Source organism: Coregonus clupeaformis, chromosome 18 (assembly GCF_020615455.1).
Source record: "Coregonus clupeaformis isolate EN_2021a chromosome 18, ASM2061545v1, whole genome shotgun sequence".
Classification (NCBI taxonomy): domain Eukaryota; kingdom Metazoa; phylum Chordata; class Actinopteri; order Salmoniformes; family Salmonidae; genus Coregonus; species Coregonus clupeaformis.
This window is the reverse complement of record NC_059209.1, coordinates 20952398-21096576: the sequence shown is the minus strand read 5'-3', so window position 1 is coordinate 21096576 and position 144179 is coordinate 20952398. Positions and strand designations below refer to the sequence as shown.

Sequence of the window (144179 nt, the reverse complement as noted above, 5' to 3'; positions counted from 1 at the left end):
CTAAAATGTAAATGTAAAATGTGAAACAGACGCTCCCCTGCCGCTCTCCCCTCCGGCGGATGATCGAATACTGCCTGGAAACGGCGGGTGAAATCCTCGTAAAGTACGGACTCAACGTCTATTCCACCCCACTCCGCGTTGGCCCATTCCAGCGCTCTGCCCGACAGACAGGAGATGAGGGTGGACACGCTCTCGTATCCCGAGGGAGCCGGGTGGATGGTTGCCAATTAGAGCTCCACCTGGAGCAGGAAACCCTTACACCCGGCAGCTGTCCCATCATATTCCCTCGGGAGCGAGAGCCGAATTCCACTGGATCCAGGGTTTGATGGTCTTGATGGGGGAGAAATCGGAGGAGGAGGAAGTGTCGGAAACCCACTTCTCTCCCATCGATCCATGGTGTTCACCACTCGATCCATAGCCGACCCTAAAGCCTGCAGCATGGTCGAGTGCTGCTGGATGCGTTCCTCCACCGAGGCGCTGGGATCGGACGTGCCTGCTGACTCCATAGGTGGTGCGTGATTCTGTCAACATCTGGGTGAAGTGGTGAAACGGAATCAGGCGCAGGACACAGAACTGAGAAAATGAATGGATTTACTAAACAAAAGTAAACCATAACAAACCTTCCACGCAGGGAAGAGCAGAATAACAGCTCACCAAACAACGTAAAACAACGGACAATCACGCACTAACTCAGGAGGGAAAACAGAGGTAATTATAGGGACACAAATAAGCATAATGGGAAACAGGTGTGATTAATAAAGACAAGACTAGTGTAACACAGAAACATCGATCGGTGGCAGCTAGTTCTCCGGTGACGACGAACACAGAAGCCTGCCCAAGCAAGGAGGAGGGGCAGCCTCGGCTGTATTCGTAACACTCTGGTTATGAATGAGGTGCTGATAGACAATCGTTGATGGATATTTATAGAGCTCTGATCAGGACGACAATTGATTACGGGTGTATAGTTTATGGAACAGCCGCGAAGACTTGGCTTCAGAGGCTGGACAGAATCCAGTATATAGCTTTAAGGATATGTATTGGTGCATTTACATCAACATCTGTGTGTGCTTTACTAGTGGAGGCATGTGAGATGCTTTTACAGTGAGGGAAAAAAGTATTTGATCCCCTGCTGATTTTGTACGTTTGCCCACTGACAAAGAAATGATCAGTCTATAATTTTAATGGTAGGTTTATTTGAACAGTGAGAGACAGAATAACAACAAAAAAATCCAGAAAAACGCATTTAAAAAATGTTATAAATTGATTTGCATTTTAATGAGGGAAATAAGTATTTGACCCCCTCTCAATCAGAAAGATTTCTGGCTCCCATGTGTCTTTTATACAGGTAACGAGCTGAGATTAGGAGCACACTCTTAAAGGGAGTGCTCCTAATCTCAGTTTGTTACCTGTATAAAAGACACCTGTCCACAGAAGCAATCAATCAATCAGATTCCAAACTCTCCACCATGGCCAAGACAAAAGAGCTCTCCAAGGATGTCAGGGACAAGATTGTAGACCTACACAAGGCTGGAATGGGCTACAAGACCATCGGCAAGCAGCTTGGTGAGAAGGTGACAACAGTTGGTGCGATTATTCACAAATGGAAGAAACACAAAATAACTGTCAATCTCCCTTCGGCCTGGGGCTACATGCAAGATCTCCCCTCGTGGAGTTGCAATGATCATGAGAACGGTGAGGAATCAGCCCAGAACTACACGGGAGGATCTTGTCAATGATCTCAAGGCAGCTGGGACCATAGTCACCAAGAAAACAATTGGTAACACACTACGCCGTGAAGGACTGAAATCCTGCAGTGCCCGCAAGGTCCCCCTGCTCAAGAAAGCACATATACAGGCCCGTCTGAAGTTTGCCAATGAACATCTGAATGATTCAGAGGAGGACTGGGTGAAAGTGTTGTGGTCAGATGAGACCAAAATCAAGCTCTTTGGCATCAACTCAACTCGCCGTGTTTGGAGGAGGAGGAATGCTGCCTATGACCCCAAGAACACCATCCCCACCGTCAAACATGGAGGTGGAAACATTATGCTTTAGGGGTGTTTTTCTGCTAAGGGGACAGGACAACTTCACCGCATCAAAGGGACGATGGACGGGGCCATGTACCGTCAAATCTTCGGTGAGAATCTCCTTCCCTCAGCCAGGGCATTGAAAATGGGTCGTGGATGGGTATTCCAGCATGACAATGACCCAAAACACACGGCCAAGGCAACAAAGGAGTGGCTCAAGAAGAAGCACATTAAGGTCCTGGAGTGGCCTAGCCAGTCTCCAGACTTTAATTCCATAGAAAATCTGTGGAGGGAGCTGAAGGTTCGAGTTGCCAAACGTCAGCCTCGAAACCTTAATGACTTGGAGAAGATCTACAAAATCCCTCCTGAGATGTGTGCAAACCTGGTGGCCAACTACAAGAAACGTCTGACCTCTGTGATTGCCAACAAGGGTTTTGCCACCAAGTACTAAGTCATGTTTTGCAGAGGGGTCAAATACTTATTTCCCTCATTAAAATGCAAATCAATTCATAACATTTTTGACATGCGTTTTTCTGGATTTTTCTGTTGTTATTCTGTCTCTCACTGTTCAAATAAACATACCATTAAAAGTATAGAGTGATCATGTCTTTGTCAGTGGACAAACGTACAAAATCAGCAGGGGATCAAATACTTTTTTCCCTCACTGTAGATATACAGCGTAAACAATGTGCATTAGCTTATTGGGTTAGTTTGAAAGGCTGTGAGGTTGAGCATCCCACTGCTACTGTTCTAGATGACTGTTGGGAATATACTAGTAGACAAGGCAGTGGTTTTGGTTGGACAGTTGGAAAGCTTGCTGATGAGAGTGGTTTGAGGTAGCTGGAGGTTGGCCCTTCTGTGGTGATAGGGGATGTTCCTCCATGGTTACTCCCAGATCCTGTTGTTGATCTAACCTTGGTAGAGAAAATGAAAGATTGGTCAGAAGTCAGTGATATAGGGAAACTGGTTGACAATTACATTGGTAAAAGTTTTAATGCTTTTTTTTACCGTTTTTCACTGATGGATCCAAGGACCCAGATAGTGGCTGCACAGGAGCAGGTGTTTACGTTCCTGAATTTGATGTGCAGATATGTAGAAGACTAACAGATTAACTCTCAGTATACTCAGTTGAACTGTTAGCAATAGTAGTTGCCCTCCATTGGATGGAGGACGTACAACCTGTTAGAATTATAGTATGCTCAGATTCTCTGTCTGTATTGAATAGTTTATCATCTGGTAAATCTAATAGGAGTGACCTACTATTGTAGGTATTAATGTTATTATGGAGAGTTGAGAGACTGGGTGTAGTAGTGAGATTCTGCTGGGTCCCAGCACATTCGGGTGTGGAAAGGAATGAAATTGTAGACCAGTTAGCCAAAAGATCTTTGAAACTAGATATAATTGATAATAATGTACCACTGGGTAGAGGTGAGGCCAAATGTAAGATCAGAGCCATTTTGATAGATGTGTGGCAGAAGACTGAGTCCAAGGGCCGGCATTTATATGCCCTCCAAAGAAAGGTCGGTGGACCAAGATTCAAAGGTCAGATCAGAAAGGAAGAGGTGGTGTTTGCTCGATTGCGCTTAGGACATTGTACATTGAACTCGTCATTACATCTGGTTGGCAAGCATGTGAATGGTTTGTGTCTGGAGTGTATGGTCGATGAAACGGTGGAGCATGTGTTATATTGTTGTAAGTATGTTGGAGAGGTGTGTAGGGTCATTGCGGTTGGGGGGGTTTGGAAGGGATTTTGGTGATGGGGAGGGTCTATTAGAAGTTAGTAGGGCTCTTTTTTTTATTTTCTCAGAAGTACTGAGTTAGGATTTAGAAATGATGTAAAACATGATTGATCGCACACTCCAGCACAGTAGGGAGATGATTTGTTAAAGAAGAATGGTAGAAAGTGTAAGCAGTGTGAAATGTATGCCAGATCGAAGTGAATGAGGGCAAAGTATCGGAGGTGGTCGGTGTCATGAAGTTGTCAGAGCCCGAGGCTTGCACCGAGGGTCAGGATAAAGATGAGTGTGACAGTAGGAGTGACATTTTTTGAAAAAGTGGACCCTTGCCTTTTGGCTGATCCATTTGTGGTTTCGGGGTAGGTGAAAACAGAGTTGGGTGCTGTGAAATCGGTGAAGGTAACCAGAAGTGGTCTTGTGATAATTGTTTGTTTCTGCTGGTCAGAGGGAGCAAGAGAGGTGAATTGTTTTGTTCTCAAGGAAAGGGTGCCATTGAGAGGAGTGATTACTGGAGTAGGGGTAAATGTGAAAGTTGACCAACTGAAGGGGAAGATACCCAGTGTTTGTGATGCTCATTGTTTGGTGCGACGCAGACAGGGTGTCGTGAGTGGTGAAACAGAAGAGTAGTTCTCTGTCCTTTTGAGTTTTGATGCCCTACAAAGTGATGTTAGGATATATAAGTTATCCCGTACAAGCTTTTGTGCCAAATACATTACGTTGTTACAGGTGTCAAGCGTATGGGCATGTGGCAGCAGTGTGTAGGAGGGAGGTTCCTAGGTGTGAGAAGTGTGCAGAAGGGCATGAGACAAAGGAATGTGTAGGATTGGGGAAAGTAGTGGTATGTGTTAATTGTAGGGGTGCCCATGGGGCTGCGGATCAGAAATGTCCGGTGCGAGAGAGGCAGGTTGAGTTTTCCAGGGTTAGAGTAGTGCAGAAGTTGTCGTATGCTGAGGCAGTGAAAAAAGTAGAGGAAGATGGGTGAAGGGGAGGTATCCTGAGAGGAGTGGTGTGAGTAGTAGAGCTGTACCAGTACAGAGGGATAGGCCAACAAGTGACACAGTATACAGTGCCTTGCAAAAGTATTCATCCCCCTTGGCGTTTTTCCTATTTTGTTGCATTACAACCTGTAATTGATGGATTTTTATTTGGATTTCATGTAATGGACATACACAAAATAGTCCAAATTGGTGAAGTGAAATGAAAAAAATAACTTGTTTCAAAAAATTCTAAAAAATAAATAACGGAAAAGTGGTGCGTGCATATGTATTCACCCCCTTTGCTATGAAGCCCCTAAATAAGATCTGGTGCAACCAATTACCTTCAGAAGTCACATAATTAGTTAAATAAAGTCCACCTGTGTGCAATCTAAGTGTCACATGATCTGTCACATGATCTCAGTATATATACACCTGTTCTGAAAGGCCCCAGAGTCTGCAACAACACTAAGCAAGGGGCACCACCAAGCAAGCGCCACCATGAAGACCAAGGAGCTCTCCAAACAGGTCAGGGACAAAGTTGTGGAGAAGTACAGATCAGGGTTGGGTTATAAAAAGATATCCAAAACTTTGAACATCCCACGGAGCACCATTAAATTCATTATTTAAAAAATGAAAGAATATGACACCACAACAAACCTGCCAAGAGAGGGCCGCCCACCAAAACTCACGGACCAGGCAAGGAGGGCATTAATTAGAGAGGCAACAAAGAGACCAAAGATAACCCTGAAGGAGCTGCAAAGCACCACAGCGGAGATTGGAGTATCTGTCCATAGGACCACTTTAAGCCGTATACTCCACAGAGCTGGGCTTTACGGAAGAGTGGCCAGAAAAAAGCCATTGCTTAAAGAAAAAAATAAGCAAAAAGGTTTGGTGTTCGCCAAAAGGCATGTGGGAGACTCCCCAAACATATGGAAGAAGGTACTCTGGTCAGATGAGTTTAAAATTGAGCTTTTTGGCCATCAAGGAAAACGCTGTCTGGCGCATACCCAACACCTCTCATCACCCCGAGAACACCATCCCCACAGTGAAGCATGGTGGTGGCAACATCATGCTGTGGGGATGTTTTTCATCAGCAGGGATTGGGAAACTGGTCAAAATTGAAGGAATGATGGATGGCGCTAAATATAGGGAAATTATTGAGGGAAACCTGTTTCACTCTTCCAGAGATTTGAGACTGGGACGGAGGTTTACCTTCCAGCAGGACAATGACCCTAAGCATACTGCTAAAGCAACACTCAAGTGGTTAAGGGGAAACATTTAAATGTCTTGGAATGCCCTACTCAAAGCCCAGACCTCAATCCAATTGAGAATCTGTGGTATGACTTAAAGATTGCTGTACCCCAGCGGAACTCATCCAACTTGACGGAGCTGGAGCAGTTTTGCCTTGAAGAATGGGCAAAAATCCCAGTGGCTAGATGTGCCAAGTTTATAGAGACATACCCCAAGAGACTTGCAGCTGTAATTGCTGCAAAAGCTGGCTCTGCAAAGTATTGACTTTGGGGGGGAGGGGGTAAATAGTTATGCACGCTCAAGTTTTCTGTTTTTTTTTGTCTTATTTCTTGTTTGTTTCACACAAATGTTTTTGCATCTTTAAAGTGGTAGGCATGTTGTGTAAATCAAATGATACAAACCCCCAAAAAATCCATTTTAATTCCAGGTTGTAAGGCAACAAAATAGGAAAAATGTCAAGGGGGGTGAATACTTTCGCAAGCCACTGTATGTTTCAGTAAGATTGGATTTTTTGCATTTATAGCAATGGTTATCAACTGTACTGCAGGGATGGAACCTAAGTTACAGAAAATGGAGGTTGTGGTGGCAGCTGCAGAGAGGGATTTTGGGTGTGCGAGACTTAATGTCAGAAGAGTTACAGGGTGTGTTAAGTGGTGGTGGCCCTTCCTTTCAGGCTGTTGGCCTGAGGTAGGACTAAATAGATTTAAATAGTGGAGTAGGGTGGTGGGTTTTTAGTGAGTGTAGGGTTAGATGGTATTTGTTTATTTATTTATTTTTGTATTCTTATTTTTTTTCCAAGCTAAATATAAGGTAGTTTTACTTCAGTCTAGTAGGTGGCGGTAATGCAACATTTATTGGATGTCAACTGCCCTTAAACCTCATCGAAGAAGAAGAAGAAGAAGTGGCTAGCTTCACACAGTTAGTGCGCGAGGCAGCAAGTGCATTGGAATCTGCCGAAAGCAAACTGCGAAGTGAGGAACGAGAGAGAGAAAATGAAGTTCCTGCACACGTGGATTAATTTATACCACTGTAGTTATTTTAAATAGATTCTGCTGGTCGGACGGCATTAAAGCTAAATCATAAACGTTTGATGAGTTTGAGACTAGTGGAGCAGCTTTCTATGCTCGCGCACACAAACAAATGACTGAAAACAACCCGCAGGACGTGCCGAGACGTATCGACAGAGAACGGACAAATGACATGGGAACATTTTTAGAAACACCATTTGTCGTCTAATTATACTTTTCGTTATAACATTATGACACAAGTTAAAATGGTTGGATATCAAAGACGCTAGCAAGCTATATTTTGAACGTTGCGATAGAAGATAATTTGTAAACGGCACCACCCGACCACCCCTCCCTCCAGAATAAAACCATAACATATCATATGCTCATATTGAGGAATATGCGGCGTTAAAACATTTGACACGTCATAAAACCGTATAGGAATATTTTAGTCTCTACCAAAAGCAGCTTCCTCATTATCTACAGAACTGTCAACAGAGCTAGCAGCAGTTTGTCGCTTTGTTTACCTCGCTGCTGGAGCTAGCTAGCTAACGTTTAGAGCAGGCTGCACAGTTGGATGGATAGCGTTAGCTAACCTAGCTACCAACTAGACGTGGTGGGTAGTGCTTGCATCCCCTCTATATGACTACCAGCTGTTGCTTGTTGGGACGAGCAATTTGAATTGGTCCTGTTTTATTTGTCTGGCTGTTAAGAAAGCTTCCAAAGAGCGAGTGCAAACGGGGTCGTCCGGTTTTCAGCCTGTCTTCATTTGTCTTCATTGCCACTGGGTCACCATGGCACAGCAGCAGATGCCAAGTTCTCAGAAGGCACTAATGCTTGAACTGAAGTCTCTCCAAGAGGAACCAGTGGAGGGTTTCCGCATCACACCAGTAGAAGAGTCCGACTTGTACAACTGGGAGGTGGCCATATTTGGACCCCCCAATACACTTTACGAGGGAGGATACTTCAAGGTGAGGGAGGATTTCTTCTGTCATGTCTGTGGGCAGTACACCTAATCCGGAACCTATAGCTAACTCTAGTCTAGAGCATAGCAAGTATGTAAATAAAATAACGAGAATCCAAACAGTACTTCTAGCATATACTAACAACACACTTTTTTTTGTTATATTTATATGTAGACAATAACGGTACCCCTGCCTAGAGAGCAGTGTTTCCCAAACTTGGCATACCACTTGTAGCCTTTCCATAGTTTTATTGACCATATAAATAAACATTGCAATATTTTGTTACAACTGAGGCTTAAGCTGTCACCCAGGAGGAACTTGCCACCACCCTCAAGTGGGTGTCGATATGTAACACACTATTTGTGAAAAGCCAGATTATTCCTTCCCTCACACATCACTGACTCTCTCTCTAATTTCCCAGGCACACATTAAGTTTCCAGTTGACTACCCCTACTCTCCACCTACTTTCCGTTTCCTCACAAAGATGTGGCACCCCAACATATATGAGGTGATGTATACCACATTGTATGTTTGTGTCTTGATTTTATGTGATTATATGCGTTTATGGGGAATTGTTGGTCTTGCTGTGGAGTGTAACTTGTTGCTTGTCTACAGAATGGGGAAGTGTGTATCTCCATCCTTCACCCCCCTGTTGACGACCCCCAGAGCGGAGAGCTCCCCTCTGAGAGATGGAACCCCACCCAGAATGTCAGGTAAAACACCTGGCAACACCTGGGCTGCGTTCAGGATGAAAGAAACCTAGCAAACGTTAGTGAACAGACACAGCCCTGTTCTGAATGACCTGTTGACAAACGTAATGATGGTTGCTCAACTGTCTGGTGGCTCAACTGTCTTTCATAAAATACATTACTTGCTGCTTGGGGTCATCCACAAAGGTCAGAGGTCTCATTCACTAAATGGGAGCAATTATAGAGCTTGCCAGCTTGTAGTCCTAAAAAATGGAAATGAGTTGGTATTTTCTCCCTCTGGATCGTTGGACATTGCAATGGGGAAAATAATGGCGTTTTGGGATATACGCCGAAAATAAGGTCAGAGGTGAACATACGAGATCTAATATGTTTTGTTCTATGAGATATCAATCAGTTAACATTAGGTTTATGCATTATAAAGACTTTGTGCTGAAAATAAGTCAGTTGCTAATGAGTCGCTAACTGTCAGAGAAATGGAACTACAACATTAGTCGCAACATTTTTCACATCACTACGCCAACCACGCAAACTAGTCTACGCTACAGTTCTCCAAAAAGCTAGTTAGCTCAGTTAGCTTTCTGTTTACCAGCTCGAACAGAAGCGCAAGGATGGTATATTGTTTTGCTCCAGGCTGCAACCATATCTCTTCAGCAGGAATGTGCTTGTTTTATTGGTTCCCGAACGATGTTGGAGACTTTGGGTCCATCTGATAAGGTAAGCTAAGCCTGTTGGCTAGACGTCAAAGGCATGCGACCTGAGGTGTAGTTTTATTTTTGTAGATGTTTTGATTAGATACAGTGCATTCGGTAAGTATTCAGACCCCTTGACTTTGTCCCCATTTAGTTATGTTACAACCTTATTCTAAAATGGATGATATGTTTTCCTCATCAATCTACACACAATACCCCATAATGACAAGCAAAAACAGGTTTTTATTAATTTTTGCAATTTTATATATTTAAAAAAAAGATACCTTATTTACATAAGTATTCAGAGCCTTTGCTATGAGACTCGAAATTGAGCTCAGGTGCATCCTGTTTCATTGATCATACTTGAGATTTTTCTACGACTTGATTGGAGTCCATCTGTGGTAAATTCAATTGATTGGACATGATTTGGAAAGGCACACACCGGTCTATATAACGTCCCACAGTTGACAGTGCATGTCAGAGCAAAAACCAAGTCATGAGGTCGAAGGAAGTGTCCGTACAGCTCCGAGACAGGTTTGTGTCGAGGCACAGATCTGGGGAAGGGTACCAAAAAATGTCTGCAACACATTGGCCTCCGTCATTCTTAAATGGAAGAAGTTTGGACCCACCAAAACTCTTCCTAGAGCTGGCCGCCTGGCCAAACTGAGCAATCGGGGGAGAAGGGCCTTGGTCAGGGAGGTGACCAATAACCCAATGGTCACTCTGACAGAGCTCCAGAGTTCCCCTGTGGAGATGGGAGAACCTTCCAGGACAACCATCTCTGCAGCATTCCACCATTCAGGCTTTTATGGTAGAGTGGCCAGATGGAAGCCACTCCTCACTCAGTAAAAGGCAAATGACAGCCCGCTTGGAGTTCTTCAAAAGGCATCTAAAGACTCTCAGACCATGAGAAACGAGATTCTCTGGTCTGATGAAACCTAGATTAAACTCTTTGGCCTGAATGCCAAGCGTCACGTCTGGAGGAAACCTGGCACCATCCCTACGGTGAAGCATGGTGGTGCCAGCAGCATGCTGTGGGGATTATTTTCAGCGGCAGGGGAGACTAGTCAAGATCGAGGGAAAGATGAACGGAGCAAAGTACAGAGATCCCTGATGAAAACCTGCTCCAGAGCTCTCAGGACCTCCGACTGGGGAGAAGGTTCACCTTCCAACAGGACAACGACCCTAAGCACACTGCCAAGACAATGCAGGAGTGGCTTCGGGACAAGTCTCTGAATGTCCTTGAGTTGCCCAGCCAGATCCCGGACTTGAACCCGATCGAACATCTCTGGAGAGACCTGAAAATAGCTGTGCAGCGACGCTCCCCAGCCTGACAGAACTTCAGAATGGGAGAAACTCCCCAAATACAGGTGTGCCAAGCTTGTAGCGTCATACCCAAGAAGACTTGAGGATGTAATCGCCGCCAAAGGTGCTTCAACAAAGTATTGAGTAAAGGGTCTTAATACTTATGTAAATGTGATATTTCAGTTTTTTATTTTTAATACTTTTGCCAAAATTTATAAAAACCAGTTTTTGCTTTGTCATTATGGGGCATTGTGTGTAGATTGTTGAGGGGAAAAAAACATTTTCATCCATTTTAGAATGAGGCTGTAATGTAACAAAATGTTGAAAAAGTAAAGGGGTCTGAATACCTTCCGTATGCACCGTATACCTAAAAGTTGAAGAATGGTGCGCAACATTTCGGGAGAATGTGTCTTTCAGTACGTACTGTTGTAAAACTTAGCTAAATGTTTCATCAACTGAATGTACCTGTAACGTGCCTAGTGAACACGGCCCAGATGTACTCACCTGTGACCTTACCTGTGCACTGTTTGTGTCTGCATGTTTGTATATGAATATGTCTGTGTTCAGGACCATCCTACTGAGTGTGATCTCTCTGCTGAATGAGCCCAACACCTTCTCCCCGGCCAATGTCGATGCCTCTGTTATGTTCCGCAAATGGAGAGAGAGCAAGGGCAAGGACAAAGAGTATGCCGAGATCATCAGGTACTTAAAATTCTCTCTTTAACACACAATGAAAAACAATGTGCTCCTTTACACACATACAACTAAACATGCACATTCAGTACAATCAATCACTTCATTTTTCTACCTGGAACCTTTCTCTCTTTCACTCGTGTCTGTCTGTCTGACATTGTATTTACTGTCTGTTGTGCTCTCTCCCTCTCTTAATTTTTCTCTCTCTCCCGCTGTCTTTGTCTCCCTCTTTCTCTCAGGAAGCAGGTAGTGTCCACTAAAGTAGAGGCGGAGCGGGACGGGGTGAAGGTCCCTACCACGCTGGCAGAGTATTGCATCCAGACCAAAGTGCCTTCCCACGACAGCAGCTCGGACTTGCTGTACGACGACCTCTACGATGATGACATTGAGGAGGAGGAGGAGGAAGACGACGATGATGCAGAGGCAGGGGGTGGGGCTGGGGGCCAGATGGCCGGAGAGGGGGGGGACTGCTTAAATGATGAGGAAGACTCGGGCAATGAAGAGTCATGAACTTCCTCCTCTCGCTTTTTATCCCGCTCCTCCACACACCCTTCCTACCGAGGACTCTGCTGCAGCCTCCTCCTATCCTTACTTTCTGATTCCTTACCACGTGCGCATACACACACACACTCACTCTCTTGCTGGATCCATCCCTTCTTGATGGCTTCCCATAGCACTTACTTTACCTTGAGATTTGTTTTAATCTCTGTCAAACATGCCATATCCTATTAAGGCGCTCTACACCTGAAGCAGGGATTCTAACAGTTTTTTAACAGCTGTATGGGGGTCAGATTTATTTAATGGTTTATCATGGCATTCTTCTTATTCAGTCATTTGAGGAGGCAGTTTTAAACAGTTCAACAGAATCAAATGCTTTATAATGACACCAATCTGGCATGTATGCTGTCTACCAGTGTTGCCAACTATTTAGTGAGAATTGCTATTGGCTGCTTGATTTGTCGCTAGAGGTCGCTAGATGATGTTTTGCTGTTACCATGACATTTTCTCCCCTTCTCCCGCTGCACACCCCCTCCCCTTATGTTTCTCTGCCTGTGTGTGTGGTGTTGCTGTGACTTCTGTTGCAAAGGCAGCTTTTCTCACTTTCATTTGCGGCATTATTGAGTGGGAAAAGTCACTAAATGGTATCCAAACTCTGACAACTCTCCAAGGCAGCCTGAAAAGTAGCTGAATTTGTCGCTAGGCACTTTGACAAATAAAAGTTGATGTGGGGGTCTGAATATAGCGACTTTAAGTTGGCAACACTGGTCTCTACCCCTTCCCAGGGTTAAAATACACATGCCTCTTACAAACTAGTTCCAATTCCTTTTAAACTATATTGTGGTAAACCAAATCCTATTCATATATAAAACCACAATTTAAATTAACTAATTTGTTCTTAAGCTGTGGAACAGGGTGGTAAGATGCACTTAATTAACATACCCCTCTCTTACTCTCTCACACAGTCAACAAGATGAAGACCCTTTAGTAAAAAAAATATATACTAAATTTAAATTTCTGTATTGCCCTGGCAGGGATCTGAACATAAAAAGGACACGTTGCAATTTTTGCTTGGTTCCCCATGTTTCTCTTTGAGTCATCCACTCAATCAAAGATCAATAGCAGATTGGAAGGGTTTGGCACTGACTCCCAACATGCATCTCTTTGAGTGGATTCATCTCAACATGCATATTTTCAATCAGAGACCAGAGAGAAGCAATCTCTGCTCCAACCTCTGAGGTGAAATGCACCTGAAACTGATAAAGGGACTCTGAGACAGGATGCTAAGACACATGCTTGATGTCACTTAAACTCTTGTGCTCTCAAACAGAAGATGCTTCCGAATATTGGTACGGTACCAGCGCTGGATAATTCCCATGGGGACTGGATTGGCGATGTTTCCGTGGAGACTGATTTGTAACAACCCATTCTTTCTATGCCTATGGGGGACTTGAACACCAGGGGTGAAAGAGACAAGTGGACAACCCCCCTACCCCTCTCCACCCCACAGAGCGGTGGAGCCATCAAACTGCTCTGCACAGAAAACGGCACCGAGAGAGGCAACACTGCTGTTTCAAGCAGATACAATTTGTTTTGTTTGTATTTGCTGTAGTCAATCTCCCGTTCAATGTTTGATGAAAACCTCTCTCTTTACCCAGAAACACAGGCAATGAATGTTGGATCACCATGGGAAGTGTTGGCCATTCCATAACACTTTGTTACAGCTAAAGTTTGGGGTGTGTCATCTTCCTCTACTAAGGGTGTGTATAAGCAACAGACCTTGGTTCACATACTATTTGAAATCATTTTAAATGTCCCAAAAGTGCAAACCCCACTCACTGGACACCCCAGACTGATGAAAGCAAACTATTTGATTTCAAATAGTATTTGAACGCAGGTCTGATGAGCCAGACATTGAGGTTAAAAATGCTTGGGTATAAAGGAGTGAACTCTTTGAGTTCCAAAGTAAATGTGATTCATTATGTTTTGTTGCCAAAGAGATTCTCTCCCAGTGCCAGTCACAGGCCCTTGACCCCAGATAGGTAATCATTACATAGAAAAGTTTGGGAACAAGTAGAGCGCTACATAACCATTATGATAATTTATTAGATATTAGTTCTCAATTGTTTAATTTTAAATTAACTTCAAGAATGGCTTAGAGACTTTGGGCTTGATTCAATCAAATGCACAGGGCAATATTTATGCAGTAGCATGTAGGCCTAAACATAGTGGGTAAACAAAGATATTGTGTAAAAATTGCTAGGGAAGGGTGGCTTGGATCCAGCCCTTGGTGTCTTTCAGCTAATGTTAAGTGTTTGTTTAGAGTATAAAATTCCCATTTGTTTTTCATGGTCTAATTGAACTTATGTCATGAACCTTTTCTTTTCATGGATGTTCACTGAAGATAAAATAAGCTTATTTTGTGAGTCTTTAACTTTGGGTTGTTTGTTGCACAGTAAAGTCAAATAAATACAGAGAGCGCTGTAAATTGTCATAGTTATTATTTTAACCTTTAGAAACATCCACTTGTTTGATATTTGTTTCAATGAAAAAGAACGCATTCAAATGAAATGCCCCCCAAAAAGTTTGCTGATTATGAAAATGAAATGAAATGAAATAAAGGATGAATACGGAAGCAGAGGCAACGGAGTCTCAATAGCAGGTGTCTGCAGCATTGCGCACCTCCCACTACTGATCTCCCTGTGTGGCACAGGAGGCTACTGAGGGGAGGACGGCTCATAATAATGGCTGGAATGGAACGGTATCAAACACATAGAAACCATGTGTTTGATACCATTCCATTTATTCCATTCTAGCCATTACTATGAGCCCATCCTCCCCAATTAAGGTGCCAGCAGCTGCCTGTGCTGAATGGTGTGAGGTGAGGCTCTCAACCTTCTAGTTTCTGTCCTTTTTCTTTGAAGCCACATGGGCCTGAGAAAAGAAAGTTACAGAGTTAACAGCCATAAACACTGGATATTCCTGTATTAACAGGTTCAACTGTATAACAGTGCAACAACAGGCTGTGCTCTCCGGAGTGATGAGAAGCATCCACTTCCCTTCTTCCTCTGCTTTGCTGCAGATGCGATGCTGAGGCGATCACTGGCAGAGGAAACATCTGTAGAGGGCTCCAGGCTGGTGGCATTAACTACACTGAACAAAAATATAAATGCAACATGCAACAATTTCAAAGATTTTACTGAGTTACAGTTCATATAAGGAAATCAGTAAATTGAAATAAATTCAATAGGCCCTAATCTATGGATTTCACATGACTGGGAATACAGATATTTAAAAAAGGTAGGGGCATGGATCAGAAAACCAGTCAGTATCTGGTGTGACCACCATTTGCCTCATGCAGCGCGCACATGTCCTACGCATAGAGTTGATCAGGCTGTTGATTGTGGCCTGTGGAATGTTGTCCCACTCCTCCAATGGCTGTGCGAAGTTGCTGGATATTGGCGGGAACTGGAATACGCTGTCGTACACAACGATCCAGAGCATCCCCAACATGCTCAATGGGAGACGTCTGGTGAGTTTGCAGGCCATGGAAGAACTGGGACATTTTCAGCTTCCAGGAATTGTGAACAGATCCTTGCGACATGGGTCTGTGCATTATCATACTGAAACATGAGGTGATGGCGGCGGATGAATGGCACGACAACGGGTCTCAGGATCTTGTCACAGTATCTCTGTGCATTCAAATTGTCATTGATAAAATGCAATTGTGTTCGTTGTCCGTAGTTTATGCCTGCCCATACCATAACCCCACCACCACTCTGTTCACAACGTTGACATCAGCAAACCGCTCGCCCACACAACGCCATACGTCTGCTACAGTGGGGGAAAAAAGTATGAAGTCAGCCACCAATTGTGCAAGTCCTCCCACTTAAAAAGATGAGAGAGGCCTGTAATATTCATCATGGGTACACGTCAACTATGACAGACAAATTGAGGAAAAAAAATCCAGAAAATCACATTGTAGGATTTTTAATGAATTTATTTGCAAATTATGGTGGAAAATAAGTATTTGGTCACCTACAAACAAGCAAGATTTCTGGCTCTCACAGACCTGTAACTTCTTCTTTAAGAGGCTCCTCTGTCCTCCACTCGTTACCTGTATTAATGGCACCTGTTTGAACTTGTTATCAGTATAAAAGACACCTGTCCACAACCTCAAACAGTCACACTCCAAACTCCACTATTGCCAAGACCAAAGAGCTGTCAAAGGACACCAGAAACATAATTGTAGACCTGCACCAGGCTGGGAAGACTGAATCTGCAATAGGTAAGCAGCTTGGTTTGAAGAAATCAACTGTGGGAGCAATTATTAGGAAATGGAAGACATACAAGACCACTGATAATCTCCCTCGATCTAGGGCTCCACGCAAGATCTCACCCCGTGGGGTCAAAATGATCACAAGAACGGTGAGCAAAAATCCCAGAACCACACGGGGGGACCTAGTGAATGACCTGCAGAGAGCTGGGACCAAAGTAACAAAGCCTACCATCAGTAACACAATACGCCGCCAGGGACTCAAATCCTGCAGTGCCAGACGTGTCCCCCTGCTTAAGCCAGTACATGTCCAGGCCCGTCTGAAGTTTGCTAGAGTGCATTTGGATGATCCAGAAGAGGATTGGGAGAATGTCATATGGTCAGATGAAACCAAAATAGAACTTTTTGGTAAAAACTCAACTCGTCGTGTTTGGAGGACAAAGAATGCTGAGTTGCATCCAAAGAACACCATACCTACTGTGAAGCATGGGGGTGGAAACATCATGCTTTGGGGCTGTTTTTCTGCAAAGGGACCAGGACGACTGATCCGTGTAAAGGAAATAATGAATGGGCCATGTATCCTCTCCTTTTCTCCCTATACACCAAGTCACTTGGCTCTGTCATATCCTCACATGGCCTCTCCTATCATTGCTACGCTGACGATACACAACTAATCTTCTCCTTTCCCCCTTCTGATAACCAGGTGGCGAATCGCATCTCTGCATGTCTGGCCGACATATCAGTATGGATGACGGATCACCACCTCAAGCTGAACCCTGGCAAGACGGAGCTGCTCTTCCTCCCGGGGAAGGACTGCCCGTTCCATGATCTCGCCATCACGGTTGACAACTCCGTTGTGTCCTCCTCCCAGAGTGCGAAGAGCCTTGGCGTGACCCTGGACAACACCCTGTCGTTCTCCGCTAACATCAAGGCGGTGACCCGATCCTGCAGGTTCATGCTCTACAACATTCGGAGAGTACGACCCTGCCTTACACAGGAAGCGGCACAGGTCCTAATCCAGGCACTTGTCATCTCCCGTCTGGATTACTGCAACTCGCTGTTGGCTGGGCTCCCCGCCTGTGCCATTAAACCCTTACAACTCATCCAGAATGCCGCAGCCCGTCTGGTGTTCAACCTTCCCAAGTTCTCTCACGTCACCCCCCTCCTCCGCACACTCCACTGGCTTCCAGTTGAAGCTCACATCCGTTACAAGACCATGGTGCTTGCCAATGGAGCAGTGAGGGGAACGGCACCTCCGTACCTTCAGGCTCTGATCAGTCCCTACACCCAACCGAGGGCATTGCGTTCATCCACCTCTGGCCTGCTGGCTCCCCTTCCTCTGCGGAAGCATAGTTCCCGCTCAGCCCAGTCAAAACTGTTCGCTGCTCTGGCACCCCAATGGTGGAACAAGCTCCCCGCCAGGACAGCGGAGTCACTCACCACCTTCCGGAGACATTTGAAACCCCACCTCTTTAAGGAATACCTGGGATAGGATGAAGTAATCCGTCTAGCCCCCCAAAAAAAAAAAAAATATTAATATAAAAAGAAATAAAAATGTATAAATAAAAAAATAAAAAAAAATAAAACATTGGTAAAGTGGTTAACCCACTGGCTATAGGGTGAATGCACCAATTTGTAAGTCACTCTGGATAAGAGCGTCTGCTAAATTACTTAAATGTAAATGTAAATATACGTTTTTTCAAGATGAGTAATGAGAAACGTATTGTCCAACCCATTGGGTATCTCACTGCACCCTCATATGCCATGTCTTGAAATATGCAGACAGATGGATTAAAAGGACATTTTCATTGTAATACTTCTGACAGCCAACTTTCTAACTCCGCCCATAACTTTTGGACTTTATAGCATTCCCAGAAGGCATGGATTATTGAGTCATTGTTAGTTTTACACTTAAGACATGACTCCGTTGTGCTGTAGAATTTGTGAATTTTGTATAATAAATATCTATAAATTCCATGTGTTCAGATTTGAATTCATACTTTGACAAAACATCATTAGCCATTACGCAATATGGGCACGGCGGTTTTGGAAACAACTACTTTGTCTATATCCCCTTTAATTCTGTCTGCAATGAATGCCTCAGCCATGTTGCTATTTAGAGAGCAGCAGGGTTATGAATAGAGTGATCCTAAACAGATTGTTGACTGAAATTGTTAAAGACAGTTGGCGATACCAGTATGGCGAGCAGACTAAAACAAGAGTTTCTATTGGACAAATTCAGGTAGATCCCTCCCCGTTTCGTTGCGTTTGCTTCCATGGGTGTATCATGGGGATGTCTAGCAACCCAAATGTTGTGTGTTCCGATCTCATCCCGGACAACTTTAGCATTAGCTAATTAGCAGCTTTGCAACTACTTACTACTTTTTAGCTGCTTTGCAACTATTTAGCATGTTAGCTAACCCTTCCTGTAAAACTAACCTTAACCCTTTAACCTAACTCCTAACCTTAACCTTAACCCTAACCTTAACCCTAACCTAAACCCCTAACTCCTAGCCATCTAACGTTAGCCACATAGCTGACGTTAGCCACAACAAATTGGAATTCGTGATGGACATCCACAAATTAATACATACCATACAAAACCTAACATATCAAAATAAATGGAGGGAGACCCCTGAGTCCAGGTTGCAGCCATACACCCCGGTAGTAGCAAGTTCACGTGAATAGAGTGGGATGGACCAATAGTAAAGTGTGTCAGCTCAAGTTTCAAACATATATCCATATTTTACATGAGATCTATTCAGCTGTATTATATAACATCTTCCAATAAGTTGGGCAAAAGTTGATTTGATATTATGGGGTCAGGTGCGTTAAATATCACAATATCATACATCACGAGGCAAGTGGTGCAGTGACCGTTAGGCCTATTCTTTGTTGAAGAAAGTGTTGAAATCGTTATGTATAAAACTAATTTGAATAAACATAATTATTATAAACATCAATCAATCAATAATCTCACTGTTTTGCATTCATTTATTTTCCCCATCATTATGAATTTTCACTTCTGTCCAGTAGAGTCCGCCCCTACCCAACAGAAAGGGTGAAGTTTTGTAATAGTAGGCTTAGTCTAGACCACCTTATTCGAGTCTGATTCACAACCAAGACAGTAGGAGGGGGGGTGGGTTGAGACCAAGTCAAGACCAAGAGAGCAAGCCCAGTCAAATTTGAGAACAGGAAGTATTAGGGATTTCCATAAAGTGATTTTCTAACGCCAAATTTGCCTAAATGTCTTATTGCCATCAGTAGTCTGCAATCACAGGAAATAATGCACTATTTTATATAAATGTATATTTCTCCAAGACTGAGTCAAGACCAAGTACAAGACTACAACATTGTGTATGACCGAGGACTTCACGTTTCGTTTTGTTGTTTTGTTATTTGTATCGTGTTGCTAAGTACACTATTAATGAGATGTACGCATATCACGCTGCGCCTTGGTCCACTCATTATGACGAACGTGACAAGTGTAGTGCATTTAAGTGGATTCAAGTTGAAAAGGTGCACTTTTCACCCATAATCTGTTGAGTTAGTGTATTTAGCTAGCAAGGTGGTATTTGATTCACTGATGAAACACGGCACATCATGACACAGGCAGTCTTCACGTACCATTGCTGTCAAGGGTCATGTATTATGTCATGTATCATTGTTATTACAGTGCAGTGTGGCTGCCTTTTTGACACCTCTTCCTGTCCCTGAGGCCCTACAATCCAACATGAGACAACCTTAGGAGCGTCCAGACCAACCCTAAGTCCTACTGTAGTGTGTTAAACACTACAACTATGTCTATAATACAAATCATTAGACTGATAATATGACAATTCACGAATGTACCATGTTGTCCACATGGCAGGCTCTCACACTCATGTAATCCAATATAATGACAGAGGCTATTTTCCTGTTTTTAGATCGGGGGTGTGGTGTTTGGTGTTTTTCAGCGAATGTCATAGTATTGCCCAGAATATAGTTCACACATCTCCCCTGTGCTCACCTTTCAGACAGTGGCCGGTTGTGTGACAGCAGCTGGTCCCCATGTGTGAGTGTGTGAAAAGGGAGTAGAGGCCAGTAGTACTAATGAGAGGTTCCCAATAAATGTTTTAGAGCAAGTTTTGAATTTGAGAAGAAACGTATCACTTTTGTCAGTCAGTTTTCTTTATGAGTGAGTAAGTGAAATTTGGATAGGGAATTGAGTGTCATGACACTATCAAAGCACCAGGAAGTGATCTTTCTGTTGAAAGGAGTGCAGTACAGTGTAGCACATGTAGTAGCTTTCTACATTTTTGTATTTCTATTTAGTGCACTGATTTATTCTCCCATATCTGATATATTGATCTAATCTATCTACCTTATATCTGCTTTGGGTAAACCTGATGAACTGCAAAGTCTACCTGTCTTAAAAATGTGACATTGCTGTTTAATACCTTGAATTTATTTGTTGTGTTTATTTGTTAGCGCCACAATGCAAATGTATTGTTTTTATGAAGAACCTCTCCCTCATTCTCCTTCTCTCTCTGAACTTGACATATTCCAAACATACAGTTGAAGTCGGAAGTTTACATACACTTAGGTTGGAGTCATTAAAACTCGTTTTTCAACCACTCCACAAATTTCTTGATAACAAACTATCGTTTTGACAAATCGGTTAGGACATCTACTTTGTGCATGACACAAGTAATTTTTCCAACAATTGTTTACAGACAGATTATTTCACTTATAATTCACTGTATCACAATTCCAGTGGGTCAGAAGTTTACATACACTAAGTTGACTGTGCCTTTAAACAGCTTGGAAAATTCCAGAATATTATGTCATGGCTTTAGAAGCTTCTGATTGGCTAATTGACATCAATTGAGTCAATTGGAGGTGTACCTGTGGATGTATTTCAAATCCTACCTTCAAACTCAGTGCCTCTTTGCTTGACATCATGGGAAAATCAAAAGAAATCAGCCAAGACCTCAGAAAAAAAATTGTAGACCTCCACAAGTCTGGTTCATCCTTGGGAGCAATTTCCAAATGCCTGAAGGTACCACGTTAATCTGTACAAACAATAGTACGCAAGTATAAACACCATGGGACCACGCAGCCGTCATACCGCTCAGGAAGGAGACACGTTCTGTCTCCTAGAGATTAACGTACTTTGGTTCGAAAAGTGCAAATCAATCTCAGAACAACAGCAAAGGACCTTGTGAAGATGCTGGAGGAAACAGGTACAAAAGTATCTCTATCCACAGTCAAATTAGTCCTATATCGACATAACCTGAAAGGCCGCTCAGCAAGGAAGAAGCCACTGCTCCAAAACCGCCATAAAAAAGCCAGACTACGGTTTGCAACTGCACATGGGGAAAAGGTCGTACTTTTTGGAAAAATGTCCTCTGGTCTGATGAAACAAAAATAGAACTGTTTGGCCATAATGACCATCGTTATGTTTGGAGGAAAAAGGGGGTTCTTACAAGCCCAAGAACACCATCCCAACCGTGAAGCACGGGCGTGGCAGCATCATGCTGTGGGGGTGCTTTGCTGCAGGAGGGACTGGTGCACTTCACAAAATAGATGGCATCATGAGGAAGGAAAATTATGTGGATATATTGAAGCAACATCTCAAGTCGTCAGTCAGGAAGTTAAAGCTTGGTCGCAAATGGGTCTTCCAAATGGACAATGACCCCAAACATACTTCCAAAGTTGTGGCAAAATGGCTTCAGGACAACAAAGTCAAGGTATTGGAGTGGCCATCACAAAGCCCTGACCTCAATCCTACAGAAAATGTGTGGGCAGAACTGAAAAAGCGTGTGCGAGCATGGAGGCCTACAAACCTGACTCAGTTACACCAGCTCTGTTAGGAGGAATGGGCCAAAATTCACCCAACTTATTGTGGGACGCTTGTGGAAGGCTACCCGAAACGTTTGACCCAAGTTAAACAATTTAAAGGCAATGCTACCAAATACTAATTGAGTGTAAACTTCTGACCCACTGGGAATGTGATGAAAGAAATAAAAGCTGAAATAAATCATTCTCTCTACTATTATTCTGACATTTCACATTCTTAAAATAAAGTGGTGATCCTAACTGACCTAAGACAGGGAATTTTTACTAGGATTAAATGTCAGTAATTGTGAAAAACAGAGTTTAAATGTATTTGGCTAAGGTGTATGTAAACTTTCGACTTCAATTGTATAATCATCACATTGCTACGTATCATCCATCACATTAGCCTGTCTAACACTTTAGGTCTTTAGATCTACCCGCAAATATGGCCTTTAGCAAATTGTGACTTACACTATTGTTATGGATTCATGGTGAGATATATAGCAGTCCAACTGAGAATATATACGCTGACCATTGGAGGTTTGTTGACTTTACAGTTGATCAAAAGAGGTTGGAATTTAGTATGCATTCCAAGCACAGGAGGTTGGTGGAACCTTAATTGGGGAGGACGGGCTCATAGTAATGGCTGCAACAGAATAAATGGAATAGTATCCAACTCATCAAACACATGGTTTCCATGTGTTTGATACCATTCTATTCACTCCATTCCAGACATTATTATGAGCCATCCTCCCCTCAGCAGCCTCCTGTGATTCCATGGTTCATAAGCTCACACTAATGATGCTATTCGCCATATTAATTCTCAACAAGACAATTGCCAAGTTAGTATTTTTCAAAGGTCTTCCTCCTTATGCATTTTGCACACGGATCAAGGAGTCAGGCTATTGAGGCCAATAGCACTCCAATGAAAAACTCCTGTTACATTTCGCCATCTACCCCCTCTCTCTCATTGACCACCACATCTGGGACTTTGGCATGGCGGAAATAAACTCAAGCTACATGCCTGGGGGCTGACTAAAAAGAAAAAAATACAGAGAATGAAAGACAAACAGAGACAGAAAAAGTTGGGAGAAAGAAGGAAGGGAAAAGAGAGCAAATATGCATGTGTGTCTTCATGCTTACTGATGACTGGCCACAGCAGTTGCTGCTCCCTTTAGGGGGGGGGGGGGTTGAGCGATGGGCCAACTGAAGTACTGCTGTATGCTCATCACTCGCTCTGCTCCATAATATGAATGTCTAGAGGAGCCACTCGATTCATTCATTTCGATTCATTTCAGGGTGGCGCAATCTTTGTCCATGCAGCCCAAGGGAACAGAGGGGCATTATTATCACTGATGTGGTAGGTTCATGGTGGTTGATCAGTGAGCAGGGGTTGGGGTCAGGGGTCACCATCACTGTGGCGGAGAGCCTAAGGAGGGGGTGGGACAGAGATTGAGGTGTGGGGTATTAACAGGTGGTAGGGATGGTGAGCTGGGAGCCATGGGTCGGTGGTTAGGGTTTGTTGACAGATCACATTTTTCAGGTCCCTTGTGCTGCTGAGCAGGGTGTGGTGGGCGGAAGTGGCGAATGTTAGTAGAAATCAGGACAGGAATACAGAGAAGACATGCCAACTAACTACACTATCACCACACACACACACGTGGCAAAGGCTTTTCTCACTCCTTGTATTTACCAAAAAGCACTTCTCACACTCCATACCTGCCCCCCCTCCACCCTCCATCATGTGTCCTACTGAGCAGTCAGCTCCCCACAGTCTTCCTTGATCTGATTACTCCTGTTAATCAATGTTGCATTTCACATTCTAGACTTCCTCCCCTGTCCATAGCATATGTGGACCTATAGGTATTTCTGGCCATTAAAACTGGAACTAGGCATAGTCTCTCCTGACCGACTGGCCAGAGTTCACGCCAGATTTGGTGACCAAAGAGCACTGCTTGCCACAGGCAACATCTTCTAGTTTCTTCTATTCACCCCCATAGATATACACATACAGTGCCTTCAGAAAGTACAGTGAGGGAAAAAAGTATTTGATCCCCTGCTGATTTTGTACATTTGCCCACAGACAAAGACATGATCAGTCTATACATTTAATGGTAGGTTTATTTGAACAGTGAGAGACAGAATAACAACAAAGAAATCGAGAAAAACGCATGTCAAAAATGTTATAAATTGATTTCCATTTTAATGAGGGAAATAAGTGTTTGACCCCTCTGCAAAACATGACTTAGTACTTGGTGGCAAAACCCTTGTTGGCAATCACAGATGTCAGACGTTTCTTGTAGTTGCTCACCAGGTTTGCACACATCTCAGGAGGGATTTTGTTCCACTCCCCTTTGCAGATCTTCTCCAAGTCATTAAGGTTTCGAGGCTGACGTTTGGCAACTCGAACCTTCAGCTCCCTCCACAGATTTTCTATGGGATTAAGGTCTGGAGACACTCCAGGACCTTAATGTGCTTCTTCTTGAGCCACTCCTTTGTTGCCTTGGCCATGTGTTTTGGGTCATTGTCATGCTGGAATACCCATCCACGACCCATTTTCAATGCCCTGGCTGAGGGAAGGAGGTTCTCACCCAAGATTTGACGGTACATGGCCCCGTCCATCGTCCCTTTGATGCGATGAAGTTGTCCTGTCCCCTTAGCAGAAAAACACCCCCAAAGCATAATGTTTCCACCTCCATGTTTGACGGTGGGGATGGTGTTCATGGGGTCATAGGCAGCATTCCTCCTCCTCCAAACACGGCGAGTTGAGTTGATGCCAAAGAGCTCAATTTTGGTCTCATCTGACCACAACACTTTCACCCAGTTCTCCTCTGAATCATTCAGATGTTCATTGGCAAACTTCAGACAGGCCTGTATATGTGCTTTCTTGAGCAGGGGGACCTTGCGGGCACTGCAGGATTTCAGTCCTTCAAAGCGTAGTGTGTTACCAATTGTTTTCTTGGTGACTATGGTCCCAGCTGCCTTGAGATCATTGACAAGATCCTCCCATGTAGGTCTGGGTTGATTCCTCACCGTTCTCATGATCATTGCAACTCCACAAGGTGAGATCTTGCATGGAGCCCCAGGGCGAGGGAGATTGACAGTTATTTTGTGTTTTTTCCATTTGCGAATAATCGCACCAACTGTTGTCACCTTCTCACCAAGCTGCTTGGCGATGGTCTTGTAGCCCATTCCAGCCTTGTGTAGGTCTACAATCTTGTCCTTGACATCCTTGGAGAGCTCTTTGGTCTTGGCCATGGTGGAGAGTTTGGAATCTGATTGATTGCTTGCTTCTGTGGACAGGTGTCTTTTATACAGGTAACAAGCTGAGATTAGGAGCACTCCCTTTAAGAGTGTGCTCCTAATCTCAGCTCGTAAACCTGTATAAAAGACACCTGGGAGCCAGAAATCTTTCTGATTGAGAAGGGTTCAAATACTTATTTCCCTCACATTTTTGACATGCGTTTTTCTGGATTTTTTTGTTATTATTCTGTCTCTCACTGTTCAAATAAACCTACCATTAAAATTATAGACTGATCATTTCTTTGTCAGTGGGCAAACGTACAAAATCAGCAGGGGATCAAATACTTTTTTCCCTCACTGTATACCCCTTGACTTATTCTACATTTTGTTGTTACATCCTGAATTAAAATATATTTTCCTCTCACCCATCTACACACAATACCCCATAATGACAAAGTGAAAACAAGTTTTTAGAAATGTTTGCTAATTTCTTGAAAATGAAATACAGAAATATCTCATTTACAAAAGTATTCACATCCCTGAGTCAATACATGTTAGAATCATCTTTGGCAGCGATTACAGCTGTGAGTTTTTCTGGGTACATTTCTAAGAGCTTTGTACACAAGGATTGTACAATATTTGCACATTATTATTAAAAAAATTATTCAAGCTTTGTCAAGTTGGTTGTTGATTACTTCTTGTCTTGGTAAGCAACTCCAGTGTATATTTGGCCTTGTGTTTTAGGTTATTGTCCTGCTGAAAGGTGAATTTACATTTTAGTCATTTAGCAGATGCTCTAATCCAGAGTGATTTACAGGAGCAATTTGGGTTAAGGGCCTTGCTCAAGGGTACATCGACAGATTTTTCACCTAGTCGGCTTGGGGATTCAAAAGTGCGACCTTTCGGTTACTGACCTAACACTCTTAACCGCTAGGCTACCCGTCTCCCAGTGTCTGTTTGAAAGCAGATTGAACCAGGTTTCCTCTAGGATTCTGCCTGTGCTTAGCTCTATTCCATTTCTTTTTAGTCTAAAAAGCTCCGTAGTCCTTGATGATGACAAGCATACCCATAACATGATGCAGCCACCACCATGCTTCAAAATATGAACAGTGGTACTCAATGATATGTTGTGTTGGATTTTCCCCAAACATAACGCTTTGTGTTCAGGACATGAAGTTATTTTTGGGGAGAGGGGGGGTAGATCAGTTTTAATACTGCAGATAGATTGTAGCTTCCATCAATGTAATTGTCTGCATCATTTCCAATCCCCCATATTTTTTTGGTAAATATATACAGTACCAGTCAAAAGTTTGGACACACCTACTCATTTCAGGGTTTTTCTTTATCTTTACTATTTTCTACATTGTAGAATAATAGTGAAGACATCAAAACTATGAAATAACACATATGGAATCATGTACAGTGGCTTGCGAAAGTATTCTCCCCCCTTGGCATTTTTCCTATTTTGTTGCCTTACAACCTGGAATTAAAATGGATTTTTTGGGGGTTTGTATCATTTGATTTACAGAACATGCCTACCACTTTGAAGGTGCAAAATATTTTTTTGGGTGAAACAAACAAAAAATAAGACAAAAAAACAGAACTTGAGCGTGCATACAGTGGGGAAAAAAAGTATTTAGTCAGCCACCAATTGTGCAAGTTCTCCCACTTAAAAAGATGAGAGAGGCCTGTAATTTTCATCATAGGTACACGTCAACTATGACAGACAAATTGAGAAAAAAAAATCCAGAAAATCACATTGTAGGATTTGTAATGAATTTATTTGCAAATTATGGTGGAAAATAAGTATTTGGTCACCTACAAACAAGCAAGATTTCTGGCTCTCACAGACAAGCTGGCGTCATACTAGTATAAACACATTTCTGTAGAAAGGCTTGTCCTTTGTTCAGACTCTGCCGCTCCACCAGAACAATGTTTGAGCAACAGCAGATAATGTGGGGAAATAGTTCAGAGAGTTGAGGAAAGGGTAGGGGAGGGGAGGTTTACCTCAAATTCGGCAGGAGCTGACACGGGAGCCTCAGGGATGGATGCGGCCTGGAAGAGGTAGAGAGAAAGAAGTCGTTATTAATATACATATTCACTGACTGCTATATGTAAATAGATATGAGGTCAAACTAGCCCCATACTGGAGTGGCAGATCAGCAAAGTTATTCTGGTTTGGGGCATCATGTTCATTTCATAAACGTTCCCTTGGAAAACACACTAGGGGTGCAAACACGCAAGACAAGCTGCCACGCCCCCTCCTCTTCTCTCCATGTCAGGCCGAGAGAAGAGAACAAAGTTCAAGATGGAGGTTACGAGGACGCTTGGAACACGAAAGGGGCAGGCATCTTGGCCCTCTCCATCTCCCCAACCCATTGGGCGCGTTCGAGTGGATCACTTTTGTCAAGTCGTTGACCATCGTTGGCCAAAGACGTGACTGAAACAGGAACCAACTTTGCCTCGATTCTAAAGATACAAATTAAAGTGATATGAGACCTCTCTAACCAATTAATTGTCCACACGTTATGTTTTCAGTTTGTCAGTGTGTGATATGGGGGTATACACTCACCGGACAGCTTATTAGGTACAGTGGGGAAAAAAAGTATTTAGTCAGCCACGAATTGTGCAAGTTCTCCCACTTAAAAAGATGAGAGAGGCCTGTAATTTTCATCATAGGTACACGTCAACTATGACAGACAAATTGAGAAAAAGAAATCCAGAAAATCACATTGTAGGATTTTTAATGAATTTATTTGCAAATTATGGTGGAAAATAAGTATTTGGTCACCTACAAACAAGCAAGATTTCTGGCTCTCACAGACCTGTAACTTCTTCTTTAAGAGGCTCCTCTGTCCTCCACTCGTTACCTGTATTAATGGCACCTGTTTGAACTTGTTATCAGTATAAAAGACACCTGTCCACAACCTCAAACAGTCACACTCCAAACTCCACTATGGCCAAGACCAAAGAGCTGTCAAAGGACACCAGAAACAAAATTGTAGACCTGCACCAGGCTGGGAAGACTGAATCTGCAATAGGTAAGCAGCTTGGTTTGAAGAAATCAATTGTGGGAGCAATTATTAGGAAATGGAAGACATACAAGACCACTGATAATCTCCCTCGATATGGGGCTCCACGCAAGATCTCACCCCGTGGGGTCAAAATGATCACAAGAATGGTGAGCAAAAATCCCAGAACCACACGGGGGGACCTAGTGAATGACCTGCAGAGAGCTGGGACCAAAGTAACAAAGCCTACCATCAGTAACACACTACGCCGCCAGGGACTCAAATCCTGCAGTGCCAGACGTGTCCCCCTGCTTAAGCCAGTACATGTCCAGGCCCGTCTGAAGTTTGCTAGAGTGCATTTGGATGATCCAGAAGAGGATTGGGAGAATGTCATATGGTCAGATGAAACCAAAATAGAACTTTTTGGTAAAAACTCAACTCGTCGTGTTTGGAGGACAAAGAATGCTGAGTTGCATCCAAAGAACACCATACCTACTGTGAAGCATGGGGGTGGAAACATCATGCTTTGGGGCTGTTTTTCTGCAAAGGGACCAGGACGACTGATCCGTGTAAAGGAAAGAATGAATGGGGCCATGTATCGTGAGATTTTGAGTGAAAACCTCCTTCCATCAGCAAGGGCATTGAAGATGAAACGTGGCTGGGTCTTTCAGCATGACAATGATCCCAAACACACCGCCTGGGCAACGAAGGAGTGGCTTCGTAAGAAGCATTTCAAGGTCCTGGAGTGGCCTAAAATCTTTGGAGGGAGTTGAAAGTCCGTGTTGCCCAGCGACAGCCCGAAAACATCACTGCTCTAGAGGAGATCTGCATGGAGGAATGGGCCAAAATACCAGTAACAGTGTGTGAAAACCTTGTGAAGACTTACAGAAAACGTTTGACCTGTGTCATTGCCAACAAAGGGTATATAACAAAGTATTGAGAAACTTTTGTTGTTGACCAAATACTTATTTTCCACCATAATTTGCAAATAAATTCTTAAAAAATCCTACAATGTGATTTTCTGGATTTTTTTTCCTCATTTTGTCTGTCATAGTTGACGTGTACCTATGATGAAAATTACAGGCCTCTCTCATCTTTTTAAGTGGGAGAACTTGCACAATTGGTGGCTGACTAAATACTTTTTTCCCCCACTGTATGTATTCAGACCTTTCGCTAATGAAATTCAAAATTGAGCTCAGGTGCATCTTGTTTCCATTGATCATCCTTGAGATGTTTCAACAACTTGATTTGAGTCCACCTGTGTTAAATTCAATTAATTGGACATGATTTGGAAAAGCACACACCAGTCTATATAAGGTCCCACAGTTGACAGTGCATGTCAGAGCAAAAACCAAGCCATGAGGTCTAAGGAATTATCCGTAAAGCTCAGAGACAGGATTGTGTCGAGGCACAGATCTGGGGAAGGGTACCAAAAAATGTGAACCACCAAGACTCTTCCTAGAGCTGGCCACCCGGCCAAACTGAGCAATTGGGGGAGAAGGGCCTTGGTCAGGGAAGTGACCAAGAACCAGATGGTCACTCTGTCAGAGCTCCAGAGATTCTCTGTGGAGATGGGAGAACCTTCCAGAAGGACAACCATCTCTGCAGCACTCCACCAATCAGGTCTTTATGGTAGAGTGGCCAGACGGAAGCCACTCCTCAGTAAAAAGCACATCAATCAATCAATCAATCAATTTTATTTTATATAGCCCTTCTTACATCAGCTAATATCTCGAAGTGCTTTACAGAAACCCAGCCTAAAACCCCAAACAGCTAGTAATGCAGGTGTAGAAGCACGGTGGCTAGGAAAAACTCCCTAGAAAGGCCAAAACCTAGGAAGAAACCTAGAGAGGAACCAGGCTATGAGGGGTGGCCAGTCCTCTTCTGGCTGTGCCGGGTGGAGATTATAACAGAACCATGCCAAGATGTTCAAAAATGTTCATAAGTGACAAGCATGGTCAAATAATAATCAGGAATAAATCTCAGTTGGCTTTTCATAGCCGATCATTAAGAGTTGAAAACAGCAGGTCTGGGACAGGTAGGGGTTCCATAACCGCAGGCAGAACAGTTGAAACTGGAATAGCAGCAAGGCCAGGTGGACTGGGGACAGCAAGGAGTCACCACGGCCGGTAGTCCCGACGTATGGTCCTAGGGCTCAGGTCTCTCAGTTGGCTTTTCATAGCCGATCATTAAGAGTTGAAAACAGCAGGTCTGGGACAGGTAGGGGTTTCGTAACCGCAGGCAGAACAGTTGAAACTGGAATAGCAGCAAGGCCAGGCGGACTGGGGACAGCAAGGTGTCAGCATGCCCGGTAGTCCTGACGTATGGTCCTAGGGCTCAGGTTCTCAGAGAGAAAGAGAGAACGAGAGAATTAGAGAGAGCATACTTAAATTCACACAGGACACTGGACAGCCCGCTTGGAGTTTGCCAAAAGGCAACTAAAGGAAACAAGATTTTCTGGTCTGATGACACCAAGATTGAACTCTTTGGCCTGAATGCCAAGCGTCACGTCTGAAGGAAACCTGGCCCATCCCTACACTGAAGCATGGTGGTGGCAGCGTCATGCTGTGGGGATGTTTTTCATCAAGTCAGAACAGTAGGCTAAGTTATGATTGGGAAAGCGACCAAATTATTAGGGTGAGGCACACGGGCTACTAACAGCTTACTACACAACATATACTTAGTATTACTTTCTTAGCTACAGTATACATATCTCTCTGCCATATTACATCATTTATGCAGCAGCATACAAGACATTTTTGGACTCAACTTGTTGTGCTGTGCTCACTTGAACAGGAAGGTCCTTCTTGTGGGCAAATTTTGTCATCAAACTTTGTCATCAAAGTCTGGCATTCTCTGGATTTATGGTGCTTTCAAGACAACTGGGAACTTTAAAAAAAACAAGGTTGACTCATGATGTCAGTGATCTTCAAGTCGGAGCTCAAGAAAGAGGCAGAGTTCCCGACTTGGAATTCCGAGTTGGATGACCGTTCAAAACATATTTTCCCAGTCGGAGCTCGCTTTTTTCCCAGTTGTCTTGAACTCACTCTGTCTGTTGCATGTGAATGTTTATCCCTTTAAGCTTGGAAAAGAGACCCTTAAACCCAGACTTGGACCACACACACACTCCACTGAATAGCAGGCTAGTGATTGCTTTGCAATGCTTGCAGTTAGCCACTGATTCCTTCCAAACCACTCATTGTTGAATTTGCAATTTCCAACTTGTTGTGTAATGTTTATGTCCAATGGCCGACTCGTTTTATCTATAATTTCTCTTCATATGACAAGGATTGAAAAGGATTTGTCAGTAGATTGTCGACTTGATTCATGATGATGACTGCTTGTCTAGCTTGCTAGCTAAGATTTTGAAAGTATGATGTTGACATGATCAGTCCAATCAAAGCTACAGTAGATATAACGTGATTTGACCTCATTTTATCTGTGGCCAATGACCTTGAGCATTCTTGGATGGGTACTTCTGATGTAACTCTATGGCAGCACCCAAGGGGCTTGAATTTTTTAGCTCTCCCCGTTGATTTTGCGGTGACGTAGTGTCCCCATGTGGGACAGAACACTGAGCCAATCACGGCGCAAACAGAGAACATTACTAACCCCTATGCTCCATATTTTCCGCTGGCTGCCCCATCACCACAGAAAGCACTGAGCTAGGCTGAAACACCTACATGTAGGCTATATTGTTCACAAACATTGGAGTAGCCTAAAACAAGCTTATAGTTTGGGTTCTGACGGGTTACGACAGTTGAACTAAATTGTGAGGCATTTATAAGTTATAATCTTCAAGAATCAATGGGTACATATCATTTAATTTATAAGTAAAAAAAATTATGTAGCAATTAAGGATACTAGCTTTAATCTCCTCATCCTGTGACATGCCCAAGGGAAACCCACATTTCAGAGGTCCCCGTCCGACCGTGTTGTTACATCGAATTCCAAAATTAGGCTATATTTGTGCCATTGGTGCGCAATTTTGTTAAATTGTATCATAGTTTTAAGAGCGGCATTGTACTTTGTCATCTGATTTCACTTCGTTCACTCCGTGAGAACCAAGCATGGGCAAGTAGATAAGAATTGAACCAGTGTTATGTCAACAAAGAGATAAAGAATGATTGTAAAACTTTTTCTCTTTCTTGTCAAGTAGGTGCCTAAATTGGGCGGGGACCCCTTGTGCGATAGCAAATTCATCAAGGACCCCCTCATAGTCCGATCACAACTCGAGTGAGTCAAAAATAGCATACAAGGAGTCTAGTAAACCATGACTTGGGAAGGAACATTTAAAATATTGCAGTTTTCAAGCTAATTTCCTGCAATTCTACACCTTTTGTCATGAGGCAACTAGAACTGCTGTTTTAAAGCTTAAATTACAGTGCATTTATGTTTTTGTTTTTTTATACAAGTAGTATTGAGTTCAAAAATGTATAATTAGTGGAGTACTGTGGATACCAATATCCCTGTGAGCCTAGCCTGCCCATGTTGCCCAGGGTTAAATTAAAGGCCCAGTGCAGTCAAAAACAGGATTTTCCTGTGTTTTTTATGTATGTTTCCACACTATGAGATTGGAATAATACTGTTAAATTGTGAAAATTATGATAATGCAGCCTGGTCTCATAGACTAGATGTAACATAGTAAATGAAAGTCCATGACACTCAAATTAGTATGATTTGTTACGTTAGGCCTCCTGTAGCTCAGTTGGTAGAGCATGGCGCTTGCAATGCCAAGGTTGTGGGTTCGATTCCCACGGGGGGGCCAGTGAAAAATGTATGCACTCACTAACTGTAAGTCGCTCTGGATAAGAGCATCTGCTAAATGACTAAAAATGTTTGGTATGTTTACATAAGACATAAGGTTACTTAAGGCAAAAACAAAAAGAGGGTGCTTGGTTGGGGTGGGCGTATGAAGTGAATGTCTATAAACCCAAAGGTTGCGTGTTCAAACCTCATCATGGATAACTTAAGCAGTTTAGCTCATTCCCACCAGGGGCCAGTATGAAAATGTATGCACTCACTAACTGTAAGTCGCTCTGGATAAGAGCGTCTGCTAAATGACTAAAATGTAATTAGCAACTTTGCAACTACTAACTACTTAGCATGTAAGCTAACCTTAACCCCTAGCATAGCTAACCTTAGCCACCTAGGTAACATTAGCGTTAGCCACAACAAATTGGAATTTGTAACATATCATACCTATTGTAAATTCGTAACATATCATACGAAATGGATGATGGCCATTAGGGGTGTGCCGACATGGTCATACTCTTATCCATATCCGTAAATTAAAACCTTAAGTGTTTTAATATGCCTAAGGAGATGTTCGCAAAATACCTCCCTGCACATTCTCTCAGCAAAAAACCTGCAGATTAGGAGCAGCGCGCTGAGGGGTGTGTGGTGTGTTTGTATGTGTCTGTGTTTCCTCAATTTGCAGCGGGGAGCCAAGTTAGCTGTCACTCAGTCAGAATGCGCATCAGCGTTTTTCCCTACCCTTGTCCCGCTTGTTAGATATTATGCACATTGATAGCTTAATATCAAACGTCCTCGCCATGTGATTTATCATAGTAGCAGGCAGCAGCAATCTAAATGATTGGACTGAAAACATGCAAGGAAAAGTGATCAGGGGAAATTATGAAGCGAGTGGACGGAGAAATACATTTCACTCTCCAATCAGAGCAGCAGGATCAACGCACTTTCTCTTTACAGTGAGGCAAACTAGCCAGTTGAGTAATTTAGACCACTCAAAACCTTGCACATGACTGACTGACATGAGAAAGATGTGTGCTGGCACCGTTTAAAGTACTATTTTTTTTTAGATCATGGATAATTACAAAATATACTCGGTTCATAATCGTATCCAAAAAATTGCCCATATCCGTTACGATACTAGTTTTGTCTGACTACTCGGCACACCCCTAATACATACCATACCAAACGTAACATGAGTCCAGGTTGGATAATGCCTTTTTAGTGTAAGAGCTGTTTGAAAATACCAGATTTCAGCCTGTTTTGGTGGGATGGAGATTTTGGCCTGCCTGGTGACATCACCAGGTGGTGAATTAGTTAATAGACCATCAAGAGAGTTCCAAACCTCTCTGCTATTAACAGCTAATTTTCATTTTTCCCTTCCTCACTCAGACCACTCCCAGACAGTTCATGCAAAATTCTTGCTTGAGAAATTGCTCATTGCTAAGCATAATTTTTTGTTTCTTTCTGACCATTTTAATTGAAAACAATCACAGTAAGGTACTTAATGTTTTACTCAGAAATGATTTGATATTGAGATATTGGAACTTTAAAAACATAAATTGTAGATTCATATTAATAATATGCCATTTAGTAGACGCTTTTATCCAAAGCGATTTACAGTCATGTGTGCATACATTTTTACATATGGGTGGTCCCGGGGATCGAACCCACTACCCTGGCGTTACAAGCGCCGTGCTCTACCAATTGAGCTACAGAGGACCACATTATTATTATTAGGACCACCATATTATTACATTGTATTGTGTTACACCCTCTAAAATTATTCCACAGATCCCTTGTTTAATCTGTTATTAGTAATATTAATGAAAAAAAAAAATGTAAAAACAATAAATAGTCGTTTTTTTTTTTTATCTGGCCGTGGACCCCCTGCAGTACCTTGTCCACTGACCCCATTTTGAGAACCCCTGTGCTAGGACACACAACTAGGCTACTCTATCGTATTAAAGTGGGTCTGCTCAGTGCTTACTAACCCAAACAAAGAGCCTGACAGACTGACATGCGACACGACTCCATGTGTCCAACTTGTGTAATGTGCTGTCAGCTGCATACAATACATTATTGCTAGGCCAGGACGAGATGCCTTAAAAACACGCCACTTCGATACAGCCACGACTTTTTCGTAGCAGGTTAGGAGAATTAGGTTAAGGTTATGAAAATGGTCAGGGTTAGCGAAAATGCTCTCCTAACCTGCTACAAAAAGTCACCTGTATCGAAGTGGCGTGTTTTTAGGAAGACCCTAGGCTATATTTGCTCAGATTAATTAAATCAATTTTCAGCGCATGTGAAGATCATGAACTCAACAGAGACAAACACACTTGACAAGTTAGGCCTACTCTGTTTCTCCCGAGCTAAAACACTGTCATGAGGAGTAGGCTAGTTTATACATATTCTAAATGGAGAGATGCATAAATGGGACACAAGCACGAAGTGAGGAGGACAAGGCAGTCAAACCAAGCGTGAGTGTGACCGCATTTGGCCACCATTTCAAACAGAATCGACACATTCGAGCTCGAAAAAGGGGGCTGGATAGGCTATTTTCCCGGAGGCCCCTGGCTGTCCAAAACTATGGAGTTACATAACGGTCATGCCTAGATGGATACAGTTTTACATTTTCACCTAATTCTCCTAACTTGCTACGTTAATTATCCAAATCTGCTGCGTAAATTCTCCTAAACACTACGAAAAGTAAATTTTGACAAAAGCTGTATCCCTTCTAGACAAAACCGTTACATAACATCAGAAAACAACGCCAGTTTGCGGGCAAGGCAAGCCCACTCGATGCTATCAACCAAGGGGCGCACACACCCCTCTATCGTCAACGCCCCCTCCACAATCCTCCTCCCCGATAGGTCCAGGCAGAGATAAAAAACAAAACAACTGGGGCTTTAAAAAGATCCACATTGTTCAGTCCATCAGTAACATCTGGTCATTAGACTGGTTTTAGTGTTACAGTCGCGGCTTTGCCGATGCACACTTTCTTCTTCTCCATCATCTCCCGAGAGGACAGAAATCAAAGTTCTTAATTTTTTATTGTAGCTTCAACCAAAAACACGAAAATGCCCAGCAAAAGGAAGAAGAACAAGCGCCGCATGAGAAGGGTGGTAAGTGCGCACACCAGGGTTCCTTCAGTTTCTCCATATTGTAGCTAATTATGATTAGGTTATTATACTTTTTTAAATAATCCGTGCTACAAGTGTTCCCCTCCACTTCTGTAATCGAAGTGCATTGAACAGTTCATCCATTGGAATTCATCAAACAATATATCACTGGATGAATGATCGGGACCATGATCGCGCAAACCTATTTGTAGGCTAACAAAATAGTTTTTCACATTCTAAATTACTGGTCGTTTTTTTAAAGGTGAGTTGATGCATGCGAAGAAACCACTGCCAAGATGTCCTAATAATTTCCAATCCATCAGCCTGGTCTCATAGATGAGACATAACATAGTAAACAAATTAGTATGAAATGTTACATTTACATTTTACATTTGGTATGGTTACATAAGACTGAGGTTACTTATGGCAAAAATGAAAGGAGGGTGGTTCGTCGGGCGTATAACGCAAACATCTAGTCCCCTGTAGCTCAGTTGGAAGAGCATGGCGCTTGCAACGCCAGGGTTGTGGGTTCATTTCCCACGGGGGGCCAGTATGAAAACGTATGCACTCACTAACTGTAAGTCGCTCTGGATAAGAGCGTCTGCTAAATGACCAAAATGTAAAATGTAAATCTAGCAACCCAAAGGTTACTTAGCATGTTGGCTAACTCCTAACCCTAATCCATAGCCTAGCTAACGTTAGCCATCTAGTAGTCACCTACCTAAGCCACAACAAATTGGAATTCGTAACATATCATACAAATTATAATTCGTAACATCATATGAAATGAATGATGGGCATCCACAAATTAATACCATACGTAACAAACTAATTTAAACCCCCCCCCGATATACTATGTTACGTCTACCCCTGAGTCCAGGTTGCCCAATCCACCCAGCTACATGATGGGCACCATGTGTTGAATTTAGCTTGTCTGGCTAAATTTACATTACATTTTAGTAGATGCTCTTATCCAGAGCGACTTACAGTTAGTGAGTGCATACATTATTTTTTATACTGGTCCCCCGTGGGAATCGAACCCACAACCCTGGCGTTGCAAACGCCATGCTCTACCAACTGAGCTACATCCCTGCCGGCCATTCCCTCCCCTACCCTGGGCCAATTGCGCCACTCGGGAGCTACATGACCAGCACCCTGCATTGGATGTGGCTTGTCTAACTGTTTTATTTAGGATACTCCTGGCTCGGTTCCACTCCACGCACGGTGCGCATAGTTGATCTCGCTGTGTACTTCGCTCTGGATAAGAGCGTCTGCTAAATGACTAAAATGTAAATGTACTTGGCCAAGTAGGTTATCTATCATTTGTATTAATTTTTTTGTACTTTTTAACCCAATTTCGTGATATCCAATTGGTAGTTACAGTCTTGTCCCATTGAAGGTCGAGAGCCATGCGTCCTCAGCCATGCTGCACTGACTGTAAGTTGCTCTGGATAAGAGCGTCTGCTAAATGACTAAAATGTAAATGTACTTGGCCAAGTAGGTTATCTATCATTTGTATTTAATTTTTTGTACTTTTTACCCCAATTTCGTGATATCCAATTGGTAGTTACAGTCTTGTCCCATTGAAGGTCGAGAGCCATGCGTCCTCAGCCATGCTGCACTGCTTCTTGACACACTGCTCGCTTAACCCGGAAGCCAGCCGCACCAATGTGTCGGAGGAAACACCGTACAGCTTGCGACCAACGCCAGCGTGCATGTGCCCGGCCGCCACAAGGAATCGCTAGAGCGCGATGGGACAAGGACATCCCAGCCGGCCAAACCCTCCCCTAACCCGGGCGACGCTGGGCCAATTGTGTGCCGCCTCATGGGTCTCCCAGTCGCGGCCGACTGCGACACAGCCCGGGATCGAACCTGGATCTGTAGTGACGTATCTAGCACTGATCAGTGCCTTAGACCGCTGTGCCACTTGGGAGGCCTTATCTATAAATTGTTATAAAGAATCTGTGACACGGCCATGCTGGTTCTGAGATTTTGTTGTAAATTTGATTGAAGGTTTATCGCTAGCACACATCATAGGCACAAAATGCGCGCAACAACACAGTGGGGTGCACTCCGTGTTTGCGGCTACAATTGCTTGGCCAGTCATTTAGGCCTAAACTTTCACCTATGTAATGTTATCCAGAGCTCTGTATAGTTCTGCAGTAAGCCAGTAGGCCTAACATTGTACATGCACTACACTAGAGATTCCTTGCAAATACTTCTCAGTATGGTGAGAAGGAAGTTCTCCTAAACACTCTTCCCCATAGTTTTCTGGCAAGACTCCACTCAAACCAAGGCTGTATTTGGTAATGAGTCGTAGGCATGCGCTACACCAGACTGCTTTCTTAGGGCCTGTGCAGTCTTTGAAACCTTTCACAGATGGCCAGATAAAAACGTATCCCAAATCAGTTACTGCTCAGTCTTGGCCTTATCACCTCTGCATGCTCAAGATATCTACAGAGGTGGTCCTCTGGTGGTCAGCTGGTAGAGCACGGCGCTTGTAACGCCAAGGTAGTGGGTTCGATCCCCGGGACCACCCATACACAAAAATTTATGCACGCATGACTGTAAGTCGCTTTGGATAAAAGCGTCTGCTAAATGGCATATTATTATTATTATACAGAGGTGCATGGAAGGGAGATCTCTCTTGCTGATTGACACTCCAAGCACCAACTAGGGCTCATGTTCTGCTTAGTGACTTTCTTAACATGTGCTTTTTTTGTGCTCCCCTATCCCTTCAAAACAGTTTTTCCAGTGTCTTTCCAAAGGATGACGATGCCTAGTAAATGTCCTTAAGACTAGTCCTGTTGATGACTGGCTCAAAAAAGCGGTTGTTTTGACAGACAGACCAAAGGCAGAGCTGTTTTTGTATGCACACTCACTGGGCTTATGCACTTGGTGGGCTGTGTAAGCTGTAAACTCTGCTGGCTGGCCGGTCGTCTCTTGCAGCTAACGAGGCGTAGGGTGTGATTATAACCTGATTATAATGCGATTAGTTTACTGTCTGCCATGCAGGGCCCCATCCGGAGCCCTGAGCCCTGCTGACTCGCAGGTTTCAGTCCCGCCTGACTTGACCTGTCAGAATCACTCGGATTCAGCTAATTTACTGCCATTATCTAACTAGTTTGGGCCTCCCATCCCCCCTGCTCCATTGATCGGCGCCATAGCCCAAAGGTTTAGTCCTCTGTCCTCTCTGGGAAAACATGTTGATCCTAGTTTGGCATCGAATAGAATAGCCCCCCCCCATCAACCCCAAACTAGATGAGGAATTCAATAACTAACAGCCCTCTGGCTGGATTACCTTCAGCAGCCTCTCCCCATATTTTTTTCTCTCCATCTCTCAATGTTTAATCAAAGCGGAGTGATTCAAGGTAAAGTTAATCTGACACCCTTCTCTCTCTCTCTGTCTTTCGCTCGCTTGCTCTGTGTGTTGAGCAGCAGGCCCAGAGGAGAGTCCTTGAGGAGCAGCATGCTGCTGGCACTGGCAAAGGGACCCCAGGAGTGGCTGCTGTGGCCGCCCCCCCTGTTAATGTCAAAGAAGTGGCAAAGTGTCCCAAGCTTGTCCCCATACAGACTCAAGTAGTAAGCGTCCCCGTTGTAGCGCTGCTGGCCCCAGTCAAAGTACCGGAGCCTAAACCTGTGGTGGCGGCGGTAGAGGCTGAAGTGGTGGCAGCAGAGGTTGAAGTTGAGGCACCAGTCGAAGCTCCAGTAGAGGCTGAAGTGGTGGCAGCAGAGGTTGAAGTTGAGGCACCAGTCGAAGCTCCAGTAGAGGCTGAAGAAGCCACATTGGAGGTCGAAGCCCCAATTGAAACCCCAGATGTGGTCGACGGCCCAGTCGAAGCCCCAGAAGAAGTCCCAGTTGTAGAAGTGGAAGTCCCAGCAGAAGCTCCAGTGGGGCCCCCTACAGAAGAAACTTCAGCAGTGCAGGAGGTTGAAGAAAGCGTCATTCCAAAGACGGAGCTAGTAATGGAGGTAAAGGCCCTCTCCCATTTTTTATTTGTTTGCGGACGGAGAGTATATGGGGTCAGGTGCAGTTTCTGGTGTATTGGGAAGGGACTGGGAGGTGGCAGTAAGAGAACAGTGTGTTCTATTTAAGAGGCTGTGCATGTACACAGAGAGTGGGCAGGGCCTCTGTTGCAGTCTCTATATATTATTGGGTACATTAACACGGTCTACAGTAAAGGATTATTTGTCTGTTTTTAAAACTGATTTCAGGAGATTGTGGTGAGAGTAATTGGATAAAATGAGATTGATGACGTTTCTCTAGAGCTGTACAGATGTAAGATCTTAATTTGAGCCAGTTTGCTACAGCAGGAAAATAATCCTGCAACAAGAGGAAATTTTAATTATTATGTGGATTATAATTAATGGAAATTTTTGTAGGGGTTGATACATTTTTCATACTGGAAAAATAAGTTTGAAATTTCAAAGTGGAAATTACAAACTTCAGAAGTCTTTTTAAACCTCAAATGCACTACGTGTTTAAAATGTCCTGCATTGCAGGAAAGTTTCCTGCAACGGGGTGATCAAATTAAGATCCTACATCTGTATTAAGGTTTTGTGATGAATCAGGTTAGCTAACACTTTCCCCTACACATGATTTGGTGTTTATTGCAGGTCGCAAGTAGCTTTATCCTTTTGTGTGGAAGTTTCAATCCTATGAATGTTAAATGTTGGTAGTGTATCATCGTAATAATTTAGTTTATGCAGCTGTTTATGAGTCTTGTTCAGTGTCCTGTGTTGGAAATGTGTACGGTGCTTGTTGGCATTTGTTCAGCTGCTATAGTGTCTCTAAAGTGCCTCCTTCGCTGTAGCTAAGTTATGTACACATGGCATGTGTGTGCTCACATGTATGTGAGTGTGTGGAGAGCGGGATGAGGGGGTGGTTATATACGATGATGGGCTCTTGGTCAGCCGATAGAGTAAAATGCCTATTTTCCCCAGCCCTATGCTGCTGCACATACCATAGACATGCCAAATACGCCTTAGACCTATACGCACAAGCTTTCATTAAAGTACTTTAGGCGCATCCACACACATAGTGGATGTGTTATACACACTCAGTATCAGGATAGTTTTATTGAGTTGGTGAGATTGCAAATCCTTACACACTTAACATAGGAGCGCTGAGACACGTGCACACACACATCCATACACCGTGTTGGTAGAGAAAGAGTGGACAGTTGGTGGCTCTGGTCAGTCGGTTGTGGTGTCTTCACCATGGGCCTCATATTCAGCTGGCTGTGGGGGCCGAGAGGCCACCCCACTACTGGACGTCACCATGGAGACACAGGTGAGCCCCCCTCTCAGATGGGTGGTGTGGTCGGCTTATCCTGGAGTGAGGGGACAGGGCATCGGAGGCAGAACATTTTGTACCAGGCAGCATTCTTTCTTTGCTCCAATAGCTCCCTCCTCCTTTCCCACTCTTCCCTTCTTGTGTGTTTGTGTTTGCTTATGGGGCCCCTATAGAGGAGCACTTTCTGCCTGGCACGTGTTTTCTCTGAAGGAGGGGCCAGTGGATGCACATGAGTAGATCATGTCGTGTTGTAACTGGTTGATGCCGTAGGGGTGGGAGGAGACAGAATCTTAGGTGGAAGTGGAGTTTTGGGGAGGGGTACTGCCAATGGAGAGATGTTGAGTCTTTCAACAAAAGGAGTGTGGGGGCATGGATGTCTCGGGGGTCCATGCTGCCTGCCTGCCTGGCAGATGGATTGATCACCTGGTGCCTCTACACGTGAGGCAGACGCCTGGAGTTTGCTAAACGGCATTGGCACTTGGATTGGAACTGGTGCTTTGGTCAGATTACATGAAAATTGAGCTCTTTGGCCACGCACACCAGTGGTGGGTTTGGCGTCGAAATGAGAATGCATAAGGAGAAAATAACCCCATACCTACTGTAAAATATGGATATTTGATGTTATGGGGCTATTTGGTTTCCACTGGTCCTGGGGCCCTTGTTAAGGTCAACAACATCATGAACTTTACTCAGTACCAGGACATTTTAGCCAAAAACCTGGTTGCCTCTGTCAGTAGGCTGAAACCTGGCCACAAGTGGATCTTCCAGCAAGACAATAACCCCAAGCACACATCAAAATCCACAAAGAAATTGTTAATTGGCCACAAAATCAACATGAAACCCATTGAAAATCTGTGGTTTGAATTGAAGAGGGCAGTCCATAAGTGCAGACAAAGGATATCAAGAAACTCTGAAGGATTTTGTATGGAGGAATGGTATAAGATCCCTCCCAATGTGTTCTCCAACTCATAAAACATTTTAGAAAAAGGCTCGGTGCTGTTATCCTCGCAAGGTGAGGTATTGAAAACGTGTCAATAATTTGGACCCCTACTGTTTTCAGAAAAAATATATATTACTTGTTAAACAAAATCTCTTTCTCTGAGCAATTGTATTAGTATGAAATAATATAATTTCCCATAAATTTTTTTGCATACAATATAGCTCAGTATTTGAATTATACTGAACAAAAATATAAACGCATCATGCAACAATTTCAACGATTGTACTGAGTTACAGTTCATATACAGTGCCTTGCAAAAGTATTCATCCCCCTTGGCATTTTTCCTATTTTGTTGCATTACAATCTGTAATTTAAATGGATTTTTATTTGGATTTCATGTAATGGACACACAAAATAGTCCAAATTGGTGAAGTGAAATTAAAAAAAATAACTTGTTTCAAAAAAGTGGTGCGCGCATATGTATTCACCCTCTTTGCTGTGAAGCCCCTAAATAAGATCTGGTGCAACCAATTACCTTCAGAAGTCACATAATTAGTTTAAAAAGTCCACCTGTGTGCAATCTAAGTGTCACATGATCTGTCACATGATCTCAGTATATATACACCTGTTCTGAAAGGCCCCAGAGTCTGCACCACCAAGCAAGCGGCACCATGAAGACCAAGGAGCTCTCCAAACAGGTCAGGGACAAAGTTGTGGAGAAGTACAGATCAGGGTTGGGTTATAGAAAAATATCAGAGACTTTGAACATCCCACGGAGCACCATTACATCCATTATTTAAAAAAATGGAAAGAATATGGCACCACAACAAACCTGCCAAGAGAGGGCCGCCCACCAAAACTCACAGACCAGGCAAGGAGGGCATTAATCAGAGAGGCAACAAAGAGACCAAAGATAACCCTTAAGCAGCTGCAAAGCTCCACAGTGGAGATTGGAGTATCTGTCGAAAGGACCACTTTAAGCCGTACACTCAACAGAGCTCGGCTTTACGGAAGAGTGGCCAGAAAAAAGCCATTGCTTAAAGAAGAAAATAAGCAAACACGTTTGGTGTTCGCCAAAAAGCATGTGGGAGACTCCCCAAACATATGGAAGAAGGTACTCTGGTCAGATGAGCCTAAAATTGAGCTTTTTGGCCATCAAGGAAAACGCTATGTCTGGCGCAAAGCCAACATCTCTCATCACCCCGAGAACACCATCCCGACAGTGAAGCATGGTGGTGGTGGCAGCATCATGCTGTGGGGATGTTTTTCATAAGCAGGGACTGGGAAACTGGTCAGAATTGAGGGAATGATGGATGGCGCTAAATACAGGGAAATTCTTGAGGGAAACCTGTTTCACTCTTCCAGAGATTTGAGACTGGGACGGAGGTTCACCTTCCAGCAGGACAATGACTCTAAGCATACTGCTAAAGCAACACTTGAGTGGTTTAAGGGGAAACATTTACAGTTGAAGTCAGAAGTTTACATACACTTAGTTTGTAGTCATTAAAACTCGTTTTTTTCAACCACTCCACACATTTTTGGTTAACAAACTATACATTTACATTTTACATTTACGTCATTTAGCAGACGCTCTTATCCAGAGCGACTTACAAATAGGTGCATTCACCTTATAGCCAGTGGGATAACCACTTAACAATTTATTTATTTATTTATTTTTTTTTGGGGGGGGGTGGGGGGGTTAGAAGGATTACTTTATCCTATCCCAGGTGTTCCTTAAAGAGGTGGATAGTTTTGGCAAGTCGGTTAGGACATCTGCTTTGTGCATGACACAAGTCATTTTTCCAAAAAGTTGTTTACAGACAGATTATTTCACTTATAATTCACTGTATCACAATTCCAGTGGGTCAGAAGTTTATATACACTAAGTTGACAGTGCCTTTAAACAGCTTGGAAAATTCCAGAAAATGATGGCTAATTGACATCATTTCAGTCAATTGAAGGTGTACCTGTGGATGTATTTCAAGGCCTACCTTCAAACTCAGTGCCTCTTTGCTTGACATCATGGGAAAATCAAAATAAATCAGCCAAGACCTCAGCAAAAAATGTTTAGACCTCCACAAGTCTGGTTCATAATTGGGAGAAATTTCCAAACGCCTGAAGGTACCACATTCATCTGTACAAACAATAGTATGCAAGTATAAACACCATGGGACCATGCAGCCGTCATACCGCTCAGGAAGGAGACACGTTCTGTCTCCTAGAGATTAACATACATTGGTGCGAAAAGTGCAAATCAATCCCAGAACAACAGCAAAGGACCTTGTAAAGATGCTGGAGGAAACAGGTACAAAAGTATCTATATCCACAGTAAAACGAGTCCTATATCGACATAACCTGAAAGGCCGCTCCGCAAGGAAGAAGCCACTGCTCCAAAACTGCCATAAAAAAGCCAGACTACGGTTTGCAACTGCACATGGGGACAAAGATCGTACTTTTTGGAGAAATGTCCTCTTGTCTGATGAAACAAAAATAGAATCGTTTGCCCATAATGACCATCATTATGTTTGGAGGAAAAAGGGGGTTGCTTGCAAGCCGAAGAACACCATCCCAACCGTGAAGCACGGAGGTGGCAACATCATGCTGTGGGGGTACTTTGCTGCAGGAGGGACTGGTGCACTTCACAAAATAGATGGCATCATGAGGAAGGAAAATGATGTGGATATATTGAAGCAACATCTCAAGACATCAGTCAGGAAGTTAAAGCTTGGTCGCAAATGGGTCTTCCAAATGGACAATGACCCCAAGCATACTTCCAAAGTTGTGCCAAAATGGCTTAAGGACAACAAAGTCAAGGTATTGGAGTGGCCATCACAAAGCCCTGACCTCAATCCTATAGAACATTTGTGGGCAGAACTGAAAAAGTGTGTGCGAGCAAGGAGGCCTACAAACCTGACTCAGTTACACCAGCTCTGTCAGGAGGAATGGGCCAAAATTCACCCAACTTATTGTGGGAAGCTTGTGGAAGGCTACCCAAAACGTTTGACCCAAGTTAAACAATTTAAAGGCAATGCTACCAAATACTAATTGAGTGTATGTAAACTTCTGACCCACTGGGAATGTGATGAAAGAAATAAAAGCAGAAATAAATCATTCTCTCTACTATTATTCTAACGTTTCACATTCTTAAAATAAAGTGGTTATCCTAACTGACCTAAGACAGGGATTTTTTACTAGGATTAAATGTCAGGAATTGTGAAAAGCTGAGTTTAAATGTATTTGGCTAAGGTGTATATAAACTTCTGACTTCAACTGTAAATGTCTTGGAATGGCCTAGTCAAAGCCCAGACCTCAATCCAATTGAGAATCTCTGGTATTATTTAAAGATTGCTGTACACCAGCGGAACCCTTCCAACTTGAAGGAGCTGGAGCAGTTTTCTCTTGAAGAATGGGCAAGAATCCCAGTGGATAGATTTGCCAAGCTTATAGAGACATAGCCCGAGAGATTTGCAGCTGTAATTGCTGCAAAAGGTGGCTTTTCAAAGTATTGACTTTGGGTGTGGTGAATAGTTATGCACGCTCAAGTTTTATGTTTTTTTGTCTTATTTCTTGTTTGTCTCACAATAAAAAAGATTTTGCATCTTCAAAGTGGTAGGCATGTTGTGTAAATCAAATGATACAAACCCCCCAAAAATCAATTTTAATTCCAGGTTGTAAGGCAACAAAATAGGACAAATGCCAAGGGGGGTGAATACTTTCGCAAGCCACTGTAAGGAAATCAGTCAATTGAAATAAATTAATTTGGCCCTGGGCAGGGGTGCAGCCATGTGTTTTGCGTTCCGAGATGCCGTTCTGCACACCACTGTTGTACTGCGCCATTATTTGTCTGTTTGTGGCCGCTTGTACGATTCTTACCATTCTCCCTTGACCACTCATCAACGAGCTGTTTTCGCCCACAGGACTGCCGATGAATGGATGTTTTTATTTGTCTCACCATCCTCACCCTGAGAATGCGTGAAAAGCCCAGGAGGGTGGCCGTTTCTGAGGTCACTTGTTTTGCCCATTCTAACGTTCAATCGAACAGTAACTGAATGCCTGTCTGCCTGCTTTATATAGCAAGTCACGGCCACGTGACTCACTGTCTGTAGAAGAGATACATTTTCGTGATGTACCTAATAAGCTGTCCGGTGAGTGTATACCCCCATATCACAAACTGAAAACACAACGTGTGGACAATTAATTGGTTAGAGAGGTCTCATATCACTTTAATTTGTATCTTTAGAATCGAGGCAAAGTTGGTTCCTGTTTCAGTCACGTCTTTGGCCAACGATGGTCAACGACTTGACAAAAGTGATCCACTCGAACGCGCCCAATGGGTTGGGGAGATGGAGAGGGCCAAGATGGCTGCCCCTTTCGTGTTCCAAGCGTCCTCGTAACCTCCATCTTGAACTTTGTTCTCTTCTCTCGGCCTGACATGGAGAGAAGAGGAGGGGGCGTGGCAGCTTGTCTTGCGTGTTTGCACCCCTAGTGTGTTTTCCAAGGGAAGGTTTATGAAATGAACATGATGCCCCAAACCAGAACAACTTTGCTGCTCTGCCACTCCAGTATGGGGCTAGTTTGACCTCATACAGTGGGGGAAAAAAGTATTTAGTCAGCCACCAATTATGCAAGTTCTCCCACTTAAAAAGATGAGAGAGGCCTGTAATTTTCATCATAGGTACACGTCAACTATGACAGACAAAATGAGGAAAAAAAATCCAGAAAATCACATTGTAGGATATTTAATGAATTTATTTGCAAATTATGGTGGAAAATAAGTATTTGGTCAATAACAAAAGTTTCTCAATACTTTGTTATATACCCTTTGTTGGCAATGACACCGGTCAAACGTTTTCTGTAAGTCTTCACAAGGTTTTCACACACTGTTGCTGGTATTTTGGCCCATTCCTCCATGCAGATCTCCTCTAGAGCAGTGATGTTTTGGGGCTGTCGCTGGGCAACACAGACTTTCAACTCCCTCCAAAGATTTTGTATGGGGTTGAGATCTGGAGACTGGCTAGGCCACTCCAGGACCTTGAAATGCTTCTTACGAAGCCACTCCTTCGTTGCCCGGGCGGTGTGTTTGGGATCATTGTCATGCTGAAAGACCCAGCCACGTTTCATCTTCAATGCCCTTGCTGATGGAAGGAGGTTTTCACTCAAAATCTCACGATACATGGCCCCATTCATTCTTTCCTTTACACGGATCAGTCGTCCTGGTCCCTTTGCAGAAAAACAGCCCCAAAGCATGATGTTTCCACCCCCATGCTTCACAGTAGGTATGGTGTTCTTTGGATGCAACTCAGCATTCTTTGTCCTCCAAACACGACAAGTTGAGTTTTTACCAGAAAGTTCTATTTTGGTTTCATCTGACCATATGACATTCTCCCAATCCTCTTCTGGATCATCCAAATGCACTCTAGCAAACTTCAGATGGGCCTGGACATGTACTGGCTTAAGCAGGGGGACACGTCTGGCACTGCAGGATTTGAGTCCCTGGCGGCGTAGTGTGTTACTGATGGTAGGCTTTGTTACTTTGGTCCCAGCTCTCTGCAGGTCATTCACTAGGTCCCCCCGTGTGGTTCTGGGATTTTTGCTCACCGTTCTTGTGATCATTTTGACCCCACGGGGTGAGATCTTGCGTGGAGCCCCAGATCGAGGGAGATTATCAGTGGTCTTGTATGTCTTCCATTTCCTAATAATTGCTTCCACAGTTGATTTCTTCAAACCAAGCTGCTTACCTATTGCAGATTCAGTCTTCCCAGCCTGGTGCAGGTCTACAATTTTGTTTCTGGTGTCCTTTGACAGCTCTTTGGTCTTGGCCATAGTGGAGTTTGGAGTGTGACTGTTTGAGGTTGTGGACAGGTGTCTTTTATACTGATAACAAGTTCAAACAGGTGCCATTAATACAGGTAACGAGTGGAGGACAGAGGAGCCTCTTAAAGAAGAAGTTACAGGTCTGTGAGAGCCAGAAATCTTGCTTGTTTGTAGGTGACCAAATACTTATTTTCCACCATAATTTGCAAATAAATTCATTAAAAATCCTACAATGTGATTTTCTGGAATTATTTTTTTTTCTCAATTTGTCTGTCATAGTTGACGTGTACCTATGGTGAAAATTACAGGCCTCTCTCATCTTTTTAAGTGGGAGAACTTGCACAATTGGTGGCTGACTAAATACTTTTTCCCCCACTGTTTCTATTTACATATAGCAGTCAGTGAATATGTATATTAATAACGACTTCTTTCTCTCTACCTCTTCCAGGCCGCATCCATCCCTGAGGCTCCCGTGTCAGCTCCTGCCGAATTTGAGGTAAACCTCCCCTCCCCTACCCTTTCCTCAACTCCCTGAACTATTTCCCCACATCATCTGCTGTTGCTCAAACATTGTTCTGGTGGAGCGGCAGAGTCTGAACAAAGGACAAGCCTTTCTACAGAAATGTGTTTATACTAGTATGACGCCAGCTTCCCACCCTTTCACTACCACAGTGTGGTCAACAACTACCCCTCCTTCTGCATTTAGTTGGGCCATACATAGTAATATCCCCTTTCGGTACTCTTTATTTTATAAATGTGTAGACTAACTCCTTGTCGTCCCTATTCAGGTCCAGGTTGAAGACTCCGTAGCCATTACCACAGAGATTGCACAGGTAAAAGCCTATCTTTGTCATTCGTCTGTCTCTGTGTGTGTGTGTGCAATATGAAAAATATATAGTGCATGCGATTTTAGTCCAAGTGATTCTGGTGCATGGTAGAATCTGTAGGTAGTCTATGGTACATTAGGTGAGTGTTTCAGTAGTACTGTGTGTATATCACCCATAGTGCCGTTGCATGTTTATTTAGTTTTTGTGTGGCGTATTTGACTGTGTTCCACTGCATGTTTAGACGCATGACGAGCCGTTGGTCAAGGCCGACGTGGAGGCTGAAATAGTTGCCGAGGTCCAAGCGGAGGTCGAGACAGTAGTCGAGCCAGAACCAGGGCCAGTGGTCGAGGCCGACGCTGCCCCAGTAGTGGAAACTGAAGTTGAAATTGAAGAGGTGGTGATCGACGCAGAGGACAGTCCTGTGATTGAAGCTGAGGTCATTCCTATGGTCGACACAGATGCCATTCCTGAAGAAGTTGAAGTAGAGGAGGCCCCAGTCGTCACAGAGGTGCTACATCATGCTAACGTGCTACGTCGCTAACGACCCTTCTCTGCTCTCACGCCTCTGCCTTTCCTGAAGACGCTCAACTCAAGTCCTTTGTTCTTTTGCGTGATGTTGTGCATGTTGTGTGTGATCGTGTGTGGTTTGCTCTGTTCCTTCCCCTTTCTCTTTCTCTTAAACAGCGTTCAGAAAAAGCATCTTTGATTGGATGAGTCTTTAATTAGTAATTTCTCCTCGTTCCAGGATGAGCCTGTCATGACAGAGGCACCTGAAGAGGTTCCAGTTGTAAGCAGACATTTCTCACTACTTTATTATTGTACAAATCTCTAGATGCCACTAGATCCATTTCCTAAGCGTTCGTGTCAGCTCATTGCAGCCTGGGCTTTTGAGCTAGTGATTGCTGCTAATAGTAAGGCTATGGCTCTCCCTAGTGGACAGCTGGAGCACTTCGCAAATTTTACACTTCAGTGTTTGCTCCCCTGGTCGTGCCTGTATTGACCAATGGTAGATTTTTTTGTGTTGCCTAATTTTTGCTTTGGAATCAAACTGACTCTCTCTTCCCAGGAAACAGAAATTATCCCAGAAACGCCGTCGGAGCCCGTGGAAGCCCCAGTTGAAGCCCCCGTAGCCGAGGTCGCTCCCTCAGAACCCCTTGGAGAGGTAAGGCTGACCAACGCATGGCATTAAGCCTGCTCAGTCCTAGGGGTGTGAACGTTAAACGAAATTGGGACGTTAACTTTAAGAAAAAATACCTAACCGAAAAAGTTATTCCGCAAAATTTAAATCCCAGTGCAGTTACATTTACATTTACATTTACGTCATTTAGCAGACACTCTTATCCAGAGCGACTTACAAATTGGTGCATTCACCTTATAGCCAGTGGGATAACCACTTTACAATATGTTTTTTCTTTCTTTGGGGTGGGGTAAGGGGGGTAGAAGGATTACTTTATCCTATCCCAGGTATTCCTTAAAGAGGTGGGGTTTCAAGTGTCTCCGGAAGGTGGTGAGTGACTCCGCTGTCCTGGCGTCGTGAGGGAGCTTTTTCCACCATTGGGGTGCCAGAGCAGCGAACAGTTTTGACTGGGCTGAGCGGGAACTGTGCTTCCGCAGAGGTAGGGGGGCCAGCAGGCCAGAGGTGGATGAACGCAATGCCCTCGTTTGGGTGTAGGGACTGATCAGAGCCTGAAGGTACGGTGGTGCCGTTCCCCTCACAGCTCCGTAGGCAAGCACCATGGTCTTGTAGCAGATGCGAGCTTCAACTGGAAGCCAGTGGAGTGTGCGGAGGAGCGGGGTGACGTGATAGAACTTGGGAAGGTTGAACACCAGACGGGCTGCGGCATTCTGGATGAGTTGTAGGGGTTTAATGGCACAGGCAGGGAGCCCAGCCAACAGCGAGTTGCAGTAATCCAGACGGGAGATGACAAGTGCCTGTATTAGGACCTGTGCCGCTTCCTGTGTAAGGCAGGGTCGTACTCTCCTAATGTTGTAGAGCATGAACCTACAGGATCGGGTCACCGCCTTGATGTTAGCGGAGAACGACAGGGTGTTGTCCAGGGTCACGCCAAGGCTCTTTGCACTCTGGGAGGAGGACACAACGGAGTTGTCAACCGTGATGGCGAGATCATGGAACGGGCAGTCCTTCCCCGGGAGGAAGAGCAGCTCCGTCTTGCCGAGGTTCAGCTTGAGGTGGTGATCCGTCATCCACACTGATATGTCTGCCAGACATGCAGAGATGCGATTCGCCACCTGGTTATCAGAAGGGGGAAAGGAGAAGATTAGTTGTGTGTTGTCTGCGTAGCAATGATAGGAGAGGCCATGTGAGGATATGACAGAGCCAAGTGACTTGGTGTATAGCGAGAATAGGAGAGGGCCTAGAACTGAGCCCTGGGGGACCCCAGTGGTGAGAGCACGTGGTGCGGAGACAGATTCTCACCACGCCACTTGGTAGGAGCGACCGGTCAGGTAGGACGCAATCGAAGAGTGAGCCGCGCCAGAGATGCCCAACTCAGAGAGGGTGGAGAGGAGGATCTGATGGTTCACAGTATCAAAGGCAGCAGACAGGTCTAGAAGGACAAGAGCAGAGGAGAGAGAGTTAGCTTTAGCAGTGCGGAGAGCCTCCGTGACACAGAGAAGAGCAGTCTCAGTTGAATGACCAGTCTTGAAACCTGACTGGTTTGGATCAAGAAGGTCATTCTGAGAGAGATAGCAAGAGAGTTGGCTAAATACGGCATGCTCAAGAGTTTTGGAGAGAAAAGAAAGAAGGGATACTGGTCTGTAGTTGTTGACATCGGAGGGATCGAGTGTAGGTTTTTTGAGAAGGGGTGCAACTCTCGCTCTCTTGAAGACGGAAGGGACATAGCCAGCGGTCAAGGATGAGTTGATGAGTGAGGTGAGGTAAGGTCTCCGGAGATGGTCTGGAGAAGAGAGGAGGGGATAGGGTCAGGCGGGCAGGTTGTTGGGCGGCCGGCCGTCACAAGTCGCAAGATTTCATCTGGAGAGAGAGGGGAGAAAGAAGTCAAAGCATAGGGTAGGGCAGTGTGAGCAGGACCAGCAGTGTCATTTGACTTAACAAACGAGGATCGGATGTCGTCAACCTTCTTTGCAAAATGGTTGACGAAGTCATCCACAGAGAGGGAGGAGGGGGGGAGGGGGAGGAGGATTCAGCAGGGAGGAGAAGGTGGCAAAGAGCTTCCTAGGGTTAGAGGCAGATGCTTGGAATTTAGAGTGGAGTTATCACTAAATTATCATCATAAAGGGAAAAATGTATAATAAACAAAAACCTAATGCAACAATGCTGTAACGTTAGTAGAAGATATGCATCTTTCAAATTATTTGCCATGGATATAAAGTGTTTCGCTCGTCAACGTTAAGATTGAAAAAGGCAAGCAACAGCAGCGAACCGCCTGCTCTGCACGCTGTTGTACACGTCGATCCAGAGCATCCCAAACATGCTCAATGTGTGACATGTCTGAATCAGTGGAGGCTCCTCAGAGGAGGAAGGGGAGGACCATCCTCAGTAATTTTCTAACATTAAAAAGTTTATCCTTTTTAGATAAAACTATACTAAATATAATCACGTCACCAAATAATTGATTAAAACATACTATTTTGCAATTAAGGTCTACAGTAGCCTCAAAACCACTCTGTAGGGCAGCACCATGGTGTAGCCGGAGGACAGCTAGCTTCAGTCCTCCTCTGGGTACATTGACTTCAATACAAAACCTAGGAGGCTCATGGTTCTCACCCACTTCCATAGACTTACACAGTAATTATGACAACTTCCGGAGGACGTCCTCCAACCTATCAGAGCTCTTGCAGAATGAACTGACATGTTGTCCACCCAATCAAAGTATCAGAGAATGAATCTAGTACTAAAAGTAAAAGATACAGCTAGCTAGCACTGCAGTGCATAATATATGGTGAGTAGTTGACTCAAAGAGAAAGACAATAGTTGAACAGTTTTGAACAAATTCATTTCTTCCAAAATGAAGGAGAAGCAAGAAAGTGTCTTTTTTTTCTCCTTCCACTTTCAGTTTCACTTACTTAGCTAGCAAATGCAGCTATCTAGTTTAGCCTACTCAAACACCCTGCTCAAACAGAGGGATGCTATGTTAGCTAGCTGGCTATGACTATCCAACACAACACTGGAACTCTTCCAAGTCAAGGTAAGCTTTTGGTTTGACTAATTTATTGCCACCGGGGCCCACCGGTGTAAGCACTAAACTGCTTACTGACTACACTGTAACATTACTGCATGATTGTAGCAGGTTTACTAACGCGTTAGTTATATTAGCTATGTTGACTATGACGTTACTTTAGCTAATATGGTGACAACGATGTAGGCTGTGTGTAGCAGTTATGATATGGTTTGGAAAGGTTTTTTCGCCTGGTCACATACAGCTGATGTGTTGTGCATTGATGTCCACAAGCGACGAAGGGAAAAGGTGAGAGGAGGAGAGCGCATAGATGCGAGAAGGAATACAACGTGGCTGTTATGAAAGTGAACTGTGATCAGGTGTGTATTCATTATGCCGATTCTGTTGGAAAACGTTTCTTAAACGGAACAAAATGGGGATAAACATACCTGAATTTGTCTAATAGAAACTCTTGTTTGCAACTGTTGGACTAATGATTACACCCTATATCAGCTTGATGCAGGCAAGAGTGTGGAAGGCGGTATTGAATGTGTCACTGTCTGTCCATGTGTCACCTCAATTTTTTATCTCGACCTGTGTGCACCTACGTTGTAAACTTTCATTCATAGGCTAGGTTGTAGCAACCTCATGATGGGTATAAGAAAAATGTGAGTATCATATAGTAGCCTAAACCTATTGCTGTTACATTGAACTGGGTGAATGGAATATGAATGACAGACATCCAATATGCTGTAATAGGAATTAGGCCATGCTCTTGAAAAAAAAAAAAATCCTCCCTCATCTTAAACGGCACTGACTGCCACTGGTCTGAATATGAAGGCCATGGAAGTTCTGGGACATTTTGAGCTTCCAGGAATTGTGTACAGATCCTTGCAACATGGGGCTGTGCATTATTATGCTGAAATATGAGGTGATGGTGGCGGATTAATGACACGACAATGGGCCTCAGGATCTTGTCACGGCATCTCTGTGCATTTAAATTGCCATCGATAAAATGCAATTGTGTTCGTTGTCCATAGTTTATGCCTGCCCATACCATAACCCCACCGCCAACATGGGGCACTCTGTTCACAACATTGACATCAGCAAACCGCTTTCCCACACAACGACATACACGCCATCTGCCCAGTACAGTTGAAAACAAGATTCATCTGTGAAGAGCACACTTCTCCAGCATGTCAGTGGCCATCGAAGGTGAGCATTTGCCCACTGATGTCTGTTACGAAGCCGAACTGCAGTCAGGTTAAGACCCTGGTGAGGACAACGAGCATGCAGATGAACTTCCCTGAGATGGTTTTTGACAGTTTGTGCAGAAAGTCTTCGGTTGTGCAAAACCACAGTTTCATCAGCTGTCCGGGAGGCTGGTCTCAGATGATCCCGCAGGTGAAGAAGACGGATGTGGAGGTCCTGGGCTGGCGTGGTTACGCGTGGTCTGCAGTTGTGAGGCCGGTTGGACGTACTGCCAAATTCTCTAAAACGACGTTGGAGGCAGCTTATGGTAGAGAAATGAACATTCAATTCTCTGGCAACAGCTCTGGTGGACATTCCTGCAGTCAGCATACCAATTGCACGCTCCCTCAACTTGAGACATCTGTGGCATTACAAAACTGCACATTTTAGTTACCTTTAATTGTCCCCAGCACAAGGTGCACCTGTGCAATGATCATGCTGTTTAGTCAGCTTCTTGATATGCCATATCTGTCAGGTGGATGGATTATCTTGGCAAAGGAGAAATGCTCACTAACAGGGATGTAAACAAATTTGTGCACAACATTTGAAATAAATACATTTTCTGTGCATGTGGAACATTTCTGGAATATTTTATTTCAGCCGATGAAACATGAGACCAAATCGCTTGCAGACTTGAATGATTTACTATCGAACACAACAAGTGGCCACTCGACAAAAGGCTTAGGGGCAAAGTGTTGGGTTTGAGATTCAGCCTTTGACTGCAGTAGATAGAACTTCATTGCCCCCATACGTAATTGGACCATATTCTGCATTGTGAATTCACATTGAATTTTATGAAATTTTATGGAAAACCGATAAATGGCCGTTTAAACACCAATAATGTTTTCCCATTTGTCACATCCCTACTCAGTCCCTTTACTTTTCTCAGTAAGAAAGGAGAAATGGAAGTTAAGTTAGAATTTGTCTATGCTCTCCAGGCCCCAGTAGACCCTGTCATCGATAGAGTGGCCGACGACTTTATCGTCACAGAATCTGTCCTCACTGTCGAGGCAGCCATGGCTGAGCCTGCCATCGAGGAGCAGGTGAGACTCACGCTCCGATCATACCTACTCTTAACACATACACACAAGGATGTCGTTTTGGCACACCTTTAATCACCTGCTGACGTCCCGTCAAGTCTGACTGCGTGTCATCTGTGTTCAGGTGCCCGCAGTCCCAACAGATGCACTTGAAGCCCTATCGGAGTCGCGGAACGACGTCCATCCAGTACCTGAGCCCGCCCCTGTCACAGCTGATGAAGTCATCGACGTGAGTCTTCCTACTTTTCTCTATGCAGAGACTGAGGTGCCCAATGTCAGATGTAGTTTTGGTAGAGCAGACATGAGACACACACACACACACACACACAGACTTACTCCTGTAACCCCGTTGTCTGGTTGGTCTCAGGAGGCAGAATGTGAGGAGGAAGAGGTGACAAAGATTGGGGAGAGAGACTACACACTTCCACCCGATTACCGGCCCTTTCCGGAGGACCTGCTGGTCAGAGTTAAACCATAATAACCTACAAGCTTCTCATCTACTCAAGACTCATTTATAATAATGACTCAAACCAACTCTTTACGCAACCACCTTGCTATATTAAGCACTAACATACGATCAAACACTTGGGTGTAGGCTATCCCCTCATTTGAATGCTCTCGCACATTTTGAAACGTGCCCATCCAGGGGTTCTTGTTTCCTCATGGGTTTCTCTTTGGATCAAACCTCCCTCCTTGTGGTCTTCCTTTTTACATTCTGTTCATTCCCTGGGCTGTGGGTTGCTCCAGCTCCTTTTATTGCATTGGGCATGCCATGTACTGTAGTGGGTGGGACTACTGGCTTAGTTGTGCGCTCAACATTGACTGAGTGTATTTCCTTTGCAGGCTACAGAGGAAATTGAAGCCCAGATGGAAATTGAGGCCAAAAAGGACGCCATTGATGAGAATACTGCCCTGGATGTCCTCTCTGGAGATTTCTCAGCCCCCCAGCCTGTCATCTCAGAACTGCAGTGTCACACGCAGCTCATCTCCACACCCGTAGAGCTCGCCACCAGGGTAAGAGCCTATAGTGACACTACTGTATCCAACTCTCCAAATCAATTACAATCTGTCTTTACATGTATTGTAAATCAACCACCTCCTTTCTTACATTCCAATCTAAACCCCTCCCTTGTTCTTTAGGATATCCCAGCAGAGGCAGCACTGAATGGACACATGGCAACTGAGGTGGCCATTGAGGGATAGATCTTTGCAGGTGAGGACTTGTTGTTTAATCTCCCTAAACGCTTTGTTTGAACGCACGTACTTGCGTCGGGTTTAAATTGGCGTTAACATTATGTTATTGTTTCTGTCTCCCCATAGATTTCCTCAGTCAGTATGGAGGACTGAAGTGAGCCTCACGGGGAGCCGACCAGCAAACTTTACTTTTCAATATTTAGGGCTTAAAGGGACCGGGAAATTAAACGGACATCCAACACTAAAAGTGCCTTTCCTGCTTAGGTTCTCACCAAAAGAAAATCAAACACATTTTAAATGCAGCATCGAGGTGGGGGAATAAGAGTCTTTGGATCAGAATGTGACTATTTGGAATGAACAAATTATGGCTTCTTTCATAGATTTTTCTGTATCCCAATGCATGTATTGTGGATTTGCATCGATTGTAAATGGCATACATTGTGTATGAATACTGTAGAATTAATGAATGTGGCAATGGCTTGTCTTCACATTTGGACCATGTTTGTATGGATGGGAGGGGTATTTCCTTGTACGTGTTTTCTACATGCTAACTACACCAGGCACGAGCGTGCGTCTGCGTGCTCCATCATGTGCATGTTGATTTTGTCCATCCACACCAGACGTGATTAGGACTTGCAGGTTGAAATATCAAAACGAACTCTGAACCAGCTATATTAATTTGGGGACAGGTCAAAACACATTAAACATTCATGGTCATTTAGCTAGCTAGCTCGCTGTTGCTAACTAATTTGTCCTGGGATATAAACATTGGGTTGTTACTTTACCTGAAATGCACAAGGTCCTTTTTTCCCTGGATCTTTGTAGAATTCTGACCCATTTTGAGTCACACAATCGTGTGTTCTCTACTCCGACAATTAATCCACAGGTAAAAGGGGAAACCTAGTTAGTTTCTAGTAATCTCTCCTCCTTCAGTCTTCTTCTTCTGTGGACTTTATATGTCGGTTGGCAACCAACTTTAAGGTGCATTACCACCATCAACTGGACTGGAGTGTGGTCCTCAGTTCAGCTTTCAATCACCCACGTGGGTATATGCTCCTAAAAACCAATGAGGGGATGGGAGAGGCGGGACTTGCAGCGTGTCACGCGTCAAAAATAAAACCAAGTTCTATTTTAGTGCCTTGCTACGCAGACGCTCACGAGCAGTTTGGATTAAATGATTGAATAACATGCCCATCCCCTTCACTGTGTACTGGCAATGTGTCTACAGTCCCGTTGGAGAAAGTCTGCCCTGTGCAATGAGAAAGGGTGTGAAGTTTTCCAGGCCCTCTGACCAGATTCTCTTAAAGACGTCCTCTGTCGATTTTTGAACTTTTACTGTTGAAAAGTGATATCCCAAGTATAAATGCAGTAAAGTGCACACACACAAAAAGAGGAAAGCCCCCCCACCCCCACTTATGCTATGTCATGACTTACCTGGACCACCTATTGAGATGTGCCTTTTAAGTAAATCAGGTGAAAAGGAGACAGGAGTGCCGCTTTAACATTCAATTAACTACACTACAATCTGGCCACTGAAAATGGGGGCTTGTAGATCCTGTTTGTTTTTTAATTTAATTTTCTCATTCTGTTTTGTATAGACAATTAGATGTCGTACAACCGCAGTTTGCGTTCATGGTTCTGTGCTTTGGAAGGTACCATGAGGAGTTATGTAATGAATGAGCTGGGTTGGATTTCATTCACCTTTTTGAATAAAGATGTTACTCACCGTGATACAGTTGGCCTGTTTATTCAAAATTCAACTTAGTAATCAGATGTATACTGAAGAAAAATATTAACACAACATGCAACAATTAACGATTTTACTGAGTTACAGTTCATATAAGAAAATCAGTAAATTGAAATAAATAAATTAGGCCCTAATCTATGGATTTCACATGAATTGGCAGGGGCACAGTCCCAGGGAGGCCCACCCACTGAGGAGCCAGGCCTAGCCAGTCAGAATGAGTTTTTCCCCACAAAAGTGCTTTGTTACAGACAGAAATACTCCTCAGTTTCATCAGCTGTCCAGGTGGCTGGTCTCAGACGATTCCGCAGGTGAAGAAGCCGGATGTGGAGATCCTGGGCTTGTGTGGTTACACGTGGTCTGTGGTTGTGAGGCCGGTTGGATGACATTGGAGGTGGCTTATGGTAGAGAAATTAATATTAAATGATCTGGCAAGAGCTCTGGTGGACATTCCTGCAGTCAGCATGACAATTGCACACTCCCTCAAAACTTGAGACATCTGTGGCATTGTGTTGTGTGACAAAACTGCACATTTTAGAGTGGCCTTTTATTGTGCACCTGTGTAATGATCATGCTATTTAATCAGCTTCTTGATATGCCACACCTGTCAGGTGGATGGATTATCTTGGCAAAGGAGAAATTCTCACTAACAGGAATGTCAACAAATGTGTACACAAAATTTGAGAGAGATTTTTGTACGTATAGAAAATATCTGGGATCTTTTATTTGAGCTCATGAAACATGGAACCAACACTTTACATGTTGCGTTTATATTTTTGTTCAGTGTATATGTTCAGCCTGAATTCTACATTGGCATAATGTTTGAAATTTCTTGCACAACCATTCATGCTTTCAGACAGCTGAAGCAAGCACAATCAATTATTTTGAACTACATTTTGTGGCATGTAATACAGAGTTCTTTTCAATATTTTTTATTTAAAAATACCACACAAATTTATTGATTTCATAGTTGGAAAGAGTTAACATTACATGCCAAGGCATAACATAAGGATACCAGCAAAGGGACATTATTACAACCAGGAGTTCTGTCGGTGTAACCTACCTAGGAAAAACTCCATGCTCTAGTTCTATGCTTCTAGGATGTTAATTTAGGAGACTGGCAGCATTTGACTAGTTGAGTAATTTCCTAATTTATTTGAAGGATCTCCCCAGATCCAAAGATGTCTGCTACTTTAGCAAGTGTATCATGAGTAAATTAAAATTTAGAATAAATAAATATAAAGCTAGAATCCGCATTTACAACATCTATTTTTGGACTTATAAATGAATGATATATATACCCATTGATTCTTGAATATCTATATTACAATCCTGTAAGCCTCTAACTGCGGGGTAGCTCTCAAACTCTAGATGGCATTCTGCCTTCTCCCTACAGTCCTCAGCCATTCGCTTCGCCCACGACTGCCTCATTTGAACTACAATCCCGACACTGTCTTTTAACGTTTAGAAACCTCATTAATCGTTGCTTGCGATACGGCTTTCAAAACATCTGGTCCTTATCTTTCATCAGCGAGAAAGAATCCTTCAAATAAAAAAGATACGTACTGTAGCAGTTTTGCACAGATCCATACAGCTATGGGTGCCTTCATCCAACAAAACTACACTTCCTGAGCTACGCTTACACACAGGTGTTCGGCGCATGCTAGATAGCTAATTAGCATAGGTGGTCACCTCTTGTCTTCTGTAAATAAGCGCATAACATGGAGATATGGCCGTGTGGGAACACTAACCCTATCAAGGTGTGTATCAATGTAACCTTTTGTTTTTAGAAAATGATTTATCGCTCATATGAAAGATAAGGTCGTTATGCTTCCAAAACCGTACCACAAGCGATGCATGTTAATGTTCAGACGGGGATCTTAACAAAACTTCCCCTTACAGAAGACACCTTCGTCCAATGACTCTTGTTTAATGTAATGGAACTGAGTCATGATTATACTCAAAAGAAGCACGTCGTCCTCTTACATGCCACTGTAAACTTTATATTCCGCCGTGTTTTGAATTAATATTTTTTGGAATTCCCTGTATCCTTGGGATACCATGCTGCCACAATGTAAATTATGCAAGCATTTTTTAAATCTGTAAATTGCTACATTACCCATAATGCTCATTGACTGGCGGTCCCAAATTACCATGGCAATTAAGCATCATTCTATGGTGAATGGCCTTCTATTTAGGGCAGCCCAGTAACATTTGTAAAAAACAATGATTTTACTGTGCCCGGTTGCACACAGACTTTTATGGTCACACAAGGTGCTGCCGATGGATTCAAAATGAGTAGCCTAACAATTAGACTATTTACATGGCCCCAGTTGCATTTGCAAACAAATAAACAATTAATAATAGTTGCACACATCTGTTTGGCCTCAAACCGTGGTCTAAACTATAATGTTGATATTATGGATGGTCAGTTCTTGCATCCATAGCTATGTCTATGAATTTGAGTGGTTAATTTCTCCAGGCCCATCCCTCAGCTTTTTACCAAAACAGAGGCGGGGCATATGCTTTGTTATTGTTTCAACTGTGGATTCTAGTTTTAAATAGTCTGCAATTAGTAAATGGCGAGTGTAATAAAGCGATATCAGATCTCGTGTTTTTAACTTCTGTGACACTTAATTCGAATGTTGTATGTACCTCTGTGGCCCAGTACAAGCTTCAGCTTCATGTATAATTTTCACAGGTGTGATCGACATTTAGCCTGTAACCATGTTTGGTATGACAATGACCATAGGATCTGGCAACACAGCACACATATCTGGGACAGGGTCATTTAAATGTGCATTCTGTTACCATCCAAAAATCAAACATATTTTTATTTCTCTAAAATAATCCCATCATCCCTCTTTCATAGGTAGGTCAAATCATTACATAAAATAGTTTTATTGGATAGTTGACAGGGCAGACAAAGCAGTTAGACAGAAAAGATCAATGAACACATCTTTATGAAAGACATCAGATCAGGTGACACAATCACATGGACACCTGTAGACAAATTCAATCTTTTCAGCTTCACATAAGGCACTTTTAGTGACATATCTTTTCAGTGGAGCAGCGGTCAGTGTGAACAACATACAGTACATGAAGACTGATAGAAAGGAAATGGAAAAAATGCAGTGGCACTTTACAAATCACCAGTGAAGAGAATATATTAATATTGGGGTTAAATGATTTGCACAGCACTCCTAATATTACAGTATTCCATGAGAGATGAAATGATTGGCGACAGTAAAACCCAGCCCTTGGTTATTTGAAGGTTCACATTTGACAATGCAGAAAATGCTTTGACAATGACTATGAAGTTACTTTTAGCATGAAGTTAAGTTAACAGACACACAAAGCAAAGGAAAGTATGATTTCCAGTATCATGCCATCTCTGTGCCAGCCAGTGCTTACTAGTGGCAGAGAGATTTTTGTATATATTTTTTACAGACTCAACATGAGGTCACTTCCTGCAACACTTGTGATGTAGGTTCAGACCACCTTCAATGGTAGAGATGATTGATCCAGGAGATATTTGTAGGAAATAATCGCATGTCAATCTCTCTGGTGTCAGCAATCACTGACTCACCCGGAGATGGACAGTGGAACCCATGCTATTGGTTCCCTTAGAACAGCCAATCATCTACTAGAATCTAATAATAAAGACAACGTCTCTCCCTCCTCGACCCGATCACCTCTCCACAGCCCTAAGGTTTTATAAATTCCATGTTCCATTCACATTGTTAATTATATATTTTATTACCCATTCTTTTCATAATGTTGAACAAATGTTCAGAAAATATTTGGAAAAATGTGAATGTATCAAAACCCCTTCTCCCTCCCCACCCAGCTAATAATGTCCCACACTGCAACCCCCAAACTCCCCCCATCACATGAGAGACAGGCCTGAGATAGACCACTCCGAAAGGGGGGAATCAGTCAGAGTCTTCGTCGTCAAGGTATTCATCGGCATTGCTGTGTGTACGTGTGATATCTGTAATAGAACAAATAGGAAGGAAAAGCTTAGGCCAGTAACAGTGGTAGGAGATTCAATTACATTTCATGGAATTAAAAAACATTTCCTCTATTTAGGGACTCATGAGGGAAAAAGTACAACTATAATCCAGTATGGACTGGACTGTACAGTTCTTTGTTGGGGGTTCCTCGTTTTGGCATCTTGCATTCTTAGTAGTGTTATTGAAATGCATGAAATGCCTTACTTAGCAAGTTAAATCTATAAATGAACATGGTGAAAAATAAGCACCAAAGCATATAAATGAACGTGACTAAATGAGAAATTATCATGAACAGTCAATCAACCTGATTGACTGTGTGACAATAAGGGCCTGTTTCCCAGATACAGATTAAGCCTGGTCATGGACTAAGAAACATGTGCAATAGAGATTCCCCATTGAAAGCGCTTTTGAGTCCCGGGACTAGGGCTTTATCAGTGTCCGGGAAACCGACCCAAAATGGCGTAAGGCTTCCACCTTCTGGCCTAAATGACTCACTGCCTCCTTGTTTCCTCTTGATGAGAGAGGCACACTGGGCATTGGTGGCCATCTCCAGAGCCAGCTTCTTCTCGTTGTTCTTAATATCCATCCTGGCATCTGAAACACAAATACAGAAATAAACACAAATATAGAAAATGAAAAACAACCAGACATGCTCATACCAGGGTTGTGGTCAATTCTAAATGGAAGTCAGTCAATTTGTGAACTGACCCCAACCCTGGCTCATACACACACAGAGATGGGAAACGAAACTGGGAAAGAGAGCAAAAAAATATATATATGGAACTTGAAATGAAAAGTAGATGGACTTACTCTTATTCAGTAACATCTCCACTATGTCTGAGTATCCCTTCCAGGCGGCAGCATGCAGCGCAGTGTCTCCCAGTTTATTCTGCAGCGGAACAGAACAGCCCACATGTTAATCAAAGACCTTACCCATCACATCATAGCATAATCCTCATCATATAGGGATAGTTTCCAGGACACAGATTAAGCCTAGTCCTGGACTAAAATGCATGCTCAATAAAATAATCCCTTTTGAAAGACATTTTTTTTAGTTAATCTAGTCCTGGACTTAAGAGTCTAAATAGAGTCTTTAGACTTTAATACTGTATGCATCAATCGCATAAAAAAAAAAAAATCAATCATAACAATTTGCCTAAAACCGCATTTTCCAAAATTGTAAACGGTTCTTCTCACCTGCTGGTTCAACTCAACGCTAGACTGCCCCAGCAAGATCTCCACCACATCTGTCACAAAAACACAACATAACACTGTCATTCATCTCACAACAGTGTGTGTGTGTATGTGTGTGCAGGCTGACATGCATTTGCTCTGTCATTCAAGAAAAAAAGCTGAGTGTGTGTGCGCGTCGGCGCATGTATGAGTGAGTGCATGCGTCTGTGCATTCTGTATTCGCATATCACGGAGTGAACGATGCATGTGTTGAGGTGTGTGTGTAGTAGATGATCTGTTACCTTTGTGTCCTCCGTGGCATCCCCAGTAGAGGGCAGTATTCCCAGCTTTGTCCAGTCCATTAATTCCCACTTTGTTCTCCAGACACTCCCTTAGCCAACTCAGATTCCCTGCAAATCGCAGACGCAAAAGTGTAAATACACACAAATAAACATCTGTATGCAAATGAAGCAAGCATCACACCATTCAAATTCATACAGGTTATAGAAGGTGTATAGCAAACAAACAACAATCAAAATGTAGAGTTTGTTATTGGACTATATAGTAGGTTTAGATTGTTGGTGGTGTGGTGCACAATATTTGCTAATTGGGAAGAGTAAGTGACGCAGCAGGCCTCTTTTGGTGACTCACCTCGTTTAGCTGCCTCGTGCATTGGGTTGTCAATGGACTCTGCCTGCTCGGCCACTGTGGGTTGAGGAAGTCGGACAGCAAAGAGTGATTTCAAGAGAGCAACATGCTCCTTTGAAAACCATAGTTAGGGCATTCATCTATTAAGGCAGGGGTGTACAACCCTGTTCCTGGAGAGCTACCTTCCTGTATGTTTTCGCTCCAACCCCAGTTGTAACTAACCTGGTTCAGCTTATCAACCAGCTAATTATTAGAATCAGGTGCGCTAGATTAGGGTTGGAGTGAACCTACAGGATGGTAGCTCTCCAGGAACAGGGTTGGAGACCCCGGTATTAAGGGGTGCCTACAATGCCTACAGAGAAAGGTTTTGGCAACATGATCAAACACAGAGAACTGGTTTTCTCCATCTAAAGACAAGTTGATGGAATAATGCATTTACTAACATGGATGGGCACCTCTATTGTGATACAACTTCAACCTTACTGTGCAACTAGCCATATGACAATCACATACAGTGTTATGGTTTGTCTACTCACCATAATTGCTTGGGATGAGGCCAGTTCTTCCCCTGCAGGTTCCCTTCCACCAATTGCTGTCACTCTAAGGATGACAGACAGGCAGTGAGAGCCAATGGCAATACAGAATGCTTGCATCCAGTATCTCTGAGGTGAGAGAAAAGACAAACGAGAAAGAGAAAAAGAGAATGGGATACAGGAAAGACAAGAGAAGGAGGAAAAAGAAGTGGGGGATCGAGGAAAAGGTGAGGGAAAAAAAAAACAGAGAGAGGGCCACAGACACAGAATAAATGAGTAAAAGAGAGAAAGGGAGAAAAGTGGACAGGCGGACAGAAAGGGCTGCTAACAGTAACTTACCGTATCAGAGATATACAAGATGTCTCCCTCTTCAAAGAAGAGCTCATCTGGCTGAAAAGCAAAAAAAAACAAATACAATTTTTAATTTGGATTGGTGTGAGGCGAAGTGAAGGGACTAGACGAACCATTAGGAAAATAAACACTAACCGTTCGGGGGTCAAAGGTGAACATGGCTCGGAACACCTTGACCTGGCCTATGAGAGAACAGACAGAGGGAAACGGACATGAGTTTGAATCTATACAACTGTGCAGCGCATCACACAGAAAAAGATCCAGACAGGCTATCACACAAATGTTTCGACATTTCAGATTTTGTTCTATCAGATCCATTCACACAGTCAGCAGACATTGGGTCCTCGTCCACACACTCCAAGGCTACATGGCCTAAGGGCCCCTGAAGACACACTGTTCTAGCTTGTCTCAATCCCAGGGGTGGTATGTTACCAGAGTGGTGTTGAGAGAAAGCTAAACTAGTTCATAGGCACAGAGAAACCAGGGTTGTGTTCATTGGCCTCCCGAGTGGCGCAGTGGTCTAAGGCTCAGTGCTTGAGGTGTCACTACAGACCCCCTGGTTCGATTCCAGGCTGTATCACAACCGGCCGTGATTGGGAGTCCCATAGGGTGGCGCACAATTGGCCCAGCGTCGTCTGGGTTTGGCCGGTGTAGGCCGTCATTCTAAATAAGAATTTGTTCTTAACTGCATAACTGACTTGCCTAGTTAAATAAAGGTAAAAAAATAAAATATAATAATAATTAGGCACAAAACTGAGTGTAACTGGGAGGGGCTACCTCCAGGCCTTCTTGTCCAATAAGAAACATCAAATGAACATGACCCAGGCTTAAAGAAACACTGTTTATGCAGAAATGGGAATCAATTGGGGACTTGAAAACACAGGGGTATGCATGCTTCTATACGTATACACCCTTATGTTATCCTAGGGAAATTGTGTTGCCATAGCTAGGGCTAACAGTGAGGACTTGTGAAGAGCAGAATCAACAACCTCTGCATAATCAAAACACTTTGTGAGAAGGCGTTATAGTTCACAGTTAGCCATTATGTAAATGAAAGCTGAAAAGTACCAGTGGCCTGGCTTTGGCCCCAAGTGAGAGCAGGTCCGCCGGAGCTATGTCCCAGTTGAGACATGGGTGCTGGCCCACGTAGATGGAAACAGAAAAGTCTGAGCCTTTAGGGTAAAACACTGGGATAAATCCTGTATGGAAATGCACCAGAGATTTTCACTCTGTATACACCCTGACTGAGCCACACACTGTTCCAGTGAGAAGCTGCAGTTGAGTTCATAGACAAACCCTGCTCTATTCAGCTCTGTTCCCAGAGTGGTTCTACAGGCCCCATCCTGCCCCTGTGAAACTCTGGGGCCTGTGCTGACTAGCCCATCCACAGTACACTCAGCCTCACAGTCTGGGTGGGGGGGGCTAAGCAGCTTTGCTCTGCATTTCAGGAATGGTTCATTCCTGGTTTAGGAAAAAACCCACAAAAGGTAGGTCTATATCAGAATGACAGTCTTCATGTTTGTAACAATCTCAAATTAAAAGGTGCAAAATTGGAAAAACAAAAAGCAAACCATTGGTGAGTGAGTTTTTAAAATGTCAAGGGATCAACTGCTCTGTGCATGTTACCACCATGGAAGCATAGCAGACCACTGGGTTTCCAGTGCCCCAGTATCTGTGCGTTAGAGATGTTGACGATGAGTATGATGTGTCTCCTCTAACGCCCAGGAGCTCTGATTCAAACTCCTATTAGACAGCTCTGTAAGCGTTATAATGTTAAAATACTTTCGTTGCTCACCAAATATAGAGTTTCGCTGAGCAATTATCTTAATTTACTCCCGTTACGGCCGGTATGTACTTCCAAAAAATGTCCAAATAAAAATGTACAAGCAACCCAAAAAAAGCCTATTCGGCACCTCCATTGTATCACTCATCCGTGCCACGCACAGGTCGGAAGTTTACAACAGCTCAATACATTGGAGGTGCTGAAGAGCCATTTTTTCAGTTGCTTATATATATATACAGTGGGGAGAACAAGTATTTGATACACTGCCGGTTTTGCAGGTTTTCCTACTTACAAAGCATGTAGTGGTCTGTAATTTTTATCATAGGTACACTTCAACTGTGAGAGACGGAATGTAAAACAAAAATCCAGGAAATCACATTGTATGATTTTAAAGTAATTAATTTGCATTTTATTGCATGACATAAGTATTTGATCACCTACCAACCAGTAAGAATTCCGGCTCTCACAGACCTGTTAGTTTTTCTTTAAGAAGCCCTCCTGTTCTCCACTCATTACCTGTATTAACTGCACCTGTTTGAACTCGTTACCTGTATAAAAGACACCTGTCCACACACTCAGTCAAACAGACTCCAACCTCTCCACAATGGCCAAGACCAGAGAGCTGTGTAAGGACATCAGGGATACAATTGTAGACCTGCACAAGGCTGGGATGGGCTACAGGACAATAGGCAAGCAGCTTGGTGAGAATGCAACAACTGTTTGTGCAATTATTAGAAAATGGAAGAAGTTCAAGATGACGGTCAATCACCCTCGGTCTGGGGCTCCATGCAAGATCTCACCTCGTGGGGCATCAATGATCATGAGGAAGGTGAAGGATCAGCCCAGAACTACACGGCAGGACCTGGTCAATGACCTGAAGAGAGCTGGGACCACAGTCTCAAAGAAAACCATTAGTAACACACTACGCCGTCATGGATTAAAATCCTGCAGCGCACGCAAGGTCCCCCTGCTCAAGCCAGCGCATGTCCAGGCTCGTCTGAAGTTTGCCAATGACCATCTGGATGATCCAGAGGAGGAATGGGAGAAGGTCATGTGGTCTGATGAGACAAAAATATAGCTTTTTGGTCTAAACTCCACTCGCTGTGTTTGGAGGAAGAAGAAGGATGAGTACAATCCCAAGAACACCATCCCAACCATGAAGCATGGAGGTGGAAACATCATTCTTTGGGGATGCTTTTCTGCAAAGGGGACAGGACGACTGCACCGTATTGAGGGGAGGATGGATGGGGCCATGTATCGCGAGATCTTGGCCAACAACCTCCTTCCCTCAGTAAGAGCATTGAAGATGGGTTGTGGCTGGGTCTTCCAGCATGACAACCCGAAACACACAGCCAGGGCAACTAAGGAGTGGCTCCGTAAGAAGCATCTCAAGGTCCTGGAGTGGCCTAGCCAGTCTCCAGACCTGAACCCAATAGAAAATCTTTGGAGGGAGCTGAAAGTCCGTATTGCCCAGCGACAGCCCCGAAACCTGAAGGATCTGGAGAAGGTCTGTATGGAGGAGTGGGCCAAAATCCCTGCTGCAGTGTGTGCAAACCTGCTCAAGACCTACAGGAAACGTATGATCTCTGTAATTGCAAACAAAGGTTTCTGTACCAAATATTAAGTTCTGCTTTTCTGATGTATCAAATAGTTATGTCATGCAATAAAATGAAAATTAATTACTTAAAAATCATACAATGTGATTTTCTGGATTTTTGTTTTAGATTCCGTCTCTCACAGTTGAAGTGTACCTCTGATCAAAATTACAGACCTCTACATGCTTTGTAAGTAGGAAAATCTGCAAAATCGGCAGTGTATCAAATACTTGTTCTCCCCACTGTATATAGACATTTTTTGGAAGTACATTCCTGCCGTAATGGGAGTAAATGAAGATAATTGCTCTGCGAAACTCCATATTTGGTGAGTAACGTAGGGTTTTCACTAACAGCGAATTCAGCAGGAGAAGTGCCACCCCCATTCATTTTCAATGAGGGCACGTGGAGAAATGTGCGGGGGAAGGTGAGCGGCGAGAACCCTGCTAGCGGAGCAGTAGAAAAAGTTGAGCTCTACTTTATGCAAATGTTAAGCGAAGTGTTGGTGCGAAGCGTTGTCAAGAGTAGGTGCCACCTCCAGTCAAAATCCACTGTAGCAAACGTATTTTGACATTATAATGCTTGCAGAGCTGTATAATGGACCTTAGGCTTACGCGTGTTTAATGATGCATCTTTCCCCAAACACCACGCAGAGAGAACTGATACGATGTATATAGCCGCAGCCAAAATATGTTTACATTTTGAAAATGTAAACATATTTTATGGAAAAGAGCCCTGCACCATATGCTGCCTTGTTGATGTCATGACCAAGTGGCGCAGATTATTGTTCATTGACTACAGCTCGGCCTTCAACACCATAGTGTCCACAAAACTCATCACTAAGCTTAGGACCCTGGGACTAAACACCTCCCTCTGCAACTGGATCCTGGACTTCCTGACAGGCCGCCCCCAGGTGGTAATGGTAGGCAACAACATCTGTCACGCTGATCCTCAACATAGGGGCCCGTCAGGGGTTCGTGCTTAGTCCCCTACTGTACTCCCTGTTCACCCACGACTGCGTGGTCAAGCACGACTCCAACACCATCATTAAGTTTGCTGACGACACAACAGTGGTAGGCCTGATCACCGACAACGATGAGACAGCCTATAGGGAGGAGGTCAGAGACCTGGCAGTGTGGTGCCAGGACAACAACCTCTCCCTCAACGTGAGCAAGACAAAGGAGCTGATCATGGACTACAGGAAAAGGAGGGCTGAACACGCCCCCATTCACATCGATGGGGCTGTAGTGGAGCGGGTCGAGAGCTTCATATTCCTCGGTGTACACATCACCAACAAACTATAATGGTCCAAACACACCAAGACAGTCGTGAAGAGGGCACGACAACGTCTATTCCCCCTCGAGACTGAAAATATTTGGCATGGGTCCCCAGATCCTCAAAAAGTTATACAGCTGCACCATCGAGAGCATCCTGACCGGTTACATCCCCGCCTGGTATGGCAACTGCTCGGCATCCGACCGTAAGGCGCTACAGAGGGTAGTGCGTACGGCCCAGTACATCACTGGGTCCAAGCTTCATGCCATCCAGGACCTCTATACTAGGCTGTGTCAGAGGGAGGCCCAACATTTTTTCAAAGACTCCAGTCATAGACTGTTCTCTCTGCTACCGCACGGCAAGCGTTGCCGGAGCGCCAAGTCTAGGTCGAAAAGGCTACTTAACAGCTTCTACCCCCAAGCCATAAGACTGCTGAACAATTAATGAAAATGGCTACCCAGACTACTTTCAAAAAAGAAAATTACACTGCTGCTACACGCTGTTTATTATCTATGCATAGTCCCTTTACCCTTACCTACATGTACATATTACCTCGACTAACTTGTACCCCTGCACATTGACTCGGTACCGGTACCCCCTGTATATAGCCTCATTTTTTATTTTATTGTGTTACTTTTTTTTTTAAACTTTGGTTTATTTAGTAAATATTTTCTTAACTCTATTTTCTTAAAACTGCATTGTTGGTTAAGGGCTTGTAAGTAAGCATTTCACGGTAAGGGCTACACCTGTTGTATTCGGCGCATGTGACAAATAAAATTGTATTTGATTTGAGATGAGCGCTCCTCACTCACTGCTTTTGCCCGTTGACGTCACGGGCCATAGCCCGGTGCCCCGCGGCTCAGCATAATCGAATACGCCCATTGGCAACTTTGTATTTGTAGTCAACTTTGTTCTGAAGTTATCCGCGGTCACAAAGAGACAGTTAAACCATATGGTTGTATGTTTAGCGAAGATCTTCTGTGTATAAGGTGACGTGGAAGGGCAAAAAGCTTCTAAAGACGAACGTTGCTGTTATACGACTGGTCTGAGGCAGGCGTTAGATTACGAGCGTTTTCAAGTGCAACTTTAATAAAGATGGTTTTGGGAAACAGCTCGATTTAGCTATGCTCCTACACAGGTTCTAACGATGAATTTAGCCTTACGATATATTTTGGGATACCGGGCGTTACATAGGAGACACGTCATGCTCATCGTCGACATCTCTAATGCCGCGTTCACGTACTAGTCAGAACTAGTACGGCAGGTAGCTTAGTAGTTAAGAGCGTTGTGCCAGTAACCGAAAGGTCGCTGGTTATAATCCCCGAGCCGACTAGGTGAAAAATCTGTCGATGTGCCCTTGAGCAAGGCACTTAAGCCTAATTGCTCCTGTAAGTCGTTCTGGATAAGAGCGTCTGCTAAATGAAACTAGGCAACTCAGTCTTGCTAACTGGTTGTAATTATACAGGTGCCGTGTTCAACCAGTTGTGGCATTTCACACATATACTGGGGGGCAGATTTCCAGTAGACAGAACCAATATGCAATATGTAGCTACCAATATAAAATGTATAACATTGGCTTAAGCAAAACAACTCCACACAACATTCTGGAAGCCTTTGGGATGGGACTGCAACCATTGCCTGACATACACTTCTGTGAAATGGGGAAGTCACATTAGCCATGATGACCTAGCCATGGGATCTACATCTAACTAGCTAACTTTGGATCTAGCTACTTCGTAAAGTTAGACAATAGCGGCCACATAACTACGCACAGAAGGACCACGGTGAGAAGAGGACAGAGACAACTGAAATCTCACTGAAATGTTCAATTATTCAAGGAGATCACTGGTCAAGCATTTGGCTAGCTAGTTCGCTCGCTAGGTGTGTTACACTTGCTTGATGCCGGACGGGAGAGGAAGTAGCTAGTTAGCTTAACGTTATCTAGCTAATTATCACGCAGTTAATCGAATACTTACCTGGTTTGGCTGGCTTGGGAGGCGGTTTGGACATTTTTGGACTTTAAAGAGTAGTTACGCCGTATCTTTTCTGAAAACGTTGCTTACTGTCCTAAAATAAGAGGTACTTTCTCACTTCCAATAAGGAAGTAGGCTACTGTCTGACATAACCTGCTAGGCGGAAAACTAGCAGTGCGCATGCCCACAGAAAAATGTCTACTATTTTGGTTAAATATTGGTCAAATATGTTCTAGTAGCTAGGTAAATATAATTGGATAGTGTTGTATTATAGCCTAGACACCAAGAAGCTTTAGCTTTTCCCAGCTAAATGCAAAAATATTATCAGCCCTGAAAAATGGCTACTAATGTCTTCGCTATTATCCTTATCAACGAGTAGAAATGGACTGATGAAAACAGGACTTTGCACCTAAAATAGCCCACTTCAAAAATTGGTTGATTTAGTACATTTTGCGTAATTAATGATCCTAAAGAATGTAGCGCATATAGCTAGCTAATGTTTTATTTTGAAATGTTAATTCATTATAATATTTCTCTGCACCCACTACAGATTTTGTCCCAGGACAGGGCAGGGGTCGTGCATCGTGGATCCCTTTAAATGGTGACGTATTTAGGCAGGACAGCGAATCCGTTCGTCCTGCCGTGGAATAGCGGAACCACTATCAGGCAATGGACCGACTGTCATAAAAGTCCTGTAACATTAGCCCTGTTTTTATAATTTCTCGCAATTCTGCACGAGGTTTATGTTACCCGCATTTGTCAGCAATTCAACTGGACCATTTCACAACCTCTCAACTAGCTTCAGCCATGAGGACCCTTGTCGTTGGAATAGGAGGGTAAGTGTTACTGTACGTGCTATTATTTGAATCTGATCTGAAATTGTGTGAGACGAAACCTTGTTATTTCAGAATCATGACCCTTCAATCTGACCATTAAATCTGAAATATACCTACATTCTTTTGGGCTTTTCTTTTGGACATTGGGGTAGTTGACCGCCTTTTTTTGTACATAATGGCAAACACAAATATAACTTCATTCAAATCAAATGAAATCAAATTTAATTTGTCACATACACGTGTTTAGCAGATGTTATAGCGGGTGTAGCGAAATGCTTGTGCTTCTAGCTCCGACAGTGCAGTAATATCTAACAATTTTACAACATATACCCAATACACACAAAACTAGGAAGGAATGGAATTTAAGAATATATACATATATGGACAAGCAATGACAGAGCGGCATGGACTAAGATACAGTAGAATATTATAGAATAGAATACAGTATATACATATGAGATGAGTAGTGCAAGATATGTAAACATTATTAAAGTGACTAGTGTTCCATTTCTTAAATTTAAATTGGTTAAAATTGTGACATTACTAAAAGCTTTTTTATTTTTTTTACTTGGCTAATGAGTAAATTCATGCAGTGTGTTATTTGTTTTCTTACTATTTTGAACCAACGTGGTAATTGTGCAATGGTTTGACTGTCCCATGTAAGGTTATGGAACTTTGAACCTAAGCTAATTAATGAAAACATTAATAAAATTCCCTTCACCTACTCTTGTACTTATGACACATACATCTATTTCAAGAAACAGTAGGCCTAGTCCCTAACAGTAGGCCTAGTCCATTCATTACATTTCCAAATAATGCTGATTGATTTTGAGGACAAAATGTAATCAATGTCCACATGGTGTGACACAATGTAGTCCTAAAAACCGGAAATGAAACCTCTGGTCAAAATGAATGGGGTTTCTGGGATAAACGTTGAAAATAAGGTCTAGGTTAATGCCGCGTTCACTTCATCTCGGAAACTTCTAACTTGCTAACCTAGGCGGATCCCGAATTTCCCGCTTGGCCGGTATCAGAATCAACCAATAGGAAGCTCTATGCAAATAATGTATGTTCATTTTAACACTGGAGGTCCCGAGTTTCTGACATAACGTGAACAAAGCATAACACAGGTTTTGGAGGGAGATATTATTTACATTTTAGTCATTTAGCAGACGCTCTTATCCAGAGCGATTTAGTGAATGTATACATTTTCATACTGACCCCCCGTGGGAATCGAACCCACAACCCTGGCGTTGCAAACGCCATGCTCTACCAACTGAGCTACACGGGACCTAGTATACGTTTTGAATTATGAAGCCTTTTTGCATTATGTGCTTATTTTGATGACATAAATGCTTCAAAATTCACACAAAGAGACGTTAGCTGATGAAGATTTTCTCATAGAACAAAACGTATAAGATCTTCTAAACCTGTGTTAACTGCAGACCTTAATTTCGGGGTTTATCCAAAAACCCTCCAGAAAATGCATGAATCTCCCCATAGGCTTTGGCCAACGAGCCATAGCTGAGTTAGTCTCCATTAGTGCCTACAAAAAGACGCCATCACTATTGGTATTATGTGATTATTCTTTCAGTTTTATGAAGAACTACACGCAAAAGTTATATTGTCACCACAAACTGGACAGGGGTGAAAAATTTTTACAAAAGAAAAGTACATTCCATACAAGGAAGATAAAATTACCATTTAAATGCGCCTAAAAACCAAAGTGTAAATAGGATCATTTTGGTCATAGTCAGTCTCGTCTAAAACGGAGTTTGCTACCTCAGTGGATCTCAATGAGTAAATTAAGGTTGGGTTTGGAATACAATTATGGCAACAAATCTTGCCCCCTTTTGCCAAGCTCCACGTGCAAATCGCACTTCGCTTCCCTTCATTGAATGGGCCTCCGTTGTTGTTTAATCGCCCCCAACCAGCGCGTTCAAAGGATCACGGCCGTTTGAAACTGAAAAGCCCTATACGGATTGATCATGCAATGCATGCTTCCAGCAAGATGCACAGCCAACAACTATGGTTTGCATGCCCTGCCTAAGGACCCTATCATCATGCGGAATAGGTGGTTGGAGTTCGTTGGTACCCAGTGGTGGTGAGTATACCGGTAGCTAGACCATAGACTGCTGGTTATGTATCTGGTTATGTAGCTGACAGCTAACGTTAGCCTACCTCAATACAACTCTGATTTGGCTTGGAAACACGATAACATTTAAAAATAATGCAAATAATTAGTAGAAAAACATTTTGTCATGATTGTGATGTCGCCAGATTGACTTTAGATGCAGTATAGTTTTAGATGTAAAATATTTTAATCCCAGAGAGAGTTCAGCTGCAGAAACAATGTCGATCATTGAGCTTTCTTGACTTCTTTTCAACTTGTGCAGTTCTGTTTATCACCATTTCTATAAATGACACAAAGTGTACTTTCTTCACATGAACAATGTCTAGGTCCTGCTGGTGATACTCAGGCTGCGGTGTAGGTCTACTGGTCTTCACTACCACCAGATCTTCAGAGATACTCAATCTTTCTACCCTTTTGACAGCCTCCGCAAAGGAGGCTCTCAAATGCCCTGATTTTGGCAACTACAGTGTCTTTCACCCTAATCAGGCACTCCAAGGATTGCGCTTCATGTTCACCACCACAATTACAACATTTTGCTCCCTGGCCATTCTCTAACACTAAATGTGAAATCTCCTTCATAGTGATTTTTACCACATCTCAGCTTTTCCTGTCTGTAGACACTTCTTACATGTCCAAAAATTTTACAGCAAGAACATTGTAAAGGCCGCTTACAAAAGCTCTGACAGGATATTACACATGTCCCAGCTGCACTCGAGTTGGGAGAGACTCCACATGAAAATAAAAAACAGAACAGACTAACTCTTCCCCTTTCTGCCGTTAAACATAGTTCAGAAAGGAAACGGCCCGTAAAAATATTTAAACATTTATTAAAGAATGAATAATGTAAGTCTTGGCGATATAGGCTCTGCTCCTTCAGGGTAGCTCACTGCCCAAGCAAAGCGTCAATATATAAAAGAACATATAAACAGTGAGCGCGGTAAGATATAACAATCCCCCAACAGCAAAACAGAACCTAACGGGATGGTGGGCGTAAAAGAAGCAAACGCATATTAGCTGCAAGCGGCAGCAGGATGTGTGACCAGAACCGGTCAGCTAAAATGGACCGCCAAATAAGGCAGGTGTGATTGCTACTAGCATCTAATTGGCTGATACGTCAGCTGAGGCAGGCACTCGGGTTCCCCTTTTTGAACTGGCTTCACTTTATTTCAGAAAGGAAACACCACATAGAAATGTGTTTCACCATTTATTAAATAATGAATAATGAAAGTCTTGGCGATTTATAGGCTTTGCTCCTTCAGGGTAGCTCACTGCCCAAGAAAGTGTCAATATATAAAATGATCTACAAGCAGTGAGTGCGGTAAGCTATACCAATCCCCCAAAACAGCAGAACCATATGCCAGAGGATTATGTGTAACTACAGCAGAAAGTGTTGTTTAGATATGATCAAATAGACCAGCTAAAGTCATCCTAACATTACAAGACTGTATACTACAGTGCATTCGGAAAGTATTCAGACCCCTTCCCTTTTTCCACATTTTGTTACATTACAGCATTATTCTAAAATTTATTAAATAAATTGTTTTCCTCATCAATCTACACACAATACCCCATAATGACAAAGCGAAAACAGGTTTTTAGAAATTTTTGCACATTTATTAAAGATAAAAAAAAACACCTTATTTACATAAGTATTCAGACCCTTTGCTATGAGACTCGAAATTGAGTTCAGGTGCATCCTGTTTCCATTGATCATCCTTGAGATGTTTCTACAACTTGATTGGAGTCCACCTGTGGTTAATTCAATTGATTGGACATGATTTGGAAAGCCACACACCTGTCTATATAAGGTCCCACAGTTGACAGTGCATTTCAGAGCAAAAACCAAGCCATGAGGTCGAGGGAATTGTCCGTAGAGCTCTGAGACAGGATTGTGTCGAGGCACAGATCTGGGGAAGGGTACCAAAAAATGTCTGCAGCATTGAAGGTACCCAAGAACACAGTGGCCTCCATCATTCTTAAATGGAAGAAGGTTAGAACCACCAAGACTCTTCCTAGAGCTGGCTGCCTGGCCAAACTGAGCAATCGGGGGAGAAGGGCCTTGGTCAGGGAGGTGACCAAGAACCCGATGGTCCCTGACAGAGCTCCAGAGTTCCTCTGTGGAGATGGTAGAACCTTCCAGAAGGACAACCATCTCTGCAGCACTCCACCAATCAGGCCTTTATGGTAGAGTGGCCAGATGGAAGCCACTCCTCAGTAAAAGACACATGACAGCCCTCTTGGAGTTTGCCAAAATGCACCTAAAGGACTCTGACCATGAGAAACAAGATTCTCTGGTCTGATGAAACCAAGATTGAACTCTTTGCCCTGAATGCCAAGTGTCACGTCTGGAGGAAACCTTGCACCATCAAATAGCTCAGTCAAATTTCTGCCCTGCTAGAGCTGCCCCGGTCAACTGTAAGTGCTGTTATTGTGAAGTGGAAACGTCTAGAAGCAACAACAGCTCAGCTGCAAAGTAGTAGGCCACACAAGACCACAGAACGGGACCGCCGAGTGCTGAAGCGCGTAAAAATCGTCTGTCCTCGGTTGCAACCCTCACTACCGAGTTCCAAACTGCCTCTGGAAGCAACGTCAGCACAAGAACTGTTCATCGGGAGCTTCTTGAAATGGGTTTCCATGGCCGAGCAGCCACACACAAGCCTAAGATCATCATGCGCAATGCCAAGCGTTGGCTGGAGTGGTTTAACGATCACCGCCATTGGACTCTGGAGCAGTGGAAATGCGTTCTCTGGAGTGCTGAATCACGCTTCACCATCTGGCAGTCCAACGGACGAATCTGGGTTTGGCGGATGCCAAGAGAACGTGACCTGCCCCAATGCATAGTGCCAACTGTAAAGTTTGGTGGAGGAGGAATAATGGTCTGGGGCTGTTTTTCATGGTTTGGCTAGGCCCATTAGTTCCAGTGAAGGGAAGTCTTAAAGCTACAGCATACAATGACATTCTAGACGATTCTGTGCTTCCAACTTTGTGGCAACAGTTTGGGGAAGGCCCTTTTCTGTTTCAGCATAACAATGCCCCCGTGCACAAAGCGAGGTCCATACAGAAATGGTTTGTCAAGATCGGTGTGAACTTGACTGGCCTGCACAGAGCCCTGACCTCAACCCCATCGAACACCTTTGGGATGAATTGGAACGCAGACTGCAAGCCAGGCCTGATCACCCAACATCAGTGCCCGACCTCACTAATGCTCTTGTGTCTAAATGGAAGCAAGTCCTCGCTGCAATATTCAAACATAAAGTCAAAAGCCTTCCCAGAAGAGTGGAGGCTGTTATAGCAGCAAAGGGGGGACCAACTCCATATTAATGCCCATGATTTTGGAATGAGATGTTCGGCGAGCAGGTGTCCACATACTTTTGGTAATGTAGTGTGTCTACCTGAATTGAGCTAAAGGTAAAATATGGGATAATTTCTGTTCCTTAATAATAATAATAATAATAATAGCAGTTCATTCAATCTTTTTTTTAGGGGGTTGATCAGCTTTAATATTGCAGATACATTAACTTCCATCAATGTAATTGTCTGCATCACTTCCAATCCCCCATATGTATTTTTTTCTCGCATATATATATATATATATACTGTGGCAGATCAGGGGGTTGGGTCAAGACGTTTACACAGATCAGACACGGACAGAGTATGATTATCTCGGTCTCATGGGTCTCCCCCATGAGACCCTCTCCAACTACATGGACGTTACCTTACTTCCCCCAGTCCTCTCTCATGTGCTGCCCTTCTGGCAGCTTTATGGGCCTTGCACAGCTGGTGAGCAATCCGCCCTTAATTACTCACCAGCTCCCAATCAGCCCCAATTAGTCCTGTCCTGGGAGCCCGTCGAGACCTGGCACGTCCAGCAGATGGAGCCACCGTCTCGTGATGTATACTCCATCTGTTACCAGGCCTCGACGAGTCTCCCCCTGGTGGCTGACCTGCTGTATGCCACAATACACATACATACACAATTTACATTTTAGTATTTTAGCAGACGCTCTTATCCAGAGCGACTTACAGTTAGTGAGTGCATACATTTTTTTTTTTATACCCCCCATGGGAATCGAACCCAAACGCCATGCTCTACCAACTGAGCTACATCCCTGCCGGCCATTCCCTCCCCTACCCTACGCTGGGCCAATTTAGTGCCGCCCCATGGGTGTCCCGGTCATGTCCGGCTACGACAGAGCCTGGATTCGAAGCAGGATCTGTAGTGGCACAGCTAGCACTGCGATGCAGTGCCTTAGACCACTGCGCCACTCAGGATATATATATATATATATATACACTCACTCACTCACTCACTCACTCACTCACTCACTCACTCATAAAATATATTTCCCTTTATTACTTTCCAACCCCACCACTCCTTCCCTAATTGGAGTAAACTAGTGAACAACAATGCTTAGGCCTCTACTTCCAGCTTATACATACTATATACATTTTATGGACAAAGTTAATTTTACAAGTTTCATTAAAGTTAATTTTTACAGTTCATTCAATCTTAAGCATGCTGAACATTCAACTGTCTTAACCTATTACTAACCATAATACCTGTGCTCTCTCTCCCTCTCTGTTCTCCTGAATGCTCCTCTGTCTGTCCTGTGTGGGCCTCTTTCTATGTAGATGCAGAATAATATCAGTGAATTTGCAATTGTATTGTAAACACACAATTAATTTTGTTATTTGATTTATTTCACCTTTATTTAACCAGGTAAGCCAGTTGAGAACAAGTTCTCATTTACAACTGCGACCTGGCCAAGATAAAGCAAAGCAGTGCGATAAAAACAACAACACAGAGTTACATATGGAATAAACAAAAACAAAACGTACAGTCTACAGTCCATAGTGCAAAATAATTACAATTTAGTATTAACACTGGAGTGATAGATGTGCAGAAGATGATGTGCAAATAGAGATACTGGGGTACAAATGAGCAAAATAAATAACAATGTAAATAACAATATGGAGATGAGGTAGTTGGGTGGGCTAATTACAGATGGGCTGTGTACAGGTGCAGTGATCGGTAAGCTGCTCTGACAACTGATGCTTAAAGATAGTGAGGGAGATAAGTGTCTCCAGCTTCAGAGATTTTTGCAGTTCGTTCCAGTCATTTGCAGCAGAGAACTGGAAGGAATGGCGGCCAAAGGAGGTGTTGGCTTTGGGGATGACCAGTGAGATATACCTGCTGGAACGCATACTACGGGTGGGTGTTGCTATGGTGACCAATGATCTAAGATAAGGCGGGGATTTGCCTAGAAGTGATTTATAGATGACCTGGAGCCAGTGGGTTTGGCGACGAATATGTAGTGAGGGCCAACCAACGAGAGCGTACAGGTCACAATGGTGGGTAGTATATGGGGCTTTGGTGACAAAACGGATGGCACGGTGATAGACTACATCCAATTTGCTGAGTAGAGTGTTGGAAGCTATTTTGTAAATGACATCACCGAAGTCAAGGATCGGTAGGATAGTCAGTTTTACGAGGGCATGTTTAGCAGCATGAGTGAAGGAGGCTTTGTTGCGAAATAGGAAGCCGATTCTAGATTTAACTTTGGATTGGAGATGCTTAATGTGAGTCTGGAAGGAGAGTTTACGGTCTAACCAGACACCTAGGTATTTGTAGTTGTCCACATATTCTAAGTCAGACCCGCCGAGAGTAGTGATTCTAGTCGGGCAGGCGGGTGCAAGCTTCGTTCGATTGAATGGGCATGGGCAAGTTGCAGCGGAGGGTGCTTTGCTGGTGGCCGGGGTAGGGGTAGCCAGGTGGAAAGCATGGCCAGCCGTAGCAAAATGCTTATTGAAATTCTCGATTATCGTAGATTTATCGGTGGTGACAGTGTTTCCTAGCCTCAGTGCAGTGGGTAGCTGGGAGGAGGTGCTCTTATTCTCCATGGACTTTAGTGTCCCAAAACTTTTTGGAGTTAGTGCTACAGGATGCAAATTTCTGTTTGAAAAAGCTAGCCTCTGCTTTCCTAACTGATTGTGTATATTGGTTCCTGACTTCCCTGAAAAGTTTCATATTGCGGGGGCTGTTCGATGCTAATGCAGTATGCCACCGGATGTTTTTGTGCTGGTCAAGGGCAGTCAAGTCTGGGGTGAACCAGGGGCTATATCTGTTCTTAGTTCTGAATTTTTTGAATGGGGCATGCTTATTTAAGATGGAGAGGAAAGCACTTTTTAAGAACATCCAGGCATCCTCTACTGACGGAATGAGGTCAATATCCATCCAGGATACCCGGGCCAGGTCAATTAGAAAGGCCTGCTCGCTGAAGTGTTTTAGGGAGCTTTTGACAGTGATGAGGGGTGGTCGTTTGACCGCGGACCCATTACGGACGCAGGCAATGAGGCAGTGATCGCTGAGATCCTGGTTGAAGACAGCGGAGGTGTATTTAGAGGGTAAATTAGTCAGGATGATATCTATGAGGGTGCCCATGTTTACGGATTTAGGGTTGTACCTGATAGGTTCATTGATAATTTGTGTGAGATTGAGGGCATCTAGTTTAGATTGTAGGATGGCCGGGGTGTTAAGCATATCCCAGTTTAGGTCACCAAGCAGTACGAACTCTGAGGATAGATGGGGAGAAAGCAATTCACATATGGTGTCCAGGGCACAGCTCAGGGCTGAGGGGGGTCTGTAGCAAGCGGCAACAGTGAGAGACTTATTTCTGGAAAGGTGGATTTTTAGAAGTAGAAGCTCAAACTGTTTGGGCACAGACCTGGATAGTATGATAGAGCTCTGCAAGCTATCTCTACAGTAGATTGAAACTCCGCCCCCTTTGGCAGTTCTATCTAGACGGAAAATGTTGTAGTTCGGAATGGACATTTCTGAATTTTTGGTGGCCTTCCTAAGCCAAGATTCAGACACTGCTAGAACATCAGGGTTGGCGGAGTGTGCTAACGCAGTGAATAACTCAAACTTGGGGAGGAGACTTCTGATGTTAACATGCAAGAAACCAAGGCTTTTACGGTTACATAAGTCAACAAATGATAGCGCCTGGGGGGTAGGAGTGATACTGGTGGCTACAGGGCCTGGGTTAACCTCTACATCACCAGAGGAACAGAGGAGGAATGCACTTACTCCTGCTAATAAAACAACCGTCTATCTGTTTGCTGAGCTGCATCTCGCCCTCTTTCTCAAGAAGAAATTCTGTATGTCCATCTTCTATAGGTTGGAAAAACAATGTTAACTCAGCTATCCAGCTATGTTTTTTCAACAGATAATTTAGCTGGCGTTACCAAAAGTAGCTAACGTCATGTTAGCCATTGTCGCCCCTCAAGTTAGCTAGCTACTGTAGCTAACTAGCTTTATTAGCAATTATTAGCATATTTGGACAGTAATTGATAGTTAGTGATACATTTCGGGTGGTGAACAGAGCTCCAGCAGTTGAATTCAGTGTCCAGATAGCTAATAAATTACTGTCAAAACCCTGCTCATAAAAATTGCTAGCTAGCTAATGTTAGCAGCACTTTTAGCTAGACTGGGTACAGTCCCTAACGTTAGTTAGCTAGCTAGCTTAACGTTATCTGTCAGTGCAACTTTTGAGTCGACAACATGTTGAAATGTAAGTTACTCGAATCTGGCTTACTGTGAGGTCAAATACTTTGAATAGCCTCATGGGCTAACAAAATTAGCTATAGTAGTAGCAAGCTAACAAATCCTTCTCATCTTTGCACTCTCTCTGTGGTGTTATGCTTTATTTGAAGAAACCGGAGGTGAATATCACTTTGGTTGACTTTAATGAAACAATAAGTAACATAACACTGGAGACTGTATTCACTGGACTTGTTACGACAGATGCATGCGGACTGACTTGCCCAATCATCTTTTTATATGACGTCATTCATATTTTTGCGCCATGTGCTATAATAAAATAGCTCCAATAAAACACATCACCCTTAATTATTTTAAGACGTGTTTCTAAAATGTCAAAACGTCACATACTGTTTATAGTAAATCACTCTGTAATAAACTTGTCTCAACATATGAATTCATAAACAAACTTTTCTCTCTTTAAAGTTCAACAACTCATGAAACATCAACTCATTTTCTGTCTTTAACATTCTTTAAAACAGTCTTTCTTCAACACTAACTATATTCTACCCTAAGGTGAGCTGGGTGGACTGCTAGTCACCTTCATAGCTGCAGTGGGGTTATTCTGTCACATAATGCAGGCTATGTGTTAATTACATACTCTCCGTATCTGTCTGGTGGTTTTACAACTCTGCCATGAGAAGTCATGTGCACTGGAGTCTGTGGTGCTGTGACAGGAGTGGGTTGGCATTTGGAACAGGTAAGTACAACTCCGTATCACACTCTGGGTGTTCCTCTTCCATCTTTTGAGAAGTCTCTGAAGCACTGTGGAGGGTTTCAGGTGGTGTCGACTCCTGCGCAGCACTCCCTTGTCTGTCTGGACCAAGTATGACCTGGGTGTGTCACACTGTTGAAGCACTGAAGCCATCTTTGTCCAGCCTCGTTCGTCGTCCAGCTTCACGGCGACGTTGACTCCGGGCTGGAGTTCTGGAAGGGTTCTGACTTTATACCTGTTGTAGACACGCATGTAGCTCTGCTTTGCTCTCTGGTCGACACGTCTCACCTGCTGGAGGTCTGGGCATGCTGGTTGTAGGTTAACCTCCAGGGTGAGGACTGTGGTGCCAAGCATGAGCTGTGCTGGGCTCACACCTGTGGCTTGCAGTGGCGTTTCTCTGTAGGTCATGAGAGCTAGGAATGGGGCAGCCTGTTTCAGGATCCCTTTGGCTGTCTGCACTGCTCTCTCTGCTTCACCATTTGCTTAGGCGTAGTGAGGGCTGTGGTAATGTGTCTGAAATCATAGTCCTTGCGTGAAAGCTCTACCTGAGAACTGTGGAGCATTGCCTGTAATTAGAATATTTGGGCATCCCCACCTGGCGACGATGTTCTTCAGTTTAGCTCTTGTAGTTTCTCCTGACATGTCTTTGATGTAAGTTATTTCTATATATCTAGAAAAATTGTCCACAACTACCAAGTCGTTTTGCTTGTTGAGTTCACATATGTCAGCAGCTACTCTTTCCCATAGGCGACTGGGGAGTTGTGATCAGAGGTTCCCTCCTCTGAGTAGGTTTGGACTCTTGGCAGTCTTTGCATGTACTGACTATTTCCTGGATGTTTACTTATTCCAGGCCACCACACACTACCTCTAGCTCGCTCCCGGCACTTCACAATGCCCTGATGGCCATTGTGTATGCACTTTAACATCTCAGTTCTCATGTTTTGTGGCACTGCTATTCTATCACCATACAACACTAGTCCTTGTGAGGTTGAGAGGTTCTGTCAGGAGGTGTAGTAGGCTTTTACCTTGTCTGGCACTTTGGCTGCATACTTAGGCCATCCTGCTGTCACATAGTGTTTCACCATCTGCAGCTCTGTATCCTGTTGTGTCTGCTTCTTGACGACATCAAGCTTGGTGGGTGAGATAGGCCATGAGGTATGAATTGTATCCTCATATGCCTCGATTTCACTGGTCAGCTCTGCGATCTCTCGTGTTACAGCAGCCTGGGGATGTCTGGAAAGGGTGTCTGCTATAACAAGCTGTTTCCCCGGCACAGAGGGTTATAACGCATCATGCGCGTCCTGTCTCTGACACCTCAAAGGCACTAAGTCAAGGTCTTTACAGTTTAATAGTGGAATAAGAGTTTCTGATCACTCTGCAGTGTGAATGTATCTAGGCCATACAGATATCTGGTAAACTTCTCACATGCCCAGACTGCTACGAGACACTCCTTTTCTATCTGTGCATAGCGCTTCTCTGCATCTGTGGCAGTACTGGAGCAATAAGCTACTGGCTTTAACTGTCCATCTTGTTTCTGTAGTAGGACCCCGCCTAGTCCACAACTACTGGCGTCTGCACTGACCATGGTAGGCTTTGTCACATCATAGAATGCCAGTACAGGTGACTCTGTGACGAGTTGCTTTACCTTCCTAAAGGCCTCCTCCTGCACTGCACTCCATGTCCATGTAGCGTCACTCTTGAGCAGGTCGTTGAGTGGTTTGTTGACATCGGTTAGACCCAGTAGGTACCTGCCTAGGTAGTGAATCATACCCAGGATTAGGGCCGTGAGACCGGTTATTGTACCGGTCTCACGGTAATTGGCCGTTAATTAACATAAACACGTTTAGCATCTCCTGGCTTCCACACACAGCCTATGCAGACCTTTGGAACATCTACATTTTAAAAAGCCGAATAAATCCATGTAATATAGCCTACACCTTCACAATAAATCCCTTCTCCCTGAGTGCTGCGTGCCCCGAAGCACCTCTCACTCACATGGCTCTCCATCACGTGATCAGGTCTTTCTCACAGGCTACAAGTGAAGACGGACACATCAGGGACGCATCTGCGCGCATCCTTATCCAATTCCGAGGTGCATATTGAAGATATTAGAAGAACTGTCCACAGTTACTTTTCGTCAGCCAACAAGATGAGTAGGCTTAACAAACAGCAAAAGCACTAGTCTATGTCAATCTACTATCCCCCTTAGTACAAAAGTTGACCTATTCTGTGCGAGAAATCAATATTCCAAACATAGTCTGGGACAGTTGTGGGATGCGATAGATCCCAAATTAATACAACCACTAGCATCAAAACCCCTTTTTAACGCAATGAGGCTGATGCAACAGATCAACACGTTTAGCTTAAAATGTTGATAAACTATTTCTTCATATTATAAGCCCAGCAATGCACACACGGCAGTAGGCTACGAGCACGAATGTTCCATTAGTGGGAAAACACGATTATCAAAAGTGACCGAAAATGCGATTATGCATGTAATGCTTTTATTATAAAAGGTGAATTTTTATGGTGAAAATTATCTTCCCCAAACTTGAAACTCACACGCTGCTTATGTATGCCAGTTAGGCTCTACACCCCTTGTAAAGCGGATGAATGTGCCTAATTTTAAGAAGTTATTTGGCCACTTTAGTTGTGATACAAACCTTATCAAAGCACATAGGCCTATGGGCTAGGCTACATGAGGTGTGCGACTATGAATCGAAAAAGTACCACAAAAAAAAAGGCTTTGTTTCTTGCCTTAAGCTGGGCATCATTCACAAGTGATAGGCTAATATTGTCACCCATCAGACGATTCTTGATTTAATCTTGTCTTTACATACAGTTGAAGTCTGAAGTTTACATACACCTTAGCCAAATACATTTAAACTCAGTTTTTCACAATTCCTGACATTTAATCCGTGTACAAATTCCTTGTTTTAGGTCACTTAGGATCACCACTTTATTTTAAGAATGTAAAATGTCAGAATAATAGTAGAGAGAATGACTTATTTCAGCTTTTATTTATTTCATCACATTCCCAGTGGGTCAGAAGTTTACATACACCCAATTAGTATTTGGTAGCATTGCCTTTAAATTGTTTAACTTGGGTCAAACGTTTCGGGTAGCCTTCCACAAGCTTCCAACAATAAGTTGGGTGACTTCTGGCCCATTCCTCCTGACAGAGCTGGTGTAACTGAGTCAGGTTTGTAGGCCTCCTTGCTCGCACACGCTTTTTCAGTTCTGCCCACAACTTTTCTATAGGATTGAGGTCAGGGCTTTTTGATGGCCACTCCAATACCTTGACTTTGTTGTCCTGAAGCCATTTTGCCACAACTTTGGAAGTATGCTTGGGGTCATTGTCCATTTGGAAGAACCATTTGCGACCAAGCTTTAACTTCCTGACTGATGTCTTGAGATGTTGCTTCAATATATCCACATAATTTTCCTTCCTCATGATGCCATCTATTTTGTGAAATGCACCGGTCCCTCCTGCAGCAAAGCACCCCCACAGCATGATGCTGCCACCCCCGTGCTTCACGGTTGGGATGGTGTTCTTCCGCTTGCAAGGTACCCCCTTTTTCCTCCAAACATAACGATGGTCATTATGGCCAAACAGTTCTATTTTTGTTTCATCAGACCAGAGGACATTTCTCCAAAAAGTACGATCTTTGTCCCCATGTGCAGTTGCAAACCGTAGTCTGGCTTTTTTATGGCGGTTTTGGAGCAGTGGCTTCTTCCTTGCTGAGCGGCCTATCAGGTTATGTCGATATAGGACTCGTCTTACTGTGGATATAGATACTTTTTTACCTGTTTCCTCTAGCATCTTCACAAGGTCCATTGCTGTTGTTCTGGGATCGATTTGCACTTTTCGCACCAAAGTACGTTCATCTCTAGGAGACAGAACGTGTCTCCTTCCTGAGCGGTATGATGGCTGCGTGGTCCCATGGTGTTTATACTTGCGTACTATTGTTTGTACAGATGAATGTGGTACCTTCAGGCATTTGGAAATTGCTCCCAAGGATGAACCAGACTTGTGGAGGTTTACAATTATTTTTCTGAGGTCTTGGCTGATTTATTTTCATTTTCCCATGATGTCAAGCAAAGAGGCACTGAGTTTGAAGGTAGGCCTTGATATACATCCACAGGTACATCTCCAACTGACTCAAATGATGCTAGTTAGCCTATCAGAAGCTTCTAAAGCCATGACATAATTTTCTGGAATTTTCCAAGCTGTTTAAAGGCACAGTCAACTTAGTGTATGTAAACTTCTGACCCCCTGGAATTGTGATACAGTGAATTATAATTTAAATAATCTGTCTGTAAACAATTGTTGGAAAAATTACTTGTCATGCACAAAGTAGATGTCCTTACTGACTTGCCAAAACTATAGTTTGTTAACAAGAAATTTGTGGAGTGGTTGATAAACAAGTTTTAATGACTCCAACCGAAGTGTATGTAAACTTCCGACCTCAACTGTATACTAAATAATATGTTTCTGACCCAGTAGACATATTTCTGGGTTGACCTTCAAACCTGCTTTCTCCAGTGTGAATAGGGTTTTCTGGAGTCTCACCTCATGATCCTCTGGCATGTCTGAGTAAATAAGGAACATTTCTGCGGCACTAGTGATTCCATATGGAAGTCTATTGAAATAGTACCATCCAAAAGGCGTTATGAATGTGGTAAGCTTGGCACTCTCTCTGTCTAGTGGAATCTGCCAGAAGCCACTTGCTGCATCTAAAAGTGAAAACGCTTTGGCAGGATATTGTCTATGGTGTGTAGAATGTATTTCTCCCTTTTCAATGATTTGTTTAACCTTCTCAGGTCAGCACATACCCTCAGCTGGTCTTTGTTCTTCTTGGGTACCAGGACCATAGGAGCACACCACTCTGTAGGCTCCGTGATCACACCATTCTCTACTATGCGGTCAAGCTCCTTTGGGGAGCATGGGCACTGACACACATCTGGCTGTGTTTACACTGTAGGGCACTGCATCATCTTTCAGGCTTATTTTGATTGGTTTTATCTTCAGCTTGCCCACATCTGCAGGATGAGCACTATTGATCTGCTTTGTGCTTTTGATCTCTTCTATTCTCTTTACCAAGCCCATTGCAACAGCTACATTACGGCCTAGCAGATGGCTTCCATGTGACCCCTTTATCACATACACTTTGAACCTAAACTGCTGTCCTTTCCAAATAGTAGTAGCTGTAAAGTGACCCATCCAGTTCAGTTTACCCCCTGGGCTGTCTAGTTTAGTTACTGTGCTCTTCAGTGGTGGCATGTTTTTCAGTGAGCTATAAGAATTTTCTGGTATGACACTTGTATCAATGTTAAAGTCTATTGTAGTACCTTTTTATGCATTGTTTGAGTCATCAACATCTGTGACTTCTCCCAGGAAATGGAAGTCCTCCTCTTCTCCTCCCTCGTTGGGTGCAGTAACCTCGTTGACCACACGACCGTAAAATGCTCCCGCTTCCTACAGTTACGGCATTCTGCATTCTTAGCAACACATGTTCTCTTTAGCACGTGCCTTACCACATCTGAAGCATTTGCATCCTGTCATGTTCACATTGTGTTATTTTGCTTTGGCCCCTTTGTTTTGTCCATGCCCGTTTTCTGTGTCTCTGTTTCTCATTGTGTATGCTACTGCACTAAAGCTGTGCACCGTTAGCATTAGCCTCTTGTTCACTAATATACCCTCTCTACCGCGTTGTTGAGTGTCAAGTCAGGTGTTAGTTGAAGCTTCCCTTACAAGTCCTTATCTAATATCCCTATGACCAACCTGTCATGGATATTTTTGTTCTTGGCAGTGTTGAATAGTGTTCACTTTGGCCACAAATTAATTGTCTAGTTTACCCATATCAATCTCATAATCGTTCTGGTCCTCCTCCACAGAAAACGTGAATGTCTTAAACTTGTTCAGCTTCTTTCCCCAGCGAATAGAGCCGAGGACAAACGTGTACCTCTCCATCCTCTTTGTTTAGCTTAGTTGCTATCCTGTAACGATGAAATTGTTGGCGCCATTCTGGCCAGTGTTCTGGGCGACCGAAGTCAACGTTTTCTGGAGGTGGAGACTTAGCCATCGTTGCTGATCTTCTGACACCATGTGGTGTTATGCTTTATTTGAAGAATCAGGAGGCGAATATCACTTTGGTTGACTTTAATGGAACAATAAGTAACATAACACTGGAAACTGTATTCACTGGACTTGTTACGACGGATGCACACGGACTGACTTGCCCAATCACCTTTTTATGTGACATCATGAATATACTTGCGCTATAATAAAATAGTTACAATACAACACACTCTCCCTCAGAGAATGAACAGTCGCCCGCGCACCAAAATATATTTTCTTTGGACAAATCAAAAATGACTTTGGAAAACGACTCTGCATCCTAAAGTACCACCGTACAAAGAAATGCTGGTTTTAGGTAGCCCTGGCAGGGCAGGCCGGGGCTCATGATTGGAGTATTCATTGCAGTGTGTTATGCAGTGTAGCCTAATTTGTTTTACACCATCCCAACAGGGCAAAAAACTTGGGGCTGAGACAAAATCATTCGGGGCTGAGAACTCTACCCACATGTACATATTACTTCAACTACCTCAACTAGCCGGTGCCCCCGCACATTGACTCTGCACCGGTACCCCCCTGTATATATAGCCTCCCTACTGTTATTTTATTTTACTTCTGCTCTTTTTTTTCTCAACACTTTTTTTGTTGTTGTTTTATTGTTGTTGTTTTATTGTTAAAAATAAATGCACTGTTGGTTAAGGGCTGTAAGTAAGCATTTCACTGTAATGTATGCACCTGTTGTATTCGGCGCATGTGACCAATAAAATTTGATTTGATTTGAGATGACCCGTAAATGTATGTTATCGCTGATAGAGTGCCTTGCATAGCTAGCCTAGCATAGGCTACATCCTCCTTGTATGTACGAGGGATGATTCTCTATGATGCGGTGTGTGTTCACCGAGTGCACAGACTCTGCCCGAAAGCTGGCATTGGGAACAAACAAAGTATAAGATGGGCTACTCCCGAGATTAATTCTACTTAGGTAGATAGTTGTAGCCGGCTATTGACTGACAACAGTAGAGCAGCAACATGGTTGATCCTCGCAATCAATGACATTCCCACAGCAGCCAAACATTGCAACATGAGCATATTGAATGACGCGGGCGAGGTCCAAACACTGCTAGCGAGCATTTACAAAGAAAAGTCAATATCAGAAAATAGCATGTACAGATACAGCAGCAGCATCAATGCAGCAAAAGAAGCAAATGCATACTAGCAGTAGCAGGAAGTGGCAGCAGGATGTGTGAGCAGAACCGGCCAGCTTAAATAGACCGCCAAATAAGGCAGACATGATTCTTACTAGCATCTAATTGGTGCAATCTCAGCTGAGGCGGGCACTCGGGTTCCCTTCCTGAACTACTAAGTTAACATATGACATTTTGTAAGATGGTGATAGCAAGGATCATTTAGCTATTTGATTTGGAGTTTTAGCAACCTTTAAGGTATAAAAAACATTATTTGATTAAACATTATATTTGGCCTTACTGCTATTAGCCCATAGAAACACATTTAAATATGGATAAACAGATATTCCCCCAAAAAATCTAAAGGAAGTTTGTTCTGAAGTGTCTGTCCTATATATGATAAGAGCGTCTGCTAAATGACTAAAATGTAAATGTAAATATGAGAGATGTAAGAAAGATCAGGAAACTATCGTAAAAAAAAAAATGCATTTAACCCCTTATTTTAGTAACTAAACTATTGTATCTCCATATAGAGAGTGCATTTGGAAAGTATTCAGACCCCCTGACTTTTTCCACATTTTGTTACGTTACAGCCTTATTCTATTATGGATTAAATTGTTTTCCCCCCCTCATCAATCTACACACAATACCCCATAATGTCAAAGCAAAAACAATGTTTCAGAAATTTTTGCAACAGTAGAGCAGCAACTGACAACAGTAGAGCATTGACAACAGTGACATTCCCACAGCAGCCAAACATTGCAACATGAGCATATTGAATGACGCGGGCAAGGTCCAAACACAGCTAGCGAGCATTTACAAAGAAAAGTTCATATCAGAAAATAGCAGCATAGCGTGTACAGCTACAGCAGCAGCATCAATGCAGCAAATGCATACTAACAGTAGCAGGAAGTGGCAGCCGGATGTGTGCGCAGAACCGGCCAGCTTAAATAGACCGCCAAATAAGGCAGGCGTGATTCTTACTAGCATCTAATTGGTCCAACTAAACTACTGTATCTCCATATATACAGTGCATTCGGAAACTATTCAGACTCCTTGACTTTTTCCACATTTTACATTTTACATACTTTACAGCCTTATTCTATAATGGATTAAATTGTTTTCCCCCCTCATCAATCTACACACACTACCCCATAATGCCAAAGCGAAAACAGTGTTTTAGAATTTTTTGCAAAAAACATACAAAACGGAAATACCACATTTATATAAGTATTCAGACCAGTGGCGGCTCCTGAAAAAATTCTCAGGAGGGGCAATTTTTCTGATGATTTAGGTGACCTACACACATTTAAAAAAAGATATGTCCAGCAACAACATGAAGACAGGGGCAGCATATAAGTCAATACCAGAAGCATTTATTGACTGATCTCAAAAGTGTTGGCTTACCAGGGTTGGTGGAGCCCTCAGTTTCATCTTTGCCTCGCAAAGCTAACTCAAACACTCCGCAAAACTTCACACACTGGATTAGCCGGCTGAGGATGTGGCGGTTCTTGCTAATGTCGTAGTAAATATATTTGTTATAGTGAATATGGAATATGATATGTTGAGTAAAATGTTGTGCTAAGATCTATTTAGGTCAGGAGCTGGTTATAAGTTCTGTTCCTATCCAATAACAATGGACAAAAGGGTCCTATCTTGTCAGCCTTGTCAGCAGGTGGCCAAGGACAACACCCACGCCATAGGCCTCTCAGTTCTTCCAACTCACGAGTTCTTGCTCTGAGGACACACACACACACACAAACACACACACACACACATCATCACTGTTAAACACACACACACACACACATCATCACTGTTAAACACACACACACACACACACACAAAAATCCCCTCTCTTAGGCTGAACATTTGAAGACAGAGAACCCGACTCAGAGCCAATGCAACAGTGACAGTAGCCTGCAGGGGACCTCGCCCAACTCATCAGGACCAATCAGAAGATCAGAACTACTAGATTGAACCTACTTTATTTATTGCATAAAATGTCTGCACACAATGTTTCGGGGCTCTCTTCAGATAATAATAATAATAATAATAATATGCCATTTAGCAGACGCTTTTATCCAAAGCGACTTACAGTCATGCGTGCATACATTTTTGTGTATGGGTGGTCCCGGGGATCGAACCCACTACCTTGGCGTTACAAGCACCATGCTCTACCAGCTGAGCTACAGAAAGTGGATACTCATGGATGCGCATTGCAATTGTAAAATGTCAACACAATTGGAGACACCACGTCATTTTTGGAGACATGTTATTGACAGTAAACTATTGTAGATGCGACTGCTAACTAACTAAAACATTTTAGCTGGCTAGCTAATCATCTTAGCTAAATGTGGGGCAAACAATTCAGTTATTTACCGTTAATTTGAGGGATTGGGGTGAAAGAAATCGAGTTACATAGTGATACTTTACGATATACTGTATTGACAATATCGCAATATTTTAGCGCTAGTTGGCTGTACCTGCACCCAAAACACCATTATTGTTCCTTCATAGCTTGTTCTCAATCTTTTCACATTGGGAGCCAATTTGTTTTTCCATGACTGATCAAAACTCGTTCTCATGGCTTTCTGATCCCTCTGCAACAGACATATGGTGCGCAATAAAATCACAGTATCGAATCGCAATACGTATAGAATCATGAGACTCGCAATGCTGATGCATATATCTTATCGTGAGGTTCCTGGCAATTCCCAGCCCAAGTTCATTTGCCACAACAAATCTCTTCGCTAGCAAACGCGATGTCTTCTCCAAAACGGCAATGTGTCTCCAGCAATGTTTACTTTTTTGACGTTCTATGGCATCTCCACTTTCCAAGCATATATGACCACATGTAATATTTTGGTAAGTTATGCAAATAGTGAACTATGTAGGGCCAGGATGTAAAATATATGTAGCTGCAGCAATTTCTCTTATCTGATATGGTAAGTAATGGGGCTTAATTTATAGCTCCCTAAGAGTTTGACGAACGGGTCCGTGAACGCGATTCCAGATATATTTACCTCTGAATAAACTGCCTTTATTACACCATATCCACATCCAGTAAACTTGTGATTATCAACACTAACCTCATCGTTGTGGGGCGGACAGCTAGCCTGTATCCCTCGTCATCCAGTTGAGTGAGTGGCAATGTCTTTTTTCGTTCAGACCAATTTTTGGAAAATCCTCGGGTGTAGGACTTTCCGCCTTTAGTAGAAACCTGTTGAATTATTAAATTTGGTCTGGGAGGTCCTAATTGTTTCGTTGCCAATTTATCTTCATTTGTTCGCCGACAAAAAGGAACTTCTTTCAAACAATCCACTCTTTTCTCAGTTACGTTCATGGTTACGTAACGTATGACGAAAGCGCGTAAGTGCAAGCCCACAGACACCCATTGAGATTGTATTGAAGGCTCTGAAATTTGAAAAAAATAGATTTTACATGGGAGTCTATGACAGAAGTTCTGGGCGATTTTCAATCTGACTGAAATCGCCCCAAAAGGGGGTGGAGCCATTTGAAGCACGACTTTAGCCTGATTCGACATTTAGTGGCAGTGTGGCACTGTGGCAGATCAGACGTATAGATTACAACACTGATAACTACTGTTGCCGTGATATAATTGATTAGAAAAAAAATCCCTTCCTTTTCCCGTTTGGCAGTGCGTCGCCCATATCGCCCTATTGAACAGGCCGTCCCTGATTCAGACCCTTTACTCAGTACTTTGTTGAAGCACCTTTGGCAGCGATTACAGCCTTGAGTCTTCTTGGGTATGACACTACAAGCTTGGCACATCTGTATTTGGGGAGTTTCTCCCATTCTTCTCTGCAGATCCTCTCAAGCTCTGTCAGGTTGGATGGGGAGCGTTGCTGCACAGCTATTTTCAGGTCTCTACAGAGATGTTCGATCGGGTTCAAGTCCGGAATTTGGCTGGGCCACTCACTTACATTCAGAGACTTGTCCTGAAGCCACTCCTGCGTTGTCTTCGCTGTGTGCTTAGGGTCATTGTCCTGTTGGAAGGTGAACCTTCGCCCCAGTCTGAGGTCCTAAGCGCTCTGGAGAAGGTTTTCATCAAGGATCTCTCTGTACTTTGCTACATTAATCTTTCCCTCGATCCTGACTAGTCTCCCAGTCCCTGCTGCTGACAAACATTTCCACAGCATGATGCTGACACCACCATGCTTCACTGTAGGGATGGTGCCAGGTTTCCTCCAGATGTGACACTTGGCATTCAGGCCAAAGAGTTCAATCTTGGTTTCATCAGACCAGATAATCTTGTTTCTCATGGTCTGAGAGTCCTTTAGGTGCCTTTTGGCAAACTCCAAGCGGGCTGTCATGTGCCTTTTACTGAGGAGTGGCTTCCGTCTGGCTACTCTACCATTAAGGCCTGATTGGTGAAGTGCTGCAGAGATGGTTGTCCTTCTGGAAGGTTCTCCCATCTCAACAGAGGAACTCTTGAGCTCTGTCAGAGTGACCATCGGGTTCTTGGTCACCTCCCTGACCAAGGCCCTTCTCCCCCGATTGCTCAGTTTGTCCGGGCGGACAGTTCTAGGTAGAGTTTTGGAGGTACCAAACTTCTCCCATTTAAGAATGATGTAGGCCACTGTGTTCTTGGGTACCTTCAATGCTGCAGAAATGTTTTGGTAACCTTCCCCATATCTGTGCCTCGATTAGGCTTTGGCCTTGTGTTTTAGGTTATTGTCCTGCTGAAAGGTGAATTCATCTCCCAGTGTCTGGTAGAAAGCAGACTGAACCAGGTCTTCCTTTTAGGATTTTGCCTGTGCTTAGCTCCATTCCGTTTCTTTTTTATCCTGGAAAAACTCTCCAGTCCTTGCCGATTTTAAAAGCATACCCATAACATGATGCAGCCACCACCATGCTTGAAAATATGAAGAGTGGTACTCAGTGACGTGTTGTGTTGGATTTGCCCAAAACATAACGCTTCTTATTCAGGACATAAAGTTAATTTCTTTGCCACATTTCTTGCAGTTTTACTTTAGTGCCTTGTTGCAAACAGGATGCATGTTTTGGAATATAATTTTATTATATTATTATTATTATTATTATTTTTACCCATATACCAATAGGTAAAGTGAGTTATTGAAAAACCTCCCTGGTCTTTGTGATTGAATCTGTGTTTGAAATTCACTGCTCGACTGGGGGACCTTACAGATAATTGTATGTGTGGGGTACAGAGATGAGGTAGTCATTCAAAAATCATGTTAAACCCTATTATTGCACCCAGAGTGAGTCCATACAACTTATGTGACTTGTTAAGCAGATTTTTACTCCTTGAACTTATTTAGGCTTGCCATAACAAAGAGATTGAACACTTATTGACTCAAGACATTTCAGGTTTTAATTTTTAATGAATTTGTAAACATTTCAAAAAACATTATTCCACTTTGACATTATGGGGTATTGTGTGTGTGTGTGTAGGCCAGTGACAACAAATCTCAATTTAATCAGGCTATAACACAATAAAATGTGGAAAAAGTCAAGGGGTGTGAATAATTTCTGAAGGCACTGTGCATAACCAGATACATAACCAGCAGTCTATGGTCTAGCTACCGGTATACTCACCACCACTAGGGACCAACGAACTCCAACCACCTATCCCCGCATGATAGAGTCCTTCGGCAGGGCATGCAAACCATAGTTGTTGGCTGTGCATCCTGCTGAAAGCATGCATTGCATGATCAATCCGTATAGGGCTTTTCTGTCTCAAATGGCCGTGATCCTTTGAAAGCGTTGGTTGGGGGCGATGAAACAATGGAGCACCATTCAATGAAGGGAAGCGAAGTGGGCAGAGGGGCGATTTGCAAGTGGAGCTTGGCAAAAGGGGGCATGATTTGTTGACATTGTAATCCAAACCCAACCTTTATTTACCCGTTGTGATGCACTGAGGTTCCAAACTCCATTTCAGATGAGACTATGACCAAAATTATCCTATTCAAACTTTGTAGTCAATTTTCAGAAATATTCATCAAAATATTGCACTTTTCTGCCATTGCCATAAAAGGGTCAATTTCTTAGTCCTTTGGTGTGACGCCTTTTGAATGTATAGTTGAAAATAAATGTTTTTTGAAGTATAAAAAGCAATGACAAAATGTTGTGGTGAAATCAAATGGTAGACCTATTTGTTGGAATTTTCATCATTTTATGTGGTTCTGAGTGCAATATTAACATTTTCATTCTCCCACACCCTATTACCCGCCAGCATCAGAGACCCATTGTCATTGGCTCCATTGTACGGTATACTCCAAAAACTCTCCAACAGAACACCTCTCAAGCGGCGTCTTGGCTCCCACGGCTTCGGCTGTTGGTAGGTCAGGGCCTCCCACTGGATGTGCACGGGTGCGCTTCGGTCTCCTCCATTACTAGAGGAATGTGCCTTTTGCACCTCGCTGCTTGGTCAGGTACACCTCAATGTTGTTGGGTTCTACCTGAGTGATTCTGCCAGTCTTGTCTCAAAGATTAAGCCATGCAAGTCTTAATACACATGGCCGGTACAGTGAAACTGCGAATGGCTCATTAAATTAGTTATGGTTCCTTTGATTGCTCCAACGTTACTTGGATGACTGCAGCAATTATAGAGCTAATACATGCCAAAAAGTGCTGACCTTCACGGATGCGTGCATTTATTCAGACCCAAAACCCATGCGGGGTACTCTCGGACACCACAGACACTTTTGGTGACGTGCTGACATCTAATTTGAATGTCTGCCATATCAACTTTCGATGGTACTTTCTGTGCATACCATGGTGACCACGTGTAATGAGTACACTTTAAAACCTTTAATGTGGATCCATTACTGATGTTTAGAAGTTGCATTTTACAGTGGTCAGAAACTTCTGAAAGTGTCATTAATTACGTTTAAACCATCAAATTTGACTGCCTGTGTAGCTCAGTTGGTAGAGCATGGCGTTTGCAACGCCAGGGTTGTGGGTTCGATTCCTACGTGGGGCCAGTATGAAAAATGTATGCACTCACTAACTGTAAGTCGCTCTGGATAAGAGCATCTGCTAAATAACTAAAATGTATATTGTCCATCGGTGTGACATAATGTCCTATGGGGTGAGGCCAATAAATAAAATGGGAAAAAAGGTGTCTTGAACATAATGTAAAAATAATTGTAAAGCATGAGGCAGGTAACAATTGCTTTTTATCTAGGTTTTTGTCAGATTACTGTGAATCTTACTCAAAATGTAATGGGGAGACACTTGGTTATCGTCATTATACAAGGAAATTGTGTTTTTTAATTGAAATTCCAGAATATGATTACGGATTTTAAAAACAGAAGTAACTAATAATGAGTAAAAATATTTGTCTATTTGAGAATCATTAAACCTTTATATTAGCATTAATTGTGATGTCACACCAGAGGACAAATTCATGGCTCCCTGCATGAAATGAATGTTTAATTAAATTGGATTTTAAAAAATGATCGAAGGTTTCCACATTACATTTTGAATGGTTTAGACGTTGTTTATTGCAATTGTTTTTTTACTTTAATTTTAGAATAAATACTTTTTTCACTTTTGTTTTGGCCATATGACAACACCCATAGACAGATCATCAGTCATCGAAGGCAATGGTACAGATGTACATAAAATAGCCTTTTGACAATTTTACTAAGCAATTACCCTGGCTTATATGCATTGATTTGTTCCAAGGAAACCCTATTAGCATAACGATGGCCAAATCAGGTGGACATTTCAGCAATGCACACCAAAGGTTTGTCCTGTGGCACGACACCTCATTTTACACAGATGAAACCTAGTCCTAGTAGAAAAATCCAACTGAATGCCAATGGCTTAATCTGTGTCTGAGAAACCTGACCTTGTTATGTCAGGCTGGAATCTCAAATCGTCACCTGATTAAGATTCCAGTCATTGTGAATCTTGCCTTGTCATGTCTCCAGGATGACCAATGGGGGGAAGTCGACCATGTCCAGTAGTCTGCACCTGCGGATCCCCAACAGCTGCATCATAGCACAGGATGCTTTCTTCAAGGTCCTCTCCCTCTTCCTTCTGTCTCCTCAATTCACCTTCTTCATTGTCCTCTCCCTGCTCCTTCTGTCTCCTCAATTCACCTTCTTCATGGTCCTCTCCCTGCTCCTTCTGTCTCCTCAATTCACCCTCTTCATGGTCCTCTCCCTGCTCCTTCTGTCTCCTCAATTCACCTTCTTCATGGTCCTCTCCTTCCTCCTTCTGTCTCCTCAATTCACCTTCTTCATGGTCCTCTCCCTCCTCCTTCTGTCTCCTCAATTCACCATCTTCATGGTCCTCTCCCTCCTTATGTCTCCTCAATTCACCATCTTCATGGTCCTCTCCCTCCTTATGTCTCCTCAATTCACCTTCTTCATGGTCCTCTCCCTCCTCCTTCTGTCTCCTCAATTCACCATCTTCATGGTCCTCTCCCTCCTTAAGTCTCCTCAATTCACCTTCTTCATGGTCCTCTCCCTCCTTATGTCTCCTCAATTCACCTTCTTCATGGTCCTCTCCCTCCTCCTTCTGTCTCCTCAATTCACCATCTTCATGGTCCTCTCCCTCCTTATGTCTCCTCAATTCACCTTCTTCATGGTCCTCTCCTTCCTCCTTCTGTCTCCTCAATTCACCCTCTTCATGGTCCTCTCCTTCCTCCTTCTGTCTCCTCAATTCACCTTCTTCATTGTCCTCTCCCTCCTCCTGTCTCCTCAATTCACCCTCTTCATGGTCCTCTCCTTCCTCCTTCTGTCTCCTCAATTCACCTTCTTCATTGTCCTCTCCCTCCTCCTGTCTCCTCAATTCACCTTCTTCATGGTCTTCTCTTGACTGTCAGTTTAAGGATGATAGGGAAAAAGAGGCTCAGTGTCAGTGGTCATGTCTCGCTCTTTTTCTCTCTTTCTTTCTCTCCTTTCTTTCTTTCTTTCTCTCGTTCTCCCCCTTTAGGATGACTCTGTGATAGCTTTGGACAGCAATGGGTTCAAGCAGTATGATGGTAGGGGAAGAGTTTCTTTCTATTTTATCAGTAAGAAGATACATTTCAGAAGATCGAACAAGTTTAAGCTCATTGAGTGTAAATGTACAGAGTCATTACTTATTTGTAAATGTAAACAATAATGTGACCTATTACCAAAGTTTACATTTACAAATAAGTAATGACTCAGTAAAACCTATTGTTCATTTGGAATTCAACACTTTAACTCGACTGTATGATACATTTGTAGTGCTTGATGCGCTCCACATGGACAGAATGATGAGCAAGATTGAATCATGGCGGAAGGACCCCGATTCATTCCTAGCATCTCAAAGTCTGAAAACACAATGCTCTGTAGGAGAGGAGGTGTTTGTGCTCATCGTTGAGGGCTTCTTGATCTTCAACTACGGGTAACTAAGAGAAAACAGATCTTCCCTCCTATGTGTCTCTCTCTCCTTCTCCCTCTCTCGGTATGCCCTTTGTCTGATGTCTGCATGATGAGATGAATTATTTGTCTGGCTTTGTGTTTCATGTTTTGATTGGCAGGCCCTTGAACGAATTAATGGACAAGAGATACTTCCTTGAAATTCCTTATGACATCTGCAAAGAGAGGAGAGGGTGGGGCTAATAGTTTTTTTACTCTGATATAATTGCAATGCTTGGATATAATTATGGTCTGTTCAGATAGGCCACTTGTTGGGCTGTATAACCTGTGGCTGATGAAAAGAACAAGCCTTTGGCCCACCTTTCCTGTGATTGACAGCTCGAGGGTGTATACACCCCCTGACCTGCCAGGGTACTTTGACGGATATGTGTGGCCAATGTACCTGAAAAACCGGCAAGAGATGGAAGACATGGTATTGGATATTGGTGAGTTTTTCATTTAGTAGATATAAAGATCTTTCTTTGCCAGATATGTTTATGATAGTCGTTGTAGTTGTTCCTCCTCACTCCATTGCTGTTAACATGCTATTACTTTAGTTCATTCTATCTCATGCTACCAGATGGTCACTCATTCTTTATTTCCAGTCTTTTTGGATGGATTGGAGTCAAAGGAGGGCTTGCTGGATTATGTGTACAGGGATGTAACCATGGAAATACAGAGACTCATGGGTAAGTTTGCTCCTACAAAAAATAAAGTTACTTACCTACTCAAAATTAAACTGCTTTTTTAAAGTCTGATTTGTGATTAGACACCAGAATGATTGGGCAGAGGGGAATTGAACAAGAGGGAATGGCACGCAGTATTCGAATGGTCTAAAACCTTACATTATTTTGTTGTCTTGTTTTCACAGGGAAAGACTTAGCAGTTTGATTTCTCAAATGGTTGCTGAAATCTGGAAGAGTAAAAGAGACAATGTGTTGAGAAACAGATGTGTTGAAACTTAGACTAATGTGTACAGCCACAGGAGAAAGACAGGACACACACACACACAGTGCAGAACAGCCTTTCATGTTAAATCCATTTGACTTTTACTCCTGTGAGGTAAATGTTGTTTACATAGTTTTTTTACTTAGAAAGTATTTTTGCAATCTACAGTACATTTGTTTTGTTCAATCTATAATGGTTATGTACATAGTTAAGGAGTGCAAAGTTTATAAGCAGTGCAGACTCTTAACTAATGTTAATACTGTATCTTTCTCTGTTATACTGCAGTGTTAAAAAAATATTGTGGACACTGATGTATGTTCCTGAGTAGTGCCATGGCAGGAAATTAATTGATTAAAAGGTTGCTGAAGTGTGGTTTGGCTCTTAGCGTGCCAATAAAGTAGTAGCTCACTATTGTATTGTTACACATAATAATGTACCAGACATGGGTATAAATAATAATAATAATAATACGCCATTTAGCAGACACTTTTACCCAAAGCGACTTAGTCATGCGTGCATACATGTTTTATATATGGGTGGTCCCAGGAATCAAACCCATTATCTTGGCGTTGCAAGCGCCATGCTCTACCAACTGAGCCACAGAGGACCACCATATATATATATATATATATATATATATATACTACTAGTCAAAAGCTTGGACACACTAACTCATTTAAAGGGTTTTTCTTTATTTTTACAATTTTTTACATTGTAGAATAATAGTGAAGACATTAAAACTATGAAATAACACATGGAATCATGTACTAACCAAAAAAGTGTTTAACAAATCGAAATATATTTTATATTTGAGATTCTTCAAATAGCCACCCTTTGCCTTCATGACAGCTTTGCACACTCTTGGCATTCTCTCAACCAGCTTCATGAGGTAGTCACCTGGAATGCATTTTAATTAACAGGTGTGCCTTCTTAAAAGTTAATTTGTGGAATTTATTTCCTTCTCAATGCGTTTGAGCCAATCAGTTGTGTTGTGACAAGGTGGGAGGGTATACAGAAGATAGCCCTATTTGGTAAAAGACCAAGTCCATATTATGTCAAGAACAGCTCAAATTAGCAAAGAGAAACAACAGTCCATCATTACTTTAAGACATGAAGGTCAGTCAATATGGAACATTTCAAGAACTTTGAAAGTTTCTTCAAGTGCAGTCGCAAAAACCATCAAGCGCTATGATGAAACTGACTCTCATGAGGACCGCCACATGAATGGAAGACCCAGAGTTACCTCTGCTGCAGAGGATAAGTCTCAAAGTCAACAGTAAAGAGGCGACTCCGGGATGCTGACCTTCTAGGCAGAGTTGCAAAGAAAATGCCATATCTCAGACTGGCCAATAAAAATAAAAGATTAAGATGGGCAGTCTGAGATATGGCTTTTGCTTTTCAACTCTGCCTAGAAGGTCAGCATCCCGGAGTCGCCTCTTCACTGTTGACGTTGAGACACTCTAATGTATTTGTCCTCTTGCTCAGTTGTGCACCGGGGCCTCCCACTCATCTTTCTATTCTGGTTAGAGCCAGTTGGCGCTGTTCTGTGAAGGGAGTAGTACACAGCGTTGTACGAGGTCTTCAGTTTCTTGGCAATTTCTGGCATGGAATAGCCTTCATTTCTCAGAACAAGAATAGACTGACGAGTTTCAGAAGACAGTTCTTTGTTTCTGGCCATTTTGAGCCTGTAATCAAACCCACAATTGCTGATGCTCCAGATACTCAACTAGTCTCAAGAAGGACAGTTTTATTGCTTCTTTAATCAGCACAACAGTTTTCAGCTGTGCTAACATAATTGCAAAAGGGTTTTCTAATGATGAATTAGCCTTTTAAAATGATAAACTTGGATTAGCAAACACAACGTGTCATTGGAACACAGGACTGATGGTTGCTGATAATGGGCCTCTGTATGCCTATGTAAATATTCCATAAAAAATCAGCCGTTTCCAGCTACAATAGCCATTTACAACATTAACAATGTCTACACTGTATTTCTGATCAATTTGATGTTATTTTATTGGACAAAAAATGTGCTTTTCTTTCGAAAAAACAAGGACATTTCTTAGTGACCCCAAACTTTTGAACGGTAGTGTATATACATACATACAGTATATAACACACACACACACAGTATACAGTGGGGGGAAAAGTATTTAGTCAGCCACCAATTGTGCAAGTTCTCCCACTTAAAAAGATGAGAGAGGCCTGTAATTTTCATCATAGGTACACGTCAACTATGACAGACAAAATGAGATTTTTTTTCTCCAGAAAATCACATTGTAGGATTTTTAATGAATTTATTTGCAAATTATGGTGGAAAATAAGTATTTGGTCAATAACAAAAGTTTCTCAATACTTTGTTATATACCCTTTGTTGGCAATGACACAGGTCAAACGTTTTCTGTAAGTCTTCACAAGGTTTTCACACACTGTTGCTGGTATTTTGGCCCATTCCTCCATGCAGATCTCCTCTAGAGCAGTGATGTTTTGGGGCTGTCGCTGGGCAACACGGACTTTCAACTCCCCTCCAAAGATTTTCTATGGGGTTGAGATCTGGAGACTGGCTAGGCCACTCCAGGACCTTGAAATGCTTCATACGAAGCCACTCCTTCGTTGCCCGGGCGGTGTGTTTGGGATCATTGTCATGCTGAAAGACCCAGCCACGTTTCATCTTCAATGCCCTTGCTGATGGAAGGAGGTTTTCACTCAAAATCTCACGATACATGGCCCCATTCATTCTTTCCTTTACACGGATCAGTCGTCCTGGTCCCTTTGCAGAAAAACAGCCCCAAAGCATGATGTTTCCACCCCCATGCTTCACAGTAGGTATGGTGTTCTTTGGATGCAACTCAGCATTCTTTGTCCTCCAAACACAACGAGTTGAGTTTTTACCAAAAAGTTATATTTTGGTTTCATCTGACCATCTGACATTCTCCCAATCCTCTTCTGGATCATCCAAATGCACTCTAGCAAACTTCAGACGGGCCTGGACATGTACTGGCTTAAGCAGGGGGACACGTCTGGCACTGCAGGATTTGAGTCCCTGGCGGCGTAGTGTGTTACTGATGGTAGGCTTTGTTACTTTGGTCCCAGCTCTCTGCAGGTCATTCACTAGGTCCCCCCATGTGGTTCTGGGATTTTTGCTCACCGTTCTTGTGATCATTTTGACCCCACGGGGTGAGATCTTGCGTGGAGCCCCAGATCGAGGGAGATTATCAGTGGTCTTGTATGTCTTCCATTTCCTAATAATTGCTCCCACAGTTGATTTCTTCAAACCAAGCTGCTTACCTATTGCAGATTCAGTCTTCCAAGCCTGGTGCAGGTCTACAATTTTGTTTCTGGTGTCCTTTGACAGCTCTTTGGTCTTGGCCATAGTGGAGTTTGGAGTGTGACTGTTTGAGGTTGTGGACAGGTGTCTTTTATACTGATATCAAGTTCAAACAGGTGCCATTAATACAGGTAACGAGTGGAGGACAGAGGAGCCTCTTAAAGAAGAAGTTACAGGTCTGTGAGAGCCAGAAATCTTGCTTGTTTGTAGGTGACCAAATACTTATTTTCCACCATAATTTGCAAATAAATTCATTAGAAATCCTACAATGTGATTTTCTGGATTTTTTTTTCTCAATTTCTGTCATAGTTGACGTGTACCTATGATGAAAATTACAGGCCTCTCATCTTTTTAAGTGGGAGAACTTGCACAATTGGTGGCTGACTAAATACTTTTTTTCCCCTCTGTATAACCATGCACACCAAAAATGCACAACAGACATGAATTGCACTGTCCTATAAAATAACTAAATTAAACAACAGCTATTGTGCAATATTGCTCTATAATTTGCTGTGTGTTATCATCCAACGTATTATTGATTATGTCCAATGTCCATAGTTGCATTTACAATATATATTTTGTGTTTACATTTACATTTTACATTTTAGTCAATAAGCAGACGATCTTATCCAGAGCGACTTACAGTTAGTGAATGCATACATTTTTCATAATGGCCCCCCGTCTGTGCCAATCCTAAATTAACTATGTTGTGGTCAGCACTCCTCCTACGCAGGTAATCATTACACTGTTCAAATATGGGGGCATGCCAGTACCAAACAAACATGTCAAAGTTCAACCACTGATCAATCTCAAATGAAGGACACCCCCCGATCCTCATTATATAGACTGATTTTGGTACAAAGAGCCCATAGCTGCGATCTATAGGGGTGAGTACTGTACTGCTATCTATCTCTACACTGGGAGACTTTTACTGGTCACTGGCTCAATAGCTCTGTAATGGTTATCTCCAAACATGGTTCAATGGATTTGTCTGGTGTGAGGCCCACGAATTGATAAACTAAAGGTATTATTTACTTTGACTAGGAGTAAAAATGTGTCTGATTTCCAAAATGAATAAGAACGAGACAAATATTTTCCAGGAAACTGGAGACCACAAAAAAACATAACAGAATGAGAATACTGATGTGGGAAGATAACACAGTTTAGTTCAATGGCAAGTTTGAGATTTAAAAAAGAAAAGTGTAAATGTTACATAAAATAAAGTTATTAGACTGCCCTGCCCCCATCTCTTGGCAAAATATGTGTTATTTGATTCAATGAAGACTGCCTCCACTGGAACGTTCTAGACCCTGCCATGTTTACTAGTCCACCTCAGGGGTACAGAGTGATGTAATAGTGTTAATAATGTGTGGTGTCTATGTGAAGATTATGCTTCGAGAAATATTTTGATGCCATCTGTTTGGAAGTATAATTTCTCTGTGATAATTTAATTATCATGTATTTCTAAACAGTGATTTACCACCCACTGGTTATTACACCTTTGTTACACTTTTTTAGTGCATCTATGTCATATCGCTGAGTCTACCTTTAAATGTGGTGACTATTGAGTAATGCTACGTTTTTGAACATTGTGATAGTTGCCAAGATGAGGACAGCCTTGTGTTTGTGGATCGTTATGGCAGTGCTCTGCCCGGGAGAGGTCAGAGGTCATAAAGGTCACGGAGGTGACCGCCACCAGGGTCAGGGGCTTGACCAGGACCATGATCACGGGCGCGACCACGAGCACAACCATGAACACAGGCGAGACCACAACCATGGGCATCATCACCCTGAGCCCGGTGACAATGGCACCAAACCAGTGATCCAAGGTAACAGGGAGTTTGCCTTCAGCCTGTACAAGCAGCTGGTGGCTCAGCCCGACAACCAGGGCAAGAATGTGTTTTTCTCCCCACTGAGTGTGTCCCTGGCCCTGGCCGCTCTGTCCGTGGGGGCCAGGGGTCAGACCCACCAGCAGCTCTTCACTGGTCTGGGCTTCAACAGCATCTTACTGACCCAAGAACAGGTGGACCAGGCCTTCCAGACCATACTCACACAGCTCAACCAGAAGAACGGAGTGGACCTGTCCACGGGAAGTGCACTTTTTCTGCACAACACCTTCAAACCACGCCCTGAGTTCCTCGAGGACATGAAGCGCTTCTACCTCTCCGAGGGTTTCACTGTCGACTTCACCAACACGTCTGAGGCCATCGACACGATCAATACATTCGTGGGGGAAAAGACTCGAGGCAAGATAGACAAGTTAGTCAAAGATTTGGACCCAACCACTGTCATGTATCTCCTTAGCTACATATACTTCAAAGGTAAGAGGATTTTGCAAACTATAAGATAAACTAATAGTAAAAAATATAATAGAGTTCACGTGTTTGATTGATGCAGACCTCAATATGTATTTTTGTCTCTGGGTGTTGTTGGTATTACTGATGCCACTGTAATTTTTGGCGGTATCTCCTGCTGAATCTTGTCAGGTCTCCCTCAGATTATTATTTTTTTGCCTCAGATTTACCACTTTTAGTCTGGTAACTTTTACTCATCACACAACACCCTGAAATATTTTAAGATGTTCTATTTCTCAAGGAAAATGGGAGATTCCATTTAACTCTAAAGACACAAAGGAGGACACGTTCCATGTGGATGACAACACCACTGTTCCGGTCCAGATGATGAGCATGAAGAAGAGGTTCTCTGTCTACTACGACCAGGAGATCTCCACCAGTATCCTGCAGCTCCACTACAACGAGTCAGTGTCCATGATGCTGGCGCTACCAGAGAAGGGACTCGCTAGTCTGGAGGAGGTCATAGGCCAGAACCACATCACCAAGTGGCACAGGTGGATGAAGGACAGGTATGACCTGTCTTAATCAGGAAGCATCACTCTCATAGAACTAATGAACATTGGGTGGGTAAAACAACCACATATCACAATCATTGCAAGTAAAATCTTCTTCCTGTCCAATTTTGTCTTTAGGGAATACCAGGTGCATGTTCCCAAAATGTCTATCACCACAACATACTCCCTCAAGGACGTCCTGAGTGGAATGGGAATGCCGGACATATTCAGTAATAAAGCTGACTTCAGTGGAATATCAGAGGATCTGAAGGTGGCTGTCTCAGAGGTAGGGAACACTTTCACTCTCAGTGATTCATAAAGACATGAAATTGCACAATGTCTTAATGGCTGTCAATCAATTCTTCGATGAAATATTATATATTTTGGCCTCAATATTGCTGTTCTTTTCAATTAGTTCACTTTTTCAGGGAGCCTCTGAAAGCTCTCTGTGGCTCCCCAGGGGTCCCAGGAGAAGCACTGCTCTATAACATACTGTATGGACGCGCTATGTGAACCATGTGAACTAGGCCTATGTACTATACATCAGACTGCATTGTGGGGTTGTTTTCAGGTGGTGCACCAAGCCTCCTTGGATGTGGATGAGGCTGGAGCGACTGCAGCAGCTGCTACAGGTGTGGTCGTCATGCCCCTCTCCTTCCGACGCACCCCTGTGTTGAAGTTCGACCATCCGTTCATGGTCATTGTCATGGACCGGGAGACCAAGAGTATTCTCTTCATGGGCAAGATCATCAACCCAGCCATCAAATAAAACCTGTGCTGTAGAAAACATGTGCTCTATAAAAGCTGTGGCCTGTAATCGCAAATTGAAGCCTAAGCGCATGCTTTATCTGTGCTGCTGTTGTTACAAAACCAGTTAACAAACGCATCCAAACTCCTCTGGCTCAATCTTGTCTGGGAAGCTAAAATTAACAAGGGTGTAAATCCTCTGTATTCACTTTGGTGGATATTTTTTACAACTACTAAATGCATATCACCATTTGCTGCCAGTCTTTCCTCTTTTCTTTACTGTAATGGGGGAATGTAAGATGACTAAAGTTCATATTTAGTTAAGTGATCAACACAATGTTTAGCATATTTGGAGTTTCTGTAATACACATAATTGCTCTATTTGTGACACTCAAGCTGCAGTTGATGGTCACTAGACTTGATGCTGAATGTTATGGATTATTCTCATATCTGTTGATAGTGATTGACGCCAGAGTGGTGGTACTGAGGACCCACTGATTATTCACTGTTGTATTGTTTTGATGACATTCTGTGAGCACTGTGGGGCCATACTTGCGAACATAAGCAACCATTTAAATGTAAACACTTTCTCCGGCTCAAAATGTGTATCAGCCAATTAAAATCGTTGATTTACTTGCACGTGACAGAACGCTCAATTGTAGCTGGTCCCATCAGATAAAATGGCAAATGTTAGCCCTATGCTAACCTCACCAGGAGGCAGTGATTATATCCTGGAACAAGTTCTGCATCAGCCAATTAAAATCGTTGACATAGTTGGACGTGTTCCAACACTTGTTCATGGAAGCTTCCTTAACAGTCCAACAGCACATTTTGATCATCAAAGCAACTTTCACGTGTATTTGACTGACTGGTCAAATTGCTCTCTGTGTAAAGTGCCTAGTCCATGTAATTGTCACAGATTGTGGCAAGGGTTGAATCTCACGAGTATTGTGTTAGTGTGTTGAAAAGGGACATAGCCTACAGCTTGAAGATTAATAATTAATTTAATAAGGAGCTACCTCTTTCAGCCTTGCACACAAACTGTATGTGAGGACTTGGTGGACTGTATATTATTTAGGTTAGGTTTTACTTTGTGTTCTCTCCCGTGTCCTGGTAAGGGCACAGATGACAGACAGGTAGGAGTCCAGTTGAGGTTGTTTAATAACGCTGAATATGCACAGGCATGGAACAGCACCACACAGTGAATGTAGTATGGATGGGCTAAGGCACTTAGTGGTCTGGCAACTTGCTTCAACCAAAGTGTGTGCGTGTGTGGTGTATCCCGAGTGGCACAGTGGTCTAAGGCACTGCATCTCAGTGCTAGAGGCGTCACTACAGACCCTGGTTCAATTCCAGGCTGTATCACAATCCGGCCGTGATTGGGAGTTCCATAGGGCGGCACACAATTGGCCCAGCGTTGGCCGGGGTAGGCCGTCAATGTAAATAAGAATTTGTTCTTAACTGACTTGCCTAGTTAAATAAAGGTAAAACATTAATACAAATATCAACAAGGACACAAACTGGCCTTGGCTAACACAATGAAAGCTAACTGGTGGGAAAACACAAGGATGGCTGGAGCTTTCGCTCACTTGACTTCTCTCGAGCTGATCTTCTTCTCTAAGCTGGAGATCGCCCAGCATGCTCTGCTCCACTTCACTTCACCGGTGGGCGGAGCTACAGCTCTGATATGATTAACTACAAATACTTCACAGCCTTTTGTACAGCCGCCCCTGAATTCACTATGTTAATTCACTCCTAAGAAAGGCTCAATACTTAACTCTTACTTACATATCATACCCAAACTTAGCAGACATGAGACCAGATATCTAGGGGTGTTTAGCCCCCCCATCAGCAGAGGGCCTGGCTAGGTATAACCACTAATAAAAAATAAACTCTTGTCCAGTACTTAAATGATGGAAAGGGTTCTCTGCTCTAGTGGAGTAGAGGAGCTGCAGTCCGTAACAGCCGGGCAGGAACACTTAGTCCATCAGGGGCACACTGTGGTGAGAATGTCCTCCTGGGAGAGGGGTGAATGTCACTGATGGAACGCTGCTTTGTTCCTAAAGCAGGAAACAGTCCAAACTACTAGGGTGTCAGCTGGCAGGAAACTAGGGGGAACACCTGACTGCTTAGCTAACAGGGCACCAGGGACACCTGAGTGTCTGGTGACTGGGGAGCTAAGGACAGGGGCACCTAAAGGCCTGGCAACATTTCCTGACTAATAACTAAGGGCAGGACATTGTGGCAAGTAAAGGCTGGCAGACAGGTCCTACTACATGGTCCAACAGCTCTCCAGCAACTGACTATCAGAGGCTGTTGGGGCTACCGGCAGCGTATCTGTACTAGTGGAAGACTTGTCAGAGGAAACCGTCTCTGGGGCTGACACAGTCTGAGACTCGAAGGAGAGAGCACTCTGGGCTCCATTGGCAGGAGCTGGCTTGTCCCCTAGAGCAGGGCGGACAACCGGATCAGGCAGGGACCTCCAGACGAGGGGAAACTGAGTCTTAGGGTCAGGAGTCAGATCTGAGCTGATAATCGGGCTGAGCTGAGGTCTTACAGCAGGGACAGACGTGTTCTCCAGAGAAGGCAGCAGAGCTCTCCATGCAGGGTGTGACTATGGACCCTGGGCTAGAGCTGCAGAGGGTTCTCGAAGACTGGCAGATTGGGGCTCCCCGACTGAGCCAGGATGGACCTCACAGACAGGGACTAGCGGAGGTTTCAGGGCAGAGGACTGAAGGGCCCAGAAGTCAGGGTCAAGCTCTGGCCTCTCAGGAGGCTTCGCTGAAGGTCTCCAATGAGGAGCAGGCAGAGGCTCCCCCACAGGATCGGAGAGGACCTTGCTGGCGAGGACTTGATGGGACCTCAGGGTGGAGGCTGAAGCAGCCCCTGTGGAGGAAGCCATGGGGGGCTCCCACTCAAGACCAGGTTGGGGCCCCCAACGGAGCTGGGCTGGTCTCTTTGTACAGAGGTAAGTGGGAACTGCACTGCATGGGCAGCCTGTGTCTGGAAGCTAGGGCCAAGTGGAGGGCCCGTGCCTAGAGATGATCTGGGCTCCTCATCAGGAGCAGGTGGGGGCTTGTCGTTGGCTTCTGGTGAAGCCCCCCTAACTGAAACAGGGATGACTCCTAGTGTAAAGCCAGGTGGTGGCCCCTGGGCTGCAGCTGGTGCCAGAGATACTGAGACAGGGGCTGAGGATCCCTGGGCTGCGGCTGGTGGAAACCAGGGAGATGCTGGCTGATGATCTGCATCAACGGCGGTCTGTGGGCCTGTGGCTGCAACACGATGGCGCTCTGTTGCAGGAGCTGGTGACCTGAAGACAGGGCCAGGTTGTACCTACAGGTCCAGCTGGGCTGCCCGGGTAGGAGGCAGCGTGTCTACGATGATGGAAGCAGGCTGGGCCCTCTTGGGTGGAGAAGGCTACTCCTCATGCCTGGCAGACAGTGAGTCTGACTTGACAGAGGTAGGCTGAGCTCCTATAGCAGGAACAGACAGGAGACTAGCGCACTGGGTAGGCTCGGCCACATAGTCAGTTGTATACAGGAACTTGAGGGAAGAGTGGGTTAGCTTTTTTAGGGATCAGCAGTAACCATGGGGAAGGGGCAGACTGGGCCCCTTCTATGGTAGCTGGTCTGGGCTCCAGGACAGGGGTCGGCAGAGCCCCTGTGGCCGGAGAGGGCTGTAGTAGCCGGAGCAGCTAAAGAGTCCACCTTGTTGCTTAACTTCGGCACTGTAGCAGGAGCGGGTGGCAACTCTGGAACAGCGGCTGGCTGCAGGCTAATGTTGACTGATAGGTCCTTTGTGGCCTTCGACACTTTTTTCCCTGTCCACCATCTTACCGCTGACGTCCATCTTCCCTCCCTCTCTCCCTCCACCGGGTCCCTCCCATACAGAGCACAATGACTACAATGAATGGCTAAATTACTTCCGGACAGGAAGGGTCTGCGGAGCTCCTCCTCCTCCTCATCACTCTATAAATCACTGCCACCTGGTGAGATTAGTATAGGACTAACGTGTGCCATGTTATCCGGACCAGCTACAGTTTACAATTGACACATGCAGTAAATCGATAAGTTTAATTGGCTGATACGCATTTTGAGGAGGAAAAACTATTTAAAAACCCCTAGAGCAGTGTTACTATTTTTTGTAAAGGGGCCACTTTGGGTTGAGACAATCATTCAGAGGGCCGCACAGATCTTTAATTTGTTGTACCTTTCTTCCAATATTATCAATTATCAATTGAGAGCAAATTCAGAGCAATAGAGCACATGCACTTGATTTGATGTCCAGCACATCACAAATATATACATACACACATCAAATAGGCTACATCACATGTATAAGACCCATATTAAGGGCTACCTCAGTAGTTGGATGAGCGAAAATGTCCCTTCTGCTCCTTGACTGAATTCATTCTAAATGTATAGTCTGTTGTTGCTATCCTTGTGAGGCAATTCAGGTGTGCATTGGTCAGTCTGTTTCTCTGTTTTTGTTTCACGATGTTCATTGTTGAAAATGTTGCTTCACATGAATAAGTGCTGACAACAAATTGTCACCTTTTGCACACACTGCTTCAGAAGTGAATCCTCTGTGACTGACAAGGCTCCAGAAATGGGTAACACCTGATCTTAGTTCACCTTGCAATGTGTCATTTGCCTGCAGCTCCACTATCTCACACTCTATTCCAGCACGGTCAGGACAGAGGGGCTGTGATGACTGGGGTCAGAGATGACACTGGCACATGAAAGGGGTTCTCAATTAAGTTGACAAACTCTTTGTACTCCATGATATCCTTGAATCTTGACTCAAACTCCAACTTCAACTCTTCCAACACACGCACAAATGCATCATAGCTAAAATGTTGAAGTATGTCTGGGTTGGATGTGGTGACTGCTCTGAGTTTTGGGAAATGAACAAACTGTCTGTCAGGTATGAACAGTGTGATTTTATTTTGAAATCCTGTGACCACACGCAGCATTTTGCCCAGAGTTTTAGCTCACCCTTGGAGCTGGAGATTCACCGTGTTCAGGTGGCAGGTGAAGTCAGTTAAAAAGCCAGCTTTAATATCCACTGTGGCTCATCCAGCTCTGGCTCCTTTCTCCCCTTGCTTGCAACAAATTCACGGATTTGAGGGAGGAGAGAGAGAAATATTTCCAAAACTCTGCCACGACACAGCCATCTCACCTCATTGTGAAATATCAAGTCGCCGTATTCTGTCTGGTATTCCTCCAGCAACTCGCAGAATTGCCGGTGATTCAGTGCCCTCGCATTAATAATGTTAACCATGCGCACGACTTGCTGTATCACATTCTGTAAGTCACAGTCTTTGAGTTTAGCCACAAGTGCATCCTGATGATACAATGAAACGTAACACATTTGGGACTATCCTCTCTCTTTCTCATCAGGCCTATGAGTCCCTTCTCCTTCCCTCTGTAGCTCAATTGGTAGAGCATGGCGCTTGTAACGCCAGGGTAGTGGGTTCGATCCCCAGGACCACCCATACGTAAAAATTTATGCATACATGACTGTAAGTCGCTTTGGATAAAAGCGTCTGCTAAATGGCATATTATTATGTTTGGGGCGCCGTCAGTACACACAGATGCCAGATTCGACCAGTCAATATTATTATCAGCAAAAACATTTAACAAGGGCTTTCAGAATATCCTCTCCTCGTGTAGTTGAGGACCTGGTGGACTGTATATTCTGTAAGGTTTTACTTACATAGTGTGTTCTCTCCCAGGTGCTTGTAAGGGCACAGATGACAGACCGGTATGATTCCAGTTGAGGTTGTTTAATGACGCTGATTCACAGAGCAGTAATGGCACAGGACAGTGTATGGTTTAACAATTGTGTTAACCAAGAGTTTGTATGTGGTTCTGAAAAAGGGGAAATTAATACAATAGTAAATGGCAGGTATAGGCTTAATACAACCTCCAATTACATAACCTATTGTAGCCATATTTATAGCTTATCTGCTGCACAAGGCAATACAACCTAACAACATGGCAGTGACTTCACTAATGAGTGCAACTACACAGCACTACTAAGCAGCACCATCATCCTCACACAACTGCATGAACCTGAATGTATAATGTATCCACAAGACTCATTGCTAACAAAATACCCACATAATGTATACATTTATACTACATCCATATAACCACAGGGCATATAAGACTAGACACTGAAATGCTAAATGTCTGAAATGAGATGACAAATAACAGGGTTAGCAAGCTTACAGTTGCTAGCTTGTGGTAAAAACGCTAATTAGCATAGCAAATGAGTGCGTCCACAACGTCATTTAGCAGACGATCCCATCCAGAGCGACTTACAGTTAGTGAGTGCATACATTTTTCATACACATGAATTGTAAGAAATATGAACTCAGTTAGAGATCTCCCAGCATGCTGTGCTCCACATCACCAGTGGGCGGAGCTACAGCTCTCCTATTAGAACTGATATTTACTCTCAATAGTCTTTCGTAAACCTCGTGTTTGTCCCTGAAGGGGCAGTAAACATAAAAGTTCCTCTCTGAACGACTCGTTGAGAGAAGCGGACCAAAACACATTATTGGGCAATCTCACTTCATCAGTGCTTTCGTCAAGCGCAATACTAAAACACGGCGCCACGGATATGTCAGTAATCAGTTGCTTATGGATGTCCTCGCCGATTATTCTAGTATGCGTTTTGTTATGGTCGAGTCTGAGAGTTGCAGTCCCTTAATTTGCTTTAAAATTGCTTCATTGTTTGTGAAATCAGCATACAATATTTCAGCTGAGGCAAAAAACATTATTTGACAATCTCCGCGTCTGTGAAGGTCGGATCCAAGCAATCTCATTTGTTGCCTCTGTCGTTTTCTCTGCAACAGCGCTAGATCTGTCCATCATTTTGTTGTTTCTGAGGTTGCTTTATGGCAGATATGTTTTGTCGAATTGGGCACGGTGTGACTGGAAATGTCGCTCTAAATTTGTTCGTTTAAAACAATTGACTGCCTTCTGGCAAATAAGACAACGTGAGCTAGTCCCATCATGCAGTACAAAAAAAATACTTGGTCTGTCCATTTCTCTTGGAACTTTCTGTGTTCTTCTTGAATCGACAGTATCTTTCTCTTAGACACCGGAGCTATTTTCCTGGTTCTCCGGTGGTTCTTCGTTCATAGCTGTCACGTTGTTCTCCAGCTCTTCCCCCCTCATTTTAATTGTCAATAGATTTACGTTTATTTTTGTTATTTTTATTTACAATTGATCGATCCATGTCGACCAGACTGTAGCTGAGCAGTTGCGTTCTATTTCGGCCTTTCTGTTCAACAGCTGCGCTATACTGGCATCTATCTGCCGTCCAGGGAACAATAGATATATTCAATTATGTGATTCAGGCCTGCATTATCATTGTTATGTATTATGAATGGAAAATAGGAAAATCACAGCGAGCAGCAAAGTAAGGGCTCGCGGGCCGCGCAATGACTACCACTGCCCTAGAGTCTATTGACGCACCGATCCGTCAATCTAACTAACATAATTTAAAAAATCCCCATCAAAATCCATCAGTTTAAGCTAGGGTGGAAAGTGGCAGAGCTACAGAGCTGTTTGTCAGACCAGGAGACATTCTGAAAATCGGTCTTATCATGAAAACGTCTGTAGCATCCAGTGGAGGCTGCTGAGGGGAGGACGGCTCATAATAATGACTGGAATGGAGTCATGGAATAGTATCAAACACATCAAAGACGTGGTTTCCATGTGTTTGATACCTTTCCATTGACTCCATTCCAACCGTTATTATGAGCCGTCCTCCTCTCAGCAGCCTCCACTGGTAGCATCTAAATGGTTTGGCCTAAAAAACTAACACTAAAAAAACGAACACTCTCACAAACATGTTTTGCTCTATGACCCCCACAAGTGTCACCGGACTTGTCTAAAGGTAACCCATACAAATGAATGGAAGTATGGAGGTAGTTTTGTGGCAACAAAAATAAGGGGTTAAATGTGTCAAAAAAATACTTCCCAAGCTTTCTTATATCTCCTAGATATAGGATAGACACTTCAAAACCTTATTCCTTATGATTTCATTTTGAACTGTCTTTCTTTCCATGTATGAATGTGTTATTCAATGCGTTTCTATGGGCTATAGTAGTAAAGGCCAAACTCAATAGTTTATCAAATAATTTGTTATATTTTTTGATACCTAAAGGGGTCCTAAAATTCCAAATCAAATAGCTAAATGATCCTTGGTATGACCTTCTTAAAACAATTCCATATGTAAACTTAGAGCCCCCCACCCCAACGGCTTAGACTTTTAAGAATTACATTTCAATGGTTGCTTATGTTCGCAGGTATGGCCCTAAGTGATTCTGTTTTGACTTCCTACAAGCCTTTCAGGTTGGTGTTTACAAAACATTTGGTGTTGTCTGATTAGGATATAAAGGGCCTGTCTCCAAGAGGCCAGTTATACATTTTCTCTGCTTCTGTGCTGGAGCTGTCTCCCTGTTGCAACTTGTAATAAACCGGACACACATACACAGGTACAATTATTTTCTGCTCAAACAAAAAATACAGTAGTACCTACTAGTTAGCTCACTGACATAGTTAACTTGCCAACCAGATGAAAGGTCTATTACTTTTCCTGCCTCACTCCATTTTTCGATTGGATGGGTCTGAGTACAACATTCAGACATGGCGGAAGGAACGGTGGAGCAGGTTACGAATGGAGAGCAAGAAGAAGCATATTTTTACCGAGAAAGGATTAAATGTACACCAGAAGAGGAGACAAGGCTCGAAAGGCAACACTTTTGGAAAGTGATCGATGCGTTTAGATACTACAGGTACGGACTGTTTCAAAACAGCAGTAGTATTTGGTAGCTAGCTTATCCATAACAGTCATTTGACCCAGATGTTCTGGCTATCGTTAGTTCAAGTTTCTTTTATTAGTAGTATGTACGTGATACACATGGCATACAACGTCCAACGGTGCAGGTTCCTTTTCGACAATGCAACAACAATAAGAAATAATAAAATAAGAATAGGAACATGAAGTAACGTTAAATGACTCATGGAAGGAGGATCTGGGGGCAAGTGTTTAAATTGTGCAGTTGTGATATGTGTGTTCTGTTGATGGAGGAACGTTTTGTCCGAAGATTTTAGAAGAGGGATGACTGATTATGGGGTCTTCACTAGTTATCACAGCCATAAAGTCATGCCTAAACCCCGCCTATTTCTGCAATGTATCTTCTTAAAGGCCCAGTGCAGTCAATAATACTGTAGTTGGAATAATATTGTGAAAATTATGATAATGCCAGTTAGTGTAAGAGCTGTTTGAAAAGACCTCCTGAAAATTCAGCCTTTTTAGGCAACCTGGTCTCAGCGCATTTCGTATTATTCTGTATGTAAATCAGAGACACTCATCTTTGTATGATATGTTACGTTTTGTATGGTATCTATTAATTGGTGGATGTCCGTCAATTATTTCATATGATATGTTAAGAATTCCAATTCCAATTATATGTTATGAATTTGCAAAACATATAATATGATATGTTACTAATTCTAGCTAAGTGAGTTAGCTAGCTCACTAACGTTAGCTAGGCTAGGGTTAAGTTTAGGAGTTAGGTTAAAGGGATACGGGAAGGGTTAGCTAAAAGGGTTAAGGTTAGCATTAGGGTAAGGGTTAGATAACATGCTAAGTAGTTGCAAAGTAGTAAGTAGTAGAAAAGTAGCAAATTAGCTAAAATGCTAAAGTTGTCCGTCATGCGATTCGAACTCGCAACCTTTGGATAGAAACAGCTGCATTTGACCTTTCAAATCTGATTTTAAACCTAACCTTAACCTCACTGCTAACCTTATGTGTAACCCTAACCTGAAGTTAAGACCATAAACCACATTTTTGTTTTCATTAATTTTTACGATAGTACATTTTTACTTTGTGGTAACTAGTGACAACCCTAATTATGTTGCATAGCTAGCTAGCTAAAATAGATTGTGTATTTATATCAGGGACCGTTTTGGCTCACTACATTGTTCCATACCATCGCTATTTAGCTAGTAGAAAATAACAAAGATAACTAAAAGAAGATGCAAGAGCTATAAAGTCCAGGCTGACAAAGACAAACATTTAATTTCAATACAGTTACTCTTGTTACTTACAAACAAGGACATCATACATGATTATGCCTAGTCTATACAACCATGTTCACCATAGTGGAAGATGCTTAGAAAAATTGAATAAAAGGGTTTTGTGAATCTTTGTGTCAAGTCATTTCAAGGAGTCTGCATATTGGGTTAGGCTTTATCAGAATTCAAAAAGGCTATAAAATATGGGTTTCTATTTTCCCGCATCTGTGTTTCTGGACCCCCATCTTCTCCTCCTCCTGTTCACCACGGCACCACCCTTCCCTTTTTCTTTGTCTAATTCACCTCCCCTTAATCTCAGGATGCATGTTCAGGAGCGGGTGAATCGAGCAGAACGTCAGTTCCGGAGTCTTCCGGAGCATCACCAGCTGCTGCTGCCCGGGGTCTTGCCCAACCTGGCCCGTATCCGCCGCAGTGTGGACCACAACCAGGAGGTGCTGCAGGCCATCGTGCTCAACTGTGTCCACATGTTTGAGAACATGGAGTACGGCGAAGAGGTGAGCTAAACGGTCGGAAAAGGTCACACTCATGCTTTCTCGCAGCCACACCAGGCACTACTTGTAGCGCTCAAACTACTGGAAATCAGTTATTTTTAATGGAAAGAGGAGACACAAGGAGTCATTTAGCGATTTAACCACTGGCAACTAGAGAGCTCGCTGCCAAAGTTGAGAAATCCAACTTTATGCAAAATGGTCAGTAATGCGAATGCGGAATAACCAATCGGAGGAGGGAGGGTCTTACTTGCTAGCTTTGACACTGTGCTGGATAGGTTAACAACCAATTGGGTGTTTTGCATGCTGTTCGGAAGATACACCCATGGGGGAAGATATCAGAGATTCCTTACTACAAGGCAGCCTCTGGTGTAACCACCCTGTTAGTCATCGTCTTCCTCTTTGTGGTAGGAGAGGTAGTATGCTGCATCTAGGTGTGCTGTGCAAGAAAAATACAGTAATAGTAGGATGAGCTGAATGTTTTTCTATTCTAGTATACCACACCAGCACACACTTCAATAGTTATTGTAGTAATGTACATTTTAAAAGATAGATCTTAGATTCATTTGCTGCCATGATCCTTTCACCATTGGATGAAGTTTGAGGAGTTGAAGTGAATCTGTCTTTCTGTCCAGGATGACCTGAGGAAGGTGGGTACGTCTTCCACTTTCGACATGGACAAGCTCAAGTCCACCATTAAGCAGTTTGTGCGTGACTGGAGTGAGGCGGGCCAGGCTGAGAGAGACTCCTGCTACCTGCCCCTCATCCAAGAGATCCAGAGACTCTTTCCCAGCAACAAGTGGTGAGCACACACACACACAGTCTTGAATTCTAACTCTGTTGTGTGATTTTGTATTTTGAATTACGTGTCTATTCTGTCAGAGATGGTGTGGTTGTTTCTGTAGTGATGTGTCCAAGGTGAGCGTGCTGGTTCCAGGGGCAGGGCTTGGTCGCCTAGCGTGGGAAATCGCTCGTCTGGGTTACGCCTGTCAAGGCAACGAATGGAGTTTCTTCATGCTATTCTCCTCAAACTTCGTCCTCAACAGGTAACACTCACTTCAGCCCTAACCAGGGGTTTAAAGTAGATTTAATTTCTTCCCATTACGGGACCTCCTATGTGTGCACCTCAAAAATGTATGGGCATAACATGCCCAGCCCTGGACGTTCTGCCATCCTAGGCAAGAAAAAAAATTGCCACCCCCCTCCTATCCCGCTAAACTAGAATGGTGTACAGCAGGGGTCTGCAATAGGTTTGCCCTTGGGCCAATTTTCTTCTCAGCTAATAGTCGGCAGAACAACATAATAGCAGCCCAATTCATAAGCCTATTCATAACACATCTGGTTAGTAGGCTATATAATCAGTTCAATGCCAATAACATATCCTAATATTTTCAATCTGATTATACTGATAAAATCACCAATGTCTCTATTATTAAATTCTTTTTTTTTTATATTTCTTTGTGTGTTGATTGGGGAAAAACTGCTTGCAATCAATATAAAATGTAGCTCTGAAAAAGTCTCAAAAGAAAAGTGGATAATGAAAATAGAAGTTTCAGGGAAGAGTGGACAGAGAAATAAGCATATTTCTCCAATGTCAAACCAGAGTCTTGTTTGTAACGCAACGGTTGCGGTTTGCAAATAATTAAATATTAGACATCGTTATTAATCTAAACATGGCACTTTCAAAAGTTACCTTTCCACCCAGACAGACCCTCGACCGACGCAGAAAAATGTAAGCTTCAACTGCTGGCTACTCATCCGTTGCTTAACCCAACAACAGAAGTGCTTCCCTAAAAGTTGCCTGGGTTTAACATATTCTCTTTTCAGAAAATGAAAAGCTAAATTAACAGGGACAGAATAGCAAAGCCCATTTTTTTGTCTCCTCCAATATTGAAGGCTGCAGCTCAGCTTCAGAATGTCATAGAAACTAATCAGTATATTCCCATATGCATCAGTCACATCTTTTGTGGGCATTTTAAAGCTTGTTTCTAGCATAAGGCATCACAGAGTTAAGCATTGTTATAGAATGCTTCATATTATCTGGATACGTTTTATTTATTTATTTCAAAATATAAAGCTTTAACAAAGGGTACGGCATACCCTCACTCAATTTGAGCCCTTGTTTTAACCAAACACACCAAACCCTTCCCAGACACTGAGGTATTTAAGGAGTGCACGGTGACAGTATTGGAGGATTTGGCTATACCGACAAATCTATGGATAGCATAATTGTGTCTGTCAAACAGGTAGGCCTACCTCTTTTTTTTATATAGGAAGAAATAGCCTCCAACAAAGCCCTCTTGTTGTTAGTGAAGTCAAATTAAAATAAAATGAAGAATTACTTTCAGCACCATTTGCTGTCCACCTCTGTTTAGATTATGCCACAGCCACACCAAAGCTGATGTTTGCCCGCTAGCCTTTTTAGTTGACTTTCTCCTGCACTCTCTCTCCTCATGAATAAGTGAATGATTGAAAAAGTGTCTGTCTCATGACATTGTAATACATTTGGTCTCCAGGCTATGCGGTTACAGAAAAACCACATAGGCTACTACTCTTTCTACCGTAGGCTACATCATTTATGTTAAATGAATTTGTTGGAGCGTGGTAGAGTGCAGCGTCTTTCCAACAGCACGCTGGGCATGGATAAGCTAAATATTTTGCACCCCTGCCTTTGGCAAAGTGGGCTCTGCTTATAGCCCACATACCACTGGGTGAGAGAAGTTATTGTTTTTGGGCAGAATAATGTGAGGTGTTGTGTTGTTGGAGGTGCGTCTTGGTCAGTTTAAGTCGGGAAATGCTGCCCTCATCAAACTGCCGCTCTAGGCTGCTGCCTAATCCTGCCTAATGGGCGAGCCGCCCGTGGGGCCTAATCATAGAATTATATTTAGCATTCCTATTCATTCAATAGCATTTTTTTGTGAGCCATAATTTTTTTTCATTTCATTTTTATTATGGAATAAACACAACCAGTCATGACGTTTTCATCTGATTTTCAAACAATCACTTCAAAGGGCTCTTTTACTAGGCTACCCGCGCATGTTCATCCACTCGCAACATATTTCCAGCCTCCAAACAGTGGTGAATGGAAAGAGACATCCGTTACACAAAACACCAAAAAGTGTAATGACATTTGGTGATTGTCATTAGGCCAGAATTAATTCCTCCACTGCTGTCCGTGCGCGTCTCTGTCGGCCACTCATCTCTGCCTTGGCAAAATGTCAGTGTTCTCCTCGAACCACATTGTATTTTGGAGCGTAAGCTATAGGCCTACCACCTGTTTTCAAGTCAATTTTTCATGCCTCTAACATACGGTAATGATAAATAAGGGTGTAATACAGTTTTCTAGACATTTTGTTTTCATTATTGTGAAAGGCTCATGTTTTACCGGTACGCCGTACCCCCACTATTTATTTTGCCGGGACACCGTACCGGACGGTACCGCCTTACTTTCAACCCTGGCCCTAACTCAAGCCTTGCATATGGTGCAATAATTCAGGCCTTGCATATGTTGCACTGTGTGTCATTTAATGACAGAGTATTAAACATGTTGAAATGTATGTGTCTGGTGTGTTTATGTGCCTGAGAACTTGGGCCAAATCAATTGCCTAGCATATCAAATTAGCCCAATGCAATCATCTTTGTTGGTGATCTTTTTCTCACACTACTGTTGTTCAGCTTATCTTACCTTGGCTCTGTTCTTCCTGAGGTGTGAAAAGGTCAACTCCATGACCCTGTACCCCTGGATCCACCAGTTCAGCAACAACAAGAGGTCATCTGACCAGACGCGGCCAATCAGCTTCCCAGACGTCAACCCCCAGAGCCTGCCTCCAAACTCGGACTTCTCCATGGTGGCAGGGGACTTCCAGGAGGTCTACACAGAGCCTAGTGAGTGGTGAGCCTCACACAGGCTGTCTGAAAGATCAACAAGTGCAATGAGTGATCAGGGCCTGTATTCACAAAGCGTCTCAGAGTAGGAGTGCTGATCTAGAATCAGGTCCCACCTTGTCTTATTCATTATGGTCTAAAAGGCTAAACTGATCCTGGATCAGCACTCCTGCTCTTAGACACGGGTTCTTCTCTCTCTGTGAGTGACATGTTGTTATGTGAATTGGCCACATTGAACAGTCAATAGTGAAAGTGAGCAATCTGTCCTAGACACAGATTATTTGTTATTACCTGTGTTGGTTGGTATTAGCAATAAGGTGAGACAGGTTAAACGAGTATCATTGTGGTCTTTCCTCTCAGACACCTGGGACTGTGTGGCTACCTGCTTCTTCATCGACACGGCGCACAACGTCATCGACTACGTAGAGACCATCTGGAACATTCTCAAACCTGGAGGCGTGTGGATCAATCTTGGTGAGCGACGATATGTTCAACAAACCTCCTTACTGACCAGTGAAAGAGGTTCTCTTCTACGCATTTTTGGTGTAGTTGCTGTTTTAACTTACGGTTAGTGTGTGATATACTGTATGTCAGTGGCGGTCGGTGCCGTATAAGATGAGGGAGGACGTTTTTTTAATGAGCATGGCCTTATTTCTATTACAGCATATTGAATGACTGTCATTAATATTCCATTCACCCAGTTCAATGTAACATCGATAGGTTTAGGCTACTACATGATACTCGCTATACCCATAAATTGTCCCTATACCCATCATGAGGTAGCTACAACCTAGCCTACGACTGAAAGTTTACAACGTAGGTGCACACGTCGACAGAAAAATTTGAGTAATAAAGGTGACAGTGACAAATGTAATACTGCCTTGCACACTCTTTCCTGCATCTAGCTGATCTAGGATGTAATAATTAGTCCAACAGTTGCAAACAAGACTTTCTATTGGACAAATTCAGGTATGTTTATCCCTGTTTTGTTCCGTTTGCTTCCGTTTAAGAAATGTTTTTCAACGGAATTGGCAGAATGAATACACCCCTGATCACACGCAAACAGTTCACTTTCATAGCAGCCACATATACTGAACAAAAATATAAACGTAACCTCCAATGTTGTTTTAGAGAATTTGGCAGTACGTCCAGCCGGCCTTACAACTGCAGACCATGTGTAACCACGCCATCCCAATACCTCCACATCTGGCTTAATCACCTGCAGGATCGGGGGGAGGGGGCAGAGGAGTATAAAGCCCCTTTGTGGGGAAAAGCTCATTCTGATTGGCTGGGCCTGGCTCCCCAGTGGGTGGGCCTGGCTCCCAAGTGGGTGGGCCTATGCCTTCCCAGGCCCACCCGTGGCTGCACCCCTGCCCATTCATGTGAAATCTATAGATTAGGGACTAATTCATTTATTTCAATTGACTGATTTCCTTATATGAACTGTAACTCAGTAAAATCTTTGAAATTGTTGCATGTTGCATTTATATTTTTGTTCAGTACACAAACAGCATAATAATTTGCTTGTTGTATAATTCCTTCTCGCATCTACGCGCTCTCCTCCTCTCACCTTTTCCCTTCGCTTGTGGACTTCAGTGCAGAAAACAACAAGGCGAGAAAAACCTTTCCAAGCCAAACCTTCATACCATAACCGCTACACAAAGTCTACATCTTTGTCACCATATTAGCTAATGTCATAGACAACATACAGTGGGGAGAACAAGTATTTGATACACTGACGATTTTGCAGGTTTTACTACTTACAAAGCATTTAGAGGTCTGTCATTTTTATCATAGGTACACTTCAACTGTGAGAGACAGAATCTAAAACAAAAATCCAGAAAATCACATTGTATGATTTGTAAGTAATTAATTTGCATTTTATTGCATGACATAAGTATTTGATACATCAGAAAAGCAGAACTTAATATTTGGTACAGAAACCTTTGTTTGCAATTACAGAGATCATACGTTTCCTGTAGGTCTTGACCAGGTTTGCACACACTGCAGCAGGGATTTTGGCCCACTCCTCCATACAGACCTTCTCCAGATCCTTCAGGTTTCGGGGCTGTTGCTGGCCAATACGGACTTTCAGCTCCCTCCAAAGATTTTCTATTGGGTTCAGGTCTGGAGACTGGCTAGGCCACTCCAGGACCTTGAGATGCTTCTTACGGAGCCACTCCTTAGTTGCCCTGGCTGTGTGTTTCGGGTCGTTGTCATGCTGGAAGACCCAGCCACGACCCATCTTCAATGCTCTTACTGAGGGAAGGAGGTTGTTGGCCAAGATCTCGCGATACATGGCCCAAACCATCCTCCCCTCAATACGGTGCAGTCGTCCTGTCCCCTTTGCAGAAAAGCATCCCCAAAGAATGATGTTTTCACCTCCATGCTTCACGGTTGGGATGTTGTTCTTGGGGTTGTACTCATCCTTCTTCTTCCTCCAAACACGGCGAGTGGAGTTTAGACCAAAAAGCTCTATTTTTGTCTCATCAGACCACATGACCTTCTCCCATTCCTCCTCTGGATCATACAGATGGTCATTGGCAAACTTCAGACGGGCCTGGACATGCGCTGGCTTGAGCAGGGGGACCTTGCGTGCGCTGCAGGATTTTAATCCATGACGGCGTAGTGTGTTACTAATGGTTTTCTTTAAGACTGTGGTCCCAGCTCTCTTCAGATCATTGACCAGGTCCTGCCGTGTAGTTCTGGGCTGATCCCTCACCTTCCTCATGATCATTGATGCCCCACGAGGTGAGATCTTGCATGGAGCCCCAGACTGAGGGTGATTGACCGTCATCTTGAACTTCTTCCATTTTCTAATAATTGCACCAACAGTTGTTGCCTTCTCACCAAGCTGCTTGCCTATTCTCCTGTAGCCCATCCCAGCCTTGTGCAGGTCTACAATGTTATCCTTGATGTCCTTACACAGCTCTCTGGTCTTGGCCATTGTGGAGAGGTTGGAGTCTGTTTGATTGAGTGTGTGGACAGGTGTCTTTTATACAGGTAACGAGTTCAAACAGGTGCAGTTAATACAGGTAATGTGGAGAACAGGAGGGCTTCTTAAAGAAAAACTAACAGGTCTGTGAGAGCCGGAATTCTTACTGGTTGGTAGGTGATCAAATACTTATGTCATGCAATAAAATGCAAATGAATTACTTAAAAATCATACAATGTGATTTTCTGGATTTTTGTTTTAGATTCCGTCTCTCACAGTTGAAGTGTACCTATGATAAAAATTACAGACCTCTACATGCTTTGTAAGTAGGAAAACCTGCAAAATCGGCAGTGTATCAAATACTTGTTCTCCCCACTGTAGCTAGCTACTAGAATTAACTTGTTAATAAACCGCTACAATCATGTAGTACAGTGTACAGCAAGCAGTTTAGCAGTTACACCGGGTGTTTGAGTAGGCTAAACTAATTAGCTGCATTCATTAGCTAGGTAAGTGAAAGTGAAACAAATACAATGAAATATAGCTAACTCTCTCTATTGCTTCTCCTTCATTTTTGAAAAAATGAATTTGTTTCCAAACTGTTCAACTATTGTATTTCTCTCTCTTTGAGTCAACTACACACCACATTTTATGCACTACAGTGCTAGCTAGCTGTAGCTTATTCTTTCAGTACTAGATTAATTATCTGATCCTTTGATTGGGTCAACAACGGCAGTTCATACTGCAAGAGCTCTGATAGGTTGGAGGACGTCCTCTGGAAGTTTTCATAATTACTGTGTAAGTCTATGGAAGGGGGTGAGAACCATGAGCCTCCTAGATTTTGTATTGAAGTCAATTTATCCAGAGGAGGACGGAAACTACCCCAGAGAGTGCTTTTGAGGATACTGTAGACCAGGGTTCTTCAATTCCGGTCCTGGAGGGCCGAAACACTTCTGTTTTTTATTTCTACCTGGTAGTTAATTGCACTCACCTGGTGTCCCAGGTCTGAATTAGCCCCTGATTAGAAGGAGAGGATGAAAAACAGAGGTGTTTCGGCCCTCCAGGACCGGAATTGAAGAACCCTGCTGTAGACCATTGCAAAGCAGTGTTTTAATCAATTATTTGGTGACGTGAATATATTTAGTATAGTTTTTCCTAAAAAGGATACCTTTTTTTATTGTTTCACTATTTTTTTTTTTTTTTTTAAATACACTGAGGATGGTCCACCCATTCCTCCTCTGAGGAGCCTGCACTGCTGTATGTATACTTTTACCAAAGCTGCAATTCCTCCCTTGCCTATAGGCCCACTGCTGTACCACTTTGAGAACATGGCCAATGAGCTCTCCATCGAGCTCAGCTACGAGGACGTCAGGGAGGCCATTTTAAAATATGGATTCCATTTGGAGGTAAAGTCGTTTTTTTAGTTAAAAAAATATATAAAACAGGTGTACAGATTGGAGGAATAAGATGAACTACTACTTCAGTTTACAGTAAAGAAAAGTATAAAACATTGTTTTCAGTTAATGTTGTTAATGTTGTTTGGCCTAAAACACCCTGTCTTTCACTGCAGGTGGAGAGAGAGTCTGTACCCACTACATACACGGAGAATGATCAGTCCATGCTGAAGTACCTGTACGACTGTGTTTTCTTTGTGGCAAGGAAACCTGACCATCTGTATGCCAACGGTTTCCAGGTGGTCCATGAGAACAGACTGGAAGCGTCGCCACGGCGAGAGAGCTGCGACAGTCTGACGTGACATCGTCTGTCATGACATAGCAGAGCAACAACCGAAAAAACGCGATTGGCCACTGCCGAGAGCATAAAAAAAAAGAGTAAGATGACAGAAACACAAGTCAATGGACAGGTTTGCTTTCATGTTTCTTCTTCTTTATATTATCTAATCGCCAGAGCTGCCCAATCACCTTCCTTCCCCCCTGAGCCTTTGAGATTGAGACGGATGCCTATTATGAACTCAAGTGACTAAATCTTTCAGCCCAGGACTGTTTGTCTTCAGTTAAAGAGGCAAGGTGACGCCTCTATGGTGACCTGATGTAGTTGCATGCTTGTCAGAGACCCGCCTCTGTCTTCCCAATATATTTATTTTGTAAAATAGTTACCAACTCTGGCTATTTATAGTATTTTTTTTGTTCATCACTTAAAGTCAGTTGCTGAAGTGGCTGGAGTTGGTAATACTGAGGGTAGGACAAAGTTATTTTAACCTTTATTATATGATTGGACACAGATTGAGTTTCAGCATTACAACCTGGATCTAGTTACTGTCTCACTTAACAATAAAGAAAAACACAATTCTTAAAAAAAAAGAAACATGTTTCATTGACAGGGGGATTGTCGAATTTAGTGTCTTTAGGGTCGTTCCATGAAAAGTGCCTTTGATATTAACTATTAATTGTGCACCAATATAGAATTTTTAAAGCCTGATATATAAATGAAGTGCCCTTTTAATATAGACCACATGGAGAATTCAATAAATCAGATTTATTTTATGAATAAAGACTTGCTCAAGTGCCAAAAATCCCTCTGTGAAAACTGTGACTTCTAGGATGATTTTAACCCACTTAACCAACATTTCTCCAAGCTTTCACCATCATTGTAAAGCCCTAGTTATTTTGTTGCTTTGACAGTCATTTCTGAAGACTGTAATTTATTTAATGTGATTAGTGATTCATTTACGTCTGTCCCTCATTTCAAGGTCACGTAAACTGAACTCTCATTTTCTGGTGTTTTGAGGAGAAAAACTGAGCGGGTCGAACATAACACGTTAACCCATAGATCGACAGGTTAGAAAATAATTTAACAATAAAACATTTTTTGTGAAACTTGCATTCACACAACAAGCTTCCATTCCCCCTGTCAAAAGGGGATTTATGGCCAATTTTTAAGATTAAATCAATGTTTACTTTATTTATTTGGCATTTACTAGTCATTTTTTTTATTTGACCTTGAGATGGGAAAGCTTGTTTTTTAGGAAGTTGAATTTGCTCTTTATGACAGAATGTTCAAATTAGGTGAAATCAAGTTATTATTATTTTTTTTTTACACCTCTCAAAGGTAGAACTGGTGGAAGGACCCTTTTATCAAGAGGGAGATCTATTTTGAAAGTATGAATCTCATATTCCCTCTGTTTGCAGTTATTCACTGAAATAATTTGGAGCATTATGCCTAGATATGATCAATGTTATAATGTATGCAACAACTCCCCTTTTGTAAATTACTGTCTGCATACAGCCAGGTACATCTGAGAGTCACAGTTGGTTACAGAGGATACAGACATCAGTGATGAATCCTTATCATATCAATACAATTTGACACAGCATATGAAAGGGAGATCCAGTGCACACATGAAATGATTTACTGACAATGATTGCCCTACCTAATGGAATGAATGCCCAATCTGGCTATCTCAATAACTCTTTCTCAAGCAACCGACAGGTGGCGCTGTTGGTGGAGAACATTATTGATAGTGGTGGGCGGGAATAGAGGACAGATACATCCTCTCATTAGACAGACCGCGTGTGTGTAGAATTTACAGTAACTTGTGCTGAAATATTTTGACAAATTGTACTCATGACGAAAAGGTGAGCTGAAGATGTTTTGTTCCACGACGCGCCTTTTAAAAGATCATGTTTTCGTCCACTTTACAAAGAAACGTGCACGAGAGGACACCATCACTAGATACGATCCTCCAAAGATGGTAAGTACTGCTTCTTAGATAGTGTATACTGGAACACTAGTATACTTTGAGGAAAATTTGACTTACTATGACTGATGTGTGGTTGTCCCAACTAACTATCTTAAGATGAATGCACTAACTGTAAGTCGCTCTGGATAAGAGCATCTGCTAAATGACAAAAAATATGTAGTGTATTAAACGTTTTATTTTATTTGTTATAATTTTTTGTATTGCAGAGAACACCAGTATACATACAAGAAGTATACAAACAGACAATGACAACATACAGTGCATTCGGAAAGTATTCAGACCCCTCGACCTTTTCCACATTTTGTTAAGTTACAGCCTTATTCTAAAATTGATTAAATCGATTTTTTTCCTCATCAATCTACACACTATACCATAATGACAAAGTGAAACCAGGTTTTTAGAAATGTTTGTATTCAGACCCTTTGCTATGAGACTTGAAATTGAGCTCAGGTGAATCCTGCTTCCATTTATCATCCTTGAGATGTTTCTACAACTTGATTGGAGTCCACCTGTGGTAAATGCAATTGATTGGACATTATTTGGAAAGGCACACAACTGTCTATATAAGGTCCCACAGTTGACAGTGCATGTCAGAGCAAAAACCAATCAATGAGGTCGAAGGAATTGTCAGTTGAGCTCCGAGACAGGATTGTGTCGGCACATATCTGGGGAAGGGTACTAAAAAAATTATGCAGCATTGAAGGTCCCCAAGAACACAGTGGCCTCCATCATTCTTAAATGGAAGAAGTTTGGAACCACCAAGACTTTTCCTAGAGCTGGCCGCTCGGCCAAACTGAGCAATCAAGGGAGAAGGGCCTTGGTCAGGGAGGTGATCAAGAACCCGCTGGTCACTCTGACAGAGCTCCAGAGTTCTTCTGTGGAGATGGGAGAACCTTCCAGAAGCACAACCATCTCCAGCACTCCACCGATCAGGCCTTTATGGTAGAGTGGCCAGACGGAAGCCACTCCTCAGGAAAAGGCACATGACAGCCTTCTTGGAGTTTGCCATAGGCACCTAAAGGACTCTCAGACCATGAGAAACAAGATTCTCTGGTCTGACGAAACCAAGATTGAACTCTTTGGCCTGAATGCCAAGCGTCACATCTGGAGGAAACCTGGCACCATCCCTACGGTGAAGCATGGTGGTGGCAGCATCATGCTGTGGGGATGTTTTTCAGCGGCAGGGACTGGGAGACTAGTCAGGATTTAGGGAAAGATGAACGGAGCAAATTAAAGAAAGATCCTTGATGAAAATCTGCTCTAGAGCGCTCTGGACCTCAGACGGGCGAAGGTTCACCTTCCAACAGGACAACGACCCTAAGCACACAGCCAAGACAACGCAGGAGTGGCTTCGGGACAAGTCTCTGAATGTCCTTGAGTGGCCCAGCCAGAGCCCGGACTTGAACCCGATTGAACATATCTGGAGAGACCTGAAAATAGCTGTGCAGCAACGCTCTCCATCCAACCTGACAAAGTTTGAGAGGACCTGCAGAGAAGAATGGGAGAAACTCCCCAAATACAGGTGTGCCAAGCTCCAATGAGACTTGAGGCTGTAATCGCTGCCAAAGGTGCTTCAACAAAGTAATAATATAATAATAATAATATGCCATTTAGCAGATGCTTTTATCCAAAGCGACTTACAGTCATGTGTGCATACATTTGTACGTATGGGTGGTCCCGGGGATCGAACCCACTACCCTGGGGTTACAAGCGCCATGCTCTACCAATTGAGTACTGAGTAAAGAGTCTGAATACTTATGTAAATGTAATATTTCAGTTTTAATTTTGTATAAATTTGCCAAAATGTCTAAACTTGTTTTTGCTTTGTCATTATGAGGTATTGTGTGTAGATTGATGAGATGTATTTATTTTTTAATCAATTTTAGAATATGGCTGTAACGTAACAAAATGTGGAAAAAGTAAAGGGGACTGAATACTTTCCGAATGTACTGTATGTTGACCGTCAGACACAGCGTATGACAGTCCTCAAGGAGGAAGGCTGATTTCAGATCCGTTAATGAAAGCGCGCCCTCCGATGAAGTAAGCCACTTTCCTCTCTTTTCGTGCTTTTTCCACAGCTGGCCACAGTTTCTCTCTCCTTTCTCTGTCTGCTTTCGAGAGGTAGATCACTTTGGAAGGTAGATCTCTTTGTTGCTTTCCAAGTGGCATCCCTGTAGATCCGTTATGTGAACTGGAGAATGACACCTCTGGGCTTGGAGTCATTTTGCCTTCTCGTGCCGAGGCGATGTACAGTGTCGACAACATCTGCTAGCTTAGCCATCTCCTCAGGTAGGACAGGTTGGCAGACTTTGATGGTCTCTTGCCGTAAGTTCTCCCCATCTGCCTCGGGAACTCCATACAGTCACAAACTCCACCGTCTGGAGTAGCTTTCGAGTTCCGTAATTCTTCTTTGGCAGAAGTCCATCTTTTTCAACACGCTTTTTGATGTGGGCGACCTTCTTCTTAAAGTCGACCGTTTTTTCAAGCCCTCGATTTTCATTGCGTTGTCGCCTCCCATTTTCTCTATGGCATCGGACCTTGTATTGATGGGCCTGGAGTGGCAATAACATCATTATTGGCAGTGGCATCAGAGCCCAGTTCAAACATGCCTTTCTTGGAAGCTGGAGGTTTGCTTGGGGTTATAGGCAAAGAAGGAAAATCCTCGTCTGACACCGTTAAGTGTCAAAGTCTGTCAGGCCAGCATAGTTGTGGCAGTTGTCAATCAAAGCGTTTGCCTCCTGCATAACGACATTGGATCAAGCCTGACCATTGCTAGCTGAGGAGGTAGTCATAAGATTTCTCTTTCTATCAGTGCGCTGACATTTTGAAAAATAAAATCAATGACCTGGTGTTTTTAGCTAAATATTAATTTGGTAGTTCAAAATAAGAAACTTTTCACCATCTTTCAAAAGTTGGTATGCAGAGCTAGGTATCTTGGAGCCCCTCCTGTCGTGTATTAAACTGCATAGGGTTGAAATCAACATCCATTGAGCACAATACAAGATGTCGCTAGTTCTTCCTTTTAAATGTAGACTAAAGTCGTCCGCATGCTTCCCAGCTAGTTCTGTAAAGTTTGTGCATATATTATGACGACATTTTGTGACGTTTTTGTTCACTTTGGACGTCGGTGAGGGTTTTTTCAGCTATTCAGGCACACATTTTTTCTGGAGGCATGCCGAAGTTTGGAGCCGAATTCTATGCCCCTTCGTCAGTTATTGGTCAACAGTAGGGATTCTTCAATAGTATTTGTCATTCAACTAGAGACAACTTGTTTTCATGCAAAACATTTCATTGAAAAATACTGCACCAAACATCTTAGATGTAAAATTGCGTGATTAAGATCTCTTCGGCATATATGTCAAAAATAATGACAGATTTCTTGAGTTATCTTAGATTAATTCGGACTATTTTAGCTACGGCTTCTCAAAATGGACAAACAGTACTATTGCCGCTTTTGTCTAGTTTTTCAAGCAATGGTCTTTTAAGGGAGTATGCGAGCACACTCATTCGGTTCGCTAGGCGCCAGCCGAACTGATACATGCGGACACCTTTAGCCATATGACCACAGTTTCTAAACCCAGAGGTGCAACATCGCGAGACTTCCGGGACGCTTGCGATACAGACTGGGCCGGGGTTTGAGAAGTCAATGAGAGAAGTGAAAAATTCTTCCTTAGTAGTTAATTTTCTCGAAATCGAAAGACAACCTAGATTCGAGACAATGTCTTAAGTAGGTAAACGTGTTTTTACTGCAACCCCGTGAAAGTGACAAACTGACACGTTTTCATTTTCGTCAAGAACAAATAACATTTTATTTGTCACATGCTTCGTAAACAGGTGTAGACTAACAGTGAAATGCTTACTTAAGGGCCCTTCCCAACAATGCAGAAAGGAAAAAAAAATACAATAAATAAATACACAATGAGTAACGATAACTTGGCTATATGCACAGGGTACCAGTACCAAGTCGATGTGCAGGGGGTACAAGGTAATTGAGGTAAATATGTACAGTGGGGAGAACAAGTATTTGATACACTGCCGATTTTGCAGGTTTTCCTACTTAGAAAGCATGTAGAGGTCTGTAATTTTTATCATAGGTACACTTCAACTGTGAGAGACAGAATCTAAAACAAAAATCCAGAAAATCACATTGTATGATTTTTAAGTAATTAATTTGCATTTCATTGCATGACATAAGTATTTGATCACCTACCAACCAGTAAGAATTCCGGCTCTCACAGACCTGTTAGTTTTTCTTTAAGAAGCCCTCCTGTTCTCCACTCATTACCTGTATTAACTACACCTGTTTGAACTCATTACCTGTATAAAAGACACCTGTCCACACACTCAATCAAACAGACTCCAACCTCTCCACAATGGCCAAGACCAGAGAGCTGTGTAAGGACATCAGGGATAAAATTGTAGACCTGCACAAGGCTGGGATGGTCTACAGGACAACAGGCAAGCAGCTTGGTGAGAAGGCAACAACGGTTGGCGCAATTATTAGAAAATGGAAGAAGTTCAAGATGACGGTCAATCACCCTCGGTCTGGGGCTCCATGCAAGATCTCACCTCGTGGGGCATCAATGATCATGAGGAAGGTGAGGGATCAGCCCAGAACTACACGGCAGGACCTGGTCAATGACCTGAAGAGAGCTGGGACCACAGTCTCAAAGAAAACCATTAGTAACACACTACGCCGTCATGGATTAAAATCCTGCAGCGCACGCAAGGTCCCCCTGCTCAAGCCAGCGCATGTCCAGGCCCGTCTGAAGTTTGCCAATGACCATCTGGATGATCCAGAGGAGGAATGGGAGAAGGTCATGTGGTCTGATGAGACAGAAATAGAGCTTTTTGGTCTAAACTCCATGAGTACAACCCCAAGAACACCATCCCAACCATGAAGCATGGAGGTGGAAACATCATTCTTTGGGGATGCTTTTCTGCAAAGGGGACAGGACGACTGCACCGTATTGAGGGGAGGATGGATGGGGCCATGTATCGCGAGATCTTGGTCAACAATCTCCTTCCCTCAGTAAGAGCATTGAAGATGGGTCGTGGCTGGGTCTTCCAGCATGACAACGACCTGAAACACACAGCCAGGGCAACTAAGGAGTGGCTCCGTAAGAAGCATCTCAAGGTCCTGGAGTGGCCTAGCCAGTCTCCAGACCTGAACCCAATAGAAAATCTTTGGAGGGAGCTGAAAGTCCGTATTGCCCAGCGACAGCCCCGAAACCTGAAGGATCTGGAGAAGGTCTGTATGGAGGAGTGGGCCAAAATCCCTGCTGCAGTATGTGCAAACCTGGTCAAGACCTACAGGAAACGTATGATCTCTGTAATTGCAAACAAAGGTTTCTGTACCAAATATTAAGTTCTGCTTTTCTGATGTATCAAATACTTATGTCATGCAATAAAATGCAAATGAATTACTTAAAAATTATACAAATGTGATTTTCTGGATTTTTTTCCATCTCTCACAGTTGAAGTGTACCTATGATAAAAATGACAGACCTCTACATGCTTTGTAAGTAGGAAAACCTGCAAAATCGACAGTGTATCAAATACTTGTTCTCCCCACTGTACATATACTGTAGGTAGGGATAAAGTAACTAGGCAACGGGATAGATAATAAACAATAACATCAGCGTATGTGATGAGTCAGGAGTTACTGCAAAAGGGTCAATGCAGATATTCCGGGTAGCTATTAGTTGACTATTTAACTAACAGTCTTATTGCTTGGGGGTAGAAGCTATTCGGGGTCTTGTTGGTTCCAGACTTGGTGCATCGCAGTGGTGTAAAGTACTTAAGTCGTTTTTTTGGGGTATCTGTACTTTACTATTTATATTTTTGTCAACTTTTACTTCAGTACATTCCTAAAGAAAATTACACTGCTCAAAAAAATTAAGGGAACACTAAAATAACACATCCTAGATCTGAATGAATGAAATAATTTTATTAAATACTTTTTTCTTTACATAGTTGAATGTGCTGATAACAAAATCACACAAATATTATCAATGGAAATCAAATTTATCAACCCATGGAGGTCTGGATTTGGAGTCACCCTCAAAATTAAAGTGGAAATCCACACTACAGGCTGATCCAACTTTGATGTAATGTCCTTAAAACAAGTCAAAATGAGGCTCAGTAGTGTGTGTGGCCTCCACGTGCCTGTATGACCTCCCTACAACGCCTGGGCATGCTCCTGATGAGGTGGCGGATGGTCTCCTGAGGGATCTCCTCCCAGACCTGGACTAAAGCATCCGCCAACTCCTGGACAGTCTGTGGTGCAACGTGGCGTTGGTGGATGGAGCGAGACATGATGTCCCAGATGTGCTCAATTGGACTCAGGTCTGGGGAAAGGGCTGGCCAGTCCATAGCATCAATGCCTTCCTCTTGCAGGAACTGCTGACACACTCCAGCCACATGAGGTCTAGCATTGTCTTGCATTAGGAGGAACCCAGGGCCAACCGCACCAGCATATGGTCTCACAAGGGGTCTGAGGATCTCATCTCGGTACCTAATGACAGTCAGGCTACCTCTGGCGAGCACATGGTTTGGCTGTGCGGCCCCCCAAAGAAATGCCACCCCACACCATGACTGACCCACCGCCAAACCGGTCATGCTGGAGGATGTTGCAGGCAGCAGAACGTTCTCCACGGCGTCTCCAGACTCTGTCACGTCTGTCACGTGTTCAGTGTGAACCTGCTTTCATCTGTGAAGAGCACAGGGCGCCAGTGGCGAATTTGCCAATCTTGGTGTTCTCTGGCAAATGCCAAACGTCCTGCACGGTGTTGGGCTGTAAGCACCAGAGGTGGGACAAAGTCATTGTTATGCAAGTCACAAGTAAGTCTCAAGTCTTTGCCCTCGAGTCCCGAGTCAAGTCGAGTCAAAGATGAGGCAAGTCCCAAGTCGAGTCAAAAGTCAAAGCCATCAAGTCTCAAGTCGAGTCCAAAGTCCTACATTTTAGTTTCGAGTCATTTCAAGTCCTCTTAGCAAGCCTTTGCAAGTCATTACAAGTCCTCGTAGCAAGTCTTCTCGAGTCATAAGGCGCAAGTCCAAGTCAAGTCACGAGTCATTGATGTTAAAGTCCAAGTCGAGTTGCAAGTCTTTGTACATTTTGTCGAGTCGAGTCTGAAGTCATCAAATTCATGACTCGAGTCTGACTCGAGTCCAAGTCACATGACTCGAGTCCACACCTCTGGTAAGCACAACCCCCACCTGTGGACGTCGGGCCCTCATACCACCCTCATGGAGTCTGTTTCTGACCGTTTGAGCAGACACATGCACATTTGTGGCCTGCTGGAGGTCATTTTGCAGGGATCTGGCAGTGCTCCTCCTGCTCCTCCTTGCACAAAGGCGGAGGTAGCAGTCCTGCTGCTGGGTTGTTGGCCTCCTCCACGTCTCCTGATGTACTGGCCTGTCTCCTGGTAGCGCCTCCATGCTCTGGACACTACGCTGACAGACACAGCAAACCTTCTTGCCACAGCTCGCATTGATGTGCCATCCTGGATGAGCTGCACTACCTGAGCCACTTGTGTGGGTTGTAGACTCCGTCTCATGCTGCCACTAGAGTGAAAGCACCGCCAGCATTCAAAAGTGACCAAATCATCAGCCAGGAAGCATAGGAACTGAGAAGTGGTCTGTGGTCACCACCTGCAAAACCAGTCCTTTATTGGGGGTGTCTTGCTAATTGCCTATAATTTCCACCTGTTGTCTATTCCATTTGCACAACAGCATGTGAAATGTATTGTCAATCAGTGTTGCTTCCTAAGTGGACAGTTTGATTTCGCAGAAGTGTGATTGACTTGGAGTTAAATTGTGTTGTTTAAGTGTTCCCTTTATTTTTTTGAGCAGTGTATTTACTTTTTACTCCATACATTTTCCCTGACACCCAAAAGTACTCGTTACATTTTGAATGCTTAGCAGGACAGGAAAATGATCTAGTTCACACACTTATCAAGAGAACATCCTTGGTCATCCCTACTGCCTCTGATCCCTACTCACATGCTTCGTTTTTAAATTATGTCTGAGTGTTGGAACATGCCCTTGGCTATCCTTAACTAAAAAAAACATAAATGATGCCGTCTGGTTTGTTTAATATAAGGAATTTGAAATTATTTATACTTTTACTTTTGATACTTACATATATTTCAGCAATTCCATTTACTTTTGATAGCTATATATATATATATATATATATATATATATATATATATATATATATATATATATATATATATATATTTATTTAGGGGTAGATCAGCTTTAATATTGCAGTAGATTGTAATTTCCATCAATGTAATTGTCTGCATTGCTTCCAATCCCCCATATTCTTTTCGCAAATATATACATACATACATACATACATACATACATACATACATACATACATACATACAGTTGAAGTCGGAAGTTTACATACACTTAGGTTGGAGTCATTAAAACTTGTTTTTCAACCACTCTACAAATTTATTTTTAACGAACTATAGTTTTGGCAAGTCGGTTAGGACATCTACTTTGTGCATGACACAAGTAATTTTTCCAACAATTGTTTACAGACAGATTATTTCACTTATAATTCACTGTATCACAATTCCAGTGGGTCAGAAGTTTACATACACTAAGTTCACTGTGCCTTTAAACAGCTTGGAAAATTCCAGAAAATGATGTCATGGCTTTAGAAGCTTCATTTGAGTCAATTGGAGGTGTACCTGTGGAGGTATTTCAAGGCCTACCTTCAAACTCAGTGCCTCTTTGCTTGACATCATGGGAAAATCAAAAGAAATCAGCCAAGACCTCAGAAACACAACCTGGTTCATCCTTGGGAGCAATTTCCAAACGCCTGAAGGTACCACGCTCATCTGTACAAACAATAGTACGCAAGTATAAACACCATGGGACCACGCAGCCGTCATACCGCTCAGGAAGGAGACGCGTTCTGTCTCCTAGAGATTACCGTACTTTGGTGCGAAACGTGCAAATCAATACCAGAACAACAGCAAATGACCTTGTGAAGATGCTGGAGGAAACGGGTACAAAAGTATCTATATCCACAGTAAAGCGAGTCCTATATCGACATAACCTGAAAGGTCGCTCAGCAAGGAAGAAGCCACTGCTCCAAAACCGCCATAAAAAAGCCAGACTACAGTTTGCAACTGCACATGGGGACAAAGATCGTACTTTTTGGAGAAATGTCCTCTGGTCTGATGAAACAAAAATAGAACTGTTTGGCCATAATGACCATCGTTATGTTTGGAGGAAAAAGGGGGTGGCTTGCAAGCCGAAGAACACCATCCCAACCGTGAAGCACGGGGGTGGCAGCATCATGCTGTGGGGGTGCTTTGCTGCAGGAGGGACTGGTGCACTTCACAAAATAGATGGCATCATGAGGAAGGAAAATTATGTGGATATATTGAAGCAACATCTGAAGACATCAGTCAGGAAGTTAAAGCTTGGTCGCAAATGGGTCTTCCAAATGGACAATGACCCCAAGCATACTTCCAAAGTTGTGCCAAAATGGCTTAAGGACAACAAAGTCAAGGTATTGGAGTGGCCATCACAAAGCCCTGACCTCAATCCTATAGAAAATGTGTGGCCAGAACTGAAAAAGTGTGTGCGAGAAAGGAGGCCTACAAACCTGACTCAGTTACACCAGCTCTGTCAGGAGGAATGGGCCAAAATTCACCCAACTTATTGTGGGAAGCTTGTGGAAGGCTACCCAAAACGTTTGATCCAAGTTAAACATTATAAAGGCAATGCTACCAAATACTAATTGAGTGTATGTACACTTCTGACCCACTGGGACTGTGATGAAAGAAATAAAAGCTGAAATAAATAATTCTCTCTATTGTGGAAAAACTGAGTTTAAATGTATTTGGCTAAGGTGTATGTAAACTTCCGACTTCAACTGTATATTCATATCCTTTATTAAAATATATTTTCCTTTATTAATTTGCAACCCCACCACCCCTCCCCTAATTCGAGTAAACTAGTGAACAATAACGCTTAGGCCTCTACTTCCAGCTTATACACTACCGTTCAAAAGTTTGAGGTCACTTAGAAATGTCCTTGTTTTCCATGAAAACATACATGAAATGAGTTTGAATAGGAAATATAGCAAAATGCATAGGAAATGTAGTCACTGACAAGGTTAGAAATAATGATTTTTTATATAAATAATAATTGTGTCCTTCAAACTTTACTTTCGTCAAAGAATCCTCCATTTGCAGCATTACAGCCTTGCAGACTTTTGGCATTCTAGTTGTCAATTTGTTGAGGTAATCTGAAGAGATTTCACCCCATGCTTCCTGAAGCACCTCCCACAAGTTGGATTGGCTTGATGGGCACTTCTTACGTACCATACGTTCAAGCTGCTTCCACAACAGCTCAATAGGGTTGAGATCCGGTGACTGTGCTGGCCACTCCATTATAGACAGAATACCAGCTGACTGCTTCTTCCCTAAATAGTTCTTGCATAGTTTGGAGCTGTGCTTTGGGACATTGTCCTGTTGTAGGAGGAAATTGGCTCCAATCAAGCGCCGTCCACAGGGTATGGCATGGCATTGCAAAATGGAGTGATAGCCTTCCTTCTTCAAGATCCCTTTTACCCTGTACAAATCTCCCACTCTACCACCACCAAAGCACCCCCAGACCATCACATTGCCTCCACCATGTTTGACAGATGGCATCAAGCACTCCTCCTGCATATTTTCATTTGGTCTGCGTCTCACAAATGTTTTTCTTTGTGATCTGAACACCTCAAACTTCGATTTGTCTGTCCATAACATAACTTTTTTCCAATCTTCCTCTGTCCAGTGTCTGTGTTATTTTGCCCATCTTAATCTTTTCTTTTTATTGGCCAGTCTGAGATATGGCTTTTTCTTTGCAACTCTGCCTAGAAGGTCAGCATCCCGGAGTCGCCTCTTCACTGTTGATGTTGAGACTGGTGTTTTGCAGGTACTATTTAATGAAGCTGCCAGTTGAGGACCTGTGAGGCGTCTGTTTCTCAAACTAGACACTCTAATGTATTTGTCCTCTTGCTCAGTTGTGCACCGGGGCTTCCCTTCTCCTCTTGCTGTTCTGGTTAGAGCCAGTTTGTGCTGTTCTGTGAAGGGAGTAGTACACAGCGTTGTACGAGATCTTCAGTTTCTTGGCAATTTCTCGCATGGAATAGCCTTCATTTCTCAGAACAAGAATAGACTGACAAGTTTCAGAATAACGTTTTTTGTTTCTGGCCATTTTGAGCCTGTAATCGAACCCACAATTGCTGATGCTCCAGATACTCAACTAGTCTCAAGAAGGCCATTTTTATTGCTTCTTTAATCAGCAACAGTTTTCAGTTGTGCTAACATAATTGCAAAAGGGTTTTCTAATGATCAATTAGCCTTTTAAAATGATAAACATGGATTAGCAAACACAACGTGCCATTGGAACACAGGACTGATGGTTGCTGATAATGGGCCTCTGTACGCCTATGTAGATATTCCATAAAAAAATCAGCCGTTTCCAGCTACAATAGCCATTTACAACATTAACAATGTCTACACTGTATTTCTGATCAATTTGATGTTATTTTAATGGACAATTGCTTTTCTTTTGAAAACAAGGACATTTCTAAGTGACCCTAAACTTTTGAACGGTAGTGTACATACTATATACATTTTATGGACACAGTCAATTTTACAATAGTTATATTTTGTTTGTTTTTACTCCTGAACTTCCTCTACCCTCAACCTCTCCGATCATTTTCATGAGGTCCATCCGGTTTGCTTCTATATGCCATACTTTTGATACCTAAGTATATTTAAAACCAAATACTTTTAGACTTTTACGCAAGTAGGATTTTACTGGGTGACGTTCACTTTAACTCGATCTATTAAGGTATCTATACTTTTACTCAAGAATGACAATTGGGGGCTTTTTCCACCACTGGTGCATCGGTACTGCTTGCCGTGTGGTAGCAGAGAGAGCAGTCTATGACTTGGGTGGCTGGAGTCTGACAATTTTTAGGGCCTTCCTCTGACACCGCCTGGTATAAAGGTCCTGGATGGCAGGGAGCTCGGCTCCAGTGATTTTACTGGGCCAGGGTTCCGGTCTAGAAGCACAGTTTCTACTGCTCCTACAGTTTTGCTTCGGTACTGCAGTTTAACTGACACCCGGCCCACAAAGACAATTTCCATCGACAGCCACATAGAGATGTCAGATTTGAAAATTCCTAATAAGACACTTTAGTCAACCCCTTTGTGCACAAAACATCCATTGAATTATTCAAATAATTGTCACTGAGGCCGTTTTTCTTATCACTCACAGACTAAGATATTAACATTTTATATTCATCCAATGTCTGTCATGTTTTTGGATGATGTGATGACGTCGCCGCTGCATGTGATGCAACTCAGTTATAGACGGTCCATTTATCGGCGAATGCGAACATAAGTCCATCACCTTGAAAGCAACGATCGGACATCTTGGACACAGTCTCCAGTTCTTATTATACCTCAGTGGTTGAAGCGAGAGGCTAAACTTCTCCACTGTTTTGGTCCAGTACCTACCACGCTCTAACAGCGTGAAGCGAACCCATGCACATGCGCAGATACTCTGTGTGACTGTGTGAGAGCGAAGTCTTGCATCGTCTCTTCCTCTCACCCCTAGATCACACACAAAGAAGGAATTGATGATGGCAATGACCTATGCACTTTCAACTCATTCCAGTACTGGAGGGTCCCTCTGCTGGAGCTGGACATTTTACTTCTGCAGAGTGGGAACCTCTCTGGACCAAATGGAGAACCAACCCCCTGCCAAAGACTTGTCCTCTGATGCCATGGAGTCATGAATATCTGCCCACCATGGAACTCTTATGCAAGAGGTGGCCACAGACACTGCCCATCAGAGCAATATATATAAATCTATACTATGTAGACATACAGTTGAAGTCGGAAGTTTACATACACTTAGGTTAGAGTCATTAAAATTTGTTTTTCAACCACTTCACAAATGTCTTGTTAACAAATTATAGTTTTGGCAAGTCGGTTAGGACACCTACTTTGTGCATGACAAGTAATTTTTCCAACAATTGTTTACAGACAGATTATTTCACTTAATTCACTGTATCACAATTCCAGTGGGTCAGAAGTTTACATACACTATGTTGACTGTTTCCTTAAACAGCTTGGAAAATTCCAGAAAATGATGTCATGGCTTTAGAAGCTTATGATAGGCTAATTGACATCATTTGAGTCAATTGGAGGTGTACCTGTGGATGTATTTCAAGGCCTACCTTCAAATTCAGTGCCTCTTTCCTTGACATCATGGGAAAATCAAAAGAAATCAGCCAAGACCTCAGAAAAAAATTGTAGACCTCCACAAGTCTGGTTCATCCTTGGGAGCAATTTCCAAATGCCTGAAGGTACCACGTTAATCTGTACAAAGCCGCCATAAAAAAGCCAGACTACGGTTTTCAACTGCACATGGGGACAAAGATCGTACTTTTTGGAGAAATGTCCTCTGGTCTGATGAAACAAAAATAGAACTGTTTGGCCATAAAAACATTTTTTTTTAAATGACCATCGTTATGTTTGGAAGAAAAAGGGGGCAGCTTGCAAGCTGAAGAACACCATCCCAACCGTGAAGCACGGGGGTGGCAGCATCATGCTGTGGGGGTGCTTTGCTGCAGGAGGGACTGGTGCATTTCACAAAATAGATGGCATCATGAGGAAGGAAAATTATGTGGATATATTGAAGCAACATCTCAAGACATCAGTCAGGAAGTTAAAGCTTGGTCGCAAATGGGTCTTCCAAATGGACAATGACCCCAAGCATACTTCCAAAATTGTGGCAAAATGGCTGAAGGACAACAAAGTCAAGGTATTGGAGTGGCCATCACAAAGTCCTGACCTCAATCCCATAGAAAATGTGTGGGCAGAACTGAAAAAGCGTGTGCGAGCAAGGAGGCCTACAAACCTGACTCAGTTACACCCGCTCTGTCAGCAGGAATGGGCCAAAATTCACCCAACTTATTATGGGAAGCTTGTGGAAAGGTTACCCAAAACGTTTGACCCAAGTTAAACAATTTTAAGGTAATGCTACCAAATACTAATTGAGTGTATGTAAACTTCTGACCCACTGGGAATGTGATGAAATAAATAAAAGCTGCAATAAATCATTCTCTCTACTATTATTCTGACATTTCACATTCTTAAAATAAAGTGGTGATCCTAACTGACCTAAGACAGGGAATTTTTACTAGGATTAAATGTCAGGAATTGTGAAAAACTGAGTTTAAATGTATTTGGCTAAGGTGTATGTAAACTTCCGACTTCAACTGTATGTATGGTTCTGCTCCCTACCAATGCACACATATGCCATAGGGACACACTATAGAACAGCTAGAGTATAGGCCTACTAAACTCAAACTTTCACAATGCCCACCATACACTCCCTAAAATTACAGTAAACCTACCAGATCAGGCATTGTGTATGCTAAATGGTTATTGCACCTGCTGTTGAAGACAAGGATAAAGCTACACATACATACCAGGGCTACAGTGTCATTAGCCTATACCATATACCGGTAGATAAAGTTATCTACAGTTGTGGCCAAATATATTGGCACCCCTTGCCACTTTTCTTCAAGAATTCCCTATTTCTTCTACAATATATATATTTTTAAAGGTCTCCACACCTTGTGATTGGATTTTCATCATGGCAGAACCAATTTAATTTTTGTAAACTTAAAGGGATACTTGTGAATACCATTTTTATGTCTCTGTGTTTAGTATGAAGGAAGTTAAAGGTGGTTTCGCAAGCCGATGCTAACTAGCGTTCACGCAATGACTGGAAGTCTATTGGGTATCTACTTGCATACAATTTTAATTTAGAAAGTAAAAAGAAATGGAATGGAAAAAATGGCACCCTGGAGCTAGTACTTGGTTGCACAGCCTTTGGCCAAGATAACTGAAGACAAACGCTTCTTGTAGTCAATTTGGCCCACTCTTCAGCAGCAAACTGCTCTAAATCTTCAATGTTTGAGGGGTGCCCTTCACCAACTGCTGTTTTCAGATCTCGCCATAGGTTTTGGATGTGATTCAGATCTGGACTCTTCACTGGCTACTCCAGAACAGTCCAGCATTTCTTCTTTAACCATTCCTGCTTGCTTTTTGATGTGTGATTGGGTTGTTGCCCTGCTGTAAGACCTACAACCTTCAATGGAGACCCAATTTTTGGACAATGGTTGAACATTGGACTACAAAACACTTTGATATTCTGCAAATTTCATGATGCCTTGCTCACATTCAAGGCCCCCAGTCGTTGCCAAATAGCTCTAATTTTGTTTCATTGGTCCACAGAACATTTCCCCCAGGATTTAGGCTTGTTGAGGTGGGTTTTTGAGAAATTCAATCAGTAGTGGGGTCTTCCTATGTTTACCAAAGACCAAATTAAGCATTCAAAGAAAATAACACCTCCCCACAATCTAACATGGGGGAGGTTCCATAATGCTGTGGGGTTGCTTTGTTGCCTCGGGTACTGGGGCCCTTGAACGTGTGCAAGACATTATGAAATC

General features: G+C 43.1%; 6 protein-coding genes across 12 annotated transcripts; 5 read left to right on the top strand and 1 right to left on the bottom strand.

Annotated features, from left to right (window-relative positions):
• Window positions 1-6903: 6903 nt before the first annotated feature.
• On the top strand, window positions 6904-14343 carry LOC121550299 (ubiquitin-conjugating enzyme E2 R2). The gene is made up of 5 exons (XM_041862510.2): window positions 6904-7966; window positions 8382-8468; window positions 8576-8673; window positions 11232-11366; window positions 11597-14343. Exons 1-5 carry the CDS (start codon window positions 7790-7792, stop codon window positions 11865-11867), a joined length of 768 nt encoding a protein of 255 aa, XP_041718444.1. The 5' UTR covers window positions 6904-7789; the 3' UTR covers window positions 11868-14343.
• A 21532-nt stretch (window positions 14344-35875) lies between these two features.
• Window positions 35876-57370, top strand: LOC121550313 (calphotin-like). 4 transcript variants are annotated; one of them, XM_041862530.2, is made up of 13 exons: window positions 35876-36082; window positions 39518-40051; window positions 48578-48625; window positions 48918-48962; window positions 49198-49464; window positions 49702-49743; window positions 50023-50118; window positions 55285-55389; window positions 55511-55615; window positions 55754-55846; window positions 56230-56400; window positions 56527-56599; window positions 56707-57370. In XM_041862530.2, exons 1-12 carry the CDS (start codon window positions 36038-36040, stop codon window positions 56587-56589), a joined length of 1614 nt encoding a protein of 537 aa, XP_041718464.2. In that variant the 5' UTR covers window positions 35876-36037; the 3' UTR covers window positions 56590-56599; window positions 56707-57370. The 4 variants fall into 4 exon arrangements, with proteins under 4 accessions (XP_041718464.2, XP_041718469.1, XP_041718468.2 ...); XM_041862535.1 differs by lacking the exon at window positions 39518-40051; XM_041862534.2 differs by lacking the exon at window positions 49198-49464.
• A 3839-nt stretch (window positions 57371-61209) lies between these two features.
• LOC121551979 (osteoclast-stimulating factor 1) lies at window positions 61210-71824 on the bottom strand. The gene is made up of 10 exons (XM_041864664.2): window positions 71672-71824; window positions 65181-65227; window positions 65034-65084; window positions 64698-64761; window positions 64165-64218; window positions 63816-63923; window positions 63538-63587; window positions 63151-63229; window positions 62836-62934; window positions 61210-62318 (listed from the first exon to the last, which is right to left on the bottom strand). Exons 1-10 carry the CDS (start codon window positions 71703-71705, stop codon window positions 62260-62262), a joined length of 645 nt encoding a protein of 214 aa, XP_041720598.1. The 5' UTR covers window positions 71706-71824; the 3' UTR covers window positions 61210-62259.
• Window positions 71825-72079: 255 nt separating this feature from the next.
• On the top strand, window positions 72080-100922 carry LOC121551980 (nicotinamide riboside kinase 1). Of its 4 annotated transcripts, XM_041864666.2 has the most exons (8): window positions 72080-72504; window positions 98142-98232; window positions 99151-99199; window positions 99429-99588; window positions 99725-99796; window positions 99942-100048; window positions 100208-100291; window positions 100474-100922. In XM_041864666.2, the coding sequence occupies exons 1-8, from the start codon at window positions 72476-72478 to the stop codon at window positions 100491-100493; spliced, it is 612 nt and encodes a 203-aa protein (XP_041720600.1). In that variant the 5' UTR covers window positions 72080-72475; the 3' UTR covers window positions 100494-100922. The 4 variants fall into 4 exon arrangements, with proteins under 4 accessions (XP_041720600.1, XP_041720602.1, XP_041720599.1 ...); XM_041864668.2 differs by lacking the exon at window positions 99725-99796; XM_041864665.2 differs by lacking the exon at window positions 99725-99796 and having other exon boundaries at window positions 99867-100048.
• A 3752-nt stretch (window positions 100923-104674) lies between these two features.
• LOC121551978 (alpha-1-antitrypsin) lies at window positions 104675-108112 on the top strand. The gene is made up of 5 exons (XM_041864662.2): window positions 104675-104765; window positions 105477-106199; window positions 106474-106741; window positions 106865-107012; window positions 107298-108112. The coding sequence occupies exons 2-5, from the start codon at window positions 105485-105487 to the stop codon at window positions 107493-107495; spliced, it is 1329 nt and encodes a 442-aa protein (XP_041720596.2). The 5' UTR covers window positions 104675-104765; window positions 105477-105484; the 3' UTR covers window positions 107496-108112.
• Window positions 108113-116100: 7988 nt separating this feature from the next.
• LOC121551039 (carnosine N-methyltransferase-like) lies at window positions 116101-127429 on the top strand. The gene is made up of 8 exons (XM_041863563.2): window positions 116101-116288; window positions 117893-118088; window positions 118718-118884; window positions 118988-119128; window positions 121789-121967; window positions 122328-122441; window positions 126202-126305; window positions 126470-127429. The coding sequence occupies exons 1-8, from the start codon at window positions 116140-116142 to the stop codon at window positions 126653-126655; spliced, it is 1236 nt and encodes a 411-aa protein (XP_041719497.1). The 5' UTR covers window positions 116101-116139; the 3' UTR covers window positions 126656-127429.
• The last annotated feature ends 16750 nt before the right edge of the window (window positions 127430-144179 follow it).

Coding starts and splice junctions, on each gene's coding strand:
- LOC121550299 (XM_041862510.2), top strand. CDS start 7,790: ATGGCACAGCAGCAGATGCCAAGTTCTCAGAAGGCACTAATGCTTGAA. Junction 8,469..8,575: donor GGCACCCCAACATATATGAG/GTGATGTATACC, acceptor GCTTGTCTACAG/AATGGGGAAGTGTGTATCTC. Junction 8,674..11,231: donor AACCCCACCCAGAATGTCAG/GTAAAACACCTG, acceptor GTCTGTGTTCAG/GACCATCCTACTGAGTGTGA.
- LOC121550313 (XM_041862530.2), top strand. CDS start 36,038: ATGCCCAGCAAAAGGAAGAAGAACAAGCGCCGCATGAGAAGGGTG. Junction 36,083..39,517: donor AGCGCCGCATGAGAAGGGTG/GTAAGTGCGCAC, acceptor TGTGTTGAGCAG/CAGGCCCAGAGGAGAGTCCT. Junction 50,119..55,284: donor CCTCAGAACCCCTTGGAGAG/GTAAGGCTGACC, acceptor TATGCTCTCCAG/GCCCCAGTAGACCCTGTCAT.
- LOC121551979 (XM_041864664.2), bottom strand. CDS start 71,705: ATGTCCAAACCGCCTCCCAAGCCAGCCAAACCAG. Junction 64,762..65,033: donor TCTTGTATATCTCTGATACG/GTAAGTTACTGT, acceptor TGTCATCCTTAG/AGTGACAGCAATTGGTGGAA. Junction 62,319..62,835: donor CAAGAGGAAACAAGGAGGCA/GTGAGTCATTTA, acceptor GTTCTATTACAG/ATATCACACGTACACACAGC.
- LOC121551980 (XM_041864665.2), top strand. CDS start 72,476: ATGAGGACCCTTGTCGTTGGAATAGGAGG. Junction 98,233..99,150: donor CACAGGATGCTTTCTTCAAG/GTCCTCTCCCTC, acceptor CTCCCCCTTTAG/GATGACTCTGTGATAGCTTT. Junction 99,200..99,428: donor TGGGTTCAAGCAGTATGATG/GTAGGGGAAGAG, acceptor ATACATTTGTAG/TGCTTGATGCGCTCCACATG.
- LOC121551978 (XM_041864662.2), top strand. CDS start 105,485: ATGAGGACAGCCTTGTGTTTGTGGATCGTTATGGCAGTGCTCTGCCCG. Junction 106,200..106,473: donor TAGCTACATATACTTCAAAG/GTAAGAGGATTT, acceptor CTATTTCTCAAG/GAAAATGGGAGATTCCATTT. Junction 107,013..107,297: donor TGAAGGTGGCTGTCTCAGAG/GTAGGGAACACT, acceptor GGTTGTTTTCAG/GTGGTGCACCAAGCCTCCTT.
- LOC121551039 (XM_041863563.2), top strand. CDS start 116,140: ATGGCGGAAGGAACGGTGGAGCAGGTTACGAATGGAGAGCAAGAAGAA. Junction 116,289..117,892: donor GATGCGTTTAGATACTACAG/GTACGGACTGTT, acceptor CCTTAATCTCAG/GATGCATGTTCAGGAGCGGG. Junction 118,885..118,987: donor CTCTTTCCCAGCAACAAGTG/GTGAGCACACAC, acceptor TTGTTTCTGTAG/TGATGTGTCCAAGGTGAGCG.